At 40.7% G+C, this 144179-nt stretch overlaps 6 protein-coding genes across 11 annotated transcripts; 3 read left to right on the top strand and 3 right to left on the bottom strand.

The window, feature by feature from the left end:
* Window positions 1–15553: 15553 nt before the first annotated feature.
* On the top strand, window positions 15554–31701 carry rgs17 (regulator of G protein signaling 17). 3 transcript variants are annotated; one of them, XM_044045864.1, is made up of 6 exons: window positions 15554–15713; window positions 19459–19547; window positions 23905–24035; window positions 28347–28421; window positions 28513–28744; window positions 29103–31701. In XM_044045864.1, the coding sequence occupies exons 3-6, from the start codon at window positions 23929–23931 to the stop codon at window positions 29289–29291; spliced, it is 603 nt and encodes a 200-aa protein (XP_043901799.1). In that variant the 5' UTR covers window positions 15554–15713; window positions 19459–19547; window positions 23905–23928; the 3' UTR covers window positions 29292–31701. The 3 variants fall into 3 exon arrangements, with proteins under 3 accessions (XP_043901799.1, XP_043901798.1, XP_043901797.1); XM_044045863.1 differs by having other exon boundaries at window positions 19459–19624; XM_044045862.1 differs by having other exon boundaries at window positions 19459–19820.
* Window positions 31702–37905: 6204 nt separating this feature from the next.
* Window positions 37906–67968, bottom strand: pcnx2 (pecanex 2). Its single transcript, XM_044046296.1, has 40 exons — window positions 67496–67968; window positions 65474–65676; window positions 64749–64866; window positions 64608–64644; window positions 62752–63230; window positions 62431–62625; window positions 60915–61391; window positions 60071–60245; window positions 59296–59443; window positions 59065–59207; window positions 58725–58803; window positions 58441–58573; window positions 56719–56861; window positions 55356–55509; window positions 54946–54978; window positions 54526–54697; window positions 54324–54434; window positions 54133–54224; window positions 52930–53039; window positions 52195–52306; window positions 52009–52101; window positions 51730–51880; window positions 50711–50852; window positions 50449–50626; window positions 50062–50170; window positions 49337–49466; window positions 47926–47984; window positions 47591–47806; window positions 47266–47519; window positions 45910–46143; window positions 45633–45736; window positions 44910–45054; window positions 44403–44633; window positions 43735–43892; window positions 43523–43639; window positions 40948–41126; window positions 40410–40576; window positions 40205–40279; window positions 39618–39794; window positions 37906–38320 (listed from the first exon to the last, which is right to left on the bottom strand). The coding sequence occupies exons 1-40, from the start codon at window positions 67646–67648 to the stop codon at window positions 38147–38149; spliced, it is 6360 nt and encodes a 2119-aa protein (XP_043902231.1). The 5' UTR covers window positions 67649–67968; the 3' UTR covers window positions 37906–38146.
* A 1303-nt stretch (window positions 67969–69271) lies between these two features.
* map3k21 (mitogen-activated protein kinase kinase kinase 21) lies at window positions 69272–94235 on the top strand. 2 transcript variants are annotated; one of them, XR_006361847.1, is made up of 11 exons: window positions 69272–70971; window positions 80839–81019; window positions 81150–81298; window positions 81661–81836; window positions 83632–83872; window positions 84319–84441; window positions 86949–87099; window positions 87265–87359; window positions 88316–89143; window positions 89375–90081; window positions 94223–94235. XR_006361847.1 is itself a non-coding variant. In XM_044045709.1 (10 exons), the coding sequence occupies exons 1-10, from the start codon at window positions 70179–70181 to the stop codon at window positions 89743–89745; spliced, it is 3108 nt and encodes a 1035-aa protein (XP_043901644.1). In that variant the 5' UTR covers window positions 69272–70178; the 3' UTR covers window positions 89746–92303. The 2 variants fall into 2 exon arrangements, 1 of the variants encoding a protein (XP_043901644.1); XM_044045709.1 differs by lacking the exon at window positions 94223–94235 and having other exon boundaries at window positions 89375–92303.
* Window positions 92546–108380, bottom strand: il22ra2 (interleukin 22 receptor, alpha 2). Its single transcript, XM_044045710.1, has 6 exons — window positions 108223–108380; window positions 107318–107432; window positions 95885–96066; window positions 95174–95316; window positions 94246–94406; window positions 92546–93145 (listed from the first exon to the last, which is right to left on the bottom strand). The coding sequence occupies exons 1-5, from the start codon at window positions 108296–108298 to the stop codon at window positions 94257–94259; spliced, it is 666 nt and encodes a 221-aa protein (XP_043901645.1). The 5' UTR covers window positions 108299–108380; the 3' UTR covers window positions 92546–93145; window positions 94246–94256.
* A 5737-nt stretch (window positions 108381–114117) lies between these two features.
* ifngr1l (interferon gamma receptor 1-like) lies at window positions 114118–125849 on the bottom strand. Of its 2 annotated transcripts, XR_006361798.1 has the most exons (8): window positions 125592–125849; window positions 118960–119077; window positions 117559–117740; window positions 117044–117237; window positions 116687–116870; window positions 115339–115451; window positions 114347–115080; window positions 114118–114266 (listed from the first exon to the last, which is right to left on the bottom strand). XR_006361798.1 is itself a non-coding variant. In XM_044045018.1 (7 exons), exons 1-7 carry the CDS (start codon window positions 125656–125658, stop codon window positions 114730–114732), a joined length of 1209 nt encoding a protein of 402 aa, XP_043900953.1. In that variant the 5' UTR covers window positions 125659–125849; the 3' UTR covers window positions 114118–114729. The 2 variants fall into 2 exon arrangements, 1 of the variants encoding a protein (XP_043900953.1); XM_044045018.1 differs by having other exon boundaries at window positions 114118–115080.
* Window positions 125850–127688: 1839 nt separating this feature from the next.
* si:ch73-52p7.1 (uncharacterized protein LOC100321084 homolog) lies at window positions 127689–132457 on the top strand. Of its 2 annotated transcripts, none has more exons than XM_044045226.1 (2): window positions 127689–127723; window positions 131568–132457. In XM_044045226.1, exon 2 carries the CDS (start codon window positions 131642–131644, stop codon window positions 132455–132457), a length of 816 nt encoding a protein of 271 aa, XP_043901161.1. In that variant the 5' UTR covers window positions 127689–127723; window positions 131568–131641. The 2 variants fall into 2 exon arrangements, with proteins under 2 accessions (XP_043901161.1, XP_043901160.1); XM_044045225.1 differs by having other exon boundaries at window positions 127690–127723; window positions 131573–132457.
* The last annotated feature ends 11722 nt before the right edge of the window (window positions 132458–144179 follow it).

Here is a 144179-nt window from a genome sequence, read left to right as displayed (position 1 = left end):
AGCCAGTGCGCGGAAGACATGGATCGGTGTAATGTGCTCATGCCTCCGAGCATTTACAAGGTCAGGCGCTGGTGTTGGACGTGAAGGCGTTTAGCTCATAATCGCTGTTCCAGTTCATCCCAAAGGTGCTGGGTGGGATTGAGGTCAGGGCTCTGTGTGCGGGTCAGTCAAGTTCTTCCACATCAAACTTGTCAAACCATGTTATTTATAGTCCTTGCTTTGTGCACCGGGTCATAATCGTGTTGGAATAGAAAATCTCCAGTGAAGGATTGAAACAGCTGAATTTAACACTTAACAGGTGTGGCCAAATACCTTTGTAAATACAGTATATGTTCAGTGTTGCACCGGCAACTTCTGTGGACTTCACTGCTCTGCAATGAAGCTTCAAGCCCGAGTGTTTGATTATGTTCTGCATCCACAGGCAGCTGTTTTTGCAGGCTTCATTTTTCAGTGCCTCTTTGTTTGATCATAAATACAGAAAAGAGGACCTCGAGAGAACTCAAGGTGTTCAGACGATGCACCGAGAGTCTTTTTTACTGCCGCGCCGTTTGCTTCAAATTAGAAATGAAAGCATTAGTAACACCTAACAGGTGCACGGTCGCATCCTCTACAAAACTGGAGGATTTAAGATTCCACAGGCAATGGCTTATGCTTCTGTATCAGGTACACAGTCCAATGCAAACTTTATTTAAATTTATTTTATGTACGCGTTCTGCGGAGTAGGATGAGGGAGAGTTTATCAGAAAGTTGAAGATGTTGGGTTACTGCAGGTCTCACATAAAGTCCACTATACAGCTACATCTATACATGTGGAAATCACTGCAGGGGCACTATAAGGGTCAGGTATATTCTGTCAACTTCTGTGATATATTGAACTCTGAACCCTCAGAGTTCAATACTGTATATCACTGGTGTGATATATTGGTGTTGTTCATTATTTGCAGCAGCTTTTCCTGCTGTAGCCTGGAGCTCTATAGCCTCCATTGTGACACTGTGTTCACAATGTATTACATTTCCTTTATTCTTCTCCTAAGAGCAGTCTTACATAAAGTAAATGAAATACCTGAGTAAAAATACAAGCGTCTTTCCAGAAAATGACATGTCCTTGACCAAGGCACTTAACCCCATGCGAATGGGTGAAAACGGTAGTGTAAAGCAGCTCATCAAGACTATAAATCTCTCTCTCTCTCTCTCTATATATATATATATATATATATATATATATATATATATATATATATATACATATATACATGTATATATATATGTAAAGACCATTATCAACTCTACCTCTGATTTTATTTGATAGTACAAATGTACAATAGTGCAGATACATGAATGTTGTACTTAAATACAGTAATATCACATTACCACACTGCCTTAGAGACATCTCCAGTGAGAGAGTTTTTAACTTTTTTAAAATAATGTATGAGAGAGAGATAATGAGAGACAGCGAGAGAGGGAAATGGATGTTTTATTCAGCTTGAACACTTTTTGGCACGTAAAACAATTTTATCCCTATAAACACAGACTGCAACCTTGTAGAAATGGCTATGCAAACAGAGGGAGAGTGAGTTCCAGGAAAACAGCTTCATGGGCGTCTTTTATAATCACCCATTCAGCCAAGCCAGAGAGATGTAGGTAATAAACCTCATAGGATGCTGACTCACTTTATTGAGCACAGGCACATGCACACACACACACACACACACGCATGCAATAGCTTTGCTTCTGCTATTTCTGATCTTTAATCAGCTTTTTTGGGGGGGGTTTTGTATGCAGGTGAGGATGAGCAGGGGATTTTTATCTCTGTCTATACGAGTTAAACATCCAGCGGTACATGATAATCAGACCTGACGTACAACTTAATGTCACACTCTGTCTTCACAACAACACCAGATAAACATACACATATTCCTGCTGATGTTCCTGACTTTCCCTGAAGTGACATCCAGATGGTGACGTTGGTGGTAAATAACGATGGAAAGTATCAATAAAGGAAATTGTCTCTCGGTCTGGAAAGTGAAGCCAATCAGGATCATATAATGTATATTAAAGTTGACACAGTAATCCAGGCGCAAAATGAACTCCTGTTTTAAAGACTCCAGAAGAAATTCAAGGACGTCACCTGCAGGTAGGCACCTGGAAGTTAGCATTTAACATTTGAATCACATTTTTAAATGTTTACTGATGTTATAAATCAAGTGAGAACTATAGGCTCTGACTTCTCATTCTAAACTGAGATATTTGGTGGTTACCTGCGGCTTCCATCCTACTTTTTAGGCTTCAACTTTCAAAATGGACTGACTCTATCCATTTTTTATATACAGCTTTTGATCGGGATGACAAACTACATCTGATACAGCAGAAAGAGCCTCTGGTTGGCTATGGCACAAGAGGTTCTAAATGTGACTGCATGTGTGGAATCCTCAGATGTATTAAACGAGCAGTGCGTTTAAGAGGAAATGACACAAAATCTTTATAATGCTGATAAAAACGTTTCCAAAGATGTTCATGCTGTCAATGCAGCATCTTTTAAGCTTCCATCCAATTTAATACAATGAGGGTTTAAGGGTGTGGCTGAGGCATGACTGACACAGCTCTCAGCAAGATAAAGTCCCTTGCTTGTTCCTGGAGCCACTTACTCATCTAAAGATGTTTTCTTCTGGTTCAAGAAGAGTCAACATGGTGTTGGCAAAATTGTACAAAGCTAAGGCTTTAACACAGCAGCTCATATGGAAAAGTGGACATAGTCTTCCTGGCTCTCACTTTGAAGCCAAACAGAAAATAAGAATATATAGAATAGCCATCAGGGGGCGACTGTACCGGTTGTAAACACAGCTCCATTTGAATGGAAGTCAATGAGACAATGAGCCTAATTCCCACTTGATTTACAACGTTAATATTACATTTTCCTGAGGAGTTAATGGTCTTAATCACAAGGTTGAGGTCTTCTTTAATAGCACATTATGTCAACTTCGTAAATTATAATCTCATTTAGAGGGGAAGAGACGATAAAGTGCAGCACATATTTATGTCCCCCTGAATTCTAATTACACCTTTGACCCATCAGATCACCTCCAAATCTAAAATACCTGGTCTAATCACCCCCATCAACATGATGACTGAACCAGATGCTGCTGCACAGCAGTGGGCTGGATTTCATTCATCTCATTCTCTTTTTTTTCCCCCACCAACCCAGATTTACATTAGGCAGTAAAAACATTAAATCTATCCACAAGCACCTATAAATACTCATTTAGTACACCAGGAGTCCATATGGTACATTGTGATGATTGTATGATGTATGACGACTGACCGTCACCCTGAAGAACGGTGGGGCAGAGAGCTCGGTGACGGATTCCAACTGATGAAAACATCTTCATCACTTTTAGTGCTCTCACTTACTCAAGCTGAAGCTTTCGCTTAAATAATGCAAAACCAACAGGAAGTGAGATTGATACAAGAGTTATTTACTGTATGTATTCATGTGTGCATAATTTACACTCGCTTTTGTTTACTACAGCATCTATCTATCTATCTATCTATCTATCTATCTATCTATCTATCTATCTATCTATCTATCTATCTATCTATCTATCTATCTATCTATCTATCTATCTATCGATCTATCTATCTATTGATCTATCTATCTATCGATCTATCGATCTATCGATCTATCTATCTATGCAGTAACCATAAGTTGTCTGCTGGCAGTTTGGCTGTGTGAGTGGTTTGAGCTGCTGGGAGAATCCGGCCTGATTACACCGCCACATTGCTCAAATCCAATTCAACGCTGACTCATCACATTCTTAACTACCATATCTAAATGTGGCCGCCCTCTGATATACATCTCATCAAGGACCACATACTGAAGTGACACATCTGGTTTGTAAAATTGAAATCCATGCAATTGTCACATCTGAGTCACATCAGTTGAAAATAATAATCCGGTATGTCACTTCAGCCGAGTGAACTGAGCTTTATGCTTTGACTTTCGTGCCGGATCAATCGGCCCCCAGGGTCCACCCACAAACACACACACACACGTGGTTTAATCGACCGTGCACACCTGCAACACATCAAACACTCGTACACACGCGAGAAAGACATGAGTGCATTGGAAATATGACACTGGAATCGTAACGCTGATCTATAATGGATTATTTTCAGGACTTTCATAAGAAATGGTTCAATGAAAAGGGCTTTTATTGATGTGGCATTTCCCCGGCTCAGGGAAAGTAACATACAGGAGTCAGAAGCGTCAGAATCAGTACAATAATCTTTATTGTTGCAAATAATCTCTTAAAGGAAGGGAGTGGTGGCTAAAGACATTGTCGCTGATCCCGGCTGCTGGTTGAGAGAGCATGGTAATCAGAGGCTGAAGACCTGATGGAGAAAATAAGCATGGAGGGCGCGATTATGACTTTATTCTGGAAATATTTTTTAAAAAAAGGTCTTCAGTTTGACCCTAATAATCAAACGCTGCGGCTCAATTTAAGTATGATGAGTCTGATGTTTTGACTGATTGGGCCAGTGGGGTTGCAGTGATGAGCGGCCACAGCTGGACTCAAGGCATAATGTATTTATTTCTAACTTCCACTTTCAAAGAATGTTGCCTAAGTGAAGTACTTAATTTGTTTGTCAGGATTCAAAGTGGCTGTTCAAGTGAATCACAGAAGCAGCTATCGACTCAGTCCTGCCGCCCCAGCTCTGTCTCCCAGTGGGTTCTCACTCTGTCACGCTGCCAACACTCTTGCCATGAGACGTTTCTCACGGCTGCTTGTCCGTGCTTCTCCCTCTCCCTCCCTCTTTCTCTCTCTCTCTCTCTCTCTCCGTCTCTTTCTGTGATAAGTGGGCAGACAGAACCTGGAGGAAGATCATCCCTCTGGGTTTTAATTAAGCTTTTTAATTACAGCAAGACTGTGTTGTTCACGGAGACTTGCACTGAGGTAACAGTTGAGAAGGGGAATGAAGGGTAAGTTAGAGCCAATGTATTCAACATCTCACCACACTGATGTGTTGGCTTGACAAGATGTTTTTTTTGTATTTTTCCTTCTTTCTTTAACAAAATCTTTTTAGGGGAAACAGAAGAAATATTGATTCCCTGGATTTAGGTGACAAGTTTGGGTTCAAACAAATGTTTCTCTTGCTACAGTTTCACCATGAAAATGTAAAGTAAAGAGAAGTCCTTGAGTGTTAAATTTCTGCTCATACTTCAATTTTTCTTTGGTCATGTCGTGTCAAACCTGTACAACCCTGAACCGGTACGTTGAACAAAAGCAGTGAAGGATTTTCTTTCTTGAAATAAAAATGTAATTAGCCATAACGCACAACTACACAGGTGACTCATTACTGTAATGAAAGTGTTGTTGTTCACGGTTTGCCTTTGTACAGTAAGGTCAGGCTTAGAGTTGGATGTTGGCCATGGTTTTACTTTGTTTCCCTGTTTGTCAAAGTAAATGCATGTCAGCCAGGGGGAAAGTATTCAACAATCTGTTTTAGTAGGATTTGCATTAAATGCATTGTCTAATAATCTGCAGTTGTTGAGATGCCGTAATGTCAGTAAATGGTGTGTGTGTGTGTGTGTGTGTGTGTGCTCACTGCCATTGAAAGGGACCATTTAAGTTGTAAAAATGAATTATATGCTCCTCACCTGTTCACCTGTTCATAATTTCATCGACTGAATGCAAATACATTGAGGTACCTCAAGATTCTTTCTTTTTCACAAAAATCACCTCCACAGCAAATGAGGACAGGAGAGGATAAAGAGTTAATGGACAAAAGGGGGGGGTTATTTATACATAGTATAGGCTGTAGTTGGTGAGATAGACCTAAGTGTCGCCATGGTAACATTGAGGTTGAGTCACATTCGGCTAAATTATTAGTAAGGTAGCATAAAGTAAGTCAGGGAGGAAATGAGAAGTGGCAGAAGTGGCAGATTGGAGAGCCACAGCTTTACCAAGAATCCCTACTTACCACACAATTACCAGTGACAGGATGGAGATGGGCTCCGACCCTCGACATGGCAAACTTCAGACTCTCCCGTCATAAAAATTGCCAATTTGCAAAACTAAGCGATACAAGGATATATTTGTTCTTAGCCTGTATTGTATTTTTCTTTATCCTTTTTATTCACCCCTGTACTTCTTGTCAAATAAATTTACCTTGACCTTGATGTAGTTGAATCACTGGCTCAGAGTTAGTTTTCAATGTATTCAGGTCTTTTAGTGTTGTATTAAGACAGAGAAAACAGCAGCATTCCCTTTCAACAACTTCCATTTATTTCATGTCAATACCATTTTAGACTCCTTACAATATGTAACCTCTAACATCTAACGTGAAAATCAGGTTTAACACACATGAACCATCGAATATACTAAGAATTAGTATATTTTAAAAGAGGACATTGAAATATCACTACATTATGTCTTTTCTAGAAACATAGAAACAAGAAATCTATCTATCTATCTATCTATCTATCTATCTATCTATCTATCTATCTATCTATCTATCTATCTATCTATCTATCTATCTATCTATCTATCTATCTATCTATCCATCCATCCATCCATCCATCCATCCATCCATCCATCCATCCATCCATCCATCCATCCATCCATCCATCCATCCATCCATCCATCCATCCATCCATCCATCCAGACCCGGCTGAGATTTAAAGAAAACCTTTGCAGTTTTTAAATGAAATCAACTCCTTTTTGTGACTTTCACTCCCAGTGAAGCAGAACACTGCCTTGGCTCATAACAGTATAACTGGATTAAATGATGCATGGAGACCTTTGTTATTCTTTCATGTTTATAGTGAAAGAAAGTACCAATTGAAAAAAAAATAAAAAATGACCTGACAAAAATCATGATGACCAGGATCACTGATAAAATATAAGGTCAAGAAGCCAATATGGTTTGGACTATAATTGCAAGGATTTGATTATTGCTCATCTGGTGTATTTATTTTATTTATTTAGTTGCTTATTTGTATTTAATTAACTTTGCTTAAGCTCCCGGGGAAATTATAGGAAGTTGGTAGTCGTTTCTTGGAATAGATGGCTCTCTGCTATGCAGCCATTTTGTCCGTGTTTGACATGTCACCAAATATGTCATGTACTAGCCTGTAATAATAGCATTTGATGTGAATTCCCTTTTCTACCTTCAATGTTTGATGATCATGAATAATGAATGAATACGAATGTGTCTTAAACTCTGCCTATGTGTGTTCACAGATTAAAATATTGTATTACTGCATCAAAAAGGGGAATAATTAGCCCTAAAGCCGATGACAAACACAGAAGAGTGTCAGTGTTTCCTGCACCGTCATGGTCTCCTTTCCTGTAGCTGGTTTCCTGCAGGGGAATTTACTCCATATGATTAATTCCGACAGCAGAACTGCAGGGAGAGCACATGATGAATGACTCGCTCAATATGAGGTGTGAAATGCTTGCAGTATTTAGTATGTTTAGGGAAGAGGGAGCAACCTCCCCAGAGACTAAATGCCACAAGACAGCAACATTTTACACACTCTGTCCTTCAGCTTTTATTTGAAATCAGAGGAGATTTGGAGTTCAGTACCGTATATACATATATATGTCCCTCATTTGTTTGTATAGCCAAACATCATTAAAGCCAGAGAGAAACTTATTTCAAAGGAAATCAAGCAAGTAGTATGAATAAAATGTTATATATATATATATATTATATAAGATGATATTCCACATTTAAATATACTAAAAAAAATGATCTGCAACAGAAACACTGTATTACTTACACAATGTAAAGACTGAATTGTTTATACAAAAAAAAAAAAGAAAAAGGAAGATATAATTAACATCAATAAAGTGAACATAAATGAAACTACAGAGCCTAAAATATAAAGAATAGCAACCAACTGACTTCCTTTGTGGTGACGCTCAGGTTTGTACGCAGAAGTGTTTTCTTTGTTTCAGAAACAAATCGTAGCGTGAACCTCTCCATATTTGAGAACATGTAAATATTCCAGAAGTCAAGTTGTTTCGAGTCATCGTACTGTAAGTAAGATAAGTCCCCCACCTCTTTTTCCACATATTTAAAAACATACTGTACTTCACTTTCATTCTCCCCATCATTTTACCTCTATTTCCTGTCTTTTTGTGAAAACCGTAGAGTGTGAATTTTAAACATAAACAAATGTCAATTACATTCAAATCTTTGTCAGATGAGCTCACACAATGCAGCCCCACGTGACTCTCTCTTTGTTTCTCAGTATACTGGTGTTTAGTCCTCAAAATTCCTGCCTTGCACACAGGAAGTGATTATTTTTATGTTGAGAAAGACGGAGGCAACACCAACATTGTGCTCGTCAAGTGAGTAAAGAATGAATGAAAAGAGGTGGCAATGAAAAGTTGTTTTAAGTGTATTTCACTGCTCAAAAAAAAGCCCAGTCATGCAGCCATTTGATGGCATAAATGCTTCTGCCACCACTTGCTCCTGTGCTGCTGCTGTATACATATAAGTAGGTAAAGCTGAAGCAACTTCAGACATCTCAACAGCTCCCAGGTTTTTATTGCTTGGCAACAACGATCACAACAGAAGCTCAACCCAATGTTCTTGAGTCAAAACCAGCTCTGGTTTCTAGTTTGTTTGTTTTTTTTAAGTGTTTTAGACTCTGTATGTAAACACACCCTAAAACCTTCTCTATCAAAACTTGACAAAGCAGGGAGGTTTAAAATGTTGCTTTGCATTCTAGCTCAGTCTTTCCCTAGATAAACATTGCCATGCAGCACAATGTGTATGAAAATATGCTGTGGGATGCAGGGAGGAATATTTCATATTTTACCTCTCAGAATTCAGAAAAGGATGCTGCGGTGAAAAGTTGGGAAAGCAATTTCCATAATAATATATAAAAAAAAAACTCCAATGACTACCATAGATATTAACATATGTGCCATGTTTGCATATGGGAAGCTTAAGTGAAGGAAATTGAGATGTTGAACTCAGATATTTGGCCATCAGCAATGAGCAGATGGAAGCTCCACTGACTTGTGAAACTGCTGGTGAATATTTTCCAGTTTCTCTTGGCAGACTCAATGATTGATGAATTCAGCACAGCTTCACAGCAATGAAGATGCATTATTTAATTTCTTTTTAAGGAGGTTTGACAGAGAGCTGCGGAGGGAGAGAGAGGGAGGCAAATAGAGGCAGTGTGTGTGTGTGTGTGTGTGTGTGTGTGTGTGCGTGTTGGTTGGAGCTCTGAAAATGACAGCTTCTGACATTTCACTGACAAACAGTGAACGCTGACACAACACTGACCCGTTCGGGTTTCCTGAAATCCTGCATACTATAATGTCAACTGACATCATCAAGAAATCAAATGTTCTTTCAAATTTGAAAGCAGGATCTTAAGAGCACTTTTGGCTGATAGTTTTGAATCTTGGTGAATGAATACATTTTTACAGTTGATTCAAAGAGACATATTAAGTGAAATGTGCTGAAAAAAATCTGCAAACGTTTCATATAATTCAAGGAGGAATATCCATTTAAATATTCTTTATCAAGAAAAATCCTGATCCTTACCTGAGGGACGACATGATGAATTAGCGACATGATTGTGTTACAAAGACACTGAGGAGAAATGTGTCCAGTTAAATGGAAAACTGAGTTCACAGAGTGTACTGTATGTATATCTATATATGTATATGTACTGCTGAGGATGTGTGTGTCTTGCCACTCAAACAGCAAGACAGTACACTCACAATTTCAGATTCGTCTGAAACTAAGTCCATGCGGATTGACAACCGTTAGGCAAGAGGCGAGTTCTTTATGTAAGATCACTTGTTCCATCAGCTTTTGGGATTTTAAACAAGCTTTTGGTCTTATGAATTTTGAATTTTAACAAGAAGAGACTCTTTAAGTATTTATAGTCCATTGCACATTCAAAATGATGATTCCCACTCTCTTATATACTGTTTCTAATATGTTGTCCCATTTTCCACCATGTTTATCTTGATTTTTGAATTACAGTTTCTGCTATTTCCCCATTGTTTAACTGTGGAGTGGTTTTGCATTCAGTGCAATGTTTCCCATGTTTTATTTCTTTGCTCTCTACAATCTGCATCTGTGTGTCCTGCTCCAGTTAACTACAACATGCGTGACCCAATATTGAATCTGTATACACAATTGTTCTGAGCATTCATGTCTCTCATGTCAGCGATTTGATTGTAGGGTTCATTGTTCTGCTCTGACCACCGTGTAAAACCATTTTCTGTGTTCCTCGACATCTACAAGATACCGCTATACAACATCATATCCATCTGACATCCTACAAATGTTTAAAAAAGACATATTATTGCTCCTGCATGCTCACAACAAGTCAGCGTTGACAGTCAGGCCTCGGGACAGCAGCACACAGAGATTCAGTGGGAGGCAGTGGTAAAATCACATGAAAGGGCAATTTCAGAGCTGTCACGTTGTCCTGCTGAGATAAGATCCCTACCAGGTGACTGCAACAGTTTAGAGTTGAAATCCAGGCTGGAACCTTATTGCTTTTTTCGAAACCACCTTCCCCTCTCTCTTTGTGTTGTCAAAGAAACAGAGATCCCATGGAAACCGACAAGAAATGAGTTCCCCAGAAATTTACCTGTAGAGATAAAGCAGAGACAAATGCCGTTGGGGGGGAATGACAGTTGGAATTTAACCACAATGGAACAAATACCACACAAAAACACTTTATAATGATGTGCTAATAAATTATGGAAAAATAAATAAACAGGCTTTTGACCTGCACACACAGGCGAGCCTCATGTTATCCACCCTTTCAAACGCTTCACATCTGCAGGGACAAGCTTCAAATTATCAGTGAACATTTTAACTTAATTGTGTGTATTTAATACAGTCGGTGGAACAGTTATTCAGTTGCTAGTGTTTGTGTCCAGCACAACCAGCATTATTTCATTTGACTTGAGTAGTTATTGATCCCATCAAACTCCAATTGCCTCATTTCTGATACTGGAGTCAGACCTAACCAGACATAACACAATCATTGCTTTTCCTCACACAAACACACACACACAGCTGGGAACTGTGTTGCAAATCCAGCTCTTTTCTCAGCGAGACCTTGAGACAAAGCAGACAGATGTGATAAGTTAAACTGCAGTCTTCAACCAGCATATGTGCCCCCTCTCGGCTCATCCATCTGTCTTCCACCTCCTTTCTTTAAGCCCCTCTGGTATCTTTCTGGCCCTCTCACACACACACACACACACACACACACACACACACACACACACACACACACACACACACGCGCGCGCGAGTAGCAATCAAGCCACCTAACTCCACAAAAGCCCCAGAAGGCAGTCTGAGTATCCCTGGATGGATTACACAAATACAAAGATGCTAGGGTGAAAGATAACTCCACAGACACACCTCGGAGCAAATATAGTATTTGCAGTGTGTTGCTTAAGATCTGATTGAAAAGAAGCACATCTTTATCACGCATCATCTTTTTTTTTTTCTTCCCTTTTTTCTTTTTTTGACCATTGCTTGCTTGCTTGACTCCAAGTCTGTCAGTTGATCCGCCACTGCAGTCGAAACTGAAATATCTCATTGTCTAAGTGACGCAACGGCACAAATGTGAGACTTTCATTAAAAGCAGAATTGCAGAAAGCACAGAGAGAGGAGAAACAACCCCCGAGGCTGATCGGTTTCCACATGTGAATACAAGATCAAGATCTTGATTTGACCAGTTTTAATGGTACAACATATGTGATACTTTGACTTTATTCTCAAAACAATACTGCCAATTATATTAACTCTTCTATCTCACAAAATTCATTGTTCCTGAATTCAGATTAGTGTCTGGTTTACCAAGCAAAAGCTATTAATTTCCTCCTTATTATAACCTCCTTTCCCAAAGAATTTCATCAAAATCTATCCTTCGGTGTTTGACACATCACACAACACATTACGAGACAATGGGGAAAAAATGTGATGGACCTCCACATCAGCGCAGGAGCACTGTGGCAAAAAAAATCCATTTTGCCAGGGTGCACATGGGAATGCACTGTGTAAATATTTCATTTTGGCTGCAGCACAGGTTCATCCTCGCAGTTCATCCACACACACTAAAGACATACTAAAGAGATACTAAAGACTGATACTGAAGTGACTCACTATCACCGCGAGGCTCAAAGTGGTCGAGGTGACAAGGGCGACCTCCCGTCATCAACACTGTTCCAAAACTAGTTAACGCTCAATATTTAATTTGTTTACTGCCCTTGATCCCCCCCGACCTACTGTAAACACAGTAAACTTTCATGTTTTTTCTCCTTTGGCTGAAATTATACGTTTATTATCCACAGCCTCAAATCTGCAGGGATCTGCGGTGGTCAGCATGATATGTTAATGTCATCATTCCCCCACGTCTGTGCTGGTGCATATTGAACCTATGTCGACATACATGAGCACATCAGTCTACATTTATGATCACATGGACATCATGTGCTGGCTGTGCATGCTCCCTGTAGGCCACAGCCTACACTGGCCACGCCTGTACAACCCATCACTCAAAGTGTTCAACTGCAGTGTAGCCAGTAACGGGCCTGCGTGGACCAGTGCCGCTCCCATTACTCACTGGGCCACACTGCCACCTCGAGTCAAAGAAAACGTTTTAAAAATGTTAGAAAGAGATAAATATAAACATGATTTATTAACTTGTTTTGTGTTTAATTAAAACTGAACCATTGCGACAGCTTCTAATCGGTGTTGCAGCATAGTTGGCTTTTCAGCGTTAAAGCCACAACGATGACTAAAAAAGAGCTGAGGAAGAAGATACACGGCTACCCCCAGCGTCGACCAAGCCCAGTTTGGACACATTAGCTCACAAGAAGATGTCTGGCAGCCCCGGCCTCTTGCTCCACGCTGTCGGTGTCCTCTCCCAGTCAGGCTGACGCAGATTCAGCTGCAGTTGATGAGCAACCATCAAAGTGGATATCCAATGGTACTGAAGCTGCTCTAATGAACGCACGAGCCACAAGGGAGGGATATCCGTCATCCCTCATGCATTTATAACAGCCATTGCAGCTTCAGTACCATCGGACAGCTCATCAATAATGGCTCCTTGCGTGTTTTGTTATTCGTGAGTTGTCCATGCCACTGAAGCTGCAAAGACGCAGGATCGTTGTCTGACGTGTCTCATGCAGCATGTTAGTTAAAACATTATATGCTGTCAGGGTTTAGGTTTATTTGCCGCGTTGTGCAATAAAATATGGCTGTTTTTATACGCTGCTGGAGTACAAGAAAATACAAATTTGGGTAAACAGGAACAGACCATGAGTGGAATGCAACACTGATGCGGCCCCTTTTTTTAGAGGGAGTGGAGCCACGGATATAAGTGGAAATATATGGCGACTCAAACACAGCGAACACGGTGAAAACACAGAATCAGACAGTGTCGTTGGGTACTCACACACACAGAACATACACACACTTGTTGTTCTGCTACGTGCTTGAGAGCCATGATGAACCAGAGTCCTGCTTTTGTAGCTCTTGACATTTACTCATGCAAATCAGTAGAGTCCTCCAGAGAAAGAAAACCAGAGCTGATCCGGACCACTTCAAAGCCCTTTTAATTGGCCACATGTGAAGAAAACATACTCATACTCGAACACACACACACCAATGTTCGATCTCCACTTTTCTCTTGTGACCTTTTCATTATCTTTGCAATGGAGAAATGAAAGATTCTCATATTTAAGTATTGAGTGTATCAGATGCACTAAGATGGAGTGTGACCAGAGAGTAAATCAGTAGATAAAATTCATCCACTTTAGTGCCATTTTGCAAGCACTGACACTTCAGGCATTTTAATTCATACCAGAATGATGTGTGAGGCACCGAAGACAAGCTTCTTTGGATGCGCTGACATGCATTGTTCGGAATAAAATGTGGCATTTGATGAATAAAAGTAATTGTCACTGCAATTGTTTAAATTCGAATCCTTTCACATACTGAGATGTATCTCTCTCTCCCCCTCTCTCTCTCTCTCTCTCTCTCTCTCTCTCTCTGTGTGTGTGAAAGAGAGAGAGCAGAGTTTTAGTGCCCTCTTGTGTTAACATTAGGAACATACTGTATAATTTGATGGTTTGAGCAGACATCATTCGTGCTGCTGCAGCAGGTGCCTGGTGATTGAACGAGAACAGCCACTACAAAAACTAAGAGACATTAATTCACACAATGCTGTTTGTCACTTTAAAATAGACCTAACAGAACAGCAGCAGACATTACATCATGAAACAATAAATAAGACTGAACTCAAACAAACGTGACACCAAACACCTTTAATATGCTGGAACAAAAAAGTTCAGAGTGTTCGGATAAGACAATAGAGCAGGTTATGTGTAAAAAAAAAAATCATCATTTATCCTCTACGTGATGGTCGTGGGGAGCTGGAGCCAATCCCAGCTGACCTGGGGTGAAAGGCAGGTGGACACCTGGACAGGTCACCAGTCCATCACAGGGCAAACACACAGTGATGAAGAACCATTCACTCTAACACTCGCGCCTACGGTCGAGTTAGAGAATGATTTTGGACTGTGACTGGAGAACCAAATCCCACGCACATGCAAACTGCACACAGAAAGGCCCTCAGTAAGACAAGCATTTTTATTAGTGGAAGGTCAATGAATAAACAAAACATTAAGGAAATACGGCATCATTTTCCCCCGCCACACACACACTCTTACCCCCATCCTTCTTCTCATCCTTCACTGACACTTTACCAAGTAAAAATAGAAAATAAAAAATGAGATGTTTTGGTAAATGCAAAGCAGAATTCCCCACAAGGACTGTAATCAAACAAAATAAATTAATAATGACAGAAATAGTAGTAGAAATAATTAACACTATGTAAATAATATTAAAGAAAATACAGATAAGTCAGATATTAATAGAAAATAAGTAATTAAATAGAAAAAAACACAAGAAAATCATTCACAAAATAAAACATTTGCTAATGAAATGATGTTGTGTGTTTATGTTATGGGACATATCTGGCATAAAATCAGACCTTGTGCAGATCAAAACCTGGTCCTAATTTTTCATTTCATCCTATTGCTGAGGAACTGGTTAAGGTTAGTATGAAGAAGGGAATACTAGGGACAGGGTTGGGGATTATGGTCATGGTTAACATAAATTAGCTTTAGTTAAGGTGTCCAAATTAATTGAAAGTCAATGCAGTGTCTCTCTCCCTCTCTGTGTGTCTTTTTATCAGTTGTGAGGACATTTTATTAGGTCCTCAAAACTTCACCTCACAACAGGGCTTATTGAGGGTTAAAACTTGGCCGTAGAGTGAAATGAGGCATTTAGTACTGACAGAGAAAAGGTTATGGGCTGGAACAATGAGTGTCCTCACAACTCTAGAGGGACAAGTGAATGTACTGTGTGTGTCTCTGTGTTTGTGTGTGTGTGTGTGTGTGCGTGACTGTACAGTGCATCTTGTCAGTCACCGACTGCAGCCACAAAGCAGCGGTGGTGGTAGCGCGCATGCGCAGTGCATCCAGGGGCTCGGCGGCGTTCGGTGCTGAAGTGGGGCGGATGGCAGAAAAACAGCGGCGATGGACATTACACCGCGGAATTCCCATTTAACATGTCGTCGAATAAACGTCTGAACATCGCGTCTTCTCACCCATCATCCTAGGACACTGACAGCGCGACACAAAGCGGTAAGATGCTGGTTATTCCGCGCTAATGCTCCACACGGAATTGCTAACTGACGTTAGCACAAGGCGCTAGCCGCCGCTGCCACTGCCGTTGCTGCTGCTGCTGCTGCTGCGGCCACCAACCTCCTCTCGCTGAGAGAGATAGTGGATCTCAGGTTGTCAGCTAAAGCTAACGCGAAGAAAGTGGGTTGTATTTGATTTATGCGGGTGGGGAAATGGGTGCAACAGTCAGCACCGTGCAGCTCTCTCTTCCCACCCCTTGTCATGGTGTTATCACTCTGGGGTGTCACCTGGGAGGGGATCTCCCCCCGGCTGCTGCTGCTGCTGAGCTGCTGCTGCTCCGACATTCAGCAGCTGTAGGGCTCTCTGGTGTTCTGAGGGCATGCATTTAAACATGCATGCACTACACCAGCAGCCTCATTGCCAGCACACACACACACACACACACACAGAGGAAGGTCCAATGAGCCTGCCCACTCCTGATCTGCAGATATGCACGGGGCCTTCAGGCAGATGCAGCAGATCTACTACTCCTCGAACCTTCTTGTCAACTTCCCCACTTTGCAGTTGACGTTGCCACTTTAACCCCTTCCACCCATGTCTCACACACACACACACACATACACAAACCCACACCTGCCTGCTGCCCCAGGTTGTGATGCCACTTGTACCCCCGGCTTTGACTCTTCATTCACTCAGTGAGCTCTACTATACTCAAAGACCACTTCATGAGATACAACTGAGGACATTTAATGTAAGACACTGAAGTATAAGGAGCGGCAGCTGGTGTGTGATCTGCTGCTGCTGTAGCCCATCTGCCTCAAGGTTGGACATGTTGTGCATTCAGAGTTGGTCTTCTGCATTCCTTGATTGTCACAAGTGGTTATTTGAGTACCTTACTATCGTCTTGAAGAGAATTGATGCTCACTGGGTATTTTCTCTTTTACTGACCATTCTCTGTAAACCCTAGAGTTGGTTGTCCATTAAAATCCCAGTAGATGAGCACTGTCTACAATACCAATAAGCCTACTGTGTTCAGAGTCACTTAAGTCACCTTTCTTCCTAATTCTGATGCTGTTTAAAGTGTAGCAGGTTTCCTTCACCATGTCTAAATGCATTGAGTTGCTGCCTTGTGATTGGTTGATTAGACATTTGCAGCTGAGCTGGTGTACCAAATAAAGTTGCCGGTGAGAAGAGAACACCCACTCTCTTATGTGCACATTTGGCATCCAGGTTCTGTGTTTTCAAGATAGAGATATTTCTACTGTACAATCACCATGAATGGTGTTCACTCCCCACCAATTATCTCCACGAAAGAGTAAGTGAACAGATACTTAGAGCACAACTTAAAGAACCTGCTACAGTTCCTCTGTGGGTGTCATCTGTCTCTCCATGCAAGCCCAGACTGATCCAGGATGTGCGAGTGCCATGTTTGGTTCGTTAGTTTTTCGGTAAAATAAAACAAAAAAAGCTTTGATCTCAGCTTACTCAATGTGAATTTCTTTGTACTTGCTTTGGTCCTGTATGACAATAAACTAAATATGTTTTGTTTGTGGACCAAATGAAGCACTTAAGGTTTAGGACATTGTCGTTTTGGAAACACCCAGCAACATTTTTACGCAATTGTTTTGCATTTTATGGACAATACAAGTAATTAATCAAAAAAATTGTGTGGCGTAACAAAGGATGTTGTAGTTCTTTTTGTGGCAGGGGCCTGAAACCAGACGTTTCACTGTGCCAATGCAAACGTGCTCAGGCTACTCATCCTGTTGTAAGTCGATGTAGCATTAAAATAATCTTGGAAACATCATTTAAAGGTTGAAATCCTACATTGTGTGGCTTTAACAAATTCATGCTAACTAGAGTTGGTTGGTTGGTTTAGTGATAGTGAACACACACACACACACGCAAGTCAAGCGTAGGAGCAATGGGCAGCACTTATCCGCACCCGGGGAGCATTGGTTCCGTTGCTCAGGGGCACCCCAACCCTTGACCCTTCTTGGAATTTGAACCGACGGCCTTCCAGTTACAAGCCCAATTCCTTTCCTCTTGGTCATGAGCTGTGCATTGGCCCAACAACAAAACAATTGGATTCATAGAAAACATGATGGACAGATTAATCAGTAATGAAATTAATAATAACATTGGTGCAGCCCTTCTTATCGTCTTGATTTACTGATTTTATTGCGTGTCATCCTTTGACAAAGATTTTAATATCAGATTGATATGATATAAAAACACCTTTTTGTTTTGCATATTTTTTTTCTACTGCTTTGTTTGCTTGCAAAATAGTTCCTGGTGCTCTCACACGTTTACTATGCTATTTCCTAAGAAGCTTGTTAATAAACCTACTTTTCCCACGACTACAGGCAGGTGAAAATGTACCTTAACACACAACTTCACAACATTATTCTTTACAGACTTTAAATGTACAATAATAAAGTTCAAACTGGCACAAGCAGAGATTAGCTTGTATGTTGTGTCATATGGAAACAGTGGTTGCTCCATGTAAAAGCTACCTGGTTGTGATTTAGTCAGTCTTTAACAAATGAAAGCCTGAATAATGTTTTGTCTTAGACATCATCTATCATGTTTTGCAATCATTTACTGCATTTCCTGATCCACTTCTTGAGATTTTTTTTTTTTGTGACCACATCCTTCAGCTAGTAATGGATGCTTTGCGTCAGCTTGTACGTTGACTGATATTCTGCAAAGACGTCTCAGGGGTTGATATGAAAAGTTATGCTTGTGTGCAGTTAGGCTTTTAGGCTCTTTTCTTTTATAAAGAATGAATTTGTATGTTCAAGATAAGAAATATACATTTAAAAAAATGATCATTAATCTGTTTGTTTTTAGTGATAAAAAAGAACCTGGAATACAAGTTCACTGTTTTATCCTACATGCAATTTCCCCTATATTTTGCAACCATACTTGCTGCATTTCAGATTATCAAAGATTTAAGTTTTGCTTCTGAGTGAAACGACTGGTTAATTGCAGTTTTAAGTTTAGGGATGCACAGTATTATCAGCAATGCTATGCTAGCATCCTCACCTGCACAATAAAGAAAATGTATAACTGAATCTGCTGTGACATGAGTATGAACAATATCTTAATTTCACTGCAGAAGAAACTAAATTACCTCTGCAGTTAACTTGGATGCAGTGAAATATGTGTATATATATATATATATATATATATATATATATATATATATATATATATATATATATATATATATACACAACAATATCTTATATCGGTTATTGGCATATCACTTGTAATGCATCCCTATTTATATTCTTTATTGTCAGAGAACTGTAGAAATGTAATGTTCAGGTTTCATTAATTTAAACAAAACAGTCCTCTTTTTTTGGGAAACCATACAGAAGTAACTTCATATATTTCATATACCTACATACATGTATATATACATATAGGTATATGTATGTATGTATGTATATATGTATATACATATATATATTTATATATATATATACATATGAAGTATATGAAGTACAATTCAAGAGTGATTGGCCTCAATCATCCAGAACAGTCAGAGCCACAGTTTCTTCTGTGTAGTGTGTAGTGAGTCTGTGTTGTATTGATATGCAGGCTGTGCTTTCACTGTGTGCACATGTGCCGTTATGTAAGCAGCAGATCTGGTTCTACACTAAAGAAGAATTCTCTTCTGTTCTTATATTTGCTGTAAAATAAAAACCTGTTGTTTTCTGCTTTGTGTCTTTTCCAGATGTACATTCCAGTCCATAAATGACCCTGTCACTTAGATCCAGGGAGGCCTAGAAGGCGACGGCAAGAGAGTCAAAAGGAGCGAGTGAAGTAAGGAGACAAGGGGAGGAACTATTCCACTTCACCTCAGCTTTTGTATCCCTTTCTGTGCCAGTGGGTCAGGGATGGTGAGACCAGTAACTTCTCTTGTCTGTGGTGAAAAGAACCTCCTTGCCTTGCCTTGTGTCTCCAAGAAGTCAGTGTTTGAGTCAGACAACTGCTCAGAGAGCCCACCAGTCATTCACTCTGCTATCATCCAGCAACACATAACCTCACACCATGACTGCTCTGTCTGACCTGTTTTTAGAAACTCACTAATTCATGGTAAGCTTGACTTCTGTCTGATATGATTGTGATTTCTGTTTGTTAATCTCCAAGTTGAAGTTAATTGAGAGAGTTAGCCACAACCCCCAGATCCCAATGATCCACAGCTGGTTGGGGTGGATCACTACCGTCACTACCAACACTACTATAAGCATGTTTATTTAACAATGCTTGAAAAGCACCCTGGGGCATTATAGTGCTCATATATATTCAGTTTGGCATGTTCTGTGATACTTTGATGGCTTAAAACCAGCACTGGTGCCGTTCATTGTTGTCATGTGATACCTGTAGCTCTATCTTTCATTTTTTCCCCAGCGTTCCGCTCAAGTTAATATTACGTTTTATATTACTATTACCATGCCATAAAAGATAAACCTACAGCTTTTGCTGGTCATCTGTGGCCACAGAAAACGGGACTTTTAAAATACATCTATGCATGTTTGTTTCAGTGAAACTGTACAAAAGCACATTTCTCAAAGTCAAACAGTACGGTTGGTTCATGACAGAGGTGATGGAGTCAGTGCTAAGTATGTGTCATTGCCTCATACAGTCACACTTTAAAACAAGCATTTGTCTTTTTCCAGTCTTTTAACAGACTCTCAGGGCTCATATGATTGCTTATTACGTCGGCAATGATTAGTGAAGGCCACAACAAAGAGAATGTGAAGGAGTGAGTGCACTGGATGGTTTTTTGCACACGTCTTGTATTTTAATAGTTTAAAACTGTAGTGTGCACATTTTAATCGCAAACACATTCACACCATTGTCTACGGATCACTTCCTGTGTGCAGTGCAGGACTGTCACATGACGACACAAGATCTAAACACAGCTGTACTAAGAAACATCATGGAGAGTCACGTGGAGCGGATAGGCTTAGTTATCATCGTGTGAACTCATTTGACAATTATGGAGTTTTAGGGCCAGATGTAAAAAAATGTTTTGAAAGAATTTAAAAAAAATAAAATAAATAGAACAGCATGAATTCTGAGATTAAAGTCAGAATTCTGAGCAAAAAGCCTATCTGCTCCACATGACTCTCCATGATGTTTCCTAGTACAGCAGTATTTAGGTCTTGTGTCGCCATGTGACAGTCCCGCACTGCACACAGGAAGTGATCCGTTGAATGTCCAGAAAGACACAGGCAACAGCAACATTGTGGTTGTTCACAATGGTAGCCCGTGAAATGTGCTAGGATTAAGATCTTTTTGAACTGTGGAGGACAGTATCACACTTCTCAGTGTACAGCCTGCCAGAAATCATTCGAAAAAAAACAAAAACATGCTGCACTGCTGCTGTATTACACACAAATGCTCCCTCAGTCACATCTGATAGTGTTTCTAAACAGAGCCTGGTTTTCAGCTAGTAATGGATGCTTACACAGCATACAAGTAATGTTACATTGTTACTGATACAACAAATGCAACCAAGGCAAAGTGATAACAACAAAAAGAACAAATTCATACACCGCTGCTTTGAATTTCTGCCTCCTCAAGCGAACGTAAATAAGATGTAGAAAAAGTGAGGAGGAATTAGAATATCTAAAAAAAACAATGCATATATGACAGATCTAGCAGCTTTCTTTTTCATCATCTCTTTCCCTGTGCCTTCCCTCTCATCTCGCTCCATTTGTGTTTCCAATCCATATTTGCATGTTGGGCCTCCTTCTCCAGGTTCAGAACAAAGCCGTTCATTCACTGTGGTTTGCATTTAGCAGCCTGTTTTTCCACGAACGTTGCCTGGTCGCTGAATAACTGATGGCCACTCCGCTGGTCAGGCAGCAACATTTGCATATCAGGCAGGCCGCGTCAGCCTTACCTGCCATGTCATCATTGTTGGAGCCTGCATGTCTGTCTGCAGAGTAGAGCGAGTGAGAAACAGGAGCAAAGGCTCCCGCAGTGAAGTGCAGTCACTTTTTATTCGGATTTTTATGTGTTTAATGAGGCGTTTAATCACAACCATGATGCTACAGGTAAGCATTCACTGACCGTACTTTTGATTCTGGAGACTACAAAACAGAAATGTACGTGTGCGTAGTTCACACAGAGTGATTTGGTGAAATGAGTGCTGGGCGGTATGAGCGTAAATTGAAATCACATTATATTTTCGTGATAAACAACACTATTCTTTTTATGCATGGGCATAAGTGAGCGCTCCAGTTAAATGTGTGCGTGTGTGTGCTTACATTGAGCGAGTGGTCAATGAAGAGAGGGAGCGGTGCAGCTGAGTGTGTACGTCTGTTAACGTAACTGTATACAAGCTTGGTTCTCTCACATGTGTTGACTGCTAAGGCGGTGGTGTAAATTGATCATTCCTGCAATTACTGCCACATTTTCTACTTCACCTAAAAGAGGGTTGTCCAAGTGTGTTTTTTGTTTTTTTTATAAAAAGGGCTGTAGGCGACTGCTTGAGTTAAAGACTTCTCCACCAGCTAGTCAGAACTGAAGAAGTGTCTTGGATGAAAGCGGTGAAATGTCTTCAACTCAACTCAAATAAGTCCAGTCTCCTTTTCAACTACTGAAGAATTTGTAGTAGTTGAAGTAGTTGGTAAATGCGCTTGCAATTCCTTACCAGCTGAGCTAATGGGGACGGCAAGTGACGTGCTGATTTTCAGTCCCAGTCCATCCCTGGCCATAAATAATACATTTTAAAACATTTCAAATCTGACTTTTTTTATGCCTAACTTATGCCCTTTAGCATGTATGGTGTAACAATAAAAAGGGTCCCCCATAGGGCCTATAGGGTAAATGTTGGCTTCAGGATCGTCTGGCAAAACAAAGCTGTTGTGGTAGTGGAGTGTGAATTGCACAGCTGTTCTATAACCTTAAAAAAAAGCATGTAGTATGAACTTCAGTCCGTACCTGAGGCCCCCGTACACTTCCCTCTGCAGTGACCCGATTGTGACCCAAGTCAGAGCAATCAGATCTGTGCTTTCTCCCGCACTTTATTCAAATACTTACTGATGTTTGCATTTTTAATGAGTCTGATTGTACAGTTGCGTATGCTGTCATCCCTTTTATTTTGTAGGTGTGTGTGGGGGGGGTGCATGAGTGAAAGACAGACAACTGGAGTTTGAATCAATTCTCTCCATGTGCTTTAAACCACTAGAAAAAAAGAAATCATATGGCAATCAGAATAATTATTGCAGTGCTGGCTGCAACTAAATTAACTTATGACTGTTAATTAGAGTGAAAAAAGCTGTGAAACTAGTGCTGGTCATAAGACGTTAGCTGAGGAGGCAACTACTCAATTGTCCTGAGGAGGGACAGTGTTAATTCCGCTCCTCAGTGTGGACAAACCTCTGAATGTGGTTTCTGTCGTCAGATGTGAGAATCCATTCAGCACACTTTCTGCTGTCCACATTAGGTCCAAATGGCGAAGCCTTGTTTCCACAGAGTGGAGCGGTTCAGTTCAGTTCAGTACGGTACATGTGTTTTTGCTGTTCCCATTAGGTGTAATGTTTACCCGTGTCATCGTGCCCACTGAGCAAACATCAGAAACAAAAACATTAAAGCATCAGCAGAAACCACGACACCGAGTATCTGCGATGGAATGACACACCTTGAGCCAACAGCAGCACATTCATGTGACCACAGTGTCAATAATAGTATAGAAGCACCGCATTATGTCGCTCCGAGTTTTTGTGGCGTGTCACTGTTTCAGTCCTTCTCTCTTATCTTTGCAGAGGAAGTTTTCACATCCTGAGGCCACATAAAGGATGAATGTAGAGAGTTAGAGAGAGAGATGGCTGGGTTATTAATATGAGCATGCATGTGTGTGCACACGTGTGTGTCTTTCCGTGAACGTGATGTGACTGTGTCTGTGCCCATTGAAATGAATGAGTGAAAGACTTGGCGTTAAGCCAGCAACCCTTGTACCGTACAAGGGAGGGAATCCTCTCTCTTCTGCTTGAGTGCTCTCTCTCTCTCTCCCTCTCTCTCTCACACACACATACAGATTCAATTTCTCCTCTTTTTACCCTCTAAGAAGATATATTGTGTGGCGCATTGGAGATTGTCGTTTGATCAATATGTGTTGTGAAGTATATTTAACTGTGTTTATTTACCTCTTCCATCTTTTGTGAAGCCCCAGAGTGTGAGTGGAGTGGAGATGAGAAAAAGGCAGGCGGCACACATTGAGGCCCCACCCCAGGCCCCCGGACAGCCCCGACCTAACACCTGCTGCCTCTGCTGGTGCGGCTGCTGCAAGTGTCTCTGGTAAGAAAGTAACGATACACACCAAGTTTTTTTCCTGTTCATTTAGCTGTTTATGACAAGAAGAAGACCGGCTTTGTTCAAGAGAAGGCTGCATGGAAAAACACTGCTGTTTTTTCCTCCCCTGTTGCCCCTCAGTGATGATTTGCTGTTTACTTCAATTTCTTTTAAAAGTCCAATATTCATTCTAAAATTCTTATATTGGTCCTTTAATACATGCCATTTCCCATATCCTCTGCATGGGATACCGAAATCACATGACTACAGATGTGTTCATTACATGGTGGTTTTTCAGATGCGATGATGCTAGAGGTGGGCGATATATGTCTTTTCCGATAGTATCTTCATTTGTGTTGCAAATTGTCAATATGGAGTACGTAAACGCACGCTGAAACACGCACGTAAAACTCCCACAAACTCACTGAATGCGTGCAGCAGACGTCCTCCCCGCTGCAGCAGTGACTCGGTGTCACATGACCATTAGTAGACTCGCAAGCGGTTTCCCTGCCGCTCAGGGCAGCTGTGTAGAGAGAACATGGAGACGCCGCACCAGCCCCCACATCTGAAGAAAGGCCCGGTAAACCTGCAAGGCGCACAATTCAACAAACCCTCGCTGTATCATCCCGAAGAAAAGTGCAAATAGTGTAAATGAAAGAGAGACACACTTGTGGTTCTATCATATAATATCAGAAATTAAGCTGTTTGCATAAACAAACGGCGACTGGATGTGACATTATTACATTTGAGCGGCATGCGCTCGCGGGGGTTCCAATCCAATCCAACTTTATTTGTTAAGCACTTTAAACAAACCACAAGTGCTGTACAGAATAAATAAAAGACATAATAAGTAAAAGGTTCAAAATGAGATAAAACAGCTTAAAATAAATTAAAAATCATAAAAAACACAACAAGAAATAGCCATACAATAAAAAAACAATAAATTCAGGTCAAAATAAAATAAAATAAATAAAAATCAACGTCTTATGAAGTATCAAAGGCCAAAGAGAAAAGGTGGGTTTAGGAGGGATTTAAAAACAGACAAGGACGAGGCCTGTCTTATGTGCAGAGATCATTCCAAAGTTTTGGAGCTGCGACAGCAAAGGCACAATCCCCTCTGAACTTCTGCTTGGTTTTAGGCACATTCAGGAGCAGCTGATCAGCTGACCTGATCAGCTGAGAGAGGGGGGGGGGGAGTTGAATTAATTGAACAAATTACAGGTCATTATAAATGACTTCGAACTTAATTTGGGGAAAAACTGACAGTCCTAATAGGTCTATAGAGTATATAGTTATGGTAATAATAATAATAATGATAATTTAGATTTAAGATAATCTGGAGAACACTGGGCTTGATTGTTGCTCATTCCTGGACAGAACTTGAAGTTAATCATTTAATATGTGTAATAATAAGATAGATTAAGTCTGTGTGCAATGTTGTGCAGAACATGCATAGAGTACTTTTACTCTATGCATGTTTATTTACTACAATCCTTAAGTTTAAAGACAATAAATGAGAGTGGTTTCCTTCAATGTTGCATCCATTGATATAATCTGTAAGCATCAACTAATAATGAGTTATAAAAATAGTTAAAATAGCTAATGAGTTATAACTCAGACAATTAAAAATCACATTTTTTAAAATAAAATAAAAAAATATACCAAGCTATTAGGAGGACGGTGGATTTTGTTTGTGTCCTCCATTGACAACAAACCCTCGCTGTATGGTAGAGCAATTTGCAAGAATTTGCAAGAAGAAGCAGCTTAACCAGGTTTATTTGACCTGGTCAAATCTGTTTGTGCTAATGTTAAAAATTATCTGCTGTGAATAATTATAGAATTTAATTAGATTACAATTATAACTGCATGTTTATAGTATAACATAGAATAGTTTGCCTTGCATGTATGTTTTTGTGTTTTATTTTTGTACAAATTCCATTTGGTGTTCTGGATCAGAAATGTGTGCTGAGATACGATTACGATTTGCTTGTAAATCATATTCCAGGTTGGTAACGTTTTCTGAATGAATAGATTTAAAGGGAATTATTTTTAAAAACCTAGTGCTCCACGTTGTCCCTGAGCAAAGCACCGAAACCAGTAGCTGTTGTGAAGCTCTCACAGCTGCCTCACTGTGGTCGCGCTCTTGCCCGGAGAGAGGAGTGAATGAAACATTGTTTTCAGTCAGTGAATGGTGAATGTGCTGCTTCTTTCATACCACTTCATCTGAAGTGGTGGCAGCTTGTGGACTGGGCCTGTAGTGAGTGCTCCGTGACTCCACGATGTGTTTTTCAATCAACTGTCGGTGTCAGCGCCTCTGAAGTGAGCCTGGAAAACGGTCAGTCCCTTATGTTATTAGTGTGAAGGCTGGGAAGGATAATGTGCCTTTTCAGTGCAATGTTTTTGCTACACGTATGAGATGCTTTGGAAGAGAGTTGCATATAAATCTTTGCTTCTTTCCTTTTTCTTTTTTTTCAGCGTTATGATCAGTCAAGTGGTAAAGACATGTGAGTGTATGAATCACAGGAGAGTTGTAGATACTTGTGTATGCAAGTGTTACACACTTCGACCCCTTCTCACCCACCCTCACACAGGGCCCTTATCTGGTTGGGGTACCATCTATTTCCATCCACAGATCACATGCAAAACAGCTGTGAAGAACAGCCTATATATTTAGCTGTATTGTGAGGGCGCCCGGGGGCTGTGGCTAGCTTAGCCCATTACTGCTGCACAATGGGGACTTTGACAAGAGACAACAAGAGGAAGGAAAGATCTTCCATGGTGGGACAAAAATAGACAGATCAGTGTGTGCATTGTGGACTCAGCAAGTGTGACTGAGCTGCGATAGACAGAGAGGCTACCGTGTTCGTTTTCAAAGTTTATATAAAGACTTTCACTGAAGCGTTATTGTTTCAAAGACTTTGAATATGCGGCAACGCTCACTTGGGACTATATTCGTTGGCTGAAAATCACACTGGTGTGATTACCAGTGGAAACCAATGAGCGCTGGAGTAAAGTCGGAACTAACCGTCCCTTTTGTGATTGATTTATCTGCTTATTGTTGTCTCTATAAATGGATGAATGGATTCAGGCTCAGCTTTAGCAAGAATCTGGAAGTATGATGTGTATCTCAACAGAGGGTTAAGAATATTATGCACTGCTAAAAAAAAAACCAATGTTTTATACACAAACAACAGACAGTTTTCTTTGTCTTATGAGAGAAGTGGAAAGACATTTGACATTCTCTCCCAAAGTCTGCTGCTAACTAGTGGTCAGAGGCTTGAACACAACACAAAACCACTGTCAAGAAAATGTGCTATTGCTTTCAGGGGTACTTCCAACTGTTTACTTAGGCGTGGCTCAATACCACTTTTTTGTGTATTTCCTGCTCCAACACACCTGATTCAAATGATCAGCTCGTCAGCAATCACTGCCGAAGCCTGGTAACGACCCATTTATTTGAATCAGGTGTGTTTGGATTGTTTCCCAATCCTGGTCCTAAAGTACCCACTGCATGTTTTAGATGTTTCCGTGCTCCATTGCACCTATTTCAAATGGTCAGCTCGTCATCAAGCTCTGCAAAAAGCCTGATAATTAGGGTTAGGGCTAAATTATTAAATTAAATAAAGTATTAAATTCAGGTGTTTCAATCAGGCTTTTGGCTACGCCCCTTATCTCCAATGAAGGAGATGAAGACATTTTGGACTGGCCCGCACTGAGCCCTGACCTCAACCCCATCCAACACCATTGGGATGAACTGGAACAGAAATTGCAAGCCAGGTCTTCTCATCCAACATCAATTACCTTAGAATAAATGCTCTACAGAATGAATGGGCACAAATCCCCATAGAAACATGAAATCAAAATCTTGAGGAATGATTATAGCTGCACAAGGGGAACCAACTCCATATTAAAGTACCTTATATATATTTGAATACATCATTACAGTCCCTATTGGTGTAATCATCAGGCATCCCAATACCTTTGTGCATATAGTGTTTCACTACTGAGAATATCCACCATTACTGATACTGATCATTGTTTTATTTATTTGTCTTTATGCATTTAGTACCTAGCTCTTACTTCATGGCAGACATTTACAGCCCTCACTCACCTTCTTGTCACATGACATTGGTAGCAGTCATCTCTTTTTGTGATGCTGATACGGAGTATCACATCGGACCATTTAAATTTACTTGGGAGACTTCCAAATAACCACTAAAATCAAGTTAATTTAATCATGACTTACACCTACCAGTCATGACTGCTTAGCCATGTCAAGTGTTTGATTTCATCAAGCAAAAATTGTCTGCATTCCAGGAACGAAGACAGGATGGAGAGGAGTGAACGACAGACCTGCACCAAGATGGACAGTATTGAAGCGGCAGAAGAACAGTAAGTCTTGTCAAACTTGTGTGTTTGTGTCAGCGTGGTTGTGTGTTTGTCTACAGTCAGTCTCACACACGCGTTCATGTCCTGACCGTAGACACCCCAGTCTAGAGGAGATGCTGTCATGGGCTCGGAGCTTTGAGATGATGCTGCGCTCTTTGGAGGGCCGAGAGGTCTTCAGGGAGTTCCTGCGCTCAGAGTACAGCGAGGACAACCTGCTTTTCTGGATGGCCTGTGAAGAGCTGAAAAAAGAGACAAATCCATCAGTGGTGGACGAGAGGTCCAGGATCATATACGAAGACTACGTGTCCATATTGTCACCCAAAGAGGTATCGACTGAATGTGTGCCCATTTGTCGGAAGTAAGCTACCACAGCAAAACCGTGTTTGTTTTTCTCAGAAAAGGCTTGTAAAGCTGGTTTCCTCCCACAGTTCAGAGATGCTTTAAAGTCATTTCAAATAAGAATCAACTGCCAACCTTCATTGTAACTCAACGGTATCAGCCTGTTGTTCCGAAATATCTCAGCATCTATCATTTGAATCTATCCTAATCACTTGTATGTAGTGCCATTATCAGGGCAAAGTTTGTCTGTGTAATGTCTTAATAACATATGATGCCAAGTACAGCAACCGTGGTTGACTGAATGTTATCAGAATGACTAAATTAATGTTGTTTTTCTCACCCCAGGTGAGTCTGGATTCGCGGGTCAGAGAAGGAATAAACCAGAGCCTCACTGAGCCCAGCAACCTTATGTACGAGGAGGCCCAGCTCCAGATTTACACCCTGATGCACCGCGACTCCTTTCCCCGTTTCCTTAACTCCTCCACTTACAGAGACCTCCTGGCCAGCAGGAGGCGCACCTGCCTCGACACCTAGACCCCTCCACCCTCCCTCATAGCCATTGTACGCCAACGAGACTACTACTTAAACTTCAAATACTACTATGGTGCCAGAAGTTGGGTTTGGAAAAATCTTTCCCTCTCTTTTGATTGAAAAGACTGAATGACATCCAAGATAGCTGGTTGTTTTTTTTTTTTTATTTATATTTTTTAAGCAATTTATATCCAGTTCTCCACTGGAGCCAGGTCAGCCTTTGCTGGTTAGTTATTGGTCAGTTTAGGACCATTAATGCTGGCCAGTGATTGTTTTGCTAGCGATTAGTGCTGTTAGTTTTGGTTGACTGGCCAACCCATGTGTCAGCTGTTGATGGAAGTGGCCTACCTGTTGGCCGACTGTTGGTTCCCTGTGGACAAGGACTCCTCAGGTGGTGGTGGTGACAGAAAGAGAGAGACAAAAAGGACAAGCCAACTGTTCCTGTACTGTAATATTTAGACCTCATATTTTCTACCCTCACTTTGATGTTCTCTCTTTCTCTAACTCATTCTCTCCATGTTATTTTTTTGTTTTTTTAATTCTGTCCCATTCCTCACATAATATGTTCTCTTCACTGTCCAAACTTGGTGGCGGTTTCTGCCCATTTAACCAGTAGGAGCACTGGCTCTGCTTGTGATTCTCTCTCAACAGAAGGAACCTGTTCCTCCGTGTGGCTGTTTTTGTACAGTGAAGGGAAAAGGTGCACTTCTATCAATTTGAAGCTTACTGCAGTTTTTTTTTTTTACTGAGAGGGGGGTTTGATGCAGAAGCAGCATCCATTCATCAATCCATCCATCCATCCGTCCAAGCACTTTCCCTCTTTACGATTCTTTAACTGGGAGATGTAAGGGCTAGAATTGTGGTTGGGCAGCTACATGTACTATTATTACTCATGACAAAAAAAAAAATACAATGCCTTTACACGGAAGAAAAGGCAGCACAAGTGCTGCTGGAGTTTTGCTGGAAAAGCAACCACAGTTTGTCCAACGATCCCTACCTCCCATCTCCCCCCCTCTCCCTCCGACTCAGACCATCACAGCCTGACAAGCACAGGTGCCCAAATATGGGGGGGAAAATAACCAGTGGAGAAAAGAAAACCAAACCCTCACTGACTCCAAATAGTCATCTGCATTTAGAAACTCGTGAGCAGGAAAGAGGATGTTTTCTTTCTGAAGTTTCACCATGAATTGAGCATTATGGGAAGCTTATGCAGCAGGCACTGATTCAATTCTAAAGTGGTTATTAAACCCTGACTGTTGTCTAGCTTTAGACACTGTAGGAAACATTACAGTCCTTTGGAGTTGGACGTACAATATCGCGTTGCAGATGCATGAACCAGGTGCCAAACGTGTCAGTGACGCTGTGACAAGATTTTCAGTGTGACTGGTCGCCAGGCTGGAGCGTGCCAGTCGCTGTCGTTGTCCGATTGTCCGGCAGACGAAGTTGACAAAGTGTATGGTAGTGTGTTAGTGAACTGCTGCCCTACTGATGTTTAATTATTATTTTTTTTTACCAGAGCTAATGAAAAGGATTGATATAATAATGAGCCTTTTTTTTTTTTTAGAATAAAAAGGCTAACAATGTTTCAGCATGCGGTAGGTAAGCAGTTAGCATGCTAGTGCTAGCCTTGCTAATCCTCCACCCCCACTGCCAGCCCTCACACGTTCACACACCGGTTTGTTTTTCTAATCTGATTTTGATAGCATGCGTTGATAATGGTTATGTGTGTGTGTGTGTGTGTGGTAAAGTTACACACTGAACCGGTAAATAAAATAACGGAAAAATATAAACTCTTTGGGGGAGGGGGGCGTGGTCTTGCCAAATGTCCCATCAACATTTTTAGTATATAAAAGGACTTTTTTTATGATGTGAACATTTGAACTTTGTTCCTGGCGTGTGAACGTGCAGTAGAACGTGCATGAGTGCAGTATATGCTATTTTTTTAATTAACCAGTGTGTTCATCATATGGTGAATAGCTGAAGTCCTGGTTCAGCGTTTTTTTTAAAGTGCCACACCTCACAAATAAGTGTAGACATCCAAGTTGCCACCTCCTTTAACTACCTGAAGTTCACGTGCCAAATTTGATAGCAACTAAATTTAACTATATGAGAAGATATAGGATGTAGAGATGACGATAGAGGTGCAATTGCATATATTGGGGTTTATTTAAATCTTATGTTCAGGTTTCCCACCGGCCCTTGAAATCCTTGAAAGTTGAATTTGATAACCCAAACCCATGGGTCATTGAAAGTATGTGCAAGAAAGAATTTAAGTTGATATTTAGGTAAATGTCTCCCTTGTTTGAGATTCCATGCAGAACGATGAGTGAGTGACGCTAAGCAAGAGAAAGCAAATTCTAAGATCTCTGGCTCACCCAAGAAAGATCCCAAGGACAATCACTTGCTGTAAATCAATAAAAGTGGACGCCATGGGCGAAGCGGCTCTAACAAGTCGCCCTCCCATCTTAAGCTCCACTTTCGGGTTGTTGAATTTGAAGGAATCGGTTCTGGAAAGTCCTTGAAAAGTACCTTAAATTTGAGGGTGTGGGAACCCTGTATCTTGTACTATGTTAGACTGGTTTTGAATTGTGGGAACACATTTTAATTTTAAGAGTCCATGGGATGATGCGATTTAGAGTTTTTCCCGCTCTAGCCAAGCTAACAGAACAGAAGCGTTGTCTTATGAAGTATGGACTACATAAATCCGTCAGATTGACAGTGTAAAGTCAAGAAAGCAAGACTAAACCAATAATAATCCAACCGTTGTACAATGTTACTTGCAGAAAATCTATTATATTTAAACTTTGGCAATACGGTACTCGCATCCGGACGACATTGACATCATAAGGGCTTGATTGATGTTGCTTTGCTGCTTTCCTGAATTGCTGTGAATGCATGTGCCCAGTTGTTCAGAAGCAGAGGAATGAAGAGTCGGTCATTTCACTCGTAGGCTACATCCACACCACCCTGTTTTCATTTAAAAAACATGGTTACAGCTGCCATCCACATTACCCTCAGCAGAATTTTAGAGCCCCGGAAAGTTTGACAACTCAAGGGCTGTGTTTTTTCCGTGTGGATGGTCAGAAAAGGAAAAAAAAAGGCTCCATTAACTCTCCCTTTTAGTTGAAGTTTCACCTCATTGAACTGAAATCCATTCTTTTACTTTTCACCATTGCTGTTTATAAGTACTTGAACCTCTGAAACCAAGCAAGCAACTGCAGAGGAGAGGGTCCGCCTGCTGTTTACACCGGCTTGTGCATGCTAGTGTGGATGCGGAGTGCATCTTATACGGAGCGGATTGCTTTTTAATCTGGAAATGAAAACCGTAGGATGGATGTAGCCTCAGTCGTGGGAGCGGGTGTTTTTTTATTTCCAGCAAACATCTTTAGACATTTGTGTTTGAGTGTGTAGAGGAAACATGAAGCTCTCCTGCAAACACATCATGTACACCTATGTCGTGTCTTTGTCGCATAACGGGGGAAATCTCTCACCGAGAACCAGATGATGAACTCGTGGTGCAATTAAACCAAGTTTACATTTATATTGTGAGACGTGTGTACTTTAACAATATACTCGTAACAGTGGGGAGCCGCCGAGTGTGAGCTGCGGTGCCGGCAGATCTGAGGCTGGCTCCGGTGGTTCCTGCTCAGTGCTGACATGATGACTGCAGTCATGAGTTTAAAAACTGGAGGAGTTGTTTTACAGGGAGGACAGACGCAGTGTGGGAACTCCCGGTTCCCCGCTTATACGTCCTTTCCTCTTAATTTATTGTGACTCGTACACGGCGGGGAGTATCCGGCTGTTTATTTTTTAATAACTGAAGTTCCAATGTGGATTTTACAAGCAATGATGATGATGTGAACTGATGTAGTGTCATCACTGAGGTTTTTTTTTTTTTGTTTTTTTTATTTTATGTCTTTAAATGTCCATGGGTTTCAAGTGAGCGGGGGTTTTGAAATGTGGTTTTGTTGACTCAAAAAAACAACAACACACAAACAAACAAACAAGTGAGAGCTGAAGTGTCCTGATGGGGATGTCGGAGGTTTGCGAAGCTTTGGCCTTACTGATACGTTTTATTTTTTTTGTTCCTATATGTATAAAAAAAAAAACAACAACAACAAACGTCTCTGTAGGCTTTTCACTACCTCTCATGTCGGTTAATTTATTTCACATCTAGTTGTCAATGTACAAGTTGTTTTTACATCTACTTGAAGCCTAACACTGTAAACAAAATGTGCACAGAAACGTGACTATGTGTGTGTGACTGTGACCAGAGGGGGTTAAAGAGAGCGTGGCCTAGTCAACATTATTCTTATGATTATTATTATTATTGTTATTGTTGCTGTCGTTTGTTTGTATGTATGTCTGTTTTCAGTTGTGTTAAAGATAAACTAGATTTTGCATCTCTCTCTAAAGAATTCAGGAATCCACTGTCAAAGGGCTAATCCCATTTTTGCCTATGCAAATCTGTTACTGTGGGTGAGTTGGTTGGGAAAGGGGCGAGCTTAACGCGCCTTTCACCTCTTTTAGATGGATCATGGTTTACATTGCCCTTTGCTGATGTTCTTCAATCCTATTCAGCAAAAATGTACACTTATATACACATAGTATGAATACATACATATATATGTATATGTGTATATACATATATATATAAATATATGACAAGTAATATACAGAGAAAATAGTATATGCCTTCGTGATGAGAAAAAAAAAACGTGAAAACAAATAAATGTGGTGTTGTCTGACATTACGTGGCTGTGTGCTGGAGTCTTGGTGAGATGATGTAGACGGCTGTGTTTTAAATGAAAAGAAAATCCTATTACTCAGGCTACAACACGAGTAGCTTATCCTGTGCAGTATTTCCTAATGGGTGGGGGGGTGGGGGAACACTTTTATTTATTTATTCAAGGAGCGACCACATCATGACTTTCTGTGACGGAATATTCCTCTTCGGTCCCAGCCTGTGATCTGAATATTGTATTCGGGTCACCCAGGACTTGTCACTTTCCCACTGAATTAGTCATTTACCAGTTAAATGCAACACCAAAACCCATGTGTGTGTTTTATGTACTGCACTGAGCAGAGGTCCACGCTGCATTGTGTCGCATGTGAATGCAGCTCCTCACTTGTTTAGGGTCAGACTTTTGTTGTTGCTCCAAGGGCTGAGTTCTAACAAACTGGGAAAAGAGCGGAGATATAAAATGGTTCCTTGGACTCAATGAAAAAAAAAACTTGCTATTTAGATAGTTCATTTTTTTGAACACAGCACACAGCTGCACCAAGACAAGCAGCAACTTCTTCTTATCCCATTCTTCACCTATAGCTGTTCCTTCTGTAGCCACATCCACTCAGACGATCACTGTGTGAACATACAGTAGCATTGATGTGTGCAACACATCAGTACAAATGGGTTTACCTTTTTTTTTTTTAAATTCAATATTACAAAAGTGAATAAGTTGAGACCATTCGGCCACTTCTCGCACTTTTGCAGTTCGTTTGAATGGACTATTTTTTATTCTTTCTTTGCACAGAACACGTCGCTCCTGAGGTAAAAAAAAGCAAAAAAATATGACATGTTGAAAAGATAGTTTCCCACAGTTTGTCGCGGTACGGCAAGGTTTGTTCAATCTGGGTTTGTGTGTTGCCTCAGTTGGATCTGGTGCCTCTTTATACTTCACATCAGACCTCAAGATCTTTCTCTGTCTTGCTGTCTGTCTCACTCTCTCTCTCTCCTGGGCTCTCACCTCCTCCCTGGAACATCACACATGCAGCACTGATAATTTAAGTCGGCGCAGAGACGGCCACATTTTACAGCAAAAATCGCCTGTTTGTTCCTCCTACACAAACACTGACACCCTCTCGTCGTCACTCTCGTGCCTCTTGCAGAGGTGTTTGTGCTACTTTGGGAAAAGAGACGATGTTTGTGCAGGTACTGGCTGAAGTCGGCTTTCAACAGTTTTTAGGCAATCACTTTTCTCTTTATTGATTTCGATGCCTAAACCTCTGGGGTTCTTGTCATATACCTGTGTAGATAGATCACAGTTGTTGAGAGATGACTCGCGGGTGAAAATAAAAGATCTTTTTTTTTTTCACTGTCACTTTGGGCAACTGAAAAAAAAAAAAAAAGTTGAGATTTTTTCTATTCAGCATGCTTTTTGCTAAGTAAATGAAATAATTCAGTTATTTGCTATAAACGATACTGTATGAGTATGTATTCAAGTACTGCAGTATGCAGACTATTAAAAATATCAGAAACTCTTTTGAGAGGTTCATATTTTTCTTCTAGATTGTTTCACTAATATTGAAGGTGATGGGTACTTCATTATTGTTCTGAGTGTCTCATGAATTATCCGAATGACTTAAAGGACCAACTTTGTATTAAAAATGTAGACCACAGTTGGCTATTTCCACGCGCATGACTTGCAGAGCAACATTTATCAGGACTGTGCCAGTGCAGTGGGCTTTTTAAATCCAGTATTTTGGTCAGTCAAGCTCCAACTGTCATCCTGACTGTTGTCATCGGGGCAGGAGAAATGTCATCCTTGTGGCCGCTCGTGGTCAAAAATGCAGCCTGGAGTGTCCGCTACTTCTCTTGCTGAGCCTTTTAAGGGGCAGATGTGACTTCTAGTGTTCAGATTAAAAAGAAAAACAAGCTGATTTATTATTAAAAATGAAAGCTGAGCTTCAAACAGCATGTGAGCTCCCGCGCAGCTTCCTCGAACACCTCAGAACACTTTGTCCCGACAGGGTCGTGCTGCTCAAGGATCTGGTTGCTATTCACCATGACCTTTGACCTTGGAAGATGATCAGCAGTCCTTGCATCTGAAGCTCCGTCAGATGCGCGAATCCCTTAATTGTAGCATTGAAAGGACCTTTCTTAACTCAACAGTCCAACCTTGATGGAACACCATTGTCTGTTAGTGTAGCACAGGAGGGACTCCTCTTGTCTAACCTCGTCTTCGCAGGCCTGAAAATCTTTATAGAGCTAATTCAAAAATCAACAGCACTGAGCATTGCATTAGGGATTTTTGTACATTTGTGAGAAGCATTTCATTATGTCAGTATTGTCAATTCTCTGCATGACACGGATACCGTTTTCACTGAGGACTGTAATTAATCCAGATGAAAATCTTATTTACACCCAAGTCTAGTGTAGAAGGAAACGTATGGTTAATAAATTGAAAAAAACCTAGTTGTGAGATACTGTTGAAAAACTGTGAAAGTGTGGAATAGTTCAGTAATTCACGTTTGTTTCGATGCCACTCTGACCAATCCACAGTCAACTGGGACTAGGATTAACTAGGATACTTTTATGTCAGCACAGTCCAACTTTGAGACTCACATATTTTATTGTATTTAACGCATCCAAAAATATAAACTTGTTATATCATGCTTTCCTTTGTCAGTAGGTGAGTTGGATGAAGCTAAAACGTCTGCTGCCAGCTTCAATGATTTTCTTAAATCTCTCAGCAAGTGAAGTGAATAAATCTCATTTCCAAATGTTGCATCTTGACAAAAAATAATTGAGCTTCCTCAAATTTGCGCGACGGTAACTGTCCAAGTGATCTTTTTTTTTTTTTGGTGGACACATTGTGCCAAAATGATATAATAAACTTTCGTTTCGTTGTAAAGAGGTCAAAGGAGTTGTTGTAAAACAAAATCACATGTTCTTTGGTACTCACAATGCAAAATGCTCTGTACGAAACACGTTGTTTGTTTATGTTGCTGTTGGATTAGTATCATCCCGGAATCCTCCACATCTTGTACAATCTAATCCACAGACTTTTGAAACTGACGTTTTTGAAGCTTGACTGATGTGGACTAGCGACCATATCGGACAATCCATCTGAAGCTGTCACATTTTCTCCATTTTGTACTGGATGTTCATTTTGGTCACATGTGTATGGTTTTATTTGATCTCAAAAGACACAAAATTGTATTGTTCATCGGCCTCGAAACTTCACGTTAACTGTGTTCACTTGTGCTACATTTCGATCTATGGTTCAGTCTCTGTTTACACAATGACATCTTGCATTAAGAGCAAACTGATCTATAGTAACTGCCCTTGGATATCTGTAATTTAAATAGTGCTGCTAGAGAAAGAAATCTAAATGTAACAACTTACAATAAATAAGTAATAGATTTTTGCCAACTGTTGACGGTGTTGTTCTTTGAGTGAAGGTGTCGGGTGATGAGCAGATAAACCTAGATTCTTCGTTTTGAGTAACATTTTATTGAGAATGTGCTTTTAAAAAAAAAAAAAGAAAAAACAAATCAACAATCATACCGTTTATCTCAGTATTTTATGAACCAAAAGTGTTATTATGGCAAACACTGTAGATCAGGAGATGGCAATACTGATTTATTGGTCAGGGACAGGGAGGTCTCCCACTTTGGTCCAATCCCAGCTGACATGGGGGTGAAAGGCGGGGTACACCCTGAATTTCGAGTGTCCAATTTCCCTAATCCCCCCAATCTGCATGTTTTTGGACTCTGGGAGGAAACCGGAGAACCCAGAGAAAAACCCCAAACCTGGGTCTTCTTGCTCCTAACCGCTACACCAACCCTGTGGGTTCTCATGGATTATTGGGTGACTCTGTATAAAGAGGCGGCATCATTTAAAAATGTCTTTAATTCATCATCTGGAGCCAAGATCACGTTTTCAGACTAGTTTACATTCAGACAACAGGGTGAGACCACATGCTGAGGACAGGAGAGGAGGCAGCTCTGTGTGCATGGATGCTCTCATACAGTCCTCTGTACTCTTCTGTGTATGTGTAACTTTTCATACAGTCCTCTCTGTATAGAAGCATGTGTGAGAGTGCGCGTGTGTGCGTGTTGTCTCTCTCTCTCTCTCAGACGGTCTTCTGATCAGTTGCCTCCGGAGCCGTTGAAGCAGACGCCGAGTCCTCCTGGGTCTCGTCCAACCCCTGGCTGCAGCATCGGTCACCTGACTGTGTGCCGTCTTTCACTGTGACTGCGACGTGGGAGTGGCTGGCGTCTACGCTCTCGTATGGCTCGGATGTCCACTGAGAAAGACGAGGAGACGGGGAGACAAATTAGAACATGTGCCATTGCTCATCCCAAGCCATGCAAACGTTCATGTTGTGACATGTTTGTAATTGACTGTAAACACCGGCCGCTAACGTCTGCAACACTCACCACAGCTCACAAAACAGACATGTTGCTGTCACATTTTTGAAATGAGAGGATCAGTAACACACTCGACAAAGGCTTCACTTAACATGAAGACGAAAGAGGAAAAAGAAAGACGAACAAACACATACCTCCCCGTCCCTTTAGAGGATATTAAGAGGATATTGATCTTCCTAGTCCTCAAGAAAACGTACTTCATTTCCCCTTAAATGTCCTATCTTTACCACCACAGAAGTACATGAAAGTGGTGACGGAATAAAAATATTACACATCAGTGGCTCCAGGAGCGAGAAAAGTCAAACTCTGATTCAAATAACTTTTCCTTCAAATGATATACTAACAAGATCATTTTTACTATGATTGTTCAATGACGGCCCGAGTAAAGACCAGGGGTCATACTGCGTCGACGTGTGCGCAGAGGTGCGCTAGCTTCCGCATGACATCATGAATTTCCTCCTTGGTCCGTGTAAACTCTATGCCCAGGCTATTGAAATGGCGGCACGAGGGCCACATGCGGCCCATAGCCGACTTCATAGTGGCCACTGAGAAAAAACTGGAGAAACACGTTTCACTTTCCCTCAAAGATTCCTAAATACGGTCCTAGCGTTGTGTTTTTGTATTCTGTTAAAGGCACTGTGAGATGTTAGTGGGCCATATAGGACATAATGTTTACATTATTTCAAAGAGAAACAAATACTAATGTCGTGCCCCTTTTTGATATCATGCACTTTGTGATGTACCTTTTAAATTTGTCCTGAATTGTAATTGAATAGTCCTGCCCCATGCGGACAAACGTGAGCACGCCTTCAGTTTGATTCTCCGTGGACCGAGCGTCTGCACATGCTCTCTGTGTCTGTAACACTTTCCCATCCACTTGGTGGCACGCTCTTATTTTGGTCCAAAGAGACAAGAAGGAACATGGTATCCATGGAAATATAAATGAGGACGTCTGCCGGGACATGTGTAGTACTCAAAGAACATAAGGACTTACAAATGAGGGCAATTTCCTGGTGTAATTGCCACAGTGGGAATAGAATGTGAGATTGAGTGCACATGCGTGGAGCATGGACGCTACGTCAGGCTTATGTGTGCAACATAAATGTGAAGCAGCTCTCTGCAAATGAGGTACAGGATACAGTAAGCGTGTCTACTTGCTGACTTGTTCCCTACCTGTGTGGCCCTGCTGCTCGACCTGTGTGAGGGCCCCATGGCGATGTTGACACTGGACGAGGACTGCGTGTCCGTCGTGTTGCCTCCCTCGGCGGCCGACAGTCCCGAGATCACCAGGCCGCTGGAGAAACTGCGCTTCCCAAACAGCAGGCTGAGCGTGGATGAGGACGAGGACACCTGGGCGAGACGAGGCGGATGTGAGAACTTACAAATCTACTACCCACACGCATTTGTTTGTATTGTATTGTATAATCACTTTGAAATAAACAGTGTTGTAGCCTTAGAACAAGCCTTTTACATGTATTTAGGCAAGGGCGGCCATTTTGTTTGTTTATACAGCATTGAAGAGGAAGCTTAAAGCACAAAAGACTGTCATCCCTTCTGGTCTGTGAAGGCCACCGTAGTTCCCGGATGCACTATAGAAAGGAGTGAGTGGAGGAGTCGTCTGTTTCTTACAATATACAGTCTCACCACTAGATGTCACTAGTTCTTACACACTGGACCTTTAACAAACAGTTCTTGAACCGGGTTTCCTTCAAAAACTGTTAACAAAGTGTTTGTATAGAAGTGTGAGAAGAAGTTCTTACCTGACTGGAACGCTGCTGATGCTGTGATGTTTGGATCTGTGAGCTGATCCCACCTGCTCCTGAGAGACGGGGGACCTTTAATAAAAAGAAAACCTCTTATTACTTTATTCTCCATGTTAAATCACAATAAATGTGGCTACATTTTACACAATGTACCTTCCATTTTAACTTAATAATGTATATATGTGTGTGTGTGTGTGTGTACCTGGGAGAATATAGAGGCTATGGAGGTGTTAAAGGACAGCTGACTGTTGGACAGACGTTGGACGAGCCCATGGGTGGAGCCTGAGTCCAGGATGGGTCCTGATTGGCTGCTGACAGGTGGACGCTGACTCTGGGGCTGCACTGAGCGGCTGCGGTACTCCCTCCTCGCTGCACAATCACAAACACAGTATGTGAAGCTGAAATCATTTGTTGATTAATGGATGAGTCACAGAAAAAGAATTAGCTTTATACAGGCAAGGGCCACAGAATTGAGCAATTTGAGTGTTTTATTTGCTAATAAGTTGATGAAAAATGTGTCAGTTAAACTTTAATGGTTTACAACTATTGAAAAATATTAAAAACTTCGCATTTTCTTTCCTTAACCTCCCAGAAACCAGTATTTGCAAACTGGATCACAGCCTTTTATGTTTGTCTTCCATTTTAGTGTATGCACTTGAGTGTTTTTGTCTTATTGCATCAGGGACTACAGGTGTAAAGTGGCGATAATCTGGCATAAATAACCCAGAAGCACATTAAACCTGCGTTGTGGTGTCGGTGGCTGTGTGTCGTCCTGGCTCTGTGCTGGTGGAGGCTCAGGCTGTTGGACGTGACAGAGGACGGGCGGTTGTGGCTCAGCGAGGACGAACCACCGGCACCACAGTCCACGTCCTCCATGTTGACTCCGCTGTTACAGCTGGTCATGTTGTCCTTACGCACCCTGCAGACACACACACACACACACACACACACACACACACACACATACACAGCTCTGATTTATTTATTCATGTTCATATCAGTGCAGGGACACACACTGGAAAGGGGCCATCAAAAATTTAGCGAGTCTTGAATATTCCAGCTGGTTACCTAAGAGAGAGATGTTATGTAACTGTAACTACGAAGCTCAGTGGTAGAGTGTGTCGTCTAATAACTTGGAGGTTGTGGGTTTGATTCCCGGCTCAGCTAGTCTACATGCCGTTAAGACACTTAACCCTGTGTTGCTCCTGATGGCTGTGCCGGCAGTGTGTGAATGGGTATGAAAGATGGAAAACGTGCTGCACTTAGATGAAAGTGTGAGTGAATGAGTGTGAATGGGTGAATGGGTGAATGGCAAAACTCTAGACTATACAAATACAAACCATTTACCATAACATACATAAGTGTAGTGCTACACTGTGTCTCCTTGAATCCTTTGCTATTTAGTGAAAGTGAATCAACTCCTTTCACTGAAACAGGATTAACAATCTAACCTAATCTGAAAGGAAAACTCAGCCACTAAGAAGCTTAGGCAAGAGTGTCACACACACACACACACACACACACACAGACACACTATTAGCTGAGCTGCACAGAGACTATACATTAAACTACACTGAGGGACTGAGGAGTGAGAAAAAGATGTACAGTGAATCCAGAGGAAGAGAGAGAGAGATTAAGAGGGAAGTGAGAGGTAACTTTTGCTGCAACAGCAGAAAGTCAAAAGGAGTTGGCTGCCTTCCATCGCCACACTCCCGTCGTCCCGGTGTTTGTATTTAAAAGTACATTAACTCAGTCGAGACATCGCTCTTGGTGCAATTGAATATCTGTAAATCTACAGAGAAGCACTCAAGTCGTCAGGCGGCCAGAACATTACACTACGGCTTAAGTCTAATCCAGATTGATTGACACAGTGGACACACTGGACTTTCTTTTATAAATGTGATTTGGATGAGTGGTCTGCTTTAGGGAAATGATAAGTTATCGCGGCTGGTTGTTGCTCAGACCAAAGCGGTAAATCATGTGGAATTATTGCGCTATACATGGCTGATGAAAATATGTTTTAATGAATCCCTTCTGAATTAAAAGTCAGTCGTATCATGGAGCTTGTTTTATGAAGCTACCGTAATGTTTCATACATCATCTTCACTGCACGAGAAAAGAACTCCCGCAGGATTGTGAGGAGTGTGTTACGTTTCTACTTTAAGTGTGTACTCTAACTCAGAGTTTGTTAATGCGGACTCACTTTTTAAAGATTCAAGTTATGCTGTTTCTATAACATCAAATATTATCTTTCAAAGCTCCATCTGCTGGAGACAGTGTGGTCTCTCTTGAGGCAAAAATCATTTTCACATATTTTGGTCATCTCCGCTGATAATAGATATTAGGAAGACGGTCCATGTACTGTAGACATCCCATTCAATTTTGAGATGATATAACTATCTGAGCAACGTGACAGAACACATTTCTTCAGATGAATTTTAAGTGTGGCAGGCAAACAAAGCCATTATAAGAAAATGGTTGGAACCAGATGATTGGATTGATATTATTTATCATATGATGGAAAGAATTACATTCTCAATTCTCAATTAGACCACAGAAAAACACATTAAATTGAACCATTGAACAAACATTGAACCATTGAGACCAAATGTTGGTTATAGTTTGGTAAGTAGTTGATTAAGGTACGACACAAAGCTAACCCTAACCAGGTTTTCATGTTGTACAAACTTTATCTTGTTAATCTGGTTTCCTAACATTGAACACACGTAAAAAAAAGTGGTCATACTTTGCTGCATCAGATTGTGATATTACCCAAGGAAAGATCTAAATCATGTGTTGTTTTTGGACCATGTTTCTTTTCAATGAAAATATATATACTGTATGTTATATAATATATATATGATAGGTAAATAAGACATTTTCAAAAGATAAATGTTTGCTAAATAAATCACAGAGCTGGAATAGTCTCTAGTAATAACAGCTCTAAATGAATCAAATAAAGCATCTTTTTCAGAACCTACGGAAGAGGATTGGGGCCAAATGTAAAAAACAAAAACAAAAAAAAGGTTGCTTTTGAAAATGTCTGGTTTACCTATTCAAAATAATATTATTTATATATATTTTAAATTCTCTTTTTATTGAACATTTATTTTAACCAAATTTTATTTAACCAAATACGAATATACATATATATATATATATATATATATATATATATATATATATATATATATATATATATATATATATATATTCATGCATATGAAGAGAGAAGCAACACAGGAAATGTTGGAGGTGGTTGAACCAGAGGAGGGAGACAACACTACTGAATGAAACAGGAAAGAATGAACTGACCGTAACCATTTAGAGCAGAGCCACGAGCGGATGGCATCCAGACTCAAAGCTCCTCCTCCGATGCTGCGGAGTGTGCGGTGTGTTCCTGCGTATGACGTCGTCAGCGGCGACACATACCTTAAAAAAAAAAAAAAAACATACATATAAAGTCAAGACAACAATGACAGCACAGTATTTTTTATGAAAGTGTAAATGCTGTGAAGGACACGAACATTGGATATCCCAGTGGCTGGTCGCAGGACGAGTTGACCATGTTCCTCAGTGCTTGCTTTGAGTTCTGGATGCTGCCACGTTCTGGGTTCCGGTTCCGCAAAAACACCAGCTCCTGCTGCTGGCCTGCCCACAAACCTCGCACGCACTCCTTATTGATCTGCAGTGAGACATGTTGGTCAAACAGAAGGTTTTATACCAGAGCTTTTCACTTCAACGGACAGCGTTTGAGAGCAGAGAATGATATGAAACCTATTATTTTAAGTGACTTTTTCAAACATTAAAATGTGGCATGGTGGTTAGTAACACATTTTCCTGTCGCGTGTCAAAGTCAGAAGAGTTTTTATTAGCTTCACATGCAGTTTAATGTGTCATATAATGATGTTGAAGAGTTGGAACTAAAAAGTGCTGAGAGTTACGCAGCAATGGGAGCAATTATAGTAACTGCAGAGTCAAACGTAGCAGATCAAAACCCTTACATGAAGCCTTCTTTAAGTGTTAGAATACATGCATTCGGTTCTTATCCTGCAGCATAGAGGTTATTCAAACTAGGAATCTGCTTTAAACTGTTAAAATGCCTGCAAAACAAATGCTCAACAAATTCTCTTTTTTGGAATTGCCAATTGGATATATATATGTCCTGGAAAGATGCAACCTGTGCACATATTACCTTTATGACCTTAAAGCTGAGGTGGCGTTTGTAGAGCATGATGATCTTATACTCGTCCGTGCCGTCGTCGATCATGTGCCTCAGCGTGAGCAGTGTGTCGCGGCTGGAGAGCACCGCCTTACGCCAAGCCGGGTCGCTCTCGTGGCAGATGACCAGGCTGCTGCGGTAGTTTGTGATGGCCTCGTACAAGATGGACGCCTCCTCAGTCTCCTCCAGACAGGTGAAGTGATCCTGAAAGGGCAAGGATGGAGGAGAGGAGAGGAGAGGAGACATTCACTTTAAATCATGTCATTATTGACGGTTCATTATCTTTTTATGCACACATCACTAGCATCATATATGATTCTCTCTCTTCTGCCTATATTGAACATTAGAGATGTGTTAGATCTGCATTTAGCTGCAGTTAAAAAAAGAAACATTCAATAAGACAAAAGAGAAGTAAAATTACAGGTTACATAGACACATACAGCCATTATGTGGATAATTAAAGGGCCAGTGCACACTTACCTGATGCAGTTTGAGGCTCATTCTGACAGCAGGAGCCACCACCTTCTGCAGGAGGTCCAGGTCGGTGAAAACCCACTCGTCTTTGGTGGCGATGCGGAAGTCGCCTTTAAACAGGGTGTTGAAACCGTACAGGAAAGATTCCAGACTTTGAGAGCGAGAGAGAAGAGAAAAACGTGCTTTGTGAAACATGTGAAAAAGTATTTTTAGACTCAAGGTTGTTTCACTGCAGTAGCTGTAACCTGTTTTAATGAAGTTGATGCTTAAACAGTTAGATACTGATGCCCCCCTCTGGTGTTTATGCATCACTGCAGGTAAATATGTATCGTGACGCCATATTTGAACTGAGTTTAATCCATTTTTCCTCCCAGTAACTTTGCAACTTTGTAGCCAAACTTTTTACTGAAGCCCAGTATCACTACTTTTTCTCAGGTATGTTTACAATTCATCAACCTCTATTTCAAACAAAGGGTAAAAAAAAAAAAAAATTGTAGCACAAAAACACGCGGGACACAAAATTCACTTGAATGTACAAAAAACACTGGTAAAAATATAAGCTCTAATAAAATCCTGCAGGTTCGTTGAATGTTCACGAATATTATAATTATACTTTGCAGCATTATGAGCTCTCCCATGATCTTCACACACAGCGTTCAAATGAATGATTGCAGGTTATTTATTGATTGACATTCGTGTTACTTTGACTTTGACCTGAACAATGTTTACCTGTTGGACATGTTGTGTGACGCAGTGCCGAGGGACCTCCTCCCCAGGACGGACAGAGCGTAGGACAGAGTCACCAGAGGAGAGTCTTCATCACATTCCACAGGCTGGACACAAATACAGAGACACGCAACAAGCATGAGGATGCCGTGGACCAAGTGTTTCACTAAAGATAAGAGTCATAAATGCAGTTTTTGTCTGATCAGAAAAGCATCACAACTCTCACTCAGCTGCTCTACGCAATAATAAAGTTGGATAGACGAGACTTTCAGTGACGTACCGTCTCCATCTTTCCAGCACAGTACTGGATCCACTCCAGGTAGACATTGCAGAAGCTGGCCCGCGTCACCCCCTGCAGACAGTGCACGTAGTCTTCATCGATTTTCACGCTGAAGACCTGCGGGTCCCGCTCAATGTGGTGCCACTTGGTGTAAGACTGCAGCGCCTCCTGGATGCTGGAATCCTTCAGCCAAGTGGACAGTTTGGGGCAGTGGACCAGGTAGTAGACAATACTCTGGAAGAACAAGTGGAGGATTCAGTTAGTTAAACGGGTTCAAAGTAAATCACTGAACACTGGAAACCTGGAATAACTATTGGTGAGCTGCCATTTCTACACGTGATTTACGCTTGAGAATATTGGGTTATTAGCCAATTACACTCTAAACCCTTTACGGAGGTAAATATTTAGGAGTGTGTTCAGACAAGTGGCACAGGGGAGAGAGGGTAATTGGATATGTTTACAGCTGATGCATTATTAAAGTGACACAAGGTTTTCCTCAATACCAGCGACTCCCGATGCCAAAATAAGTGAAATTTGAGCATTTACTGTGTACACAGCAGACAGAATACAGTGCACTGAAGTGTTCCCATAGGATTCAGAGAGACAGTAAACAGTGACAGTTATCATGTTGAGTTCAGGGTCTTGGGACTAAATCATACATTTTCGTTTGAAAAGATTTATTTGCATTTGCAGCCATAATAATGTCTGTAAAAAACTTTATTGAGATTTTTTGGTCCATATGGAAAATATCAGGATTAAATTTGATACCAATGAAGCCACGCAGTCGCATTGGATCTCTCTGGATGAAACTGGTAGATTAATAGATGGAAATTCATACCATTCATACAGTAAATATGCAAGTCATTCTGTAGTTTTTACGCGACCTGTGGCACCAGTTACAGATATTTGCGCGTGTGTTTTAGATTGGCCAAAGGAAGTGGACTTGTACAGAGCTAATTGTGGTTTCACTGTGCACACGAGTATGTCAACTAAAAGTTTCTTATTGGATGCAATAGGATCAGCTAAATGGGAAAATATCAAAACTCAAAAGATTCTATAATATTCTTCTGATATAATTTCAGGCGGAGTAGTTTTTTTGAGTGTACATCAACTGAATGTATGAATTGTTGTTTTCATTACCACAAAACGAGGCTCCCATGTTGGACCACCATGTTATTACAAGATAATCGAAACACCATTTCACTTTCAAAGATATCTGAAGGCCACCATAGGTTCTGCAACATGACACTTATATCTGCAATGCTTTCACGATGAAAAGAAAATCAAACAAGTCATATTCAGCTGGTGATCTGACATGTCATCATAACCTGAGAACATGCCAGGTACTAAATGTACCTTCAGGTAGTACGTGATGAGCAGCTTCCGGAGGTCGTACACCTGCAGCATCGTGGCAGCGTTGTTCTCACTGATGCTGTAACCCTCCAGCAGGTACTTGGTGGCCATCACCTCCCAGGCCAGCCAGCGCAGGTTGAAAGCAGCGTTGCACGACAGCATGTGAGGCAAGTGGCCCGGTTCGCAGCAGCAGCACGCGTCGTCCTCCTCCACGCCCTCTGTGATGGCCTCCACCTCTCGCTGCTGGCAGTACGTACCTGGGATGGAGAGGCATGGTGGTAAACGTGGTGCAGTCCTTTCATTAAATTCAGAAGAACAAGGGCTGTACCTCTGAACTCCAGACCCCTCAGCTGAAAAGTGACCAGCCCGTTGCCGATCTCGATCACGTGGACCAGGGCATTGAGGTAGTCAGACGCCAGAATGAAACAGTCTCCGGCGCTGTAGTTGCCCCATCGGCCCAGCATGAGGTCACCACAAAGTGAGTGCTGCAGCGAGCGTGTCAGATACTCGTAAAATATGGAGTTCAGGTTGTTATCATCGCACCCTGAAGAGAAGAAACAGAGTGATGGTTTACTCCTTACTCTTAAAAAAAAAGCTTTGAGAAATTAAATTATGAAAAGAAATACAACATATTACAGCATGCAATTATAAGATAGGACTTGCCTGTCTCTTTGTCCACTTGGGACACGAGTCTGCTGTTGGAGTTATCGATACGCTTTGTGCTGAAAGTAACAGGAGGCAAAAAATTATAGAGAAATGAACAAGGTTTATATACGGTGTGTTAGGAACGGTGGTAAGTTGGTTAGTATTGGTGCCTCACAGCAAGAATATGTGTTCTATTGCACGTTCTCACTATATGGATATAGGTTTTCTTGAGGTACAACCAGCTGCCTCCCACAATCTTAACACATGCACTTTGTGTTAAGTTAATTAGAGATTCTAATTTGCCCATATGTGTGTTACGCGACTATAAAAACTAAATAAAAGTGCAGTTGTGAGGCTAAGTTTACCCTTAACTGTGAAAAACAGATATATAACATATAATAAGTGTAATGTGACAGTCAACAAAAAATTATGCAGCCAAAGTCAACGTCATTGTTTAAGCGTCTGTGTGAACACATGAAGTTATGAAAGAAAATCGCACCCTGTGCCCAACGCTGGAAGTGAAATAAAGCAAAAATCTCCAAGCTCCAACAGTGTGAATGGAATCAGATAAATGATCATGGACATTACCTCACTAATGTCCTCATTCATTCATGTTCCCACAACCAGAAATGCTTTAAACTAAATATTTTAATATGAAATCAGACACTCCTCTCTGTTATCCGTGCTAATCCCAGCTGAGACGCTGCCGTCAGCGGTTTTTTAATCTCCTAAATTTCACTTTAAATGCTAACAACACACGGTCTAAATATAATCACAGGAGTCTGTGCCACAAAGGTGCGGTGGAGGAGTATTTTTGGAGCGCATTCAGCAAAGTGAAGCACAAACTGTCTGTCACATCAATAAGTCAAGGGGAACAAAGGGGACGTGTGAGTGAGACGGCTGGTGTGAACGGGAAGGGTAGAGTCTGTCTGTCTGTCTGTCTGCCTGCACATCTCAATAACAATAGGAACACATTATTTTGGGCAAATTCTATAATTTACAAGGAAGAAATACAGAATCCAATGACTGTCCACTTTCGTAATCTCCTTAAATGATGATTTGAATTACAAATATTAACCTGACAATGCTGTTACTGTTTCAATACTTTTCAAACAATCTCTGTGTCAGCTTTATGTCTGTTGCATTGGTTCCTACTTTAAATATACTGGAACACATCTGGAACACTGTGGATTTTGATAAATGTCACTGAAACAGGAGGAATGAGTGGACATGTTTGGATCTATTTCCAGCAGTGGATTAATGACATATGCTTTAGTGTCTTCTGTGATCGTTTTTGGACTGCATCGTTTCACTTTTCACAGGATGTTGTTGACAGTTTGCACTTGAAACAGCTGCTTTCAAGTTTTCTTTTCTCCCTAAACGTGAGCAAATCCTCTGTCACGCCTCACTAACTTTGTCTGAGCCTTACTTGTAGTTTCGCTCCCAGAACCTGATGGGCCGTGGATACGAGGAAATGAAGATGGCGCTGCCGAGGAAGGGAGCCAGCGGTGTGTAGAAGACGGTGGTGAGTAGAGTCTGGAGCAGCAGCATGGCTGAATCTGAACACACACACATGTCAGTCAAGGAAAGAACAATGGCTGGATACACAGGACACACGCTGTCATTTTATGTAATGTACTTTGACTTTCACTCTTTTACACAGCCTTAACCTAACCAAGGGTGTAAAAAGACGGACTGATATCGGTAGATACTCAAGTTTGTGATCACGGTATCAGACACAGAGAAGTGTTATCGTGCCGTCCCTACTTTGTACATCTGTGTTTTGTAATTTCAGTGATTATTAATTTCCTTAATTAATTACCTAGTTTTCTTGTTTCAGTGCATTTACTCCCCCTGTTTACTTTCCTGTGCCACTGATGCCTCTTATTGTTTTCACCTGTGTCTAATACCTTTTATCACACTGAAAGCATTCTAGCTGTTTTTTCCTCTCATATTTGGTGTTTTTCTTGGTATTTTTCAGTTCCATGACTCTGCTGTTGAGATGATTTGACTTTTCAGTGTCCCAGTCCTCTGCATTTTCCCCCGTGTTTCCATCCTTATCCTCATCCACTTTTGGGGCTCATAGAATAGAATAGAATGCCTTTATTGTCATTGCATTAAAGGCATACTTATGACTTCATTACAAAAGGATACGAGGCACCGCAAACGGCTGAGCGAAGGCATGGAACGCGCTGCCCCAGGCAATCTGCCAGGGAGCAATATAAACCAGGATGAAATGGAGCTTCAGCAACAGCTCACGCATCTGGAGAGAAAAAATAGAAATCAGCATCAAAACCATACTGGGACACTATTCCTATGTGGTCGCCATCTTCAGACTCAAGACCTTTTGACGTTCTTCCACAAATAGAGAGGCCTGAACATCAGTGAAGACATTAAAGAAGTTGAAAATAATACAAGAACAATGTTTCTCCTGTAAAGCCGAGATCTTTCTGAAGCACTCTTGTGGTAACAAAGGCTTTTGTCATTACCACTTCTACTTGACAATGGCATCCGCTGTCTCGCGGTCCATTTTCCTCTCACCTTGTGGAAAACAATAGACATGATGAAGAAGTCCAGCAGGAAGCTCTCTGAGGCACGTGGACAGTCAAAGTGGAAAAAGACAAGTGTGAAGAGCAGCGTGAGGAACTGGAAGCTGGGGTCGCAGAAGGACGAACGCAGGAGTTTCAGCCCAGCGACGGTCGTCAGGAGAACATCACAGCTGCAGGCGGCATGAACAGGAGATCAGATTCAGCAGCTGGTTCACCACACACACACTGACAATGCCACTTAGGTGTCCACTCACTGGATTCCCAGCTTCTTGCGGTGACTGAGAGCGAAGCCATCGTTGGTCAGTGCACTCAGCACTATGGCCGGGTAAACCACGTACTTCTCAAAGCACAGAAGCCCCACGTACAGTCGCTCAAACCACATCAGCACAGCGTCCTCTGCCACACGAGAAAAGAATAAAGAAAGTACACAAGCGGATAAGAATCGAAGGAAAGCTGACATGTTATTATTGAAATATTGAAAGTATAGATTTTATTTAGCAGCACTTTCAGCTAAATGCCAATATTGTTTAACCGGTATAACCATAGATGCAATTATATCCACACCGCAAAATTATTTTAGTTGGCTATTTTTAATTGTTAGATGTAACATACACTGTTCCTACAACAAATCCCACAATGCACTGCAGTAGCTGCCGTGTTTGTTTCCTTTGTTTTCTGCATTTTGTTTTCCTGAAATCACACATGTTTGTTCAAATTTGATATATTCTCATTTGCTTGAGGGTAATCTAGAAAAGAATATTGTGGTCTGGCTGTTCCAGCATCCATAATTCTGATTAAAACATCGTCGTTTGTGATTGAGTGTGACAGCCCTGCCATAGACCATAAATGTAGAAGCCTATTCAAATGGAAGTTAACGAGGGAAAGGTGGTTTTTATGCATTGAAAGCATGTAAAGTTGATATTTCTCATATTTTTTCAGTGAGACATTTTTATATTCATATGCATGAAGTAGCCTGCAAACATGCTGCCAGTTACACTGTAAGTTACACTTACAATGTTGATAGATAGTCTATAATAAAAGTAGTGACATATGTGACCATATGTTTAGTGGAAAGATAACATGGTAAATTAAAGGTGTTGCTGCAATATAACATAAGCTAAAAGATGAATAGTATGGGATACACTGTAAATGTACAGTAATACAAGTGAGATAGACGATAGATAGGTGGTCTTCTCTGACTTTTTTACCAGTGTTGTTTACTTCCTAAATAGTTGGGATACAACGCCGGACACTATGCAGCAGACATGCTGACCTCTCGGTTCAAACTGATGGTACTCCTTAGTCTTGAGGACCGGGTGTGAGATCCACAACCAAGGGTGATGCTTCCTCAGCTGCGGGATGAGGTAATGGGTGACAAACCCCACAGTCCCAGCCAGAGCGTACAGCACGATGGTGACAAAGGGCTGGATGCATGATGGTTAACAATGGTAGAGGCACAATGAAGATGCATTGTTAAAGCAGTTAGACACTTTGATTACACTTGAGTTATTAATCATGCAAAATGCAGCGTGAAAGCGACTGAGAGTCTCACCTTGAGAGACAGAAACACAGTGCTCGCCGTTATAGCGAAGGTGAGGATGTAGGCGATAGAGCAGACGACCACATCAGAGAGCAGGATCTCTTTCTGTGAAGCACAGGAGGAAATGAAACAGGTTTTTTATTTCCTCTTATTCATTAATGATCTCCAAACAGTCATTGATGTTAATCCGTCTGTTACCACAGAGTTCTGCAGTTTCTCAGGTAAGGGGTCTTTAATCTCTGTAGCTTCCTCCTCCTCCTCTTCCTCACTCTCCACCAGAGCCGGCATCACCTTTGACTTGATCAGAGATCTGTGGTTAAAAATGTGAAAGACGGGGATTTAAGAACACAGTGATCTGACCTGAAATGACTAAAAGGAATAAAAATGGAAAGAACAGAGAGAACAATATTTACTGTTTATGTTTGACATATTAATGGATCACGTGATTTATGAAATATAATTGTCTTAGATAACAACATAACAAAAGGATCTAGTTCCATATAATCGATAAAATGTTTATGCACTTTGAGGTGTAACATAATATTGCCTTGAAGTATTTCTTTTTTTTTATGGGTGTTTGTTGTTTTCTGGCCATAAACAAGTTTAAGGCCACAATTAAACATTTAGCAGCGGTTATTGGCAGGTTTAGAATATAATACTTAATAAGTGTGTTTATATAAGTGTTTAAATGCTTTGAAATAAAAATAAAAAAAGTTTTTAAATATGTACTTTTAGACAAGAGTCCTGCTTTACAGACGCCTCCATTTTGTGCCACTATGTTTTTATGGCAGTTTCTATAGTAAACCTGATGCATAAACAAACAAAGGAGGAGGAACCACCATTTCTTTATGTCCTCATGTCAACAAATTAAATCTCTTAAATCTTGTATTTATGTTTATGTGATATTACAGTTGGAGGCAGTACGCAACTCACAGCAGAATGGACGGGTCGCTGCTCTGTCGGCTGAGGTGGTAGGAGAAAACCACCAAAAGGCCACAGAAACCAGAGAACAGAGCAGGTGTGTGCTGCTCATCCCACGGCTCCTGTAACCACACACACAACCACACAGAGAGACACACAGTGTGTTAATCACACAACTATGCCTTATTAACATCTTCACAATTTAAAGCCTCTTCCACCCATTACAATCATGTGTTTTCCATCAGGGAGATCGTATATAAAGGCCAACTGAGGCCAACTTGAAAGTAAGAATATATTGAATAGCCACCAGGGGGCCACTCTCTCTCTCTCTCTCTCTCTCTCTCTCTCTGCTGGTTGAAAAACAGAAGTGTGTTTGAATGGGTGTCTGAGGGAAATGAGCCTACTTCTCACTTGATTTACAACCAGTAAACATATTCCAGAGCAGTTGATAGTCTCAGTCACTAGTTTCAAGTCTTCTTTAAAAGAACCTCAGACAATCAAAACCTCAGTTTTGTAAATGATGCTCGAATTTAGAGGAAAATAGACGATAACAAAGCATGTCAGCGTGACTGACAGCTATCCCACAATAGGTGCCTGGTAGCAGGTGACATTGGTGAACTTTCATTCATCTTCTAATGCTTTATTCTCCACACGAGAATAAAGCATTATTATCACTGGTGTCAATCCCAGCTGACACAGGGCAAAAGGTGGGGTACTCTCTGGACAGGTCACCAATTTGCCTAAGCCCCAAAATCTGCATGTTTTTAGACTGTGGGAGGAAACTGAAGATCCCCCGAGAAAAACCACACGGATACGGGGAGAACATGCAAACTCCATGCAGGAAGGACCTTGTTCCGACCAGGTTGCAAACCTGGGTCTTCTCGCTTATGAAGGCAAGAGGTCTAACCACTACACCAACCGTGTGGACCTCGTATCTAGAATGTTATTTTTATTATGTTGATTGCACACACATAAATGCAGTACAATAAAAGAAATGAGAGTGCAGTGGAAACCTCGAGAGGCTTATATGAAAACCACACTTGTAATACTAAGAATATAAAGTATATACACAATAGAAGAACTTCTATGAGTGACACTCCCTGACTAATCATATCTGCTATTCTTATTCTAGTCCTTTCACCAAGTTGAATACTATGACCACAAATTCAGTCACTTTCTTTGTGTGTGTGTGTGTGTGTGTTTGTTAACATCTACCTTGAGCGCTCCGAAGCAGAAGCCGTAGAGCAGAGACAGAGCAGTCAGACTGCGGAGGATGCTGTAGATCGCAGATATGAGACTTGTGGCAGCTGAGACACACACACACATTGGAGAGAAGACAAAACAAGACTTTTTAACATTGAGTCAAACATGTCAAAACACAGGTAACAGTAATTTTCTTTACCAACCTGTCCCTCCAAAAAAATGCATGTCAATCTGCTCCAACAGGTAGATTGTGAACGTGTTGATCTGAGGTAAGAGGCCAACCAGGAAGATGATTGGAAAGCAGTAGGTAAAACCTGTTAAATGTATAAAAGTTGACTCATTTTACGCTATGAAATAAGCAGGTGTATAAGCAGCAACATGACCGGCTGATATATTCATCCCTACCCACTAACAGGTCTCGTAAGAAGCACAAGACATCATGGCAGACGATGGTGACCCCGTACAGCGTGGACACAGGCAGGTCCTTCTGCCTCAACAGCAGCTCCAACAGCCAGATCAGAGTGCAGAATATACAGAAGTAGGCTGCTCGACTGTAGGCCACCAGCTGGTTGTGACCCTGGAGGAAACGCACACGTGGAAAAACACACACAAGTTAGGATGATATAAGGTTTCCAGCACAGTATGAGTAATGTGATGGAAAAAGGAGAGCAGCAAAAAAGCTCAGAACCTCAATAACGCAACAAATTCAAATTCAAATTCAAATTCAAAGGAGAATTGTTTGTGAAACTTTACAACCGAGACTGGAAACAAGCATATATGAGGGTAAAATAACTTTCTTGAGAGATTCAGTATCAAAATACTCACATGTGTTGGTGAAGCTGCATCTGGCTGAACACTCTGGAAAACAAAACCACAGACGCCAACGTTTAAAATCATTAAACAACAGGAACTGATAAATCTGCCCGTACATTTACTTAAAATCAATGTGCACCTAAAGTTGACATATTGATGTGTCTCATTGTCCATTCTAGCACTTTGATATAGTTATTTACCTTGTTTTATAGCTATTTATTCTCCTTTTATGACTAGGTGATGCATCTGTGCACCTGTGATAATAATATTGCATCTTCTGAGATGTAAATTCAATTAATTAACTACTCAACAATAAATGTTAACTGAGGACTTGACAAGAGCTGAAAATGAGAGACAAAAAAAACCATTACAATTCTGAGAATCTGTGAAATAAAAAGCGGGAAATATTCATAATAATTTACCTTAAGTAAGGAATACTGGCAGCTGGCGATGACCAGGCAAAACTGGAAGACCCAGAAGTCTTTGAAGCAGCCGTGGTTGAGAAGCACAAACCCGAGGAAGGAAACCATGAAGGCCATGAAGACTGCAACTAGATTCTCCAAAACATCTTGATTTCTATATAAAAACAGCGCATGCACAGACGAGGGTGGGTTACAAGACTGCACTCAGGAGCTATTAAAGAAGAACCTTAGACAACAACATAAGTGGAGTCTCTGAGAAACACTTTCAACAAACAACACATTCCTGTACACACGACAAAACCCTGCAGCACTTTAAGACAAAGACTGGCTCAGCCAAAGGACAAAACTCTGAGAGAAAAACAGAGCAACAGGGTTTATACCGAGCAACATAATGAGGATTGTCCTGAACTTTACATTTACAGAAGAACCAGCTCATCTGTCCACTTACATGTGATTAAGGAAGACAGATGGTTTGGAAGAGGACTAAAAGAAGCCATTTACGTTAAAACTGGAGAAACTATCACTCGACAGAAGAGGTGGACTAAGACACAGTCACTAGAGCAACACAAGTGAACTCCAACAATCAGGTGACCCTAACAAACCCTTTTTCACACCTCGGTTCAGGTGAAACTAACAACCTGAAACCGGGTCAGTGTGTGAATGACCTGCATTGATTCACATCATGACTCTCTACACAGAGTCTAGTTGCCTACAGTCAACTTTTGAAGATACAGTGACCTAAAGCAGTTTCGGTGTAACTGAATCATTAGACTCAGTTCATTAAAAAGATTTGTTCAGTACTTCCTGCAAGCACACAGTCATTGAACTGAAATGTGGCGGAAGGGGCTGTGATGTGGCTCGCTCAACACACCAGACTCCTCTGTTACTTTTGTTATTTTAGACATCCCCTTTCTAAATGTTGGACATTTTTCAGGATTCTTTAAGTCTTTTAACTGATCTACAGTTTGACTTTGTGCGCCTTGATTCTTGTGTCAGACGTCGCACTCCCGACTCATGACAGTCAGTATCAGGTACTATCTCTAATGGAAAAGCAAAAAAAAGTGCGGAGTCGAGCCGTGCCAGAAGTGTGGGGTGGAAAAGTGCACGTGCAACATGCACTTTTATAAACTATGAAGAAATTAGTTTGAACAACTTGAAATAAAATGATACAAAAAGTTTACTGAACTGAGAAAAACAAGATAAAGTTACAATATTTCCCTTTTTTTTAAGCACAAGAGAACAAACCTTCAGTGAGTTGCAACCTGCTTGTTTATTAGGTTTTGAAGGACACAGGAGAAATGAATGTAAAACCCCTGACAGCTGCAAAAACCACTGACAGTCGGTCCGGCATCTTGTGTATTACCTGTCCAAAAGAGCAAGTAGGGTGAGTCTGTCATATAAAATGTTGATCCACTTCCCAGGAAACAGTTCCAGTTTGTAATAAATCTTCCTGGTTGGTTTCTCCTGAGTGGAAGTGTCTGATGACTCATCCAAAGAGTCTTCTTCCTGCACACAAATACAAATCATTTGCAGCCACATACACACACACACACACACACACACACAGTTTGGCTTCCATGACTTGAGAGGACATTACATTGACTTACATTAATTCCCTGAAGAATTACACTAACCTTAACCATAACTACTACCTTAACCCAACCCTAACCTCATCCTAACTAATACAACATGTCTTCACCTTAAAATGTCCCCGCAATGTGACTGAGTAAGCAGATGTAGGTCCCCACAACATGAGTAATACCTGGAACACACACACACATTCAAATGCAACAACACAAGGGAAAGACAGATCTACATTTCAAACGCAGAACCGTTCATTTCAGTCATTATAGACAATGAAGCCGCATAGTGCAACATCTTTTTCACACACACACACACGCCCAAACAGGTTTGCACAGCTATTCTTCATAGGACAAACCTCACCAAAGCCGTTGCCCAAACCATAACCACTGACAAATGCACATCTAAATCTAACTTTAACCCGAGTCAGTGCTTATGCCACAAAAGCTCCTGTAAGCAGGCAACAAAAATGAGCAAGCACACACATACAAAGTGGTGCATTAATCATTCAGCAGGGAATCTGTGTTCTGTTGTTTCAACAGCTGATCCATGCAAACCATGCCTGTGCTGCTGGTCTGTGTCCAGCACTGATGTCGAGCCATTCGTGACGGGAAGTCAATGAGTTACGGCTGAACAAAGAGCAAACACAAAGGTTTGAAACCAATAACACATAATTATATCCACTGCTACATTTTCTCACTGAGTTATATCTCTCCACCAACTGATGATTAGTGACAGGGCATGAAATCACCTGGAGGACTGGATATCATATCGCACGTGTAATTGCATGCAAGTATTTGTGAGCGGACACATGATACAAACAAATAGTGAACTTTAGATAATAGGTTATTGGTAGACATTACACTCCATACTTGCATGCATACACTGCAAAGTATATGTTTGGAAGCAGGGCTTGACTGGTAATCTGGTGGGCTGGTAGACAACACAGATTCCCCACAGTGGATCATTCTTTCATTTCCTATACTGACACTTGGCCGACCCAATCATTTCTCTCACTAGTAGTCTTCCTATCTCTCCCTCGGTCTTTAGAGGTTCTCATTGTTTGGAGCAGACGTAGGGATCACTTCTAAAAATAAAGAAATGGATAAACCAAAGCACAACGGAGTAGCAGAGAAAATGTGGGCTTAAAAAAACGTCAGCCGTTACTCATGGATGCCCAAAAGTGCTCAAAAATGACGGACATGTTTACTGCTGCTTCATCAGCAAGGAAACCATAGAAGAGGGACAGGGACACCACGACAGGGCCAAGGAGGGATTGGGACACACAGGGATGCTGTGTGTGTCTCTGGAATTCCTTATGCTGTGAGGACCTAAATCTGTTTACACAGTCACATTATGAGGACTTGTCTTCTTATTGGAGAAAAATCAAGTCCCCATAACATCTGCAGGGATGTCTGTCTCACCAATGACGATGGCAAAAAACAAAAAGCCAGATTTTTGTGACATTCCAGCACTGGTTTACAGAATAAAAGCAGCTAGAAACCTGAAAGATCTCCGGGTGCGTCCTCCGAGGTCGGAGCCTGTGTGCGGGGATAATGCGTCGCTGGAAGGGGCAGTCCGTGTGACCCACCAGTCCGTCCTGGCACTCCGAGTTGGAAGAAGTCGACAGCAGGTCACTGGAGGTGCAAACACACACGCAAATATATTAAGGCTGATGCTAATTTGTGGAGTTAACCTGCATATTTGAGGTGAGCAAAATGAATGGAACCAGTGGACAAGAGTGAACAGGAAAATGACAATGCCGAGATTTAAAAAAGACATCGGTACCACATGTTGCCAGTGATGAGCTCAGCTCCTAGTGGCAGGTTAAGGGCTCTCTCTGCATACAGCTTTCGAGGCCTGTCCCCTGGTGAAACAAGCACATACAGCATAACTTGTCAGAAAATCTCTTTGTATAAGTGCAGTCATTTCATCACAAACTGCATATTTATGCAAAAGATCAAAACATGATCCAACCATCCTTCCTCACAGAGAGAGACTGCATTTGCAACATCTCACTGTTCTTTCTCATGAAATGTGACTCAAAACATTTTGTGTATCCCCATCACAGAGAAGCATTACATCTATCCAGGACCCACGCAAACACGGACGACTGGTAGCTGCTTACTGTGGACAGTATGGAAGGTGTATGCTTCCTCTTTGTTGGTAGCCTCTGGTCTGCAGATGACCTGCAGCATAGAACTCTCTGACTGAGAGGTTTGTGAGGGCAGGGAGTCATAATCTGGGTCCTTCTCTCTGTCTGTTTGTGGACTGGAGAAACCAGAGACCAGAGAAATACAATCAGTCGATAAACAGGATGCTCCATACGTGTGTATATACTATAATATATAGTACGTACCTGTCCGGGGAGACGATTGGGATCTGTGTGAGTGGCATAGCCTGCAGTGTGTCTGTAGGCAGGCTGGTGGGTGGTTTTGGTCTCTCAGTTTTGTCAGTGTCGGTCTTAGATAACGTATCATCTGGCCTGGAATTCATACTCAGATTCTCTGCAAATAAAACAAAAGGCAGAGTCTTTGGTGAGATCAAGAGAAACATTAAACACTGTGACGTCAAGCCACAGCCAATTGTTTCATTTCCAATCAGATGAGGAGGTCACAATGACACAGATATTTATCTCTGCTCCACGGTTCCCCTCAGTTTTAACGTGATTGTCCGGCTTATGTTGGTGTTTACGCCACCACAACTTTGCATTTCACTAAATATCTGTGTTGACTTTTTAAAAACCTAATCTTTAAATGCGTCAAACATTACCAAACGGCATGTTGGTCTGTTGCTTTGTTTTTCTTCGCCACCTAAATCACATGTATTGATTTACGCTCAGTCATCACACTGACAAAAGCAGCTTCAGGACAAGACTGTTCTTCTGATGCAGGTGCTTGTTGTCAGACAGACACGCAACAGCTGTCTCTAGCCCCAAGCATCAAACATGCCCAACGCAAAGCCTTAAAATGTGTATATGTGTGAGTCAGTGTTAAGTGAGCAGTTGTGTTGTTCTGTATAGACTTTTCTTGACTGACAGCTCCCTCGTCAACCACGTGAGTGTGCACTCTTTCAAACACATGTGAATATAAGAGGTGGCGGTCGATGAAAGAAACCTCCCAGCTGAGATTCACCTTCCTTCTCCTCTCCAACTTCCTGTTTGCCTTCCAGCTTCTCTTCTTCCTGCACGCTGGTCCCACACCCTCGGGTGCTGAGGGAACCCAACAAGGAAACAAACTCCAAGAAGTTGGATTCATTGGGGATCTGGCCCTCCTTTGCTTCCAGATCTGACTTGGAAGTGGTCATGGTCTAAAAGGGAGACAGAGTTGTTTGTGTGTGTGTGTGTGTGTGTGTGTGTGAAGATAGTGAAACAGAAATGGAAAACTGCCAACATACAGTATAACCCATTCCCAGTGGTCAAAGAAAACAGGGTTGTCAAACTCATTTTAGTTCAGAGGCCACATGCAGTGCAATATGATCTCATGGGGCCGGACCAGTAACACGACTGCATAATAATCTACAAACAAGAGCTCCATTTTCAATTTCTCCTTTTACAAAACACATGATGTACAACGGGAAATTTCTTGAGAAAAATACCTGTGATTTCTACAATATTTACCATGTAAACATTTCACAGTCGATTCATCCCACAGTCCAGATTGGACCCTCTGACGGGCCGGTTCTGGCCCACAGCCATATGTTTGACACCCCTGCTTTAACCAGCGTTTAATCATGTTTAATCGGCATTACTCTCAGGTCAAATACGTCTGCAATGCATGTGTGTTTTTATCAGCTATTCACAATCAGAATTCCTTCTTCATCTGCTACAGTGCAAATTCTGAAATGATTTCTAAGACTTGTGTTCATATTCCTGCTGTTACCATAGTCAAACTTTACTTTTTACAACTTTGGATAGTGTATTCACTTCAACTTACTTACATTTTGCGACTTATAGCCAAAATAATGTGAGTTACATACTGTGTTGTGTGAGCGGTCTGAAAGCAGCACTGCATCTTTCCCACTGTCCATGCTCAGTCCTCGGATGTGAGTCCGTCCTCCGGGCCCGTAGCGGCCCAGAGCTGGCGGCAGACGCAGGAACCCTTGCGAATCCACGTTAACATCCAGAGGGTCTGTGTCGTCAGGGTGGGAGTGGACGTCGATACCTGACGAGCTGTTTGTCAACAGCGGGCTCGGTAAGCTGTCGTTGGTCAGCGGCGGGCCGAGACGCTCCTGGTCTGGGTCTGGACAATCGAGTGTGGCAGACTCCGAGCTGGTCGTTTCCTTACAAAGATGAAACTCCTCGCTTTGACTTGTCACCTGTTGCTGTTTCGGTGTCAACTCTTCCTCTGAGACCGTGACCTCTTCTCCTCCCTCCACCTCCTGCCTCTCGTCCTCGGGGGAGTCAAAGGTGATGACAGGGATCTTGATGTGACATTCTCCTGCGTCCTTCTGAGCCTTGCAGGACACACAGAGAGAGACATGTCTTATACCCACACTAAGTGTAATAACATGACATTGAGAATTTCCACTTTCCACAAGTATGGCTTGTAAAATAAATCACTACATTTCTAAAGATAACAAAGATTTAACATTAAATCCTCAGATGTCTCAATACTAAATGTTTTACTACTGTTAATATCACATTTGTGCTGATATTTTTCAGTCTGCAGTCTTCACTCATGTCTCTCTAAAACATACTCCCTGTGCTTATTGAAGCATTTATGTCACATACAGGGTTGAGAGATCAAACTTTCTGGCGTCTATATTGGCAATTTGCTCCCTAAATAAATGAGTAAACTCGTCCGAGCACGTTTGTCGTACTGAAATAAAATACACGCCACTTTGTACTCGACACATCAAAGATGAAATGTTGTTGAAAGGTTTGGCAGATTCAAAACAATGTGGCGACAGCAGTCCTCGAGCTTCAACTCCCACAGAACTATTCCACTAAAAAACTACTCTCAGTGATTTTGAAACTCCTGGTTACCTTCACATCCATTCATCTCCCTCCTCCCTATGTCACCTCATGAACATTTTATTAGTGGAGGGGGGGGCATTTATTCAACAAACAGCCAAACCTCTCCAGCAGACAGAATCACCTCTTTGTAGAGTTCTGGCTCCTGATTGGATGAAATGTTGTGGGAAACTCTAATATAGTAGTTTCTCCTAGATTTACAATCAGACCCCTGAGACTGAGAGAGAGAGAGAGACCCAGGCCAGTGAGCAAACACTCTAACTCTGTGACAAGTGTCAGAATATAGAGCTGTTTAGCACAGACGTATCTCACAACTTTAACGTGTGGGTTACAGTGTGTAATGTTTGGTGACTGTTGTTGATGTTATTCTGTTTGGCCTCGTTGAACAGAAATGCTGTAAAAATAATTTGTGTGCTGCATCCTTCATCTAAAAGATGATCGAAACATCGCGATACAGAGAAGCCAGTCATGTGGCGCTGTCAATGAGCAGTGTATGAACTCATCCGACAGCCATCTAACCTGTGCGTTCTCCAGAATGCTCTGCTTGACACTCTCCTCCAGCCGAGCAGCAGTCTGAGGGTCGCAGCTCATGGTGATGATGATCTTGACTGTATCACTGTCATCCAGGTGAATTGACGCGGGCCCAGGGCCAGAGTTGTCTACCAGAACCACTTCAATCTCGTCAGAGCAGTACGTCTCCTCCAGTGGCCCACCCTGAAGAAGATGAAAACAGCTTACTAACACATGTATTGTTTTTTTTATCAAGACACAATAACAAGCATGAATTGAAGCACATGAATTCAAAGGTTGAAGTCCCAGTATGTCAAATTAAAACAGTACCTGTGCAGAAGGTTCTGAGACGTCAATAAAATCCTCCTGATTCTCCCGGGGAGTCTCCAGGGAGTTGTTGTTGTCATCCGAGAGCTCTTTTTGTGCATCGTTCTCCTCCTCACTCTCCTCTTCACTCCCCTTCGAGGAAGGCAGACCTTCATCAGCTGTTTCCCTGTCTACAGTCTCTTTCTCCCCTATTGTGTCTTGCTCCGAGACTTTCTCTGCCGTTCGTCCCTGCTCTGATTTTTCTCCGTCTGCACTCTGTAGATCCATTCCTTCTTTTGAATCTCCATTTTCACTTATCCCCTCATCCGTCTTTCCTGTCCCTGTCTCCTCTCTTCCCGCACACGATGGAGGCCTCTGCTGCGCCTGCAGCAGCGGGGCGGCCTGGTCAGGATTGGGACTGGACAGGTCATCTGGAGAAGGCTCTGGACTTAAGTGGACTCCTTCCTCCACAGGCTTCTCCTCTGCATTACTCTTACCCTGCTCTAGAATGAAATAATACGAACATTGAATTATATAATTCCTGCACTTGAAGTGTTAAAGCTGAATTTGGTCCAGTAACTGCAAAAGGTGGATTCATCTTCTCATTTTTTTTTTTATCACCTGTTCCAAATAATTAGGTCATACTGTGTATTTACGGGAAGACATTCTGGCTGACAAACTGGTTCACTTCTAAATCTGTACATTTCTGAGCACATGCACAGCAAAGGTGATTTGTGGTGAAGGAAGTTGTCCATCAACATTAGTGCAGGGGGTTGGGGGACAGGGTTGTATTCCACTGTATACGAAAAAGCACAGAGAACACTAGTTCCCCAAATTACAAACAAGTTTTACAGTAAATAGCAACAATAACAGGCTATGTGAGACACTGTATCCCACTGTTTAATGAAAGATGTCTTCTTATAAGTAGTCGTACTGTGTCATGAATGTTTCTGCAGGTTACGAGTACGTCCAGCTGTCTAAGTGACTTGAAAATGTCAATAGTAAAAATAACCTTTGTGATCCAGTGCTTTCGACTGTGTCCCTCTTTCTGTTGCCCGCACTATTCTAATATAAAAATCTGTGCAGATATTTTCTAACCCAGTCAAAGTTCTGTCAAATTTCCAAACACAGTTGTTGCAGAGTATCCAAAACTGTATCAGCAATCAGAGATAACAGCACTCTGCAAAGTCCCAACATTAGTGTTATAATAATGACCGTAACAGGAACTTTCTAACACCTCTACCCAAAATCTGCCCACCTTAGGAATGGGGTTTAGTAAGTAAATTAAAACCAACAATAAAATAAAAAAAATGTAGGCCTAAAAAGCCATGTTTTAGAGATTCTAAGAATGTATTCAAAGAAACCGTCATGAGCCAGAGTGATGAACTAGCAGAGATACTGAAGCCCTGCCAAATGAAGAAGCCATTTTTACATGTTTTGCACTTTTCCCAAAATGTGTTGTTGATGAGTGTTGACTTCAAAAAAGGTTTTCTTCTGAAGTGTAGGCATGAAAAAGCACTTTAAGGGCCCTATATCAAATCAAACCAAACTCCCTCTTAATGGTTCATAAAGTGCTGATCTAAAATTAAAAGAAGCATTTGCAGTAAGATATGTAGCCTTATTAGGTGACAATGGTGACGCTGCAGTCTCCTGGATTAAGCCAGTGGTAGAATTTAAGGTGGTTAATTCAAAACACTGTCATCTCGGGTCCCTTTCAGCTCAGGTCCTACACAGTTGCCTGTATTAACTCCATGTCTGTCTGTATTCCTAGTGAAATGGCACATACTGGTGACTGCAGAGGCTCATTTATTTACTCAGATTTTTCATTTCACAGTTATCTGAATGTTTTTCAAACCCAAAGAGATTAAAATCAGCATCACCTTCCAACGTCTTCCCCTCCTCAGACTTCGAACAGTCCTGAGTGGAGAGGAAATCAGAAACACGTGATTAAAATTAAGAAACAGTGCAGGACAACGCGTTGTTTCCTATTGTGCGTGTTTACATTGGCAGGTGTCACTCACCACCCCAATCAGGCCGGGGTCGGTTTCCGTCTGTTTCACCGTCACCTGGATCACCGGACTGGGGCGCTTGCAGGCCAACATCGTCATGGCAACACTGTCTGGGACCGTGCTGCTCTTCCTGTTAGAGAAAGAAAAATGTGGCAAAGTGACAGGGAGTCTACGTGAGCGCAAACATGAAAACCTTTCAAGGAAATAATCCATCTCATTTCATTGTCTCTCTTGTTTGGTCTACAAACCAGAAATCACTTTCACTTCAATTAAAAAAGAAACAGGGACCAGGAAGCAATGGGTTTTCTTTTTAACATTTTCAACTTTAACCTCTTTTGTGCATTTACAGTGACGTGGGCCAATGCATTGCTGATGCACACATAGCATAAACTGTAAAAAATAAAGGTCATTCAGAGGAAGAAAAAATATGATTAATTGTAAAAAAATGAGGATGCCTGGTATGGTATGGCATATTATAGGATATTTAGAATAACTAATGGCTTTATTCTGAAAGGAACACTCAGGACTGAATGTATAATTTCATGTTAATAATTAAAATTCATCTATGGGGATTTAGCCCTCTAGCCTAGATTTTGTAATGACTAACCTGGCAGAGGATTAGCTGGAGGCACAAGGAGCAAAAATGCAAATTTATTAAACAAATTCCTCTGTATTCCCACTAATGCATCTATTTATGTGAGGAATTCGGGGGATTCGGCTACTTCAGACTGGTTTACCTGATGCTGGTGGGCAAACAGGCCTCCGACGCATTACTTTTCTTCTCCTGGGCCTTGCTGAGGTCAGAGAGGCTGCTGCGGACCACTGCCTCACCCTCATCGAACATCAGATGCAGCCGGTAGTTGGCCATCTTGATGAGGATGAAGAAGACAGTGATGGAGGTGCAGTAGATGCTCAGGGCCATGGTTGTAGGCGGCAGGGCCTGCAGAGAGGAGAGGAGGGGAGCTTCATCATTTTTCAAATTAACTTATCTTCTGACTCCATCAGAGTCAGCGTCTGATCCGGAAATTCAAGATGAAGCAGATTTGGAACCCTCTATTCTCGTGAGTTCTGTCAAAGGTAAAGTATTTTCAGTCACTCCGCCATGCTGCTCCTCGTGTATATCACAGACTCAGTGAACAACCAGATTTGATTTGATTACTTAGAGGATGAATGATTGATCCTCAGGAGAGAAATGGCTCATAGCAAGAAACAGGAAGATGAAAAACAAAGCATCTGCCTCATGCTGATCGGACATCTTTCCTGCTGTGTCAGATATCAGACACTTAGTTTATGGTATGTCTATATTGCTCAAGTGAGACTTGTGCTTTTTAACTTTCCCAGCCATCACTTCTCTTGTGCTGTGTATATTCTACACTCACTCATCTTCTGCCACTTTATCCTCCACGTGAGGGGGGCAAAGGTGACACAGGGCAAAAGGCTATGTCCAGGGGTAGACACCTGAACAGGTGGCCAGTCCATCACAGGGACACTCACACCTACGGTCAATTTAGTGAGTGTCCAATCCGTCTAATCCCCAAATCTGTATGTTTTGTCTGTAGGAGGAAACTGGAGAACCTACACACACGGGGAGAACATGCAAACTCCATGCAGAAAGGACCTTGTTCCGACCAGGTAGCGAACCCGGGTCTTCTGCATATTCTACACACCTGATAAAAACCCAATGTACTTGAATTATGAAACATCTGAGAGAGCGTGTGTTGTTTACACAGGGGAACTGCTGCTTTCAATCACAAAGTGAAAACTGACAGTGACAACATTTCTGCACAAACTCAGTGGCAAAACACAGAATGTCTGTACTACCTGTACTTTCATGTGCGTCCATGTGTGTAAATGCACCTATGTGTGTAGCCTGTATAGGGATAAACCTAAATGTGCACTCTATTTGGATTATTTTCTTCCTTCTAGAACCTGTCTACAGTTACCTCCCTTCACTGATCCAATGTTGCTTTACTCTTTTTCTCACTTGATATGAAACAAATCACTTACCTTGTGACACAGGATGTAAATTCAGCTACACTGAGAAACAAAGAGGAAAGCCATGTGGAGCTGATATGAACTCATCTGACAATGGTTTGAATGTAATTGTTTATATTTAAAAAGTTCTGCACTTCAACCCTTTCAGCACCATTCAGGTGTTGTTGATGCCATCACACAATCAATCAGTTTAAAGGGTGGATTTATATGTACACTATTATTTGTAGTCAAGGGTCAATGTGTTTGACCTATAGCTGCAACTCTTCCCTTTATTCTTGTTGTCATCTTTAGGGTGAACACACAAAGGTCTTGATATAAGATATTATTCGGGTGAGCTGGGACAGGAAGAGTAAAGTGAAACACATTTAAAGCATCTTCATAGCCTTCATAACCAAACCCCAGATGAAGGTTCCTCACACTGGGAGTAAAACAGCCCGTGATGCGCCTACTATTCCAGAGGCCGTGACATGAAAATACACTATGAGTGAAGCACTGTTTCCTCCTTGCTCTCACGCTGCCTCATCCAAGGGCAGCCATGCGTTCCATCACTGCATACAGGAAGAAACACTGCGACAGTGCCGTTTTTTTCGACCCTCTTTCCGCCTGTAGCAGCCAGACAATTAAAGGATGTCAAAGAGCCGCGGCGTGTTGATCCAGGGATGGAAAAACGAGCGTATGAAATCAAAAAGGTACCTAAAGGAACAACTCACAACACCCTCCGAGGCCTCGGACGTCATGTTCCCTGAATTTCAATAAAAACTCACCAAATGTAGAGACAGGGGCAACATCAGGAGGAATATCCACAGATAGAGGTGGCAGGAGTTGTTGAATTTGTTCTGGTCCGGTTCGTGGTACCAGCCTCCGGTCAGAGATGCCCAGACTCCCTGGCGCAGGGTCTGCACCACCTGGGAGCCCATCTCTCCTCCTCCTCCTGCTCCTCTCTCCTCCTCTCCGCTCAGGCTGGACGGACGGATGGTGATGATGATGACGGTGATGATGCTGCTCGTCTACAATGAAATGGTCTCCTCTCTAACGCGTGCTACAGTCGCGATGTACGCCTCCATGTTGGTGTGATGCAGCACAGCACGACTCCTTCTCCTCCTCTTGCATGCCTCGTCGGTTTACCTCGCTGCTGCTGCTGCTGCTGTCGTCCTCTCTGCTGCCTCTTCCCATCCCACTGTCGGTTCATCCATCGCTTTTGCTGCTGCCGCGGTCCTCATCCTGTCCTCTTCTCCTCTCTCTCTCTCTCTCTCTCACAGGCTGCATGTACACAGATGCGCTGCTCTGCCCGCCTCCCCCTCCCTCTATCCATAAACTATCTCATGATCATGATGATTATTATTATTATTATTAGTTGTACTAGCAGTAGCCTTAGTAGTAGTAGCACTGCTTGCATGAATGTGGAGAAGGCATATTCTATTCTATTATTATATTATATTGAATGGTGCATATTAAAACCTTGCAAGTGCAACATCGATTGAGTAACAGTGTTCAAAGGAAGGATTTTGTGAGAGTGTATGTATTATTATTATGTTGTTATTATTACTACTATGTTGTTATTAATATTATTAAGACAAGATAAGATTTTTAAGATAAGAAGGCCTTTATTAAAAATCGACAGTCACAGCAGCAAAGACATTGAAGACAAAGATAAATAAATAATTAACTTGCATTTCCATATTATGTGAAAGTACAATATAGAAGGCTATATTAACAACATACAACCATAAAAAGTTAAACTGAATCTACAATATATACAGTATGAGATTGATATTTACAGTATAAAAAAGGGCTGAACATGAGATATTGTACATGAATATTGCACTAATGTAAAGTGTATTATTTATATTGCACGTATTATTATTATTACTATTATTATTATTGGTAGTAGTAGTAGTAGTAGTGGTATATCCATACATTGGCTATAAGCTAATCAGTATGCATGCATGTGGTGCGCCTCTATTCATATCTATTGAATTCTATTCCATTGTTAAGATCACTATTGTGTGTAGACATGCCCTATATGTTTAAATTGCATGCGGTATATTATAGGCTGTGGGTGTGTGTAGCTGGTATTCCTCATGTCGTGGGGACCTAAATCTGTTTGCACAGTCACATTATGAGGGGTTGTCTTTCTTATGGGGACACCGTGTGTGTGTGTGTGTGTGTGTGTGTGTATGTGTTTAGTGTGCTAGGGTTAGGGATTATTAGAGCTAGGTTCAGAATTGGTGTTAGGCATTTACTTGAGATGGTTAAGATTGGGGAAATAAACTAATGGTGAATGCAGTGTCCATGGATGTCCTCACAAGTGCAGGGAGACGTGTGTGTGTGTGAGAGAGAGAGAGAGAGAGAGAGAGAGGGAGATATTATGGACCACTATTCCTATAATTTCTCAGAGGGAGCGCGCTCTCCTCACACATTCCTACAGTGGCTCCTCCTCCTACACCCCACCCCCAAAACACCAGACCCCTCTGACACGCTGACCACGTGTCACTGAAAGCACCAATCAGAGGCCACCACAGGCAACTCCAAGAGCAGCGGGGGAGTCCCGCAGAACAGCCACTGCTGCCGCTGGCTCCTACTCCGGTTGGCGACTGTGAGGTTGTTTTGATTGAGGTGGACGGATTTTTTTTTTCTTCGCGTTATTAGTCTCGCATTGTGGCGTTCAAAGATGTTTCTAACACTTTTCTAAGCACGCAGCCCTGGCCTCTTCCACAGTTCAGCGATGGAGAAAAAAACTTGGGAATAACCGAAGTTAAAGCTGAGAGGAGCAACTTTTTCTGACTGCCGTAGTAGTCAGCGGGCTGACCCGTGCTAAGCTAACCAACTAGCCAAACCATCGGGTGATTTTTGTCACGTTTATAAACGAAAAACTGAACTTCATATTCCGATACTCGTTGCTTAGATGAGATTTACTGTGAGCAGAGAGGCCTGGCCTTCAGAAGCTCACTTTTTTAGGTCAGAATGGTGCAGGTGCACCTCCTGTGGCACCTGCGAAAACAGCTCCATCTATAGAAAGCCAACTTTTTTTCGTGTTAGCTTCAAGCAGTAAAATAATGTGAATAACCTTATATAATATATCGTCGCTGATATATAAGACTTCGGTTGAAGAGTACCAGTGTTATGTTGCTTTTAGGCGTCAGTGGCGACATAAGCTAAAAAGTATTTCGGCTAACTTAAGCTAGCACCCGTTAGCTAGTCTCTGACTCTCGTACATGTACCGGAGTGGCGACGTGGATACAAGTCTGTTGACGCTCTCTCCCACGGGACTTGGGACACGGCGTGACACTGCCGTGGGCTACGCTCGGGATTCCCCTGTGTTCTCATCAGTCAGTCGCTACAGAAATGACAGCATGTGGATTTCAGAAAGTTGCCTCTTAACGTTTTAAAGTTTTCATTTTGTTCCAAAAGCTCAGCACCCTATGGTGCCGCTACGGCCACCGAGAAATGGATGTCTCGCAGGCCGCTTTCCCAAACGGTGAAGGGCGGCCGGGCGGCGGTGACACCGGGGAGCATGCATGGACAGATTCACCCACAGTTCGTGCGTGGGCTCATTCTGCCCCACTCTGCCCGACTCGCTCCCTGTGGACAGCCGCGTACGACTACGAGGCAAGCGGCGAGGATGAGCTCAGTCTGCGGCGAGGGGACGTGGTGGAGGTCCTGTCCAAGGACGCAGCGATTTCTGGGGACGAGGGATGGTGGACGGGTAAAATCAATCACCGGGTGGGCATTTTCCCATCTAACTATGTCACCTATCAGCCCGCTATTTACCGTCTCCCAGCGAGTCGTGGATCTGCGGGGACACCAGAGCGAGTCCCGAGCTCGCCCGTGCAGATCCCATTCTCGGAACTGGTGCTTGAGGAGATCATCGGTGTGGGCGGATTTGGTAAAGTTTACCGGGGCACATGGAAAGATCAAGAGGTTGCAGTGAAGGCTGCTCGTCAAGACCCAGACGAGGACATAACAGCCACCGCTGGCAGTGTTAAACAAGAGGCAAAACTTTTCTCCATGCTGCAGCACCCCAACATAATTAAACTGGAAGGAGTTTGTTTAGAGGAGCCCAACCTGTGTCTGGTTATGGAGTATGCTCGAGGCGGGACATTGAACCGTGGTTTGACCGGAAGGCGCATCCCTCCACACATCCTGGTCAACTGGGCCGTGCAGATTGCACGCGGGATGCACTATCTGCACGAGGAGGCGGTGGTACCCATCATCCACCGTGACCTGAAGTCTAGCAACAGTAAGCAAAGATTGGTTTCTGTGTGAGTGTATGAAATAGATTAATATGCTCAGCCTAATTTACGGAGGAGGTCCACGGTGTGGATCAGGGGCCAACCATCCACCTGTTGCACACGTTGCATCATTTTTATTCATTTATTCATAGCGCAGTACATAACTCAATGTCATTGTACATTAATCTATAGTCTCTTCCACCCCAGGCTACAAGCTGCACAATATTTGAAAGACATATTGCAAGATATAACAATAAGTACAGTGTACTTAAGTGTTTTGCTTTGACTTAACTGTTGAAATAGACTTAGCCCATTGTTTTCCCACATTTTGCTATTAACACTGAGCCCAAATTAATTAAGCTCTCAGAGAAAGATTAGTTTTAAATGCATGAAACTTTAAACCTTACTGCAGTGTCTGTCAGTGGTTATACAAGTCTAACCAATTCACTTCTAATCTATCTGCACATCAAGCAGATGTATCAGGGTGTTGTCATATGATAGGGGAGAAATGGTGAAACAAAAATAAATAAACAAATGCACAAGAAAACTAACAGCAGACATTTATCAACCTGAGAGGCAAGTTCTTGGACAAAAAAATAAAGCACAATCTATATTTGTTGCAGCTTAAGCTGTCTTTGCAATATGTATATTATGAAAGTTGATATTGCTGCACTGATTTATTTTTGATATATTATGCAGCCCTAGTGACTCCACGTCAACCATACACTCTGATAGCGAGTGTCTTAAAGAAATAAAACACTTCTAGTGTTCGTCTTAAACAGAAGTTGCATAAAACTCAGATCCCATACATTTCACAACATCTGAGTTGGAGCGCTGCCATTTACCTAGGGTGGGTTTGAAGAGGTGTATAAGGTCTGCGGTTTCATGAAGTGGTGGGGGATGCCATCAAGAGGATGTGAAATATAGTCGGAGTTTGCTCAGCTGGGCCGCCCCCTCCTATCCCCTCCCCCTGCACTCACCCCCTCTCCTTTAACACACACTCACACACACCTTCCCAGCCCCCTCTCCACCCCAAAATGAAATACTGTTCAAATAAAGTCAGTGATTTACCATACACATAACCAAACACACTTGTTCCACACTGTTAGATCAAACAGAGCTAATATCAGAGGTCAAAGGTTGAAAAAGAAATCAGACAAATCACCTATAAAGGTATAATAATTGATGAAAACATGCACTAATTGGTTTTCAGTTGTGCATAAGCAGTTCTTTCAACAGCGGATATCTGCAGTTGTTCGTGGTTTGAGAAGTGAATGATATATATATTTTAATTTAACCAGTATTGTTCTGGTGACTTGGTGGGATCATGTGGTTGAACAGTCAACTAGTCCCTCCACTGACTAGTAATTGACTACAGGCCATTAAACTGTTGAATCCTCTGCCTAAATAATGAATGGACAAGATTCTTTGAGAACGAGTCATATATGAAACACAGGCAAACCCTTTCCACCTAGGTGTGTTTTATATTGGTAACATGACTCTTAACACTGTTTCTCCCTTTGTGACCAGAGAGTCTTATCAACCTGGGGCCATGTGCTGAGCAGCTCGAGCATATGGCTGTCTGTTTGTCTGCAGCTGTGAGAGTCAGTGAATGAATGTTTACCAGATTAAGACACTTAAATTATATTTCAAATCAAATACATATATGCCCAGTGATCATAATTTTATATACTTACTACCATGCATGATTTTATCTTCAGGGACATAACTTTAGTGTTGATTTAGTATAACACCGCCAAGTCACGTTCTTGTACTACTGCTAAATTTGAAAATAGTTGTAATACATTATGGTAGATTAATTGCAGTGCAAAAATGTTTGCACTAGTCTAAAATGTGCGTGGTGCACTATGATGAAGAAGAGTCCTACCCTAAAAGTAGTATTATTTAAGATGGAGATTCATTATAATTAACAAGCAGATGGAGAGAAAGGATTTAACTGCTGTTTAGTCTGAGCTTATCGGATGTTTGTTGATCATACACAAACAAACTCCCCCGAACAGATGCAGTGCTGCTAAAACAAGTGGAAGTGTTTGTCCTGCCACTTCACTGTGACTAAGAGACACTATATGCTTTAAATACAGAGTAATTCATTTTAAATTGCACTTTGGAGAGACCTTTTACAATGTTCATCAATTAAATCCTTCTCATCAACAGAAATAATGTTTTTATTTTGAAGATATTTTTTCATTGCTCTCAATCCCTCTGCTAAGATATGAGACCAAAGAATTTCTGAATTCTTCTGGTTTTTAATAGTAGTGATAGTTGTTGAAGTTAGTTCCTCGTCTTGGGGTCAGAAGTCTGAACATCTGTCGTCAATATATGGTCTTGAAAGAAGGGGTTGAAAGAAGTTGTGTGCATTTGCTTTTAGCCAGTGCAGCAAGTTCACAAAAGACTCCTCTAGACACAAACAGCACCCTGTGGTGTGTTAGGTTGTTTTCCCAATAAAAAAAACCTAGAATAATGCAGAAGTTTTTGCATCTGCTAGTTTGAGCTTGTTGTCTGTCTGTCTTGGCATGCGTAAAGTGGTCAGTTTGAATGTAAAAAAGGAGTAAAATTATCTACACACAGGGTAAACAGAGCATAGATACATTGCAGTAAGTGTTGTTGTTAGATGTAATGAGTGCAGTCTGTTGGTGGGTCTATCGTTTTTTTGTATTTCTGTGATATAATATCAGATTGTTTCACTCAAGTGTTTTTCTTTCAGTATTAACCAGAACATAGTCAGGTACTTATGCTATTAAAGAGGCAGAAAAAAACTGCCTCAACTCATCACCTTCACTCAGCTACTCAGCCTGTCTGTCATTTATCAACTTTCAGTGAACACATGCTCCACGCAGACAAACATACAGCTATTTGATCAATGATTAGCCTGTAAAGTAATATGTTGGAAGTCAGCAAGATTTGTTCTTTCCCTTTTGTGTTTTTCAACCTAATCTGTAAAATCCCAGCCTGTAGGGAGGAATGTTGCTAATGAGGGATAAAAGCTTAACATACGTTTGCACAATGGACTGGTCAAGCAGTGGTTGCTAGGCTACTGTGGCCAGAAGAATGGCTAGGACTCAGAGGGTCTCAAAGCCCTCGTTTTGTTTTGTTCCGTTCATATTTAATCTCCCAGAGAGCAGTGGTACTCTTTTATTGCCACAAACTGAGGGTTTTTTCTTCCTACTTCGTTATTTTTCTCCTTACTTACTTTCCTTCACTTGTCCCTTTCTACTCTAGGAGGGGACAAGTGACCTCAACACTGCTTATTTTGATGACTACTTTTATGTCAACATAATTTCTAAACTTTTAAAGGACCATTTTGGAGTTAAAATTACTTTGTAATTGTATTTTTAATTGACAAACTCCCTGAGCAAGTATAGTATGTGACTGAGTCACAGATTGAGCTTGATTGTCTAAGACTATGCTAATATTATTGTATTATTTTCTTCAAAAACCTGTTTTCAAAAAAAACAACCTGTTTTGATCAAATTAAATATTTGCAGTGTACATTCTGAGACCACATTCTGATTTACTTGAATGTGGATTTCTAAACTATATTCATGTCAGACAAAAAGACATGGAGTTTTGATTCATGTGTACAACACGCTTAAAGAAATATAAAATATTTTAAATAATTATTGTAGTAAACACATATGGCTGTCTAAGTTATATTACATTACATTACATGTCATTTAGCAGATATTTTTTTCCAAAACGACTTACATCACGCTCTTCTTGAATTATAAATTTCACTTGGATAAGTTATAAATGTATTTGTTGCTTCTTCTTTTTTTTGTCACAGTCTGGCTCATTCCATAACTTTTTATCTGTCTTTACAATGTTGATTTTCTCTTCAGGATAAATTTAAATCTTCATGAAGATAAGAATAATAAACCACACTGAAACCTGGCCCTGAGCCAGCATTCATAACCCACTTTAACTTTGGAGTTTCACTTCTCTGTGGACGAGATTGTATGCCAGGAATGTGTGCTTGAACACCGTTGAAACTGAGAGACTTCTGTTTGAAGGATGTGCAACAGCATTCTATAATCAGTCTTTAGCTGTTACTAGACTTCTGTGTACACTACACATACAGTCCCTGTGTAGACCTCCTCCTTAATTTCCCCATACACTCATCATTCTCCTGAGTGCTGCGATAGCACACCAACCAGGTTCCAATCATAATTAAAAAAATAATAAGTCCAGGAAATTCAAAGTTCACATTGACAGCCATCACAATAATGAATTACACTATTATAAGTAGCTGCACTATTATAAGTAGCTGCAGCAACCATGGAAAATGTTGCTGTTATAAATTACACTGTTATTTTCTTACCTTCATTTGTAGTACACCATTCAAATGCTACTTTAAATTAAATTGCAAGTAGTATGATGAATCATAGTCTTGTCAATCCTGTGCCAGAAATTGCAACAGTACCATTTAGATAAGTCAAATGATCGAATAAACAATTGTCAGTGAGCTAGCTGGCGATTCCTGTAAATGCCCAGCCTTTCAAAAAAGTCCTTCTTATCCTTTCTAATTCAGTTATGGCTTGAGCACCTTTGCATTTTTGCGCAGCACAAAATAAGACATCAGAAAACATTACCTTAACTTTGAGAAACTGCAATGGACATTATTAACTTGCAGTTTATAGATTAAAAGATTGACCAAGAGAGTAATGATCAAATTTATGAAGACAATTATTTGGACGTGTAGTTTCTTAATCACTGATGAAGGTGGCTCACCAAATGAATGGGACCGTTCAGACTGAAATCATAAGGCAACAAAGTAATATTGTTAAACGCATAAAAAATAAACGTGATCGTCTGTTTCAATCTTCAACTTAATGTTTATTTTCTCCCACTCTCTGCAATGGCAGGCATACAATTATGAAGCAGACCTAGTTATCCAGTTATCCATCAGCTTATGTTGTTTTGGGATTTGTGGTTGTGCTGTAGAACACTCCCCCCTTTTTAAACCTTATTTTTCATTACTAAGTCATAATGAGTTCACACAGGGAGGGGAACCAGTTTTCCCTCAGAGGATCCCTCTTTTCCTCCTGTAGTTTTCCTCTTGCCTTGCTCTACTTATAGAGTAAGTATCCTCTAAGAGGAATAGTTACCAAAGTTTTACAAGGTGTTGCAGTGCAACTTTTTTCCTGGCTTCCCACAAATACCCCTGGTGACACACAGACAGTTACTGCCTGTCTTTTCTCTGTTGAGAAAATGGGCAGAGGGGAGAGAGGAGGAGTAGAGATGCTTTCACTGTGTTTTTTATGACCTCTCCCTGACTGCACCTATTGTTGCAGGGCAGAGTGAAAAGGAAAAGGGCCCACAGCTGAGCAGAGCAGCCTTCCGAATCAGCCAATCTCCTCCATAACCCCCAAACACATTGATTGGCACTAATGCAGCAGTACTAGATGAACACATTTAGCTTTGGTTATCTTTCAGTTACTCTAGTTATGGGTTTATTTTGTGGACAGACCAGGACCAAGTGGCCTGGAGAGACATGACCATGATAGATGGATTTAGCTAGTCATTCGCCCTGATCCTTTTCTCATCATCCAGAATGCCTGGGGCACTCTCAATTCAACCAGAGAGACAGACTATTGTTGGGAATGTTTAGCACCCTTGTTTCTGTTAACTACAGGAAGACCCACTTGCTTTCATACTTGTGAGCACAGTTATGAAAATATTGCCATGTCAAGTTTAAAGGCTGCACGCAAACATTTTTCGTTATGTTATAAATAAAAAATGCCTTGTCTGGAATGTGCTGAAAATAATGATGGACTAACATTTTCAGGGTTCTCTGTATTGTTTTAGTTTATGGTTGTTTTTTTTTCAAAGTTATAATACATTGTTATCATTAAAACTATGCAAATGTGTTACTCAGGGAAGTTTTAAGGTACAATACAATGGGTATGAATGTTTCCAGATAGATTTTAATTTAGTGAAGGTTCCTTAGTACAAAGATGTAAATTGTGTCCATTAAAACAGTCTATAAACTATTAAGTGTATTTTTGTAGCAAATATAATGCGGGATGTTGCCAAATTATTATTTTTTTTTCATTTACCTTGAGGCGGGAAGGCAATGGGAAGAAGCGTGGGACCTGCTTTGAAGGCAGCAGTTCTGCTTCTGATCTTCCCACTGTTCCACCATGAAAGATGGGTCTGCCTGGAGATCCACTGTTGGAAAGGGGAATTAAATGGGGGTTGGACTGAGGGTGGGGTCTGCCTTGGGGGCATATCCATCTCTAGTTGCATTGCTCTGTTCTGTGCTTCAAAACCTTTTTCTTTCTCAAAAGAGAAAAAAGCATGAAAGTTTGCTTGAGAAAAAAAGCATGAAAAACAAAGTAGAGTCTGAGTGATAACTAACTTAGAAACAACTTTTATGTGAGAACAGATTGTGCATGTGTGTAAAAGGAAACAATGGTGAGAGTGTCTGATCCATTTAAACATTTCATTACACCAAACAGGTTTTGTAAACTATGCAGGTGGCAATTTTTGTACTCAAAACATAATGACTGAATTATACCCGGCTTACAGCTGTGTTACACAGTACACACAGTGTACTATAAACCATTTATTTATACTTAAGCACAAGCACTGGCTCACTTTCGAGTATTCTAGATCATTGTGTACTATATTGACATTGCACGACTGAATAAACAGAAGGATAAAGGCATATGGTTGCCTGTACTTAGTAATGACTCAGCTATATCAGAGATGTCAATTTTCTGTAATTTGGTATAACCTGGGGCTAATTTATTGGCATGCAATAGTGTGACTGTGCACTTCTTACAATTTAATGACATTGCCTGCCTGGATGAAAATCACAAGATACACAAGCAATAATTAGGTTACCATTACTTCACCTTTCTCTGTAAAGCATCTTACCCAAACCATAACCAGAGTTTATGCACAAGGCTTTACTTTTACTGACTTTTCATTTCATTTGAACACAGGCACAGTAATTATCTTTACAGCTCAAGGTGGGGTTTGGGATGGAGTTTAACTTTTAGGAAGACCCTCAATGGGTCATTTAAATTAAGATTAAACAAATATTAATTTAAACAGGCAGCTTTTCCCTGAAGGTTGTGGCTTTGACATTTACTTATAGTTTGTGGGGAAGAGTTTGTCTAAAATTGTTTGTCCAGCACTGTGTACTTTGATAGATTAGGACAATCTTTATTGGTAAATTCATTGATTAGTCAACATAAAATGACCAGTTGCTCAGCAGTAGCTATGTAGTGTAACTCTGGTAATATCGTGGCTGCTGATAGACTGCCAGACAAAATGGCTGGCTGGGGTTTTTACGGATATTTTAGTGTAACGTCAGCATGGAGTCATGTAGACGGGAGCTCTGTCTTTTATCAGAAATTTCTAGAGGGCAGACACAGTAGTGTCATGGAGCTACAAAGAAAATATTTGGCACGACATTCTATAGGCCAATCCACATAGACGGTTTATCCTAAAACCACTGTTCTTCTAGGTTGTGTAACTAAGCCATAAGTCATTATAAACATACACAGCCTGCTGGGAGGAATCTATGGAATCACTGAGAGAGGACTTGACAACAGGAAGTCAGAGTATATCATTGGTCTAGTGAAACCAGTTTGTAATGGTATTCCTATTGTTGCAGTGTGGGTAGAGGATCCCCTCTGTGCCCTGGGCTAGTAATGGCACCAATACGCTTGTTATCAGTAGAGACCCATACGAGACTCATGCCTGCTGAAAATCATTTCATGGGTCTTTTAAAATGTTTTTCAAATACAAATTAAACATCACCACAAAATGTTCCACACTAGTTTGTTTCCCATGTTACCTTGATGTCCATGTATCCTCTGTGAACTTGGTACAACAGATACTTTCCTGTTGTGTCCTTATGCCATTATGTTTGCGCTGCAGTAGACGTTGACTGTTTATTTTAAGATCATGAAAACAAAAAAATATTTTTAGGATATGGTATAAAAAGGTTAACATATGTGGTACATAATTTGGATGCAGAAACTAGCTATTTTGTATCTATAATTAAAAAACTATAAATTAACCTGTGAATTCCAGCAGCACAATTTAATGAACCAGTACAGTTAAATGTCCATTAGTCTTTACAATCACGCTTAAGCCCAGTCGGCCGTTATGCAGTAGTTGACCATCTTTAGCCCTCATTTCTTCTTGGGGCAGTGTTGACGGGGTGGATTTACAGCCGATAACCAAAACATGCTCTTATTTTCATTAGGCGACCCTTAGCCTTGATTACGACATGTGGTCACGGTGGATCACTATGTTTAGCTATGCAGATACATTGCAGATACATTGTATCTAAATGACTGTAATTGAAAATTCTAGAAAATGTCTACAGATACAAGCTGTCAGGTTGTCTTTTAGGTCAGCTCTCTGGGAGCAAGTCCAAGGTCAGTTGGACATGCAGTACATCGCTGTCTTTCAAGTAATACTTTCAATAGTGGATCTATAGAAAGCCGTTAACAAACAATAACGTTACTGTTGAAGAAACACTTGTTATATATTCAGCACTTTGTGTCATTATCATGACATCCTTTTTCCCCCATGGGATTATTATAAGGGTGTTTATTACATACAATTACACACATTTAAATCCCAGCAGATTGCCATGAAAACCTTTGCCAGCTTATGGGAACTCACTACCTCTGCAGGACTGAGAATTTACGCAACTGACGGGCCATGTTCGAACTGACCTGCATTGGAAGCACTCCGTGTAAATAATGAAATGGGACAGTTTGTAATGTGAGGAGTTCTTGGCAGAGGCAAAAGCAAATGTTGAAAATAATACGGAGAGCATGAAAGGATCAAAGTGTCTTGTTTTGGTTTTTGATACACCACTTAATGGAAAAGGTCACTGCTTTTTCAGAGAAAAAAAAACAAAACAGGAATATTCAGCAGTTTGTATGTCAGCACACAGGCAGTCTATCCAAAAGGAAACACTGGACCCTTCTCATTGTCCTGTAGCTGACTGTTGTAATGATACACATAAAGCAAGTCATGTTTTGTGTAATCCTGGTTTTGTGGTGTGTTTTTTTTTTTTATTCAACTTTCACTTAAAGGTCCAGGGTGTAAGAAATAGAGACATGTGCGTCTCTTTCCCGAGCACCTCGGGGAACTGCGGTGGCCTCCATAAGGGAGGGAAAGTACATATAAAAGGATAATTCTAGGATTACAAAAACCAAAGGATTTTTTATTTTTAAACAGTTATACACCCAATCACTAATCAGTCACAAATTGTATTCATATCAACAATCAAAAAAGATATGCACCAGTTCTAGCTTCCTTGACTCCAGTTTTGAGAGTTTGTCATGATATAGTATGTGCATGTAAGAGATTACATTATGTTTTTGTTATTTAGAGAAGACTTTGACTTCACATGAGGTGGTTGTGTCTTCACAGTGGCTCGGGCTCTCAGGACAGGTGTAGTGTTACACAGAGGTTTGGAGGGTTCTGGCTGTCTTTAATGTGTTAAACAGTTTTAGGACCTGAGGACAGATTCTTTGTTGCACTGTCAGCCCTCTGTTTCTGTAGTAATAAATTACCTACATAGTGCTGTTGGCCCTGTTGAATATCGACTATCATCTCTTCACCTGCACGGATGTCTTTTTCTCTGTCCCCCATTGTCTGTGTCTCCCCTTTCTCCTTCACTCTTCTCTCTCCTTTCACAGCTTCCCCCCCTCATATATGTTCCTTTTATACCCTTGCAGTCTTCCCACTCGTCCTTTTCACTCAATCACGTACCACTTATCATACACTTTCCTGTATGTATGTTGACTTGTCTTCCTTTTTTCCCGCTCTTCCGTGATTCCACTCTAATGTATGCCCCACGCTGTCTACTCTCGTTGCAGTTTTATTACTTGAAAAGATCGAGAATGACGACATCGGGAGGAAGACCTTGAAGATCACAGATTTCGGCCTGGCCAGGGAGTGGCACAAAACCACAAAAATGTCAGCAGCAGGCACCTACTCCTGGATGGCCCCCGAGGTCATCAAGTCGTCTCTGTTCTCAAAAGGCAGTGACGTCTGGAGGTATGACAAGTCACACACACGTCGCACGCACAGACCCGAGAGGCAAATACCTACTTTTCCCTTTGTTTAATATCCTTTCCTTTTTCCCTCACTTTCTTTTTATTTCCTCTGTTTGCGTGCCATCCACCAGCTATGGTGTCTTGCTGTGGGAACTGTTAACAGGGGAGGTGCCATATCGAGGGATAGACGGCCTGGCTGTAGCCTACGGCGTGGCAGTCAATAAGTTAACGCTACCAATCCCCTCCACCTGTCCGGAACCCTTCGCTAAGCTCATGGAAGGTAAATTACTAGAGGCCGCCCTTTTTTTATTTGACCTTTACAATATAATCAAATCTCAGGTTATTCTAAAACTATAATATCACACAAACCTCTGAGTCACATAATGAACAAGAAATCTTACTCCAAGGAAGTAATAGTAGATGTTGTTACAAAAATAATAATAATAATAATACAGTGTAATAAGAACCACTTTGAAAATGATCTGAGACTATTTTAGATCAATATTTCAGAGTATTTGACTATGTCATATTGTTTCTACATGTGCACAGTGCTCGTCTTATATGTCCATAATATGATTTAATCTCAAAAATACTATACATCTATGTGTGTGTAAATGTATGCATTGCAACGTATGTGTCCAGAGTGTTGGGATCAGGACCCACACGTGCGTCCCTCCTTCTCCTGCATCCTGGATCAGCTATCGGCCATCGAGGAGGCTGTGATGGCCACCATGCCCCAGGACTCCTTTCACAGCATGCAGGATGACTGGCGTGTGGAGATTCAGGAGATGTTTGACGAGCTCAGGACCAAAGAGAAGGTAGAGCAGCTTGTCGACACTTGGATTTCCTCCTTTATCACCTATTTTTCACTGTGGTTATCGTGTATTTGAAATACGTTCTGATTGTCCTATATTTAATGCCACTACATAAATGTTATATCTTTAAGTTCTCATTCTTGCATTACAGTATCGTTGTTAATATTGTGGTGGTGTCTCATGTGGTAATGCTCCATCTTGTTTTAAATCAGTAAATACGGAACCGAGGCTTGACATAAAAGTTGGATATTTCACAAAATAATGAGTAAATAACAGTAGTAGTTGTAATTACGTGGTCTGGTTTTTTTGTTGTTGTTGTTTTTTTTTATATAAATATTCAGTCTCTGCGTCCCGCCTTCTCCTTCCTGCTTTTAATTGGTTACTTTCAGCAGAGGGGCTAATCGCACATTTAACAGAGAGTAGTTAATGCCGATGTGCTTTGGTGTACTTCCCCCTTGTTAAGACCTTAATCTGCTTCCTGTACAATTCTCTTGTCGCCGGCTTTCAGAGGGGGGTTAATTAGCGCTTGGAGAAATGGCAGGATCAGCACACAGACCTGGGTCAACAAGTGGTGAATTGATTGACATGGGTAGTGAAAACCCTACAGGTGGTGGTGGTGTTTATTTTGTTTTGTCTGGTTGTGAGTAGCAAGTAAATCTTAATGAAGTGTTCTGTTGATGTAGGTTATGGACCAAGGAAGACATTAGAAAAGTGCTTTCTCTAGTTATTATTTTGTATTATAGTTGTAAATGTTCTGTTTTCTTTCTTTGAGCATGCACTGTTGTGTCACATAACTCACAATCATTCAGATAACTCACTCCTATTATAAATTAGAGGAGAAAAAAAGAAGTTCCCATTGCAGATTACATGTAGAATTAGGGCAGCACATCAGCAGATTTCCTGTTAACATCCCACAGTAATCTCGGTCTAGGTGGGTGGCTGAGGGGGCTTGACTGTAAAGCTGCTTTATGGAAGTCATCCAGTAAGGATTATTATTACTCAGCTAAGAGCAATTAAAGGGAAAATAGAGGGAATAAAAGAGTAAGCCATGGGAGGAGACACAACTGTTTAACGATGAAACACTGCTTCTTTTTTCTCTTTGCATTCCTTTTAGGGCTGAACAATTTTGAATAAATATCTCATCGTGATTATTTTGACGTGAATTGCGATTGCGATATGATTCACGATATCAGAGGGAATGGTCATTTTTACATCATTATTCTAAACATATTTAAAATGAATATTGTGTGATATTTGTGCATATCTGTGGGAAACAAAGATGTTCTCTTCAGTCTGCAGAATAAGATGTGTATGGGGCAAGAATATAATTAATCTAAAATGATATTTTGACACACATTTGGCCTTTAACAAATATTGCACCTACTGAGGTTTGAAAATTGCAGTAGATCATATTATGATTTCGATAAAATTCCGTTTTATTGTTCGGCCCTAATTCCTATTCTTTCTTCTTATTCTGACACCTTAATTACCCACAATGCAACTCAGAAAATGAGGAGGAATTACTTCATACAACCTTTCTAACCTTTGCAAAATACTTAAGACGTGTACATAATTAATTTGTCACATAAGAAAATGCTTTTTAATGCCGTTAGTGTTAGTCTCTCTGTGTTTTTAAAGATAACTTAACAAAGTCTAACAAAGTGTATGCCAAATATTCTTGTGGCAAAACAATGAACAAAAGAGACCCTGCCTGGTCTTGTCACTCAGGAGATTATAACAAAAATCTGCCTAATAAATGAATATATACACAACTGATCTTCATACCTGGTTCCTCCAGGAGCTACGTTCGAGGGAGGAGGAGCTGACGCGCGCCGCCCTCCAGCAGAAGTCTCAGGAGGAGCTACTGAAGCGTCGGGAGCAGCAGCTGGCAGAGAGGGAGATCAACGTGCTGGAAAGAGAGCTCAACATCCTCATTTTCCAACTCAACAAAGACAAGCCCAACGTGAAGAAGAGGAAGGGCAAATTCAAACGCTCCCGCCTCAAACTCAAGGATGGAAACCGCATCAGCCTTCCCTCAGGTGAACACGCAACAAACACGTTGAACTCATGTCTGATTGTGGCATTTGTTGATATGAAAACTTCAAATGAGTTTAACTTGTAGCTGAACCACGTCACACTCCATAGTGAATGGAGTGTTAATATCTGCTCCACAAGGTGTCGATATGCCGCCATTTCAGCTTGGTAGTATTAGGAATTTTCCGTCAATCGCCATTCAGACTTTCACAGTGTTCATTTCTTTGAGCTGGTAGAGTAACTCTGTCTTCTCTTCGGCCTGAACTTCGTCATGTTTTTCTCGCTATTGTTTCTTCTGTGTACAACAGTGGATTCATCTTGTACGAGTACAATAATCACTTTATCTAGTCTGTGCTATTAATTTAATAGTCCACTGTGCCTTCTTTTGAAGCACTGAGAGTTTTAATTACAACTGTTGCTCCTGTCGGTACTTCCATGTTGCATCATGCAGACTTCCAGCATAAGATCACCGTGCAGGCATCGCCGTCTATGGACAAGAGGCGGAGTCTTCACAGCACCAGCTCCTCTCCACCCAGCAGCCCCACACTCATCCCCCGCCTAAGAGCCATTCAGCGTAAGATTTTTCCTCCCCCATAATTCATTTTTCCTCAGCAAAATGTCTCATCGTCTCCTCTCCCACCTCGTTGTCAGTGTTCTTGGCCTTGTGTTTTATGAATAAAACGATTCCAAAGAAATCAAATCAGCTCATGGTTAACCCACACAGAAAACCTATGGGAGCCGTGAGCATGGGCAAAGTGTTCAACGTGATGAGAGCTGTGTGAACAAAAGCTCCAGAGCCACAAGTAGACAGCCAGTTGTTTGAACAGAATGTTGTTAGTCACACACCAACGCCCCTGCAATAACTGGAACAAATTCCCCCTGGGCATTTATGGTAGACGGTGACATTCAGGCAGAGGGCACAGATAGTTGCTCAGAATCACTTTTTTATTTGTGACACTTGATGATTGATATGGCACAAGATATTTTACAGAGGTTTTTTTTAAAAAAAAAAGACTTAATATTCCTTTAAAGGGATTAACAAAAATCTATGTGGTTGGTAAATTTAAGCATTTAGAAGTTAGGTTTCAAATCATCTGCTCTTAGCTGTCGGGGGAGTGTCCACAGGAGGCGCTGCAGCAGAGGAGATCATCACATGATGAGAGCAGACAAGGCGAACATAACGGACCAAAGAAACATGATATACATTAAATATCCACTGACAAACTTTGAGAGAAAGGGAACCATTTACATATTTCCTTAATCTCTGATGACAAATCATGGTCATCTTAAGTCTTAATATAATACATTGCCTTCAAAATGTTGTGGTTCCTGTTTGAAATAGAGAAAACTCTATATAGTATAAAACTACTAAATGTTGCGTTTTGGGCAAGGAATTGTCATATTGCTCATGTTGTTCAGGGGTAACCTGTATGTTTCCTTCCCCAGTGACGTCCCATATGCAGAGGGACAGTTTATATGTTTACCAACAGGATGTTGATCTGACCAGCGAGCTCACAGCCGTCTCTGAGCTCAGAAGGAAAGGCAAGCGATTGTTAGCCAGATGCAGCAGCGTGGGTGTGGACGCTTTAACGGCAACGATTGCTGAGTGTGGTGTTGGCTAACTGTAACAGTCGAAAGGGGTTGTAGCTTAAGTGGGGAAGACTGTACTTGCTCCGTGGGTTTTTCCTGACGTGAGGATTAAAACAAGGTCTCGTTGTTTTCTGTTGGTTAAAATGTGTCTCACAGGTTTTCTGTCTAACTTGAAAATCATACAAGAGGAGCCCATCGTGGCGGGTTTTGATCCTAGTTTGTTGCTCTCACATGTTTGGTGGATCCCGTTTTCTACTTAATCACATTTCCACTAACCCACATACGTCTAAGAAGCTTTTGTAACAACAGCTTTTTTTAAGTGTCTAATCTTTTGATTTTTCGTGTGCTAAAATAAAAGAACATTGATCTTACACACACTGTACATGGTGACAGTGGTTCTGTGCCTGGGTTACCAATAGAGAATCTACCTAACTTGCAAACCCAGACACTTGGAGAAGAAAAATACCATGAGCATCATGCTTTACGTTAACATTTGCATGGAGAGGGGCGGACGAATCACCCGTCACTCAAGTGAACAGAACCATAACTTTGTGCTTTTTAATTTACGATAAAAAAGTGGATGAGAAACACTGTAGTATGAAAAGGTTAAATTAGCCCTGTTCAGACTAGGGTTGGGTCACACTCATGTTTGAATCGATAACGGTGTCATAACTAGCGCCTTCACTTTGGTACAGATGCGGTACAGTGGTTTCCAAACTTCTCAAACTCTTGTTTTATTTTCACGTGTGAATGGACTTGCTCTTATCTGTAATCAGGGAAACGAGCAGTGACCATGCATGAAAGTCAGTGCAGCTTATATGAACCGCAGCAGGCTCCGGGTTCTGATCAGATACAAAAACAGGAACCCTGTCAGGGGCCTGTTTTGTTCTCTCAGGCCTGAGCTTTGCTGTAGTTCACAGTTCAGAGGCGGAACAGTTCGTGTTTCTCTGTGGCACTACTTTCTCTCTCTCTCTCCTGAGATTCGGCACAGATTGATTTGACGACCAGTGAGTCTATACCATAAAATACCTGCGTTTGATACCCAACCCTAGTTCAGAACTGGCGTTAACATCTGTCTAATGGATTGCTCTAAATACATAATAGTAAATATGAATGCAGGACGGATGCAGTGAGGACATATTTAAGATTGGATCGCTTATTACCCACATGCGGCCACATTCATCAAGTGTGATTTCTATTGCTCAACTGTGGTCCTCTGAAGCTGGGTTTCTCGATCCTGGTCCTCGGGTTGGAGGACAAGCAGGGCAGTGGGTCCAAGGACTTGAGAAACACTGCTCTTAAGTCGCTCTGAATGAAATGAATTGAAATGATTGAGCATTGTTTTAATGAAGTCTTTTTTACAACAGAAAACATAACAAAACTAATATCTCACTATTCTGGGGGAATGTTAACACATGTGTTAAGACCTTTAGATTCTCCTGAGCAGTAGTATGAGTCTGTAATAACGTGTCTGGTCTCCTGTGTTAACAGTTACTCAAGATGAGAGTAACCGTACGTGGGGCCGCAGCGCCCTCTTCAGGCCAGAGGAGTTTGACGACGTGAAAAGGGGAATCAAGAAGAAAGGGAGAACCTGGGGCCCCAGCTCAATACAGAGCAAAGAAAGACCTGCTGCTGCTGAGAGGTAGAGTCCGTACGCACTGACACACACACAAAGAGGTGAACTCTGTGGGGAAATACAGGTCGATAACGCTGGGTGGTGTATTTAAACAATCATTTCATTCATGAAAACATAGTCTTTTGAGGGACTGTCTATTCATGTCATGTTTTTTTTGTCCGATGTCCTCAGGGTGCGTCCTCTGTCAGACGGCAGCAACCCCTGGTCCACCAGCCTGGTGAAGTCTCAGAAGTCTGTCCCTCTCTCTGCCCTGTTTGCCGAACAAGGTCAGCTTGTGTTTGCTCGATATTTTAGAAGTTGTTGTGTAATCGTGTTCGGCAGTTTGTGTTGACTTTCTCATGTGTGGTCTGGTTTATCCAGTGATGCTTGTAGAGCACAATGCAGCACAATGTCACCCTGAGTCCTACTGCGGATAAAACTGCATCGTCTGTCACTTTAACTCACTTTCAGTTTTGTTTTTTGGTTCTTGCTGTTTGGTTGTTATTTATTGTTTTGTTTAGACTTGGATCTTTATTACTTAGTATACATATATTACATATAGATACATGTTTATAGTCTGTACATACTAGAGTATTCAATATAGTTTCTTAATATATCTTTCCTATATATTTCTAAATATTCTTGTATGTTTACAGTGTTAGAACGACAATAGCAGAGATAATTAAAAAGTAAGGAAAATAATAGTAAACATGCATGAAAAAACAATCAAAATTCAAATGATTTAAGTCTCTCTCTCTGCGGACTGCATTTTGGTTCAGATGTCGTCTTTCACACATGTATTCATCATGGGGATAACGGTTTCAGTCCGACGTTTCCGTTGCACCATAACGTAGTGTGGTTCGAGCACCTGAACGAGCCGTTGTTTTCCACTACCGAGTACGGGCATAAATCTTTACATCTTTGCATCAAAAGTTGCGACGGCCTCTGTTATCTTTATGGCCCGCGGAGAATCGGCTGGTAATGTTAGTGATTCCCTCAGTTTCTTTTGGAAGCTAACGTTAGCGTAGTGCTTGGCAGATCTTGCAAACCACTTTGGTTGTATCCAGCTCTTTGTCCTGTGTTGTTTTAAATCCGAAAGGGTTCCAGACGTCAGACTTAAGTTGGGGCGGCTTGCTGAGCAGAGTTTGAATCGATTTTTTTACCCAGTGTGGGGCGGTTGAACATGTAACATGTAGTCACTGCACTGATTATATTTAACAGAACAATTTCAATGTGTTTGCAGCGGGGGCCGGTAAAGACGAGGCATTCGTGCAGGAAGGTCCCGACAGCAGCTCCAAACCAAAGCAGCTCAAGTTCCCCAACCAGGTTTACATTGATCTACCTCTATGGAGGGACGAGCAGCAGCCTCAGAGCCCCGGTGGGCATTGTGGGCCTGGAGAGTCTGGGGTCGGGGCAGCAGGTCAGGGGGGCCTGGCAGAGACCGCAGACGACCCCTACACCACCACCTCCACCTCGTCCACCTCCACCACCCCACAGCTCACCCCCACCAACAGCCTGAAGCGGACGTCAGCGCGCCGCAAGACTGACTCAGTGTTGTACGGCTGTGGCTCGTTGCTGGCATCGGTTTTGCTCGGCTATGACATCAGGGAGGCTCTCAAGAACTCGGCCCCCGGCGAAGATAGTGAGCCGCCGCGTGATGAGAAAGAGAAGAAGAAGAAGGAGGGCCTGTTTCAGCGCGCCACCCGCTTCCGACGCAGCACCTCACCGCCAAGCGGCCGCTCTCGCAAAGATGAGGTCTTGACGAACCACACCCCCGCGCAACCTGTTAATCTCATCTCCATGTCAGCCATTATGGAATGCAACTCCACCAAGTGTCTCCTGCAGTCCGAGGCGGACGCGTCAGTGTTGAACACTGGGAAAGTTGAGCCCGTGGCGGGCGATAATCACGCAGAACCACCCAGAGCCACTGGCCAAGCGGCATCCACAGAGGGCCAGCTTAACAGGACAGCAGCTAAAACACAGACAGTGCAAACCCAAAGCCAGCCACCTGAGCAGAGCAACCAGAACACGGGGACACGGCTGCGAAGAAAGAAATACATCAACCACAATAGTGAGTAACATGCAACAGGGAAGTGCAAGTGGATAGAGGTGCTGTTTTTAAATAATCAGCATTTTAGAGGATAGATGTAAGCCAGTAGAGGTCGACCAATATGAGTTGTTTTGAAGCAGGTAATGGCTGATAGATGATGCAGTTTGTTTGTTTTCTTTCTTCTATATGATAAAATGTAACAGCGTAAATTAGTTAAATAATAATACATCTATCCCCTCTGCCTGCCTCCAGGCAATGGCCCTCCCACTCTGGCTCCTCCAGCCTCACAGAAGAAACAGGAGAAAGAGAAGGAGGGGGCGTCAGAGAAGTCCTCCAGCGGGGAGTCCCACTCCAGACCACGGCCTGTGTCGTTCCGGGCCAAACCTCACGCCTGGGCCCTGCTGCGAGGACGCAACAAGAGCTACTCCCTGGGCCACTACTCTGGCGAGAAGGCGGCGCAGAACCTGAACATGGTGCTGACGTCGGAGGTAGGGGTGGGCTGCTCCCTGCTGGACATGGACACGGAGGGACAGAAACGAGACTGCACCGTGCCGCTCTGCCGCATTCAGAGCTCGCCGGCGCGGCAGACTGTCTTTGAGCTGGAGAAAGAGTTCCTCTCTTAGGAGCGTTGAGAAGTGATCTGCTGTTCTCGTCGTTCACCCCATACAATCCTGAGCTTTCCCAGCACATACAGGTTTATTTGTTTTGGCCTAGAACTCCTGGAGGGTATAGAACCAGGCTGCCTTTGAGGGGAAGAAAAAAAAAATAGAAAGTTCTATAACCTAGAACCCAGCTTTGTCTTAGTCCTAGAACGTAGTGATGTCATCGTTCTAGAGCGTAACAAAGTGTGAGGTTTCTCGAGCACGTCTGTGTCACAGATGATTCTAGAATGTCGTACCTTTGTCTCAGTTTGAGAACAGTCTTCCCCGTGTGTGTGTGTGTGTGTGTGTGTGTGTGTGGTTCTGAAAGCTGAGCAGAACACACCAGAGGTGGATCAGCAGTTCTCTCTTCCTCTCACCCCTCGGTGCTCGACTGTCACCCCTCACTTCTCCTCCTTCCCTCCCTTGTTCTGTCGGTGCAGCTAAACGTTGACCGCCCGCTGCAGCTTTCACAACACAATACCCTCACCTTTTTATTTATATATATATTTTTATAGGTAATTTAATATGGAAAGACTTGACCGTACGTTAGCGACCAGCAGGACATACATTCCATGTGTCAGTTTCACAGTGGTGTGATCACGCTTTTAGATTTTTTTTTTACTTTACTTGAGAATCATGCATGCATGTACCTTTAATGATGAACAAAAAAAAAAAAAACTATATTGTGTCTTGTTTTGTAAATATTTCTTTTTAGTGTTGTTTTTTGTATTTCCTGCACGCTGTCTGACGACGGTTTGTGCTTTTAGGCGACATACTGGAGCGCAGCAGGGATGAAAATGTGTTTTCCTCCTCAAACGCCCTGAAGATTCTGGGAATTTTTCCCCCACCCTGGAACGTTGGATTTTATTTCTATTGACCTTTTCGGTCATGTGTTGCTAATATTTTTTTTTTGTTTGTCTTTATAAGTGTATTTATAGAAAGTTCTTTGTAATATTTCATGTGTTTGGTACACTGCGTCAGAGGGTGAACAACACTTCTGTCAGGAAAAATCAGCCTCAGATTACTGAATTCTCAACGTAATCCCACCGAGGGCATCTGATTGGCTGGAGCTGTGATGACACAGCGTGATATCAGTTTAAGCTGTGGACAGATTACCACAGAGCCCGGGAGCGGCCTCACAGGAGGACGTTTACTTTTTATCGTCATGTGCTCGCAACTTTCTAATTCATGCAATCAAGTTTCACCGTGTCCGGTTTTTAGTTCTGTTTTTCTTTTCTGATGGATATGAATCTGCAGTTAGAAATAATTAGAAAGTGAAACAATAACAAAGCAACAAAATTGCCAAATACCAATGTTTTTTTAGGGGAAACAAAACTGGTAACTCACATGAACTCCCTGAGTCTGTTTTTTAGTTCTGTTTTTCTTTAATATGTTTTACAGTGTTTTTTATTACAGTGCTCACATTTTGTATTTGATCAAGTTTAGGAAAAGTTTGATTTCAAAGTTGCGTAAAGGCAGTGGAGACGTGTTTACCTTCATTATTACTCTGTAAACAAAAAGCCTCATGATGGTTTTTTTTAAGACCCTAAAGATTTTGACTAAGCAGAATATTTTAAGGTCCATCGGTCACTCCCGGGCTCTTTTTTCAAAAAAAAAAAACCCAGAACAAATTCACACCCGTTCTCAAACGGGTGATGACTACATTCTCCGAGCTTCTTATTGCTGTCTCACTAGTTCTTTAGAAAATGATACTCCACGTTTGAAGGACAAAAACAAGGGCTCCTTTACAGCAATATGAATTTCTAAATGGTGTAAATATAAGTGTGTTCATCACGTGGCATCGTGTGATGATGTAGAATGTGAAGTACCCCATGTTCTGTACTTTGTGACCGCTGACGTTCAAACCAGATCCAACACTGTAAAGGCCTTAATGATTATGAATAAGCAGCCTGTTAAAGCTGCAGTTTACGCGTCAAGGTATCACTGGATTATTTAGACTTTTTTTTTTTTTTAATCTTTAAGAATTAAGGGCATCTTAAAAAAAAAAACTGCACTGGTTCTGTACATTCCCCTTAAGATACTGTATTTCACTTTGAAGCTGAAGCCTGCAACTTGTCCTGTAGTTACAAACCTTTCGTCTGCTGGTGGTGATCAAAAAGGAGGCTGGACAAACCCAAACAAACATTCCACTGCTCTTGACAAAGGGCAGCAATGATATCTGTGAAAACTCTCAGCGTTATGGTGCGTTCAGGCATCTCTGGCCATGGGACTAAAGTCCACTGTTTCTCTGCCTTCAGGACCAAAACCACTAAAATGAACTTAGCTGCTAGAGAGGAGTCCTCACAAAGACGAGTGCTCCGCGTATGGAAGGTGCAGCACACAGATCAAAATCACTAGACTTCCTGTTAAATGCAACACTTCCTTCAAATTTCTGAACACTTCTGCCACACTGACTGTGTCAGATTTAGCTTTGGCTACATCCTGTTTTTTTTTTGTTTCACTACAGTATTGGCTGTTTCATGCCTGATTGATCAAGAGTATCAAGTTTTTCAACATTTTGAATAAAGTCTAAATCGATACTAATGTTGCCGTTTGGCCTTTTTCTGCGGCTAGATCTGCCGCACGTCTAGACCAATTTCACCTAAGAGGCAATGTTTATTGTTTGTCTGGATTACTCAAAATGACTAAACCTGTTTTCTTTACATTCTGTGCAGAATTAGGACATGACCCAAGGAAAAACCCAGTGGCTCAAGATAATTGTCGTTCATTTCTGTCGACTACAGAGGTTCACGTAAACCTAAAGTGAAAGAAGAAACCACTGTGGAGAGTGCGGAAAGTACCCGCAGCTTTTTATTTGTAATGTGGCACACTCAACAACAATAACAAAGTCCGAGTAGTGTTATCTCACATCTTCACAGTAATGCTGGACTCAATTAGATATAAAGCAGCTTTTTTCAATAACTGCACTAGAGGGAAAAAATGAACCGCGTAATGCAAACTACACTTGATCGTGTGAAAGAGAGAAAATCTGCAGACATAACAAGGCTTGTGTATCACTTACTGTAGCTTTACAATGACAACGTAGACGTCAAGCTATAAATATGGAGATGAATGTAGTGTCAGAAGATTATTACCTTAAATATGAGGACATATGTGTGTTTGGAAGTAAAAGTACACAAGCAGGGTTCACTCATCACTGCAGATATAAAACTCCAATAATAATAATAATAATGATAGAACAAAATAAAATGGCCAAATCTGGTGAGCAGATCTTGAGTTTCTTAATGCTTGTAAGTAATAAAATGCATCACTGTATGTCTGCAGCTGTCGAGGCAGCGATGGACTGAACTGGAAACTGATGGAAGACAAGTCCACTTATTCTGGGATGCTCCACAGCGAAGGGAAGAAAATGGAAAAGACACTAAAAAAGAGAAAGAGAGAAAGATTAATGGAGTGCACAAAGAGGTAACTGTTACATTATCACTGTCCTACACATCTGTGTGTTTTACAGGGCTAAAAATAGTGCAAAGGGTGGGGTGAGCACAGGTAATTACAGTCATTGAGGAGAAACTCTCCCGCTGTGATTTCTCCTCCAGGAGTTTCATTTTCCCTCCCTCTTTCTGTCCGACAGCCTCGGGTGATTGTTTGCGTGACATCTGATACTTGACTTCTCATTCTTCTGTTACACACGAGAGGTTTTCCTTTCACTCTCCGGCGATACTGTTCAACTCCTCACACAATCGCACTACACTCGGAACATGCCCTCGCTCATGAATAAAGCAGCTCTGTGCTACATCAGGTTTCTCTCTGATGACAAAAGCCGAACCATTAGTTAGTTAGGAGTTCAAAAAAACAAAGTGTCCTCGACACAGTCTACAATAGACTGTGATTTTGTGATTGTGGTTTTCATCTAGCCTTAAAAAGCCTGTTATATGTACTTTGGGCAAGGGCCTTCCCTATGAAGGGAACCATCTTGTGCCGCCATGTGTCTACAGCAGCCTGAATGCACAAACCAGCCAGGGCATTTAAAGCTATGCTAATATGGAAATGAAGATAAACAACTTCTGAACGTATGCCGCTTTTCCACTACGTTACAATACGTCGTTAAATACACCAGACTCCTGTGTTAAATTTTGAGATTTTAGACGTGTCCTTGCTAAAAGTTGGAGATTAACACGCGTTTTCAGGATTTTGAAGTCTTGATTGTTGTGTTGTGTGTTGGATTCTTGTGTCGGACGTCTTGCTCACGCCTCTTCCTGTGAAGAAACACTCTGACCAATCAGTGCACGGCAGTCTGACAGCGTCACGCAAAGAATCGGCTCAGCTCACTTGGAACCTCGCCAGAGCACGCACTAAAAAAAGTACCAGGTACCGTAGCCGTATTTCTCTTATGATTCAGTACATCCGTTCTATGATGACCACGTTGAGGAGGTACTAATGGAAAACAGCAAACCAGTAGTGCTAGAACTGTATAATGACCATAAGAGGTCAACAGCAGTGTGTGTGTGTGAGAGTTCATACCTGCTGTGTGGTCAGAGTGTAGTGACACACTCCTGAGTGCTACGAGTGCTACTCTTGGGTGGGAAGGAGATGGTGGTCTGGGCCTGGAGACAGTACTTTGTCTTGTGGCTCAGCTCCTGTAGAGTGAGTTTCTTGGAGCAGCAGTCCATCTCAAACACCTCCTGCAGAGGACAGTAGGAGACATTAGGAGACAGTGAGGACACACGCTCAGGAAGGGTCATGTTCTGGACATGGATGCTCTGAAGCAGTCTGTGGAGCAGACATCACAGTCTGACAGCAAACTCTCAGAGGTCTTAGAGGCTCTTTTTGCCTCAGCCCATAATTGTGGACATCATTTAAATGTATATTTGTTTAAAGTTTGTTTTTTTCTTTAGAGCGAAAGTTAAAGAAATCAATTATTTGTCATTATAAAGGTCCAGTGAGGAATAAATGTAGTTGAAATTCTTTTCATTTGTCAGAAATTGAAGATGAAATAAATACTGTATACTATAGTTTACCTTATAAGTGAACCACCACCTGAATTGTGTGAATTGTTTGTAAAATTAACCCTAAAACAAGCACTTTTTAGATAGATAGATAGATAGATAGATGGATGGATGGATGGATAGATAGATAGATAGATAGATAGATAAAAGATAAGGAAAGAGGAGACAAATGAAACAAAAGAAAAGTGTAAGAAGACATTGTTAAACATTATAGACAATCAATTGATTTCAAATTAAACTTGTCAGGACCAGTAGTCCTCATGGAGACAAAAACCTGGTCCTAATGAGGCAGAACCTCATTTCTGAGGAACTGGTGAAGTTTATGGCTAAGATTTTGGATTGTGGTTAAGGTTAGGGTTAGTCATTAACTGGTTATAGTCAAGGTTAGGGATAATGCTTTGTTTAGGCTGTACAAACGTCTGTGTGTGTGTGTGTGCGTGTACCTCCTCTCCGCTGGTGTGTATGAGGTAGATCTTGTAGAGCAGACTGTTGTGCATCTTGCGGACCAGCAGTCGAGGAGACTTCACGCGCACCACAATCCCGTGCTCGGTGACGTTCAGCCTCAAAACAGGAGAACTGATTTTTGCTGCAGAGGAGAGGAATCTTGTTTCATTCATTCATTCATAAATGATTAATTACTTACACAACAAAGTTTAAATCAAATGCAATACATATGACAAGTAAGACCGGAAGCAGATCAGGTTGTTTTTAGCTTAAATGAAGGAAGGGGAGATTTATTTGAAGCAAAGCAGAAGTGGAGAAAATCATATGACTGTTTTTTTTCTTTTTATTAAATAGGTCAGAGGTCACCTCATTGACCTCTGAGGTCACCTCATTGAGGTCACACTGATGCTTACTATGTACTGTACATGTTATCATATTTTAAAACAATCTTTGACTTTGCCTGATAGAATGATCTTTACAGCACAGTTGACAATTACACCCTCTTCCCACAGGGTGGCACTAAAGGACAATATTTACAAAGTTCTTTTGGACCATATGCACTTGTATTGCCATACATGTAATATAAAGTGTTGCCCTTAAACCACCCTAAGTTAAAAAGTAGATTTGATGAGGAACTATTTGAAATAATTGTTAAATAATGTTTTTTTTTTTTAGTAAAACAAATAAATAATAATAAAAAAAACACTTACTGTCCCAGCGTGGATTGAATCTGGGGGAGAGAGTCCAGGCTGATTTGGTGGAGGAAAGATAGTCAGCGTGGACTCTGGCGTAGTACCATTCTGTGGGGTCAGAGGTCAGCCCAGTGAGGTCACACTGGTGCTTCTTGATGCCCTGACAGCCACTTACGTCCAACCACTGAGGCTCCCCGTAACTGAGGAGCACAGAGGGTCAGAGTTCACCTTCTATCAAATATGTTGTCATTCAGTGTCACAGTGTGGAAACTAACTGTGATGTAACACTGTTCATGACATAAACTGACATTGTAACACACCTATGAATGACAGGGACACAATACAGAGAGGGAGGTCAGAGGTTACGCATTACATTGATTACCACTAGATGGTGCACTAGAGCATCTGAGACCAAAACACAAATCCTCCACTGACAAACCGCGTTACTGCATCCAGTATATTTATTTTTTACATATTCAGTGACCACAGAGCACCAACCACAGCCACAGCAGCCCTAAATTAACAGCATTTATCAAAATCATTTTATTATGTTTCTGTAATGGTTCATCCGCCAATAAGTCAAAGCTCTTGGGTCAGGGTACCAAAGTACAGTATAATCCGTATAAATATGAAAACACCAAAACCAAATAACGTCCCAAATTTGTTTTTTGCAAATTCTTTTTTTCATTTTGTGTTTCTCATTATTTCTCTACATGATGGCGGACAGACCGGAAGCATAAGTGGCATGCAACAACCTCAAAATAAAAGTAGCGTCCTAACTTATTATCATGCATAATAGTAAAAAAAAAAAACTTATTATCATATACTATTACAGGTGGCAGCATTTCCTGCAGGTGGTGGTTTTTTTTTCTCTGTTTTAGCAAAAATGTTTTGAAATAACAACAATTACAGCTGCCATTTTTCTTTTATTTGTCCAGCGAGGACATGAACGTTGATTAATTACAGGTGGAGCTGCTCCTGCACAAAGACACACTGATTTAAAACCCATTGTGTACTTTCCATGACTTGGTACATTCCACTCCTCCCCTCTGAGTCAATCTATTTGGAATGTTCCACTTCCTTTGTCGGAGGCGGAGCTTCTTCAACGCAGAGACAGAAAACGAGGAGCAGCAGGAACATGCGGACAATCGTCTGGTAACTGCTACTTAAAAATGACACACACGTTTCTTAGATTCTCTGTTCACGCTCTGTTCACATCCGACTCACAGCACAGGTGCTCAGATTACACCTGCTAATGCTAACGTGACGTCACTGCTCCACAGCAAACACACGATCAAATACTATAGTATGTCATCGAAAACGTTAAAATATAAATTATCCACATGTTCTCAAAGAACTGTCCAAAATGTCCAAGATTGTCCTCAACAAAAACTGTCAATAGACCATTAAAACTGTTCAGAATGAACCTGCTACTCTGGCCAGTAGCAGGTTAGCTGCTGCTAATGTGACGTCACTGCTCCACAGCAAACGTGTGTATTCAACGCATCTGTTTTCAAAAAACTGACTTAGTGTCAAATATATAATTATATAGTATGACGTCAACAACTGCCTTTATACTGTCAACAAGTGTCCTAGTACAGTATGTTGTAAAAAAAGGTATATTATTTAGTAAACTATCCAATTATAAACTGTCAAAAATGTCACTATACCATTAAAACTGTTAAGAATGAGTATCTAGTCTGGCCAGTAGGGGGCAGGTTAAGTAAAAAAAAGACCTGTTGAGGAGCAGTGGTTTAGTAGAATTTCAAAATAAAAGTGTCCGTGTTGATATGGACCTATATGTAGTTGACAATAAAAAGGTTTTCATGTATTTTCCTCACATTTACTGCAGTGAACACATTTGAACACTTTAAGTGGGCACTGCTTTTTGTCGTCATGTCCTCTGACTGAACACCTGCAAACAGCTGCAGTTTAAGGCACAGTTCGTGTGTTTTAAGCATGATTGAATGAGGTCATTATCATCAGAATTTAGGGCAATAAGAAAAAAAGCACTGTCACTAAATACATCAGAATCCTCTGTTAAATATTGCGATTTTACAAATGTTTACAGGATTTTTAAAGTCCTTGTAACTGATCTACAGCTTTGTTTGGGCCAGGACCAGGACCAGGGGCCAGGACCAGGACCAGGACCAGGACCAGGAGGAGCTGGAGGAGGACGAGGAGCAGCGGGCACAGGTGTGTGGTAACTGCTGCTTAAAAATGATCTGCACATTTCTTAGACGTTCTGTTGACGCTCTGTTCACACCTGCTGTTAACGTCCGACCTGAGGGATCCCATCACAGGTGTTCAGATTACACCTGCTAATGGTAATGCTAATGTGATGTCACTGCTCCACATGTAAACACACACACCTGTCATTTCATTTCTCTTCACATACAATTGATGTTGTTTTCTGATTGTTACAGACAGACAGAGAATCCAGGAAATGTTAATGTTATAATTTTCTCCATTAATTGAGTATTTGTTTGTGCCAGAAAATGTTTGAAAAATGTTAATCGGTGTTTCTCAAACCTGGAAATGATGATTCTCAAATGTCTTTTTTTTTATCCACAAATATTCAGTTTTAATTATTTCTTTGTTATTATTATAATAATAAGCCCATATATCAGAGTGCAGTTATTAGTCATATCGGCAGACCTCGCACATATCCCTTAAAACTTTTCAAAGCCAATATCTGCCAATAACGATAATATCGTGCATCCTGACACATTTCCGTGTCGGGTGTAAACTGACAACAAACTATTGTTTTTTAAAGAATTAAATCAAGCTTTCTTATTTTACAGCTTCTTAAATGGCAACATTTTCTGTTTTCTTTGCTCCATAAAAACAAAGAAATCATTCAAACTCAATCATTTTTGCTTTGTGAACAAAAACAACACGTTTGACAACATTATCATTTTCACCTTTAAACAACACTCATCAACATTTTAGCACATTTTATGAACCAAACCATCACTCAATCACCTGTGATTTCATCACCTCACATGGACGTTAACAGCACTTGTCAACAGAGCCTCTGTTTAATGTGTTCACATCATTTTTACATTGCTAACAGGTGAAAACTGTGGACGAGTCAAAGTGGCAACATTCAATCAATAAATGCACCATTAAATAATGACTCAAATGTGTCTCACATTCGTTCACATTGGATTTAAATACATACACATCTTAGTAAATGTGTCATTCATTCAAATACCAAATTCATTTAATGTAAAAAAAAAAGCATATGGAATTACTTAAATACTGTTTAACGAATTATTTCATGATTTACTGCAACACAGGACCATGAAATAATTCATTAAATAGTGACGAAATGATATATGTTTTTTTCTACATCAAATGAATTTGGTATTTTAATGACTGAATGTCACATTTAATAATGAGACATTTATGTATTTAATTCCAATGTGAATGAATGAATGTGAGACACATGTGAGTCATTATTTAATGGTGTATTTATTGATTGAATGTTGCCACTTTGACTCGTTCACAGTTTTCACTTGTTAACAATGTAAAAATGAAGTGAACACGTTAATCACACAGAAGTCTCATTCATGTGCTCATCGTTTTTAAGCAGCAGTTACTGGACACCTGCACCCAACTGTGTGGTCAACAGTCCAGGGAGTGAACCCCTATCATTTTTTTTGTTGTCTTTTTATGGCTTTTTTTGGACCAAAAAATGTGAAATAAAATGGTATAACCCCCTGCTGTCATCTGTACCGGGGGCCGGGGGAGCACAGCCCAGCCCCAGCCCCCCACCACACAATCGCAGTGAGAGCGCGCAGTTTGGCCCCGGCGCCGGGGCCAAGTGTTCGGAGCATTCTGGATTTGAACCAGCCACAGCCGGACTGGCACAACCTTGCGGTTGCGAACCAACCCACCACGCCACAAACCCTTCTGCGCTTTGGGAAGGAGCTCCGGGCGTTTTTGAGTCCTCACTTTGGCTGTGGAACCTTAAACCTTGACCTATAAAGGAATTGAACCGTCAACATCAGGACTGAAAGGCTGCTCCCTAACCAGCTGAGCTAACTGTCCACACTCTTCCTCAGGTTTTCTCACACCTATTCACTCTCTGTGTAGAATATTGGGCTTAAAAAGTTGCTTCATCTAAGATTTGAACCTCTGACCTCAGGAACTCCAGTCTTTGTCTGAACCACGTGAGCTATTCGTCCTCACACACTACTTCTTCAACGTTGGACGACTTTCAATAACAGATGAGCACAAACATGACTTCAGAAAGACCTCAGACTGATGAAGTATTTAAGGATACATGTCCTCCATAATGGGCCAAACAGTTGGTCTAGTGGTTGGTGCTCTTGCCTTTGAAACATGAAGACCTGGGTTCGAGACCCTGTTGGAACATGGATCTTTGTGGAGTTTTTCATGTTCTCCCCCCGTGTGAGAATGTGGCTTTTCTCCACATTCTCTGGCTTCCTCCCACCACTTTGTCGTGGGGGCTGCTGTGCCAAGCTCAACTGTCATAGGGTCGTAGGCTGTGTTCACCCTGGACTGTTTGCCAGTCCAATCAAAACATGCAATACCGTCATGAGGTAAATTTCCACTTCAGGTAAGATTCGAACCCCTGACCATAGGAACGACAGTCCTTGTCTGAACCGTGTGAGCTAGTTGTCCTTGTATGCTTTTTCGTCCAATTTGGAAGTCTTTCAATAATAGAACTCATGACGTCACAGACCTCAGCCTTATGAAATATTTAACAACATCTGTCCCTCATCATGGGCAGCGTGGTTGGCGTAGTGGTTAGTGCTCTTGCCTTTGACACAAGAAGGCCTCAGTTCGAGACCCATATGGAACAAGCATCTTTCTCGAGTTTTTCATGTTCTCCCCGTGTGTGCGTGGCTTTTCTCCGGGTTCCTCCCACAGTCCATCAATCATCTACCGCTTTGTCGTCCACTGGAGGGTCGTGGGGGCTGCTGTGCCAAGCTCAGCTGTCATAGGGTCATAGGCGGGGTTCACCCTGCACTGTTCGCCAGTCCATTCAAAACATGCAATACAGTGATGAGGTAAACATTCACGTCAGGTAAGATTCGAACCTCCGACCATAGGAACGCCAGTACTTGTCTGAGTCATGTGAGCTATACGTCCTTATATGCTTTTTAGTCAAATTTGGAAGTCTTTCAATAATAGAACTCATGGCTTGGAAGACCTCAGAATGATGAAGTATTTAAGAACATCTGTCCTGTGTGACAGGCTCCAATCTGGTGTAGTGGTTAGTGCTCTTACCTCTGAATAAGAAGGACTTGGGTTCGAGCCCCGCTTGAAACAACAACCTTTGTGTGTGTGTGGAGTTTTAGAGACAAACAACCATTCAACAATTCACTCTTTGGAAGTATTTCAATAGTAGATTACCAATGACTTCACAGACCTCAGCCCTGATTGACCAGGTCAATTTAGAGTGAGCAATTAACCTCATCCCCATATTGCATGTTCTTGGACTGAACCCAGACAAAATCCACACACACAGGGGGAGAACATGAAAAACTCCAGAAAGATCTGTGTTCCAAATGGGTCTCGAACCCAAGTCTACTCGCTGCAAAGTCAAGAGCACTAACCAATACACCAACCATGTTGTCCATATTCAGGGACAGATGTTCTTAAATACTTCATCATTCTGAGGTCTTCCAAGCCATGAGTTCTATTATTGAAAGACTTCCAAATTGGACGAAAAAGCATACAAGGACAACTAGCTCACACGGTTCAGACAAGGACTGTCGTTCCTATGGTCAGGGGTTCGAATCTTACCTGAAGTGGAAATTTACCTCATGACGGTATTGCATGTTTTGATTGGACTGGCAAACAGTCCAGGGTGAACACAGCCTACGACCCTATGACAGTTGAGCTTGGCACAGCAGCCCCCACGACAAAGTGGTGGGAGGAAGCCAGAGAATGTGGAGAAAAGCCACATTCTCACACGGGGGGAGAACATGAAAAACTCCACAAAGATCCATGTTCCAACAGGGTCTCGAACCCAGGTCTTCATGTTTCAAAGGCAAGAGCACCAACCACTAGACCAACTGTTTGGCCCATTATGGAGGACATGTATCCTTAAATACTTCATCAGTCTGAGGTCTTTCTGAAGTCATGTTTGTGCTCATCTGTTATTGAAAGTCGTCCAACGTTGAAGAAGAAGTGTGTGAGGACGAATAGCTCACGTGGTTCAGACAAAGACTGGAGTTCCTGAGGTCAGAGGTTCAAATCTTAGATGAAGCAACTTTTTAAGCCCAATATTCTACACAGAGAGTGAATAGGTGTGAGAAAACCTGAGGAAGAGTGTGGACAGTTAGCTCAGCTGGTTAGGGAGCAGCCTTTCAGTCCTGATGTTGACGGTTCAATTCCTTTATAGGTCAAGGTTTAAGGTTCCACAGCCAAAGTGAGGACTCAAAAACGCCCGGAGCTCCTTCCCAAAGCGCAGAAGGGTTTGTGGCGTGGTGGGTTGGTTCGCAACCGCAAGGTTGTGCCAGTCCGGCTGTGGCTGGTTCAAATCCAGAATGCTCCGAACACTTGGCCCCGGCGCCGGGGCCAAACTGCGCGCTCTCACTGCGATTGTGTGGTGGGGGGCTGGGGCTGGGCTGTGCTCCCCCGGCCCCCGGTACAGATGACAGCAGGGGGTTATACCATTTTATTTCACATTTTTTGGTCCAAAAAAAGCCATAAAAAGACAACAAAAAAAAATGATAGGGGTTCACTCCCTGGACTGTTGACCACACAGTTGGGTGCAGGTGTCCAGTAACTGCTGCTTAAAAACGATGAGCACATGAATGAGACTTCTGTGTGATTAACGTGTTCACTTCATTTTTACATTGTTAACAAGTGAAAACTGTGAACGAGTCAAAGTGGCAACATTCAATCAATAAATACACCATTAAATAATGACTCAAATGTGTCTCACATTCATTCATTCACATTGGAATTAAATACATAAATGTCTCATTATTAAATGTGACATTCAGTCATTAAAATACCAAATTCATTTGATGTAGAAAAAAACATATATCATTTCGTCACTATTTAATGAATTATTTCATGGTCCTGTGTTGCAGTAAATCATGAAATAATTCGTTAAACAGTATTTAAGTAATTCCATATGCTTTTTTTTTTACATTAAATGAATTTGGTATTTGAATGAATGACACATTTACTAAGATGTGTATGTATTTAAATCCAATGTGAACGAATGTGAGACACATTTGAGTCATTATTTAATGGTGCATTTATTGATTGAATGTTGCCACTTTGACTCGTCCACAGTTTTCACCTGTTAGCAATGTAAAAATGATGTGAACACATTAAACAGAGGCTCTGTTGACAAGTGCTGTTAACGTCCATGTGAGGTGATGAAATCACAGGTGATTGAGTGATGGTTTGGTTCATAAAATGTGCTAAAATGTTGATGAGTGTTGTTTAAAGGTGAAAATGATAATGTTGTCAAACGTGTTGTTTTTGTTCACAAAGCAAAAATGATTGAGTTTGAATGATTTCTTTGTTTTTATGGAGCAAAGAAAACAGAAAATGTTGCCATTTAAGAAGCTGTAAAATAAGAAAGCTTGATTTAATTCTTTAAAAAACAATAGTTTGTTGTCAGTTTACACCCGACACGGAAATGTGTCAGGATGCACGATATTATCGTTATTGGCAGATATTGGCTTTGAAAAGTTTTAAGGGATATGTGCGAGGTCTGCCGATATGACTAATAACTGCACTCTGATATATGGGCTTATTATTATAATAATAACAAAGAAATAATTAAAACTGAATATTTGTGGATAAAAAAAAAGACATTTGAGAATCATCATTTCCAGGTTTGAGAAACACCGATTAACATTTTTCAAACATTTTCTGGCACAAACAAATACTCAATTAATGGAGAAAATTATAACATTAACATTTCCTGGATTCTCTGTCTGTCTGTAACAATCAGAAAACAACATCAATTGTATGTGAAGAGAAATGAAATGACAGGTGTGTGTGTTTACATGTGGAGCAGTGACGTCACATTAGCATTACCATTAGCAGGTGTAATCTGAACACCTGTGATGGGATCCCTCAGGTCGGACGTTAACAGCAGGTGTGAACAGAGCGTCAACAGAACGTCTAAGAAATGTGCAGATCATTTTTAAGCAGCAGTTACCACACACCTGTGCCCGCTGCTCCTCGTCCTCCTCCAGCTCCTCCTGGTCCTGGTCCTGGCCCCTGGTCCTGGCCCCTGGTCCTGGCCCCTGGTCCTGGCCCCTGGTCCTGGTCCTGGCCCAAACAAAGCTGTAGATCAGTTACAAGGACTTTAAAAATCCTGTAAACATTTGTAAAATCGCAATATTTAACAGAGGATTCTGATGTATTTAGTGACAGTGCTTTTTTTCTTATTGCCCTAAATTCTGATGATAATGACCTCATTCAATCATGCTTAAAACACACGAACTGTGCCTTAAACTGCAGCTGTTTGCAGGTGTTCAGTCAGAGGACATGACGACAAAAAGCAGTGCCCACTTAAAGTGTTCAAATGTGTTCACTGCAGTAAATGTGAGGAAAATACATGAAAACCTTTTTATTGTCAACTACATATAGGTCCATATCAACACGGACACTTTTATTTTGAAATTCTACTAAACCACTGCTCCTCAACAGGTCTTTTTTTTTACTTAACCTGCCCCCTACTGGCCAGACTAGATACTCATTCTTAACAGTTTTAATGGTATAGTGACATTTTTGACAGTTTATAATTGGATAGTTTACTAAATAATATACCTTTTTTTACAACATACTGTACTAGGACACTTGTTGACAGTATAAAGGCAGTTGTTGACGTCATACTATATAATTATATATTTGACACTAAGTCAGTTTTTTGAAAACAGATGCGTTGAATACACACGTTTGCTGTGGAGCAGTGACGTCACATTAGCAGCAGCTAACCTGCTACTGGCCAGAGTAGCAGGTTCATTCTGAACAGTTTTAATGGTCTATTGACAGTTTTTGTTGAGGACAATCTTGGACATTTTGGACAGTTCTTTGAGAACATGTGGATAATTTATATTTTAACGTTTTCGATGACATACTATAGTATTTGATCGTGTGTTTGCTGTGGAGCAGTGACGTCACGTTAGCATTAGCAGGTGTAATCTGAGCACCTGTGCTGTGAGTCGGATGTGAACAGAGCGTCAACAGAGAATCTAAGAAATGTTTGTGTCATTTTTAAGCAGCAGTTACCAGACGTTTGTCCACATGTTTGTTCCCGCTGCTCCTCGTCCTACCGTTTTCTGTCTCTGCGTAGAAGAAGCTCCGCCTCCGACAAAGGAAGTAGAACATTCCAAATAGATCGACTCAGGGGGGAGGAGTGGAATGTACCAAGTCATGGAAAGTACACAAATGCTTTTAAATCAGTGTTTCTTTGTGCAGGAGCAGCTCCACCTGTAATTAATCAACGTTCATGTCCTCGCAGGACAAAAAAATAAAAATGGCAGGTGAAATTGTTGTTATTTCAAAACATTTTTGCTAAAACAGAGAAAAAAAAAACACCACCTGCAGGAAATGCTGCCACCTGTTGGACTGACACACACACTGGGCTGCTCTCAGCTGTGTTTTCACTCCAAATAAAGTCTCAAATTAAATTCACTGGGTTTCGCTGCTTTTTCCCTTAAGGACACTGATATGTGTCATCACTCACGTGCAAAAAAAAAATATTTTGTTAAAAAAATTTTGGTGATCCATTTTATTTTTTTTTTAAATATATATATATATATATTTTTATTAATTGCTATTGGGGCCCCCTGGTGGTCACGGTGCTCTAAGCAGCTGCTTAGCTCGCTTATGCCTTGGGCCGGCTCTGGCCTCATCTCTTGTCATATTTGGCTGTGATCACTTTTTTGTATTCCTCACAGCTCTCGATTAAAACAACCTGCTCCTCTTGGCTGAAATAAGCAGCTCGCGATCGCAGCTCAGGTCTACCCTTCATGTAATAACTGCGCCACCCTGTGGCTAAACATCAGCACTGAAGTCATAACTTCACAAGTTCTCATTTTCAATGATTATTAACACTATAATTGTGATTTGAAGCCGTGTCAGTCTTAACTGTGCGTGATGGGGACCTCTGTTGGGGACTTTATAGATGCTCTTAATTAGGCAGGGAATGTAATTCGGGTAAAAGTTTTCCACAATGTGCATTCACACACTCAGCTAAAATAATAATAATCTCCCAAAACAACCAGCTGTTGTAATTTCATTTGATTAAAATAAATGTGAGCCATACATGGCTGTAGAAAGAGAACGGTATCCAATAATAGTGTATGGTAATAAGTTAGCGCGCTACTTTTATTTTGAGGTTGTTAAATGCCACTTCCGCTTCCGGTCTGTCCGCCGTCATATTAATAAATGAGAAACCGAAAAAAGGAATTTGCAAAAAACTAATTTGGACCGTTATTTGATTTTTTTTTTATGCTGACAGCAAAGTTCGTTTTTTGCGTATTTGGTTCAATACAAAAAAGGAAAAGGGGGCGCTGTCTCCGTATTTTCGTATTTTGGTTTTGTCAGAAATACGGATTATACTTTGGTACCCTGACCATTGGGAAGGGAAGCATAAGCAAGAACAAGCTAGACAACGAAAAAAACAATGGACATTTATGTTCTTTTTAATGGGAGTAAGAGGGTTACTCTGAAGATTCTTACTTACTCTTCAGAGTTTTTCGTTGTCCCAACATTAGCTTATGCTTCCCTTCCCGATCACAGGTAGTCTTCTTCTTCTTCGTCTTCTTCTTGTCTTGTCCGGTCACAGGTCACTTCCGGGTCACGTAACTTGCATTTATCAAAATTTGATTAAACGTGAAACGCTCGTTATTCGTTTTTTTCTATTTTTAATTTCAGCACAAAATCGGAAATTGGAAAAACGAGTCGTTATCCGTTTTTTTCATTTTGATTTTGTAAACGAATATTGCGAAAACAAGTCGTTTTTTTGTTTTTTTATTTCTGGTTTTATTTTGAAAACGAATGAACGAATGATACACGGATTTTTTAGAGGCTGAATAATATCAATAATGATCATAAATAATAATACATTTTATTTGTAAGCGCCGTTCTAACAAGGTTACTTTAAATCTTAAATAAGAAGATAAAATAAAACGTTTTGAATGTTAATAAATAAATAAATGAATGTTATGTTTGATTCATTCCTGGCTTTCTGTTTTAAAAAATTCTAAAATTTTTATGACAGATGATCTAATACATTTGTGAAGCTCTGTATGTTGAAGTGGGCGACTGTGGTCAGTGGTATAGATTTAGGATGAGAGTAGCAGAAATACAAATTGTATTACTTGTATTACATGTTATTATCTTATTATCTAACACACTGTAGAGAGGAAACATAGTGTGTGTATCTGCGCATAATGTGTGTATGTGTGTGTGTGTGTGTGTGTGATGTCTTACATCTTCCACTGGATGTAGTAACGCAGAGACATGTTACTGGCGGATGGAGTCCAGCGCAGAATATTCATATAGTCCACAGAGTCAAACCTCACCTGGGCAGGTGGAGCGAGCATCACTGGGAAATGAGCAAGTTATTGATCATGCAATAAATAATTCATGAATAAATGAATTAGTGGGTGTAACATACAATAATCATATAATAATAATCATAATCATAGTTCATTATAAAGCAGCTCCTAAGTGAACATGACAGCAGCCTCCATATTTTCAAATCTCATATAAGACTTTTTTTAAATTAAATATACAATATACCTATGCATGTATATATGTGTGTATGCAGTCTTGTATAAAGTACCTTAAAGGGATACGTGAGAAAAAGTATCTCACCAGAAAATGACTTTGTTGAAATCACTTTGTTATAATATATATATATTAAATGAAATCTACTGTACTTAAGCATTAAAGGTAATTTTCTGATATAAATTGTACTTAAGTTTTAGAAGTAAAAGTAAAAGTGAGGGGTTAGAATTGAACCACGGTGGCTCAGTGGGTTGTGTCCTTGAGCAAGTGTCGTAATCCCATGTTGTAGTGTGTGAATGGGTGAAAACTCTAGTGTAAAACAGCTCATCAATACTAGAAAAGCTCTATATAAATACAGACCATAATACCAACTCTTCTTCTGAATTTTTGGTAGGAACGACTAAAAAAGATAGAGGAAATGTAGTGGAGTAAAAATAAAAGTTGCAAGAAATATAAATAACAAAGTAAAGTACAGATGTGTGAATGCTGTATTCAAATACAGTAACAAAAGGTTTTCCTTCCATTTAGTTTTTTGGCAAAGGCATTCTCTAAATAAAAAACAAAACTAATAATAAACAGCCTTTTGGGATTAAATGAACATTTACCTGATGTCGTGATGCTCAGATGACACAGCAGCAGCAGCAGCAGAGCTCCGTGCAACAGACCAATCACTGTGTTCATGCTGTCGGTCAACGTTCAGGTCAACACTTATACACACAAAAACACACACACACACACTGATGCTGCCAGCAGCACCAGCGTTTTTAAACCAGACTACAAGGTCCTCTTTTTTAAAAACATTTTTAATCACCATGACGTAGACTGACCCAGTCATGACAGACGTATTATTGTGAAACTAGGTCATGTGACTGGTGTCACTTTGTTCTGGCCCCTTTCCATGCTATATGATATAGTATGTCTATATCTATATCTATATATACATATAGATATATGTATGTGCATATATGTATGTCTATATACTGTATATAGCTTCAGACACAACGCAACAATAACAGGTTGTAACAGAATGTTATACTTGTTATACTAACAGACAACAAAGGGGGAACAAAATAGTTAAAGGAATTATTATTTAATTTCCTTTCATTGAAATATGTAATATGGCATGGTGGCATAGTGGTTAGTACTTTGACATTCTGTCAGTTTGGTAAATGATTGTTTTTATTTGAAATATAAAAGAAGATTATTGCAAAAATTCGAACACTGAGGTTTGAACAAGACAAAGGTTTTTTTTTCTGTCAAAAATGATCTCATTTCACATTTTATTGCAGAGATTATCGATATTCTCCACTTCAATGGGACACTCAGATTTTTTAAAAATCTCTGTGAAGCAGCAGAGCAGGGACGGAGCTGAACTACTGAATGATTTGAAAAGGTAAAAATTCACTTCTGGAACCTTTCATGGACACTTCTTTGTGTTTTCCAGTGATCTCACTTTGCTAGCACAGTGTTGATGTTGCCTCCATCTGACTTGACATAAAACATCACTTCCTGTGTACAGTGTAGGAATATAGCTGGACGACCACAATACTGAAAAACAGAGAGAGAGAGAGAGAGAGAGAGAGAGTCGTGTGGAATTGATTATGTGTGAACTCACATGACAATCGTTTGAATGGTGGAAAACTTAATTGACATGAACCGCAAAAAATGGTCACACGCTAGATATCTTTTAACAGGAAACACTGCGGCTGTTCCGGTGTCCTGACACTGAGCCAGTAAGTGAAGGTGGACGATATTACTTACATGTGACAGGTCAACATGTCTGCTGTGAAGTCACGTGACTGTTGTTCCCTTCAACGTCTCTTTGTTCCCTGAAGGTTAGACGAGTCACTGTCCCGCTTCACGGTGACACACACTTAACAGGATTTGTTACTGAAATGAGTGATAGCTGCTGCTCAATTTACTGGAAAGGACAACGGTTTACAGGAAATGTACTCAGAGACAGGAACAGCGCCGTCAGTTTCCTTATATCATACACCTTATGCTTATACTTAATTGCAGAGGTTATGTTTTGTATAGTTTTCTGCAGAACACTCACATGAACCCTAATGAGTGTTAAATAAATTACAAAATTAATGGTCCACTGAGCATGTAGTCCAAAACAAAATGTATAATTATATCACATCATGAATATGTCAACAATATTTATGACAATGTTTCAAGGAAAATAAAATAAATAATAAAACTGTTTCTTTTTTTATAGTTTACAATGAAAACATATTTACAATGCAAAAAGTAACTTGATATTAAATGGCAGGGGGCGCATGGGGTCCACGCGCCGCAAGTTTGAGACCTCTGCGCTAATGTTTCAGATTCTTCTGAGCTCGGTAGAAACTTGGAGCTAAATTGAATCTGACTTTAATAATGTAGCATCTTTTTAGGGCTTATTCTACACAGTGTTGTAACAAAGTACAAATACTTTGTTACTGTACTCCAGTACAGAATTCATGTATCTGTACTTTACTTTGAGCAGCTTTTACTTTTACTCCACTACATTTCCTCTAACTATCTTTGTTACTCGTTAATACCAAATAAAATTAGAAGAAGAAGAAGAGTTGGTATTTTGGTCTGTATTTATATGGAGCTTTTCTAGTCTTGATGAGCTGCTTTACACTACAGTTTTCACCAATTCACACACACTTCAACATGGGATCATGTGTCTTGCTCAAGGACACATAGACTGCCTGGCTCTGAACCCACAACCTTCCAGTTGAAAGACAACTCCCCCTACCACTGAGCCACCATGGCTCAATACTAACTCCTAACTAACTTTTTTAAAATACTTTTACTTCTAAAACTTAAGTACATTTTATATCAGAAAATTACTTTTGATACTTAAGTGCAGTACATGTCATATACTTTAAGACTTTTACTTAAGAAATATTATGAAAGAAATAAGTGACTTCAACTTCTAACAATGTCATTTTCTGTGAAGATTTTACTCAAGTATCCATTGAAGGTACTTTACACAAGACTGATTCTAACGCTAAGAAAATGCACTCATACAAGCAAACGCATGTGTACTAAATTCAATTTCTGCCAATAATGCTCATTTAATGCCTTTAATACACGAAATATTAAAAGAAATATAGGTAACAAAGATCGCTTTTAAGTTGTGAAAAATAGATTGAAAATATTACAAATTGATTTTGAACATGAGAGCTGGAGTTTGACTTCCTCTGAGGAGGAAAATCTGTCGGCCGATGACCAGAAACCCTGCAGCTCAGACTCATCACAGCTCATGGTGAAGTCTGTTATTGACTGTTACTGGAAGCAATAAGGTCTCCCTACACACACACACACAGCAAAGAGGAAGGAAGCATAACTAACAGATATTTATGCAAACACACGCGCACACACAGTGAAGGAGGTCGCCCGCATTGCTCATATTACTGGCTTTAGAGGAAGCAACATGGATTACTTAAATGTCATGAAGCATCATGGTATATATTCTTCCCCTATGACACAATCAAATGTAGTGATTTCAATGGTCCTACACAGTCATGACCCTTCTGTAAAGTAGCTGCTCACTGCACTCAAATGCCAACTTCCCTTCCTTTATTTCACAAATTAATCATTTAATATGCAGGACACTGTTCTGGGGTTTTTGTCCTTTACATTACTAAGTTAATGATATTATGTTTCATTATTTCATTAGTATTAGACCAAGTACCTACTGATAAATGATCGGACACTGAAAGAACAACTATTACGACCAACTAATAGGCTCCACTGCTCACAGTAGTGAGAAATACTAGTAAAAAGTATTCCTGATATTCCTTTAAGTGCACACTGTACCACAGTTTGAGACCAGACCAGAATAAGACACAAGGAGAAAAATGTATAGTAGTCTTTATTGACATAATGTAATTGCTGAAAACAATAGCGTAAGAAATGTTCGCGTGAATTTCTGAGGCATTTGCGGTCGACAACGAGGCAGGACAGTGAACGAGGACGTGGAGTTAGAGAAAAGATTCGTGGTTTGGCTGCTTTTCCAAGTCATTTTGCGCACACTCAAACATTTACACCGTTACGCCAACACAATCCCTGAAAAACATAATCTTTCTTTTTTTATCTCTTTAAAAGCACACAAAACTACAATCTTACACATAATAATAATAACAAAACAGTTGTTGGTTTAGTCACAGAAACAGGGATGTGAGGGTCTGACATTGTAACTGTTTTAGACATTTTTTTTGTCCCAAAGTCATAACACAGCAGATGTCTGAATATAATCAGGTTTGTGTCTCTTTAAACCAAAGATGTGCACAGCCCTAAGATGGTAACATCTGATGGTAACAGCAAAGAGGAAGTGCGCGCTCATTAAAACGGTTCAAGTTCCAGAGTGTAACATTTTACGAGGGCTCGCTGGCAAACAATGAGCACAAGCGTGTTTGTACAAGTGTATAATCGCTTTACATACTGTGAATGCCCGGGAGCGCCACCTTGTGGTGCCATGTCTCTACAGCAGCCCAAAAGGACAAAGAAGCCAGAGCAAGCAGCACAAACGAAGAAGAATAATGACATGCTTCCTGGACGGCAGGGCTGAATGTTTCATTGTAATTTTATCGAAATCATATAATCAAATAATTGTCTCGACCAATACTCGCCTTATTCTACGCACGGAAGAGGACATGTTTGATTTCCCACAGATCTGCACAAACGTCACACAGTCATCATTTGAAAATGAGAATGACGATGCAGAAAAGAGCATTTCCTCTTCGCAATTCCTGTCAAAAATCATTCAGCCCTACTTGTTGGTAAAGGACACAATAGTTCCTCAAGTGCTACAATCTGCAGTTTCACCATTGGACGTCACCAATTCTTTCATATCGGACAAAAAACACATTACGCCGATTGTGCAACAACACGACAAAAGGTTATTGTTATTCACCATTGCACAGAGGGATTAAGGAATGGCCACACACAGCTGCATATCGGCACAAAATACATGGTAATGTTGTCTGCAGAATGAGCAGATATCATGTTACATCACCTCATTTTAGTCCCAATCATACAGAGCATAAAGACACTCAACTAATAATAATAAACTCATTCTAATTTCCAGTACATAAGTCAATGATTCAATGATCTGTTATTATATGGACACAGTTATTGTCAACATTCTAGAAGTATTAAATTACTTTAAGTGTACACAACAAAGTACTTAAGTTGGCAAAGACAGGCTTAACCTTTCTCTGTGTTGGTTCTCCTGAGGAGTGAAAACACCAGGATTCTCAAGAAATTGCACTTTAAGGACGTTCTAATAAACATTGGACGGCATTTTTAAGGTGCTACTAGTGATTCAGCAATTATTTTAAAGTGCAATTAGAAGAAATGTAATTCCACTGGGAATAAACATCTGTAAGTAATGAATATAGTAATGCTAGCAAGTGAGTGCAGCAGATTAAGTGTGTTGTTAAAGAGTATGTGTTTGTTTGAAGTTTTATTATTTTTAATTTTAAACGAGACACAGCAACGTCCTTTTGAGTCCGTGTGCAGGATTCATTGCAGTAAAGTCCTGAAAGTTGAAGCATCAGTGAGCCTCATGGACAAAGAAATCACTCTTCTTTACCTTCTTTCACACTCAGTCCAGTCACTGAACTGCACAGTGTTCACGTTATTAATCTAATCGGAAACGGGGTGAAGGAACGCGTGACTCCGCAGAATTGAAGTCAAAGTGTGTGTGAATATTTGTGGTGAGAGCAAGACACTGTTCTCTGATTTTTGCTCTCTCGTGACGGTACAATTAGGTCAAAGTGCTCCAGTGGGAGCAATTTTATTTAGGTTCAAACTCTTTCTTTTCCTTCTTTCTGGGAAGAGCTGGCTTGATTTTACTGGTTCCAAATCCCAGTTCTAAGGAAGTGGGCGGTGGTTTGGGAATTATTATTATTATTATATTATTATAATAATTATTATAATTATTATAATTATTATTATTAAATAAAAGATCTATGATCTTTGTCATCACTGTGGAATCATTAGATAAATAAGAGTGTTAGAAAACATGCAGAGATGTTTGTGTCGGAGGACGTGAGGAGGTTTGGACCTCGTGCCCTCAGACAGATGCCAGGCTGCGTTCTAAAGTCAGTTTTATAATCCAAACTTAAAATCAACATAATTTCATCTTGATTCTCTTTCAAAACAATAGAAATCCACTACTTTCTGTTGATACTTTTTTTTCGTAGCGCCACAACAGTCGAGACAAGATGGAATAACTATTTTTCCTTTGGCGCCGGCTGATAATTATGATAATTATTTATAGATGTTTTAGAAACTTGATAAATGCCACTAAAGTGCATTAAAACTTTACTTTTTCATCCAAATGTTGGACGAAATAGTTTTTTTTTTTATTTCTTATGACATTTGTTTAATATTTGCTATATATACACATACTGTATACCTGTTTTTTTTTTCCAGATTGTATTGTCATTGCCATTTTATGGACAAATATTTTTCAAATATTTCAATTCCAATTCGGCCTGAATGATACTTTTTTTTTGCAATTGGCAAAAAAAAACAACAACCTTTAACTCATCACCCTTGCATTGCATTAGTAAAAGTGAGTATTTTGATGGTACCTCATGTGGTGATGGTCAGTCAAGATGTCAACTTGTCACACAGCAATGGACTAAAAAAAAACACAAAATGTCACTTTGCAGTTTCCCCCAAAAATTATTCAGTCCTAATTCTCACAGGAGTTAAACGCACTTATTTTGGGGTCCCTGCATCACCTGGTGCCGAGTCCATTTGAGGCCATTTCCTGTCGGTCTTCCACGGTCTCTCGCTCCAGAAAGACGCCAATCTGATCTGAAGTCTCTTTGATGAAGATTTCTCATCCCATCGTCAATAGCAAGTTGAGAGTTGACACACAAATATGTGTAGAATAAAAAAGTAAAATAAAACAGACCTGCAAATACTCTAAGGATCCACATAGCTCTTTCTGTCTTGTACTTTTTAAGAAACTATGCAACTGATGAAAAGGTGAAATAAAAATAAATAAAACACCTGAAATGTGTAACCACAACTCCCTTTTGCAATCTTTTAAGAGTCACCGTCAAATCTCATTTCTCACTCCAGGAAAGTGCATCTTCTCAGGCACGGTAGCCCTCCACCGAGTCATTTGGGCCCAACTTGACCAACACATCCCTCTTCTCGTAGCCAGAAGGAGCCTCGCTGCAGCTCTCCGTCTCCGCTTCATCGAAGTTGCCTCCTGCCGTGTAACCCTCTCCTTCATCATCCGCTCTCTCCGTCTCTACGTGCTCGCGCATGCCTCCATTTGTCGACACCCCGATGGGCAGACGCAGGTCATCGGGCTCCACTGCTGTGAAACCGCTGTCGTGGTAGTGGTGTGACAGTAGAGGTGTGGGAGAGGAAGGCTCCACTCGAACCACAGTGATTTCCTCAACTGCTGCCGTGGTGTTCGGCCTGGTTCTGTGGATTGTCTTCAAAACACAAAGAGGAGATTTTAGTGTCATTTTTAGAGCACTGGAACGGTCATTTGAGCTACATTCATACCACTCCATTTTCATTGAACTTCCACTCCGGATACAATTTGATCACATCCACATTTACTTACCGATTAGTTCTTACTATTAGCCACAGCTTCACTTAGCTTTGGTAGCGCTAACTCTTCACTGCCGTCGTTTCTCATTAGTTACTTAATCTCTTCCATTCAAATACGATACACAAATTCAACGTACTATAGATGTCGGGTTAGCACTTCTGGGGCTGGTCATCTTTTTGTACACCAGGAAAAGGATGAAGGCGGCCACAATCACGGTCAGCAAGCTGACCACGATGTAGATGACATAATCTAGATGGAAGAGTGAAAACATTATAAGACATCTGAAGACAAACAGCCTTAAAGCCCACATAGACCGGAAGCTCCAATTAATGCTGCGTTTGTGTGTGTATCTGCGTCATTACCTCGTTTATGAAACCCTAAAGTTTCAGAACAAACAGTTAGAAAATAGTGTTGTATCGTTTTCCTGGGCTCTGCGAAGCGGATCGGCACTTCCTTAATTTGATGTCGTCATCAGAAATCCTCGCACCAGGAGGTGCGGGCACTAGTCCGGGCACATCTGGTTGCGTACACTCAACCGCAGAAGAAGAAGAACTACTCTCGTTGTAGCTGCTGAGATGCAGAGCATCCACCATGCCAGAGGGGGAGCTGTGTATCTGCCATTGACTCTTGTTTGGGGTTGTTTCTTGGATTGGATAAGTGAAATCTGAAGAAACAAGACTTATTGGCAATTTAACAACTGATTCCTCAAACAGAGGCCTCAGAAGCATGCGGAAGAACCATACACAGCCACAACACGTTGGGGAGAATGCTATGCCGATTGCTGCACCGAGTGACAGTGTTGTGGAGATTCATGCAGAGAAATATTGAGATGAGATTCTGCAACCAGTGGCCATCCCATATCTCCACAGTCTGGGAGCTGATCCCTATCCCCCAAGATGACAGCTCGCCACCACAGTGCGAGGTTTATGATCATACTATCAGAGAGCGGAGACGATGGAATGGCCCGCCTGCAGTCCTGACCTCAACCCTATTGAACACCTGTGGGATCAGCTTGGGCGTGCTCTTTGTGTGACTAAGCTGGTGACCAGCATGAGGAGGAGGAGGTGCCAGGCTGTTGTGGCTGTGTATGGGTCTTCCACATGCAACTGAGGCCCCTGTTTGTTAAATGAATCAATTGTTAAACTGCCAGTATGTCTTGTTTCATCAGACTTCAATCATCCAATCCAATAAACGACATAAAACAATAGCAGAATAAGCTGTTTTGCATTGGCAGGGAAGATTTGGCGAGTTTTTCATGGGCGCAACCCACATACTCAACTCTGCCTTGCTTTGCCTTATGACTGTCTGTGGCACCATTTCAAAGGGAAATACAGAATTGTTGTTGCCGATATCCCATGTCCCGCGCGGTGTGAACTCACAACAATACTATGACTTTGTGTGGCGTAAACATAACTTTAGATGTTCACACACACACAGCGCAAGGCTGCACATGACACGGTGAAACAAACAAAATATTACTCAACTCTTTTGCTCCTGTTGCATTTCTGACGTTTCTGAAAATGGCCCAGCGCAGTACAACTGTGTGGATTTAACAGCGATTTTCTGCATCTCTCCCGTGATGTTCAGACAGTGTTCCTCTCGTGCACGCTCCACTGGGATTTTCTGCTTACACACACTCTTCGCACACCTGAAATGGTGCGGCTGCTTCTGCACGACACATAACAAACCGTGGAGCTTTAAAAAACATGTGCAATGCCAAATACAAACAAACAATTTTTCATTGATGCCATGTGGACATTTAAGTCTAAAGCCAACTTCCTTTTTGATTATTACTATGACAATGTCTTATAACAAACTTCAGATAGAAAAGATAGGCTGACCTGGCTGATGATGACAACACCATAATTAAACACAGGCAGCTCCCTCTGTGCATAATTGCGTCTCATATTTCTGGGTCTTGAGATTTGGCTGCTGGGCATCGCCGGGTGGTAAAAAAGCCAAGGATGTGTGAAGCTGAATGCAATAATGTCGTCCGGTCGGGCAGTGACGTTCACTGGTGGGAGGTCTAGATAACCTGGAAAGAACAAGTCGTATGCGACACAAACAAAACAAAGATGTTAAAGTCATTGTAAATGATTGGTAGTTTTCATAAACCAATCACAGTAAGGAGGAATAGGAAATACTGGTATGAAATGTCCGATTGTTCAGACATCCATCGACCAAATCTGATGCTGTAGTTAGGGGTCAGGGGTTTTTACCCATCTGTTCTGCGGTTTACTTTAGTCTTAGTTCTTGTTTCTTTTAGCCTTAACATTTTTGTGAACAAATTTGTTCTGTTGAATCTTATTTAAACGTTCAATGCATACCTGTGGCAACACTTAGCCGCTCTACTCACATTTCTGAATCGTGGGAGAATCCATGAAGTAGCTGAAAGTGATTCCTTCGGGAGGCGCCGACGCCGACTCATTCTGACCAATGACTGCAGTTACAGTAAGGTAATATTCATTGTCTGGATCAGAGAGAAAAGAGACGTTGGCTTGTAGAGCTGGTGGGTCCACCCAAACTGCATCAGCAGGACTGAAGAGAGAGTCAGAGAAGAGTAAGTGTAAATAAAAATCTATTGTTTTAAACACAAACAGAGAGAGTGACTTTAGGGGTTTGAAATCCTTTGTTCAGTGGCAGATGAGCAGCCTCTGTTCCCGCAAGCTAAAAACGTTCTATAAACTTTGGTGCTGGGGAGTAAGTGGGTTTACGGACTTCAGTTTCCAGCAAGAAAGTTCTGTCTAACAGTGAGATAAAGCAGCAAACATATTCTTAAGGTATGTATGCAGAGATTTGAAAATTTCATTAAGTGGCTTTAGTCTTATTCCTAGTTATTCCTTTCAATGAGAGCGATTGTGTGGCTTCCACACAGGTCTAGAGCATGTGTGGTAAAAATCAGTGTTAATGTGTCAAAACAACATTTAAAAACCCAAACTATCCCTTTGTTGTTATTCATATATGATAGGAGCTGAAACAATGGCTTGATTAATCAGATTAATCGATTATGAAAATAATCAGCTGTATATAGGTATTGCAGCTCTATATAGTATTAATCTATAAGGTATAATAAAGGTTCAACTCCTTATATGGACATCTAGGGGGGGTGTGTTTATAGGTCACGTATTTAGACTTTGAAAAATTGTGTGTTTTTACGTGTTGTTGAGTCAAAGTTATGATCCATTTAATATCACATTTTTAGTTGCGATATAAAGTAGCAATAGTTGTGCAGAAGTCACTAAATAGACGGGTTTCCTGTTCTTTTTGGCCATATAAACGAGGCCAAGTGAACTATGAACTGTGACTTTTTCCCAAATTTCACAAATTCAGTCCCATTTTGAACATTTTGAGTACTTTAATACAGTTTGTGAAAATGATTGCCTATAGGTTGTGCTGAAAATAAAGGATATAACACGCTCTATATTTGCACATTCTTATAGCCTCTGTATATACACTTTACGTTTTAACAGATTCATGGAAAAAAGCAGAAAAAATGCTCTGCGTTCTAAGGGTGGACTATTAACTCAACCAAATTTGAAAATAATTCAAATGTGAGCCGTACATTAAGTGCTTAAGGACACAATATTAGTGTGTATTAGTATAAGTGGATAACTATTTTAAAACACAATGTGAGGACACACTCCTGACTCCACTTGGTCATCAATTACTTATTTTCAATATAGTGTAACATTGAAGCAAAGATTATCTGTAATAAATGAATATATAAATGGTTCCACGTGCATTGTTTATAACTGACCCCAAATATGAATGGATGTCCACTCTGAATCGAAGCCCTGGCAAGAGGCGCTGGTAACTCCACCGCACGATGTTGTGCATATTGTGGCACTGCAGGGTCACGTTGGTCGGCTCCTCCACTGTGGAAATGAGAGATAAATGATGTCAACCAAGAAATGAATGTAACACTGCTAAATTATTACACTGTAGATGAAAACTCCCCCTTTTTTCCCTGTTATCACTAGTATACAAATACTGACCAAAAGCTGGGAATATCCCAAGACATTACAGACTCTTATGATAATCACTCTGGCCTGTTCAATAGGACTCTGTCAGGGGGGCTGGATTTTTAGTACCATAAGCTTTCCACTAGATGGCCCTGCATGTCAACTCACAATTGACACTGACACTCATGGCGAGCTGTCATCAGTGGGTCTTTGGGTCGTAAACATACCGTCAAGAAACATATAAAATAAACATAACTTATAAACCTCTGCAACTTTGGCAGTAAAATATTAAACCAAAATGAATCCAAGACAGGCGGTGGTTTCCATGAGCCAACACTTTCACTTCATCTCAGCAAAATAAAATGATTCAAAGATGTGATCGAGACTGCACCACACTAGTTGGTTTTGTGTGCCCACATCGTGTTTACACAAGACTGACATTCGACTCTCTTTTACAGGAAACAGGTGCTTCTAGAATTACAGTAATTGTGTTCACACACCAGTGATTCCGACACGTGTTTCAACGTTTTCTTCTTTAGAGCCAAGAATACAAAAAAAACAAAATAGACAGAGTAGAAGAGGACACAGCATTAAGAAAATTAGAATCAACTATCGTCTATACGACAGTAAACTCAACTTTAGACTAAACAACCAAGGCTTCAAGTGAGCTACTTTCACATTTATTATCAAAAAGGGCCAGAGAGAGAAATTCCCTTTCATTTTAGTTTCAGTTCCTCATAGAACGAACATTTGCTTGCACTCACATGATACAACATACACCCACACGTACACACAGAGGCTAACACACAAACTGAGGTGGGAGACAAGTGAAAGAGAAATCATCGACACACTGTAGATGTGACAACCACAGCCGTAACAGTGGTTACCGTGGGCTGCCACCACAGGGTGCCTCAAGACGCACACACACTGAAATATTTTAGCTTTGATACATATTTTACAAACGCAGGCTAAACGGGTGTAAATAATCCAGTGCAGTGGTACTTTTTACACAAAGTATCAACTGAGAAAATAATGAGCTCTCAAAGTAACACCATTATCACAAACGTTAAAAATACAGTCGAGCAAAGTCAACTACTTTTCACAGGAGGCAGATTTGTTCCCAATAAGTTCTCTCTCATCATCTACGGTTGAACAATTAATCGAAACCTTATCGAAATGTCAATTTTCAGTTACAATATCATTTTAGGTGAATTATTGTCTTGATCTATACACATCTTTTTCTACAGACTGAAGAGAACATATTTGTTTCTCACAGATCTGCACAAATATCACACGGTAATCATTTTAAATGTTTTTCAAATGAAAAGGAGAACAATGACGATCGCGAATCATATCGCAATCGCATTTCCTGTCAAAATAATCTTTCTCACATACACTTGTTTAGCCAAATTAGATTAAGATGGAGTAGTATTATAATTTTTTTGTTATTTGGTTCATTTGCTACCCACAAAATTACAATCACATACCCTGGTTTATACAGTTGAACAGTATTTGTGATATTCCTTGAAGTACAACCTGAGGAAGCTTGTGTACCACTGGTGGCACACTGACCACAGTTTGAGAACCATGCCTCTAGCATACACAGCAAAGTCTATAAATAAGTATATAATAAATACATTCATCTGTGAAAGAATTTAAACAGAATGGGCCAAAACACCAGTTACACAAAGGTCAGACTGTCATGTTTGGGTCAAACCTTCAGCTAAAGGAAATTTACTAAACCCTCAGTTACTGGTAATGTGACACGAGTCAAGGAGAAGGATGTCACCCTGATATTATTGAAGAAGGAAAAAAGAAAAATCAGCGTAAGACGCAGACGAGGTTGACAAAAACAAAAGCACTGTTCAAATGCAGCAGGAGACAGCAGGTGCTATCAGACTTCAAAAAGGAGGTCACAGGCAAAAACACACGTTACTTCACACACATAAACGTGCAACAAAGAACACTTATTCTGCACAGACAACAGAAGACTGAGAAATGCAACAATGCTCTGTGTGTGTGTGTGTGTGTGGCTACGACACATTAAGATGCACAAGCGTATTTTGTATACTTAATGTCAGTTTAGAAGTATTTGTTTATTTTAACAAGGTGCTGTTTTACTGTTATTTGACTTTCATTGTATTGTTACTTTTTTTATTTGTACTTAATTTGTTGTTGCACTTTGCTTTTTTTCTTATGATAAAAAAAATCTATAATCATCACAATAACTATTATTTTATTTTGTCACTTTTTATGGAATGGTCACTTTTACCTAATTGTTCTCATTTTCATGAGAATGTGATTTCTGTGATCATATTATATATGCTAATTGCAGTAGGTCATTTGTGATTTTGATTAAATTCTGATGAATTGTTCAGCCCTGTTTAGTAGTGTGCCATTTTGAATGCTAAGTCAAATTCAACACGAGACACAATTCACATGGACTCTCAAGCCAGCCAAAGAGAGGAAGTGAAGATAGCTCGCTGTCTCGCCTGCTGCTCATACTGGGCAGCTTCTTGTGAAAAACAAATGAGGTTTTCTTCTTCCTCAGCCTCAAACCAGCAGCTGTTGTAACTGTGTGACGTTGTCCATGCTCCTCCCAATCAAACTATCCTGGTGCAATAGTAACTCTTAATCAGGACGATTGTAAACTCATTTTACAATCGTTTGAATCTAACTGACATTTGTTTACATTTGAAAGCTATGCACTCAGCCTATTTTAATGCACATTTGTAATTTGCACATAAAACACCGGCATCAAAAAAGTCTTGAAATGTTAGGTTGTTATGCTTGAGGGAGATGGAAACTGCAGCATTTGGTGAAGACCTGATAATGACATTACATCTGAACTAGCCCCCTCTGTTTTGGCTTCTAATGTTGGCACTTGACTGTCTGTGGAACACATTTCCTTCTTCTTAGTTTTTCAATGTCCTTCCTTCCAGACTCTGAAGATTGTCCTGGTTCCTGTCTGAATGTAAAAGCCCTCCCTTCCTAGCCTTTGTTTGTCAATTGCTGTTTTGACATTGTCTGATCTGTGTTAAAATGCCTCAGTATCCTCTACTCAGGGTCAGTCCACTGGATATCATGAGACACCACCATTACTGCAAACGGTGAACAAAGACTTTGAGTGATTTCCTTTGACTAAACAGATTCAGTGAATAAAGGATGACGTTTAGAAATCATGTGGCTGAAACTTCCGCATAGCTTCTGCATTTCACTGCATGTGAAAAACAGTGGAAATGTTGAAAATATTAGCCACGGTTCACTTTCAACTGAATTATCAAATATTTTTGATAATGTTGGTTTAAATTCACATCATCAGCCTCTCCTTTTCTCTCTTTTCTCTCTTTACTTGTAACTTGTGCTTATACACAGGCCTACACACACACACACACACACGCTGGTTTTGAATTCTTTGTCCGGACATTCCCTAGCCCCCAAAACCTTAACCATTACAACTAAATGCCTAACCATAAAACCAGGTCTTAATCCTCCAAAAGTCATTTTAAAGTTGTGTGGACCTGCTAAAATGTCCTCACAAGGACAGAAAGATAGGTTTGCTTGACAATTGGTCCACACAGCCTACTAAAGACACGCGTGTACAAGCACACACACACACACACACACACACACAAAATGCATTGACATAATTGTGTCCAAACCAACAGTGAACAATTTTGCAGTGAAATGGGAAGAGCCACAAGTTTTAGTAACTTGTTGTGTACAGAAACTGTGTACAGTATAGGTTAGCAACAGCAACTAAAAACAGCAACCACACACAAATGTCACAGGATTTAATTCTCCACCACAAAACTACACAAATGAGAAAAGGAAGCCGTTTCACACCGTGTTTTAAAACACTGTGTGTTAACACTTCATCTGTGAAAACCACAGCCCCAAACACACACACATGATCACCTTTTCTACCACAGATGACGCATACACATGTTCAAAAACTAAAGTCAATTCCGTTCACAAATTTAACTTCATCTGAGGAAACACATGATGGTGTGATAAACCGAAAGAGATACACTGGTCAAAGTCACTTAGTGAGTCATTTCATGTATTATGCCAGACTGATAATGAAGGAGGCTGAATTAGCAGAAGTAAAAGCTTTAACAAATCAATACATGTGGTCTGAAATATTTAAAAAAGTTTTTAGATGCCAAGACATTTTTCAAAGAAACCTGGAGATGAAGTAGTGGTGGTGGAGACAATAGTTGAACAAACCATCTGCTTTGGACTGGTCCAGAGATGTTTTATTTCATGCACCCACATATGTCTGCACATGCACTGCAGTTGGTTGATGATTTATAAAAAAATGTGATGATGTATTTCACTTTCACTTATGACAACCAAAACGATTTAACTAACTAACTAACTAACTAACTAACGTAGTATGAAAAAAGTCACAGATAAATAAATGAACTACAAAGGAACGTTTAACACAAAATCAAAGTATTTTCCCAATCTTTGCAAATACATTCATCAATTTCTAAAACCAACAGAGAGAATAAAGTCATGATGAGAGGTTTTCACATTTTTTACATAAATGATAGATCAAATGCTAATTACAAACTAAATGAACAGGATTGATAGATGGTAATCACAAATGTACATCATCAGCAATGGCTCTCAAAGCGAATGCAGATATAAGCGGACTCACTGATTGTAACACAACACCAGGTCTGGCGTATAAATGATGGGTGCTCATTTTCATGTGTACATTTGAGCACATTTCTCTACACAGCACAGATATGGAATTAGAGTAACACACTTTTCATGAAGCAAGCAACACTTTATAAATTGAGCTAACAAAATTAATAGCAAAATCAAATCACACAAATAGCAAACAAAATATCGATTTAATCATTCAAAATAATTATATTATATTTATTTGTTTTGTTTATCTTTACGTTAGATGGGAATTTCACTTTTGAATTTCACTCCAACTCTTTTGCTTTCGTGCTCCAAACTTGTTCTTTGCACTCCCAGGTTTTTGTTTGTGATTCAGACCATGGGCGGGGCTTATGAAGCTGCCTGTTGATTGGCTACCGAGTTTGAGTTTTGGAACCACAGCTCGATGGACCGAATGTAGTCAAAGGCTTGGAGTCGCTGTCTGTTTGGAACTCGTTCCCCCACCGACAACTGACAAGCTTCTTGTAACAATTGTAAATGTAATAATTGTAATAAGTGAAATAATAAAGTAGCTAGTGTTTTTCAGATTATCTTTGAGGTATTCCTTAGCCACGCCCATGGTCAGAATCACAAACGAAAAGCCGGGAAGTGCAAACAAAATTCCCATCATTGCTAACAAAAAGTGTGATTTGAAATAAATAAAATACAATAATTTATTTGATTAAATCAATATTTTATTTGCAGTTCATGTATTTTGATGGTTCATTTTGGTTTTGGTCAATTTTTCTTGCTTCACAAATTTAATTCCATAAACACCGTTGGGTTGCAATTTGCAAACCTTCTGAAGTCAGCCTGAGAAAAGTGGACTATAGTGCAATGCCCTAGGATATTGAGTAATACTAAAAACTACAATGAGGAAATTAAAAGTCTTCATCAGTAGGTCTGTCTGTGGTGGTTTGATTTATTTTTCAGACAAAGACAAACTTGGTTTATTGACCCAAGTGTGTGTTTGCCATTATCTTCCAAGTTCTTCCATATACTCACTGTCCACTTTATTAGGTACACCTGTTCAACCACTTGTTTACTCAATATATCTAATCAGTCAAACACAACTCATTTAGACATGGTCTAGAAGATCTGCTGAAATTCAAACCCAGCATCAGACATTAGGTGACTTTGAACATGGCATGGCACTTGGTGGCAGATGGGCTAGTCTGACTGTATTTCAGAAACCACTGATTCAGTGGGATTTTCATGACATTGAATGGTCAGGGAGAAGAGAAAATACCCGATAAGCAGCAGCAGTTACTTGGGCAAAATGTACTGTTAAAGCCAGAGGTCAGAGGAGAATGGTTTGAGATTATACAAAGAGAAAAGTAACTTGTTACAAGCAGATTGGCTACAGTAGCATTGGACCACACTGATTTATGCCACTTCATGGGGTTTGTGAATGGTGAGTGTACAAATGGGAATAGCTTGAAATAATTAACGTACACAGACACCAACAACCAGCACAGACTGTCAGTGTCACAGCTGTATTTCAACACAATAAAGTATTTACTGCTGCCCACTACAGGGAAAACTACAAACCAGAACAATGCTACATGTTAGCCAACATGGATGTGTCGTGTTTTCCAGGTGACAATAGACGAACAGCGACTCTGCAGCCCTTCTCTTCCTAATAACAGCCTTAACATTCACACTACACAGCGTGCAGTGAATCATGTTGTACCTGTTATTTACATGTTGACAGAGCTAGTATGTGCACAGAGAGAGAGCTGTAGCTTACCGAGAGCCAGTGCGGCTGGTAACCAGAGGAAAACGTGGAAAAGGGAAGGAGGTTTGAGCGAATCCATGCTCACGTTATAACCAGACACTCGCCGCTTGCTTCTTGTTAATAACAAATGTTGAGTCAACGGGTCGAACACGAGGGAGAGACAATATCAGGTAGTTCAACGACAGTTTTTTTCTGTCTAACACGGCAGCGGCTTGCTGTGGTACACGCAGAGCTCCGTTCGGTTACGCTGCGGGACGCTCCTGAAAGGCGGATACGTCCACGCGCAAATGCTGCCTTCACTTAACCTCGTAAATCCCGTTGCTAAACCACGAGAAACCCGTTTTCCCCCGGGTTTTCTTAAAACTAAAACTGAAATTAGTTCAAATTTCTGCCACTTGAAACATTTTATTTATTTCAGTAAGTCATAATAATGATATGAGATACTATATCATTATTATGACCTATTATCTAATAAATTTGACTTGTTGTCTCATAATTATGATGACTTACTATCTCATAATTATGACGTAGTATCTTATTGTTATGGCTTAGTATCTGATCGGATTATGATAGTAATTCATAATTATGACGACCTCATATCTCATAATTATGACTTACTATATAATTATTATGACATATTATTTAATAAATATTAGAGAGTATCTCATTATTATGTCTTGGTATCTCATTATTATGACTTAGTATCTAATGAGTGTATGAGAGTAAGTCATAATTATGAGATACTAGGTCATCATAACTATGACCCAGTATTTAATAATTGAGATAATATCTCATATATATGACTTAGTACGTCATTAAAATGACTTAGTATCTACAAGACAGTAGGTCATAATCGTGATAACCTTATATCTCATAATCATAGTCATTATTATGACCTAGTATATCATAGTTATGAATTACTGTGTCATTATGACTTATTAAAAACAACATATCTCATAATTATTAGACACTAAGTCATCATATTGAAAGAGTATCTCATTAGCATCTCATAATTATGGGATATGTTTCATGCAGTGGAAATGGGCTTTCATAGTTTTTTCTACTCTAATGTACTCACATTGGCAAAATTAACAATTTTAACTACACACTGAAAAAAAGGAAAACAATATTTATAATTTTCTTTGGCTCAAGGAATCGCCTGTATATTTTTGCAACTAGTTTTAGATTAACCAGCATTTATGAACTTGTTTATATGAGCAAATAAGTAGATACCTTTCTAAACACACTTTTCTGAGGTCACCACGCATTATGTCAACCCTGTGTGACAGCACCTGTATATTATGTTTACCTTCTACAGCTATTTTGTGGGGAGTTTGGAAGTTTACATCACTGGTATGACAAGTAAACTTATTTTTGGCTGCATAAATGCTTCAGATTTTCACACCATTTAAACAACACAGCTGTATAGGACCGGCCAGTTACTTCAGTTGTAAAGTCATAGCAGCATTTACACTTCAACTACAGCATTTATTCAAGTTTATGTTCAAATTTAGAATTGTCCGACGGCAGTTGAATGCAGCACACGCTGCCTCACTGTGACTTCACTCTGTCGGGAAACCACCAGCTTTTCCTGAGACCTTTGCCAAAAAACACCTTATCCTGTTGGGAAATACTTAATATTTCATGGAAGTGAACCGCTTAACATATCCTTAACATCCTTAACAATGAAAGTACAGGGATTTTGGCAAGTGTATGAACAATAACCTACAGAATATGTGACCGTTTTTGTAACAATTAATGTATAATTAATGAGATTTTTATTTACTGATGAAAAACAGACAATACATTAACCAGACCTCATATATCATATATATCATAATTGAAATTAATTTCTACTACTGTTTAAATGACGTTAGACACAGTACTTAGTACTTAGGTAGTATAAATATACACAGTATATATACAGTATATGTATATGTATATATATGTATACAGACAGACTGTAATTCCTGATCTGTGAGTGAGTTGCAGACAGTGAGTTACTGCCCTTTTTATTGGATGCTTCCTCCATGCTGAACTGTGACGTCAGCTGGACATGATGTGTGAATTATTTTCCCTCTCCATCCCACACTCAAACTGACGCATTCACAAAACACCAGCCAGCGCTTCAGCAGCTGACTGAGGTGAGTTCCACAAACTGGGATGCTTTCTTTGTGTCGATCACTGTTTAATTGATTGTAAGTGTATGCCTGTGTCTGGCAGTGAAACCCTGTGGTGTGTAGTCTGTGAAAGGAGAGGCAGAAAGCTTTACGTTACTGCTGTATATACATGACATAGTGTGTGTGTGTGTGTGTGTGTTCCAGTGTAATAGACACAGTGTAATAGACACACTCTTGAACATCTCTTCAGATTAAAAACTGTAAGTTGTGCCACTATTTATGATGGACAACAGACAGATCCTGAGGTTCCCTGTCACCTCAGTGTTTTCACAGTTTTCTCCTGAGTGTAAGTGAGACACTAGAAGTGTCCGGTCCCTTATGGAATGTCATTTGTGAAGCTTAAATGTAAATTTCACTTTACCACTGACCCACCCTGAGGGTTAAGTCACTTCAGGCTGAAGTCTGTGATTCATGCAGCAGATATGTGGTTGGACATTCTTTCAGTTTTATATCGTGGCGAGTGGAAAGTCTGAATGCTTTCACAGCCCGGACACAGAGCGAACGATTCACAAGTCAGTGGGACTCATATTTCTGGACATAAGAGTGGAGTGAACAGTTTTGAGGCCACAGTAAAAAAAAAAGACATTTTCAATCCTGGAATTCAGTGTTTGTGTATTCCCATGGGCTGCGGTGAGAATGTGTGACAGTAATACTGGGATCTGATGTGTTAGAAGAACCTCTTCAGCTCAACATCAGTGGTGGAAGATTTACTTAGATCCTTTAAGTGAACGGAGTGGTGGTGTTTCTGTATATCTGTATACTGCATGTTTTGATACGTTGCCATTGTATATCATATTTTTTGATTATTACCAGTCTTGTATAAACTATCTAAATGGGATATTTGAGTCAATATCTTACCAGAAAATGACTTTGGTAGAAGTTGAAGTCTCTTTTTTGTAATGAAACTTATGTCAAAATCATAAAGTATGTGACATTTACTGTCCTCAAGTGTTTCAAAAAAAAAGTAATTCTGATATCAAATGTACTTAGGTTTTAGAAGTAAAAGTATTAAAAAAGTGAGGAGTTAGGATTGAGCCTTGGCAGATCAGTGGTAGGGCGAGTAGTCTTTCAACTGGAAGGCTGTGGGTTCACTTCCTGGCTGTGCTAGTCTATATGTGTCCTAGAGCAAGACACTTAACCTCATGTTGCAGCGTGTGAATGGGTGAAAACTGTAGTGTAGGGTTAGGGTTAGCAGCTCATCAAGACTAGAAAAGCTATGTATAAATACAGACCATTACCAACTCTCTGATTTTATTTGGTAGTAACGACTAACAAAGGTAGTTAGAGGAAATGTAGTGGCGTAAATATACACTATTTATTTAGGAAATGTAAACGTTGCTAGAAATATAAATAGTAAAGTACAGATACGTGAATTTTGATTATTGCATTTTGATTTGTGTGAAGAGTATAGAAACCAAATCTATCATAAAAGTCAAATGTGAAATGCAAGGCATTGACCTGAGAGCTGTCCTGTAAGCTGATCATCATTAAAACTGAATGATCACATATTTCCATCACTGAGAGAGTTCACCTTACTCCACTGGTGGGTGAGTAAGTCGTGTACATTCACAGTTGTTTGAACCCACAGAACTGTGTTTTAAATTCCAGTGATCACAGTGATACACATTATATCCGGGTGTGTTCGGGGAAAATTATCAGCATCTCTTTCACTCAGATTAAACATTATGCAGCATCAAGCATAAACTGATAATGAATAGTGTATGAGCCAAACTAAAAGGGGGAGGGGGGAGAGGAATGTTAACTACACTATATAAACAATCATTCACTTCTGTATAATTTCCAAAGGAAGAATGTGGTGGTAAACTCTGTCTTAAGTGGGACAGATCGTTATGTTTCTGGTCTGATATTATTGCCAAACCAGAAAATCTGCCCTGACCTTTGAGAAAGCAAAGATTTCAAAACAATGTTTTCCCTGGAATCTCAAAGCACAGTTATAATTTTCTAAGTGTGTGTTTGCTCTTGTCTTTGTTCACTCTTAAGGACCTCTTCTGGCATGAACACTGACCTTGTCAGGACCAGTATAGTACTCATGGAGACCTAAACTTGGTCCTAATTGAGACAGAACCTCATTTCTGAGGAAATGGTTGAGTTGTGGTTAAAGGTAACTGTTTGTTAAGGCTGTCCAAATGAGTAGAAGTCAATGCAGTGTCCGGATAGCTGCACACATTTATGTGTGTGACTGCAGGAAGGACACACCCATCGCACAACATCCACTCTCTCCCCAGTCTGAACGGGTGAGAGAAAGATCATTCCCGCTCCAAACATCCAATAATAACAACATTCCCATGTATAAAAGCTAACCTGAGCTGAAAAACCACACCGTGACCCGAGTGTACTCTGTTCACATAAACAGTTATTTCACCCTGTGGCGTTGGATTGATCTAGAGCTCAGGCTTTTACCACAAAAATGTACCAGAACAATATTTTAATATACAGCTAATTTTCTTTGCTACACGTGTCCATGTGCAACAACTTAAAGAAAAATGGAACAAGTTCACAGCCGCTCCCTTCGCTCTCGGTTACATGTTCCTGCTGTAAATCATGAACTGAATTGAAACCAGCTGAGGACGAATGTGTTAACGAAAGAAAAAGTACAGCATTCAGTCACTGGAATATACACTGAATTGTAATGAGAGAGATCAGATTACAGAAACTTTGTTAATCCCTAAATGTATTTGCCTCCCAAACAATGCATACATAAAACAAGTGAAATCAAATATATAAACACAGTACATTAGAAACACGATCTACAGCAGAAAAGTGAGGCAGCGACAATTGTTTGTTATACAGTGAAGTCTGACTGCTGCTACAACAACAAAAACCTGGTTTTAACAACCCAACTTAATATGACATAACATAAACTAGCTGCATCTAGTCACAGAATTCAAATTATGAAAAAAATAATGCCTGAGGCAAAACATATGTGTCAAATTCACAGTTTGACTCAGTGGCCTTTACAATCTAAACATGGTGTGACATCATCTGTCCTTGGACTGTAAGCAAGTAAGTAAGGAAATAATCTATGTTTGTAAAGCACCTTTCACAGATATAAAATCACTAAGTACTTCACAATAAAAAAATAGAATAAAATAATGAGAATAGCCGAAATACAAAACAATAATACAGTACATAAAACAGACGGTTCCCTCGAGTTTTAGTTTATAGCTTGTTTGGATAGGGATTATAGAGAAGCCACCAAAAAACCAATGTGTTCAATTCTGACAAAATTATGAATGATGCATGTAGTGATGACATACTCAGGGCATTCAATAATAACAATAATGACAGGAACTAAGCTGATAGTGATACAGTCATACCATCACTTTCAGAAAGTCTGCATGGCACCACAAACCGTCAACGTTATTGTTATGATACGTTATGACTTTGTCTTTGACTGGAATACTTTGTAGCTACGTTTATCTATAGATACAGTTTGTGGTTCGATTCATATGGAAGAGAATTAGGGCCACATGTAAAAAAAATATATTTGGAAGGAAAAACATTCGGTCAGAATTCTGAGATTGAAGTCAGATATCCGAGATTGAATTCTGAGATTAAAGTCAGAATTCTGTCAGAATTCAGAGATTGGTGTCAGAAAATTGAAATTTCTGAGAAAAAGAATATTCAGAATATTGCGAATCTCAGAACTTCTGCTGTTTCATTTTTTTTACTTTCTTTGAAATATTTTGTTTACATGTGGCCCTAATATGCTCTTCCATAGATTCATGAGTTGTATTAAGTGTGTCGTCTTTTTCATTTTTACTCTTTTAAACATGTTTTTTTTCAGTACAGGCTCAGGTAACTGAACACCTGACTCACTCGTCGACTCACCATGCAGCCTGACATTCACCTGCAGCAGTGATGCCCGCCTTCAGGCCTCCTGCTCCTCTCCTCTGCGTGCTGCTGTGTGTGTCTCTGGCTCTGCAGCGCTCTGACCTGCGCCTGGCTTATGTGACCCACAACAGCTTCTTCTACTACTCCTGCAGCCAGGACCCGCAGCCGTGCAGCGTCGCATCACTGACAGACTGCAGATGCAAGGACATCCAGCTCTCCACGCTGCACCACCCTCAGTCGCACTCGTCCCCCGTGTTCCGCATGAGACGTCTCACTGTTTGGTTCACGTCGCCGTCGAACACGGCTCGTCTGCTCAACAACTCGGAGGTGAGGCACCTCACACTGATCCACTGTGGCGCAGGGGGATCCAGAGGGACGGCCTCCTCTTCCCTGCAGGGACATTTTGCTGTGCAGCACCTGGAGAGGCTGACAGTGGTAAACATGCCTCAGAGAGTGCCTCACCACTGTCCAGATGCAAACAGAGCCAAGAGTACAGACACAAACAGTGACACAGACACAGATAACGGTGCTCAACTGGGCACAAATAGCTACAACAGGGACAGAGACCCATACCTGGACCTGATTACAGACATGAAGAGAGATTCCTTGGATTTTCCATCGACCCACATCCAAGACATCTTCCTGGGCCGGGAGCTGGGTGCGGCCTATCACGAACAGGCCAGACTGGGCATCATCCACAGCTCCGTGCTGGAGTGGGGAGCCACAGTGAAAGCCTACACAGTCCAGACACACATAGACACGGATGGTTTGCTGCCATTTCCTGACCTCTACCTGCCAAAATTACCAGCAACGCCTGTCATATATGTGAGCTTTGTGTACTAACACCAAGCTGCTTTTAGATAATGAACAACAAGAAAAAAAAATGAGCCAGTGTTTAGGACAAGGATAAACCACTATCTTAAGCTTTTGGGCTTAAGTCAGAATCAGGTCCACACTTCCCATTCATATTTTAAAGGTACAGTGTGTAGGATTAGGCAACATCTACTGGTTGCAATACCTTGTGTCATCATCCATGAACCTTCTCTGTGGTCTTCCTCTTTTCCTCCTGCCCAGCACATCCATCTTCAACACCCCCATAGTCACTATACTTTTTTTCCTAAGCCATTCAAACTCCACCTGGGTCACTCCAGAAAAAAATCTCTGTGTCTTCAGCTCTGTTGAAACCAAGTTTCCTTATCCTCGGACACCTTCTTGGCTATATTTCTCACCAACTCATCTGCACTGTCAGTCATCTGGTAACTCTTCACTACCTCTCAGAGCCTGTTGCAGCTCCTCCCTGAACTCTGCACTCTGCAACATTCTACGTTCTGCCTTCACTTGCTTTCTCCTCTTTGTTTTCCTTAACTAATCCGTGCCTATCCACACTCCCCTGGCATCATCTCGCAGTCTTTTATCTCCTTCAAATTGTATCTCCCTGTGAACATCTTCCTCCACTCTGATAGCGCACCCTATGTTCTTCCCTCTTCCTGAAGACATGTGTTTCCACAGCCATTCCCATCCCATTTGCAAAATCCCACAACTATCTGTGGATCCACATGTCTCTCCTTGACCTCATACCTACCCAAATACCTCCAGCTTCCATCAGCACTGGACCTCGACACATTCTGTATGGCAGAAGTGATCTGCATATTTGATTTGGCAAAAGGTTTTACAGCAAATTCCTTTCCCTCCCACTTCCTTTTGAGCCTGGCACTAAGAGTACACTGGATGTCGCCCCCCAGTGTCCGGGTTAGTCACCTGCATGCCTGTGTAGCCTTCAAACTTTGTGGTCCAACATGGCAGCCTCTGTAGAGGGCACCAGCTCCAGATGTTAATATAAAGGGTCATTCTGGGGTAATGAAAGCATCAATTCTGACGTTAGTGTGATACACTTATACACACTGGACCTTTAAGAGATTATCGTCATTATTCCGAAAGAAAACTGCACATCTGTTTATCAGCATGTTATAGCAAACTATGTCAACTAATGAGTGACCTGTTGTGGGACTGGAGCCGCCTGCCAACCCCCACCCCCTCCAGCTGAAGTGCACTTTATTTTCAAATCATATTAACAGTGAATTGATGATATTGTCGCTAAAATAAATGCAAGTGCACAGCAAAGACAGAGATGTTAATATCCACCTCCAGGTGTGACTCAAAAACAGCTGTAATTTTAAAATATATTATACCTTACTATACCTACCTAGTGTTGTCATGGACACCTGATTCATGTGTGAAAAGTGAATAGGTTCAGTGAATGTGTGCTGTTTATTTGATTAATCAGTTTGGGGAAATAATGATTTGAAGAATTTGATCCACTGTTTTTTTTTTCCAAACATGATATTTAAAAGCTTTATTTAAACTTCATGTCGGATCAAAACCACTCAGTTCCGTCTTTGTTGTATTTCTTCATATTGTAGAGAGGATTTTATTACAAACCTACACATTTCAGCTCTGAGTGAAGACGCTGAGCTCATTTGCAGATCATTTTATGTGCAAAAGTAACCAGATTTCCCCTCCTGTGATACTGTTACTTCCAATATTGAACCACTAGATGGCAGCAGATACATTTGAGTCAAAGAGACAGCGTTTGTTTTGTGTCTTTTAATTTTATTTGAAAGTTATTTGTAACAACACACACACACACACACACACACACACGTCATGACACAGCTCAGCACTTTAACTAGGTTGCGAGGAATGTTGTTTTTCTTTTTTCTTAAATGGACAAAGGTGCATTGCTATGTATGGCCTGATATTTATTCATTTAAAAGAAGTATGTACATGTTTACAGCAAAAAAAAGGAAAAATAAATTATTTACACGTCACTTTCCTGTCCTGTAAATGTAGTACTTCATCACATTTTGTTTAATTGGTTTGTTACAATTTGACAAACATACAAGATACTTCCAGACTTCACAGTAAAATAATAACCTTTATATTTTGTTTAATGTGTTTAATTGTTTTTGTGAGACAAAATGGAGCCACTATATGGCAAAAATATGTGCAGCATTGTGTTTTTGGACATTTTACTGACAACAAAAAAATCTAATCCAACTGATTAAAATAACAAACCATTAAATAATTATATGATTAAATAAATGAATATATACATAAATAAACATGCACAATGTGAGTGTTTTGGTCAGTCTGAATTAGTCAGACAGATTTTATATTTGTAATATTTTCTTCATTGTTTTTGAATCCATTTTGTTTGACACATTAGTCATTTAACACATTTCAAACAATTTGGAGAAGGAAAGCAATAAGAGAAGATTTGTCAGGTTTAATACAGGTGTGTGTGTGTGTGTGTGTGTGTCCATGGTGGATTCGTCTGTTTCAACGCGTGCGCGCACATTTTGCGCTTAAGTGCGCGCGGCACACCTGCCGTAGAGCGTGGCATTTTCATGATAAACGTGCAGTTTTGTTCCCTCCATCGTCCGTGAATGTCAACTGACGCAGCCTGTTGATCCTGACGCACCTCAGAGTCTGTGTGTGTGTGTGTGTGTGTGAGAGAGACAGAGGGTCAGGTGCTGCATCATCCTGCCTCACAATGATGACGATGATGATGATGAGGATGATGGTGATGATGATGACATACAATTGAACTGTGAACAGTGAAAGGTCAGTGTGAACTGTGACCTGCACGTGAAATAATCTCAATCCGTGTGAACGCACACTGTAAATACTGGAGTCAGTGTTTAAAGGTGGATTACAGGCCGAGACTTAAGTCAATTGATTTGAAGTCTCTCTCTCTCTCTCTCTCTCTCTCTCTCTCCCGTCTTAAACCACGCTGCCGCCGTCTCCTCACCGGCAGTTGAGCAGTAAAGCATTTTTATCCTCAGACGTTATTGTTCGCCGCCTCCTTGTAGGAGATGCGCCCATGTTCATTTTTTAAAAGGGCAAATCAGCCATAATTCAGTTTATAAACTGCGGCGCGCGGGGGAGAAATGCCTGCATGAATATTCATTAGAGTCGGCCGAACTGCCACGCTCGGTGATTCATTAGGCATATGTAAATATCACTCACTTTAATTGCCCCTAAACTGACTCAACATAATGTTGTCATTAGCAAATTATTACTTATTTGTGTTACTAATGGTACGGTATGGCGCACAGTGTCGCAGCTCCACATATATGAAGTTCTTTTTTTTATTCACAACACAAACACTGATCTGGAAAAAAAAGAACTAAATAATGTTTCCTTTAATGCCCTAAATTAAGAGCTCTTTTCCAATCATAGGTTAAATGACGTTAATAGTTCAAACAAATAAAAAGTAAAATGTATGTTATAGCTATGTAAATGCCACAAGAAACACAACCCTTAATTGTATTTTTTATATTATTATTATTTATATCTATATACTGACCCGTGTAAAAAAAAAACCAGACAATCAAAAATGCTTAATCCACAGCTCTCCATTAATAAACTGGTGTCTGCATCTAAATTATTCAGGCACTGATGTGCAACTGAAGTCCTAAAAGTGCAGTTCAATTAAATTTAACTGGAACCTGCAGTTAAAAAAAACCCCAAAAAAAACTTGAGCGTAAAAAAAATTGCAAACACTAAACATTTTAATTATGCAGAGATAAGTGTTTGCCATAGTTTTATATTAACTGTTAAATCTGCAGTAGACTGTGTCTTAAATCTTTTTTTAAAAAATCAAATTTTGACTACAGGTTAGACAGAAATTAAATGCCACTGCCTGTAATGCAGTGTTGGGTTGGATTAGCAGTCTGAAATACAGTCGACATATGTTCGGTTTGTGCACAAGTTTCGCTTTTTTCTAAATTCACAGGCACAGTTCTCCGGGGATTAATTACATTTTGTGTATTTACAGCTGTGGGATTTATTTCATTGAACACACACACACACAAAACAAAGCTCAGCATCACATTTTCTTACACTTAACTAAATCCTCTGACTCCATGCACCCAAACTAAACCAAAACTAGACTTTTCTTATCATTTCTTTTCTCTCTTCTCCCCCCCCCCTCTTAAATCCCTCCCCTGCTTGTCTCAGGCTGCACAACACGACTCAGTTTGGAGTTGTTTTATAGAGGCAGCAGCAGTTTGAAACAACAACCATGACAGAACAGGCCCACAAAACAGAGGGAGAGAAAGAAGGGGAGGCAGAGACAAATAACAGTGTGTGTGTGTATATGAGGCACAGAGTGTGAGGGAGCTAATAAAGTAATGTGATGGATGATCTCCTTTCTCCCAGAGGAACCAGCACCATGTAAATTGGCCCACACAATGCATTATGGATAAGGCAGTTGAGATTATAGCTTGTTAATGTGCACCCACCCTCCCCACCCTCGTTCTTGCATCTTTCTCCCTCTCTCCCTCTCTTTCCATCCCTCTGTTTCGGCTCAGGCAGTGACATGGTCACCTCATTGTTGGGGCACGTGGGTCTTTTAGGTGCAGATGGAGAGGAGCTGCAGCGATCTGATCTGGCAGGTTTAGCATGAGGACGCTTGTGGAGCTCTGTGTGTGTGTGTGTGTGTGTGTGTTCATTCTTGGATGGCTGTCTTTGTGAGGCCCAAAAAACTTATAAACCTGAGGAAGTGGGGACATTTCTGATGGTCCTCATGTTCTGTCAATGGGTTAGGGTTAGAATTTGGTTTAGGTTAGGGTTAGGTTTAGGGTTAGTTGTGATGGTTTAAGGTTAAGGTTAGGCATTTAGTTGTGATGGTTAAGGTTAGTGTAAGGGTATAGGGAATGCATTATGTCAATGAATTTCCTCACTATGAATGCTATACAAATGTGTGTGTTTCTCTGTGTGTATGTGTTAATATTCCTCGCTCCCACGCCATGAGGACAGACCTCTGTCTTTGGCCTTGGGAGGACATTTTGGGGAAATTAGCTCATTCTCATTTCCTGACAAACCTTCAAAGATTTTAGTGATTAAGATGAAGTTGAAGTTTGGAGTAAAGTATGAGTTGTGGCTAAGCTCAGTCGGGCCTCAGGAATGTCCTCACATCGATAGACAAACAAACGTGTGTGTGTGTGTTTGTGTGTGTGACAGCAGCCAGCAGAGACAGTCGGTCAACAGGGGCCAGGGCTGTGGGCATATGTCTCCTCCCTCCCTCCCTCACCCTACACCCCCCCATCAGTCGTCCTAAGAGGTACAAACCAACCCCATAACCTCCGTTCTCCCCTCTCATACTTGCCTCCCTCCCTCCACCTTGCAGGCCGTTCAGGGACCTGGCCGGACCATCTGTTGAAGCAGGAGCAGAGGAGCTGGTCTGCAGGAAATGCTACAGTGACATCTCTGTGTGTGTGTGTGTGTGTGTGTGTGTGTGTGCGTGTGTGCGTGTGTGTGTGTGAGAGCGAGAGCCTCTGAGGAGATGGAGCACATATTGCAGTGTGTGTGTGTGTGTGTTGTGGGTGTCCCTGCAGAAAGACTCTCTCAGCAAAACTGAGCTATTATTTCTGCGTAAGTTCTCATCATTTAAAAATAATTGGTCATAAAGGACCGTGCTATTAAAACAAGTCTATACATGTTATTGATGGACAGTATGTGATACATGTACATATTTACGATGCATTTTTATCATACTCCGTTCTAATTTGTTTTTATGTATTTTTAATCTTTTTTTATAAATATTTTCATACATTTTTAGTGTCTTTTTAGTCAATGTCCTTGTTTGATGTTCAATGATTTTTGTTTTACAACTTAGTGTAACTATTAAAATGGTTCAGAAACGCTATAAATTACTATTTATTATTATTGTTATTATCGTTATTGCTAACTGATTGCATAGTGTATGGTATCTGACCAAAGGTTACACAAATTCAAATCACAGAAACCTAAATGTGTTTATAGGCTGCACTGTAAAGAATCTTTAATAAAGATATAATACAATATTTCTTTGAACAGGGGAACCAAGCTACTTTATATAAATATATGTTTTTGTGGGATTACTGTGCTGTTCTACAGTAGATATACATAATACAAGTACCATATTTGCATACAGTATGTCAAGACAAAGAACCTTTAAAAAGTATTTTGTGAGCAAGTAAAATCAGTTGCACTAAAAGGGTTTTCCATTTGGCATCTGACTACAAAATGCTTTGTCCAGTGCAACTGAATCATTTTTGCTGTAATGGATCAGTTTACTCAAGAAATCTCATAAATGTGAGGCATACTGTTATAAAGTGGTCAGTCGGGATGTTAAACATTATGTCATCTCTTGCAGCATCATTCAGCAGCAACTGCACGGTCCTTTTAGTCATTTAATAAAAAATAAATAAGGATCCAGCAAGAAAACGGCTGAATGATCCCAGTGAGCGTTCAACACCTGCACACACTCAGCTCACTACAGTGTTCACTGGAACACACTGTGAGACTAAAGATCTGCTCAGACATTTGGATTTATATCTGAGAACTCAGTTGTCTGAAGAGGATGTGAATGTTCTTATATATCTAAACATTTGGATTTTTGCATTTCCTACCTAAAAATCTCACTTATTTTAATATGCTGCGTTTCTCATTCCTTAGACATGGCATGTTCATTTACAATAGCACATCACAAATGACAACAGGTTTGTTTTGCATGAAATCTAAGGACACACAGAACTCCTGTGTCACACTTAAAGCTGACCTGCTCAAAAGTAAAAAGAAAATGTATATATTTCAATAAAACTCCTGCCAAAATTTTGCATCACATGTTCTGAGAGGCAAAAGCAATGTTGACAAACCGTAATTGATGAGAAACTGCAGCAGACAGCATACTAATGGTGTCACTTTTTGCCATTGTTATTTGTTTTACATGTAGTAACTGTAACTGAATTGAATATCAACATTAATATTTCGCCAGTTGACCAACAGGAAAGAATCAACTAATCAGCAAAAAGTGTTGTGAGTGTCAGAGAAGAGCAGATTCTCCCCAACCTTAAACAGTGGTTACATGATATAATGAGGATTTTAAAGCATTATCTGTGTGTGTGTGTGTGTGTGTGCGCGCGTGTGTGTGTGTTTGTGTGTGTTAGCTGGACCCTCCACGGCTGTGTGTGTGGGTGGTTGCCTCCACCTATTACAACGGGTCATCTCTCTCTCATGGAGAGTTTTCACGGCTGTGGAGCGGATTAGGAGCAGGGAGGCAGTCTGACTGAGTGGAGGAGAGAGCGAGAGAGAAGGGAGGAGGGGGGAGAGATTACTGGGCAGGGTGAAGGAGGAAGGACAGACTCACAAAAAGGGAGCATGAGCATCTAACTTGAGCATTTGTCAAGGATGTGAGGCTGACACTCATCCGGAGAGTCCGGGTGTACAGTGACATGAAGGCGATGAAGTGAGTGCTGGCATCTCATCACAAGTGGCCTGTTGACAAAGACGTGAGGAAAGGACAGAGAGAGGATCATCTTGGGTTAAAGAGAAACTCTAGAGTTAGAATTATATATTAACCATTCTGGTTAGGCCTACGCCCAACACACCAACGCCGCCCCGTGACTCCCATGTGGAGGATAAAACGCTAGAAGTTTGATGGATGGATGACATGTCAAGAGAATTAAACATAAAGTTTAACAATAGAGTAAAAAGTTGCTGAAACCTGTTCATTGTGGTTTTAAAATGATTGTTAAACAGAATATTTAATATCAATCATGGGTTGTATCTCAAAGTGGGTTTGCACAGTATATAAACACTGTATGAATGTACACTGAGCCATTGTTATAATGCTGTTGAAGATAATTATATTGTGATATAAACTGCAACTTTTGCCCATGTTCTTCTGTGCAACCCATTGAAAAATGTTAGATTCAAGGAAAACTTTTTTATGACCCAAGTTTTTTTTTTTCTTTACAGTTGCAAAATAAAAATGTTTTTTTCCTTATTTCTTCTTCTTCTTCTTCCTCCTTACCTCAGTTACACATGACTATGCGCATAAACAAATAAGCAAATACATGTTAATTAACCTGCTATAATGTTAAAATGTCTGGCAGTGAGTGGACCTCTTGAGGTCATCTCGTAGGTTATGGTCTGGACTCTGACCGTGCTGATTTCCTATGTTTGATTTCAGTCTGTACATCACTTACGTCCTGGTTCAGTATCACTGTCCTCGGTTCTTGGTGAGCTTCAGCCTCTGCAACCATGCACACATTTACACATGGTAGAGCACAAGACGCAGCACTGCATATTCATGAACAGTCAGAAGGGGTTAAACGAGAATGTATATATATATATATATATATATATATACGTTTCCTTATGAACTGTTTACTTCACATTTTAGTGACTTTGTGAACGGAGCCTGAAGGTGATTAAGACTTAAGTGAAGCGCACATTAAATGAGACAAACTTTCTCGTTTACAATTAGGGTGTGAACTATGGTCTTAACTGCCGTTACACACACACACACACAGGGAGCACTGGCTGCCAGTTGGTCTTAAAGAGGCAAATTCCTCTGCAGCATTTTCTCAACATCGTAAAGCGTCTGCTGTTAAAGCGATGTTTTTTCAATCCGTCTGCTCTCCCTGACATTTCCAGATAATGTTGGCGTTAGGTTGATTTGGGGGAATTTGCACACCATATGCTGCTGTGTCAAACACCTACATTTAAGCCGCCGATAGCTCTGCATTCCCTAATAGGAGCATCATTGCCGCTTGTTTATCTAATGCGCCTGTTAATGTTATTTATTGTGAGTTTGCCCGCTACCCAGCTCCTCCGTGCATGCTAAGGAGACAGACATAAGATATGCAAATGCTAACGTCGGCCCAACTTCACGGCAGTAAAACAAAGCATTTGCATTTGATGTAGCACATAATAAACTGGTTATTAGCATTTTAAATGCGTCAAACAAAGTTGAAAAATGTGGCCTGTGCTGGTGTGGCTTTTATGTTGCTGCATGCTGACAAAAACACACACACAGACACACACACGCGACACATGCCTTGGAACACGTGCAGAAAAAGCATGTATGCGTGCACACACACATAAATATAAAAGTGCAGCGCACAGGAGCAAAGTGGTGTCACGAGGCAGAGAGGAACAGGACTGATCATGTGTTTGATGAAGTTGTTTCTTCTCTCAGTCGCTTTCTCTCCATCATTCATTTCGGTGATGATCCATCCTTCCAAGCACAGGAACCACAGTCTGTTTCAGATTTGAGAAGAGCAGTCGGAGTTTACTACCACTGTGTCTGCTCCACTATCCAGTATATCCAGTGCATGTTGTTTGCAGTGCAAGAAAACAGAATCAACACAACAGAGTCAAATATATATATAAATATATATATTACAAGTGTCACATGTGACAAACTCAGCCCCACCAGCTGTTGTGAAACTACTTGAGTGTATATCAAAGTGAACATAGACACCCAGTTGCAAATAAACGCCCATATTGAACTCTCAGATTTGCGATTTGACCGGTGCTCTGTGAGTCTTTGCTACCGGAAATTGTCCAAGCTCCTATTGGATGATACCAGCTGTCAATCACACTTATTTGTCTTGTGCTTTATCTTCTTTTTTTCATCTAAATGGGAAGATAGATTACAACATTTATATCATGTTCTGTTGACAAAGACCTGATTGAGACCATTCATTCCTCAGGGAAATGATTAGTCTCATTTCCATGCAAACCATCACTTTCAAACCAGTAGACCAGTCTATCTATTTTTTCTTCTGGGAAATTTGCTGGGAACATGTAGTATATTTAAGGATTTATCTATTTTTTTGCCCAATTTACTTAAAGCTAAGGTATATGAGTCCAAAGAAACACCAGTTTTGTCCTCTCATTGGACCATGTGGGATTACAGTACTGCAGTGGCTACGAACAGCAGTTTCATTTATGTTAACCGTATCCAAAAACACATTACAGACCTCAGTCTCGGTTTCTACTTGTTTGATAATCCGCAGCTTTGTCTGAAATGAGCAAAGGGGGCGTTGAAAGGCTTATGTTTTATTGCCCTCTGTTACCCAGAAAATCTCAGACTGAGTGCAGAAGGAGAACTGTCTGAATTGGGTTTTCATTAACAGATAATGATGTGATAATCTCTCTCACGGTAACCAGGCCTTACAACCTGGCACACACACGCACACACACAGCTATTCTTTTCAGGACGCTGCCTTGTTCCCTAACCTTAACCATAACCATTTAATACTTTGACCTAACCACAATTAAGGTCCTGGCCATAAACTGAACCAGTTCTTCAGAAATGAGGTTCTGCCTCGTTAAGCCCAGGTTTTGGTCTCTATGAGGACTGTTTATGCCACAAAAGGTCCAAAAGACACACACACACTGCACCAAATTGACTTTGAACTATTTTAGACATCCTAACCAAAACTTTGTCCCATCCTTAACCATGAGAGTTCATATACAACCTCTTTGGGCTACCACAAAAACAAGCACATGTGCGTGCACACACACACACACACATGCCACCAGCACTTAACCAGCCTCCAGCCCGGCCCACCAGCTCTTGCAACAAGATTCTCCTTTTAAGTGCCCCATTCAGTGCAGGACAATCAGACACCTCCCATCGCCTCCTTTCAGGCCGCAGCTCGAACCTCGCCTCCTCTCCTCCGCCCATTCTCCTCCCTGTGTCACTTTGTGTCCGCTTCCCCCCTCGCAATGGGTGCACATGACCAGAAAATGAAGCAGGGGTCTCTGCAAGCGGAGAATAAAAGCAAGTATGTTTGTGTATTTGAGAGAAAGAGAGAGCGACGGCGGGAGAGATTAACGTGTCGGATTCATGCTGATGTGATGGGGTGATGGTGTGTGAGCAGTGTGTGTGTGTGTGTGTGTGTTATTTTGCCTCTTTAGGAGTTTTTCTGGCATAGATACTGAACCTTGTCAGGATCAGTAGTCCTCATGGACACCAAAACCTGGTCCTAATGAGGTTGAACTTGTTAGGTTGAGAGCTAGAATTTGAATTGTAAGTTTAGGGACAATAATGCTTTGTTTAAGCTGTAGAAATGAATGGAAGTCAATTCAGTTTCCTAATTGGAAACCTGAGTTTAAACACATTTTTGACCTGTGGGGATGCGCTTCATCAGCATTCACTCTGTCCTGTGTTAAATCACTCTGCAATGCATGTGGGTTTTTCCCACTTTGGATGAGCAGGCAAATGTTTTCATCATCTGCTTCATTTCTGGCCACGGTGCAAATTGCTGCATCATTTTTGGTGCAACACTGTGTAAACCACATTCTTTTCCCAGCCCTTAGCATATAGCTGTTAGCCTAATGAATGTATGTCGATATACTTTACTTACAAATGAACGATTGATTGACAGAGAGAGACCACCATAAAATTGTCACTGAGCTCCATGGATGTGGTGTTTTTCTCTTCCTCTCTTCTGTCTCAGGGGTGGGAACAAAACTCACCACAGGCCAGAACAAGCACTGGCAGTGGGAAAGGTGTTAATTGCAGTTCTTTAGCTGGTTCACCCACTGGTTCAAGTACCTTAGGTATACCTGCTAAATTTAGTGTCAGCAGTCATTTCGAGGTCATTTAGCATATGGTAGCAGAGCTTGACATGAAGACTGGAAACATCTGCTGGTCCGTCTCTGACGATGAGGTCAATTATTAGAAAACCAGAGGAGATTGTTGAGAGAAAATTGTTTTCTT

Source organism: Solea senegalensis, linkage group LG15 (genome assembly GCF_019176455.1).
Source record: "Solea senegalensis isolate Sse05_10M linkage group LG15, IFAPA_SoseM_1, whole genome shotgun sequence".
NCBI lineage: Eukaryota > Metazoa > Chordata > Actinopteri > Pleuronectiformes > Soleidae > Solea > Solea senegalensis.
This window is presented reverse-complemented; position numbering and strand designations above follow the sequence as displayed.

What these genes read in the sequence shown, in the direction of transcription:
- rgs17 (XM_044045863.1), top strand. An exon ending in GGCTGCTGCAAGTGTCTCTG is followed by an intron (nt 24,036 to 28,346) that starts GTAAGAAAGTAA and finishes TCTGCATTCCAG; the next exon opens with GAACGAAGACAGGATGGAGA. An exon ending in CCATATTGTCACCCAAAGAG is followed by an intron (nt 28,745 to 29,102) that starts GTATCGACTGAA and finishes TTCTCACCCCAG; the next exon opens with GTGAGTCTGGATTCGCGGGT.
- pcnx2 (XM_044046296.1), bottom strand. Translation starts at nt 67,648, where the DNA reads ATGGGCTCCCAGGTGGTGCAGACCCTGCGCCAGGGAGTCTGGGCATCT. An exon ending in ACCCCGGCCTGATTGGGGTG is followed by an intron (nt 64,645 to 64,748) that starts GTGAGTGACACC and finishes CTCTCCACTCAG; the next exon opens with GACTGTTCGAAGTCTGAGGA. An exon ending in CCATCAGTTTGAACCGAGAG is followed by an intron (nt 50,853 to 51,729) that starts GTCAGCATGTCT and finishes CTCGTGTGGCAG; the next exon opens with AGGACGCTGTGCTGATGTGG.
- map3k21 (XM_044045709.1), top strand. Translation starts at nt 70,179, where the DNA reads ATGGATGTCTCGCAGGCCGCTTTCCCAAACGGTGAAGGGCGGCCGGGC. An exon ending in AGCTCAGGACCAAAGAGAAG is followed by an intron (nt 81,837 to 83,631) that starts GTAGAGCAGCTT and finishes TGGTTCCTCCAG; the next exon opens with GAGCTACGTTCGAGGGAGGA. An exon ending in TGCCCTGTTTGCCGAACAAG is followed by an intron (nt 87,360 to 88,315) that starts GTCAGCTTGTGT and finishes ATGTGTTTGCAG; the next exon opens with CGGGGGCCGGTAAAGACGAG.
- il22ra2 (XM_044045710.1), bottom strand. Translation starts at nt 108,298, where the DNA reads ATGAACACAGTGATTGGTCTGTTGCACGGAGCTCTGCTGCTGCTGCTG. An exon ending in TCTGAGCATCACGACATCAG is followed by an intron (nt 107,433 to 108,222) that starts GTAAATGTTCAT and finishes CTCATTTCCCAG; the next exon opens with TGATGCTCGCTCCACCTGCC. An exon ending in TACACACCAGCGGAGAGGAG is followed by an intron (nt 94,407 to 95,173) that starts GTACACGCACAC and finishes TGTCCTCTGCAG; the next exon opens with GAGGTGTTTGAGATGGACTG.
- ifngr1l (XM_044045018.1), bottom strand. Translation starts at nt 125,658, where the DNA reads ATGGATTCGCTCAAACCTCCTTCCCTTTTCCACGTTTTCCTCTGGTTA. An exon ending in TTCTCCCACGATTCAGAAAT is followed by an intron (nt 117,238 to 117,558) that starts GTGAGTAGAGCG and finishes TGTTCTTTCCAG; the next exon opens with GTTATCTAGACCTCCCACCA. An exon ending in AATGCAACAGGAGCAAAAGA is followed by an intron (nt 115,452 to 116,686) that starts GTTGAGTAATAT and finishes TCTTCCATCTAG; the next exon opens with ATTATGTCATCTACATCGTG.
- si:ch73-52p7.1 (XM_044045226.1), top strand. Translation starts at nt 131,642, where the DNA reads ATGCCCGCCTTCAGGCCTCCTGCTCCTCTCCTCTGCGTGCTGCTGTGT.